The 144,179-nt window shown below is 41.0% G+C and overlaps 2 protein-coding genes across 2 annotated transcripts; one reads left to right on the top strand and one right to left on the bottom strand.

The window, feature by feature from the left end:
- Nucleotides 1–12,794: 12,794 nt before the first annotated feature.
- LOC114655838 (galectin-9-like) lies at nucleotides 12,795–51,998 on the top strand. Its single transcript, XM_028807101.2, has 13 exons — nucleotides 12,795–13,081; nucleotides 19,708–19,796; nucleotides 19,956–20,151; nucleotides 26,129–26,248; nucleotides 27,365–27,394; nucleotides 27,758–27,787; nucleotides 28,605–28,634; nucleotides 36,851–36,880; nucleotides 39,138–39,158; nucleotides 43,070–43,102; nucleotides 44,236–44,324; nucleotides 45,086–45,245; nucleotides 50,992–51,998. The coding sequence occupies exons 1-13, from the start codon at nucleotides 13,046–13,048 to the stop codon at nucleotides 51,136–51,138; spliced, it is 1,011 nt and encodes a 336-aa protein (XP_028662934.1). The 5' UTR covers nucleotides 12,795–13,045; the 3' UTR covers nucleotides 51,139–51,998.
- A 7,417-nt stretch (nucleotides 51,999–59,415) lies between these two features.
- On the bottom strand, nucleotides 59,416–105,001 carry nos2b (nitric oxide synthase 2b, inducible). The gene is made up of 27 exons (XM_028807106.2): nucleotides 104,602–105,001; nucleotides 101,697–101,860; nucleotides 101,513–101,582; nucleotides 100,411–100,524; nucleotides 97,272–97,420; nucleotides 93,317–93,479; nucleotides 93,075–93,166; nucleotides 91,883–92,024; nucleotides 90,612–90,751; nucleotides 84,614–84,788; nucleotides 83,984–84,085; nucleotides 82,954–83,148; nucleotides 82,648–82,730; nucleotides 82,409–82,553; nucleotides 77,382–77,486; nucleotides 77,246–77,295; nucleotides 76,620–76,794; nucleotides 71,825–71,957; nucleotides 71,082–71,160; nucleotides 69,767–69,954; nucleotides 69,328–69,497; nucleotides 68,810–69,020; nucleotides 66,939–67,026; nucleotides 64,836–64,957; nucleotides 64,013–64,161; nucleotides 61,283–61,477; nucleotides 59,416–59,839 (listed from the first exon to the last, which is right to left on the bottom strand). The coding sequence occupies exons 2-27, from the start codon at nucleotides 101,807–101,809 to the stop codon at nucleotides 59,789–59,791; spliced, it is 3,399 nt and encodes a 1,132-aa protein (XP_028662939.1). The 5' UTR covers nucleotides 101,810–101,860; nucleotides 104,602–105,001; the 3' UTR covers nucleotides 59,416–59,788.
- Between the last annotated feature and the right edge of the window lie 39,178 nt (nucleotides 105,002–144,179).

A 144,179-nucleotide genomic window follows, 5' to 3' on the forward strand; every position in this document is an offset into this window, starting at 1 on the left:
CAAACTCCTAGTTAATTTATGTCACCAAACCAATGCTACTGTGCGGTGTAGCGGGTCCACAGCTCATTTCAAAGGCCACTTTTTAAATGGGGCGTGGCAAGTGTGGCGGATCGGTGATTCGTGATGCGGGCGGTCCTTGCTTAAGTGCACAGGTAAGGAGTCATCCACATCCGTAATTGTTCCTGGGGGCTGCTGATTGCCACAGCTGATCCACGTCCCTGTGATAAATAGAAGCACGAGGCGGCTAGCAGGAGGAAAAAAGGAAAAGAGAAAAGAAACACGGAGATTGCAGAGAAGAAGGCAAGAAGTAGTGAGGAGAAAGCTGGTGTGTGTGAGAGAGAGAGCGAGCGAGCATGGGCTCGCAGGCAGCAGGACAGTTGAGCCCTAGAGGGGTGTTTGGCCGACACCTAGGGCAGTTGATTGTGGTCGCTCCCACTGAGCATTCTGTGAGGAGCGGAGTGACCAGAAGAAGGATGGCTCGCCGCGGAAGACAGCGGGAGTTGCTAGGCTTGGGAGATGGATTCCTCAGCATGAGTGTCCTGGCCTTTGGGGGAACCTAAGTCTTGGTCTGGAGAGTGCGGAACCGAAGCCAGGGATCGGGAAGCCTCCAGATCAGAACGGAGTGAGAAGGTCAGCTGCATGTAGGGTGGCTCCCCTGGTGCATAGCCTAGAAGGGAGAAGCAGGGGAGTCACCAGTTAAAAAATGCACTGGGCTTGGTGGTACAAAGGACAGCTTCCAGCCATTGTTTTAAAGGATTTATTTATTGTTTTTACCTCCACTTTGCACCTGTTTTTGCTGGATTATTTATTTAAGGATTTGGTACACTGCACTATTTATTTGGACACTGTTTTGTTGGTTTTAAAATAAAAGCACTTGGCACTTTTGCACCATCCCCTTGTTTCATAGTTATGCCTCATCGGTGACATTACCAACAGTGTTTGTTCCTGTTCGTCATGTGCTTGTTGTACGTTTGCTGCAAATGATCATTCAAAGTGTACTATTGGGATTATTCTGTAACTATTTTATATATGTTCTCATTTATATGTGTACTTATTTACATATACTTTATATGTCTTCCTTAGTTCCTTAATATCTTTCTTTCATCACTCAAAATGGTGGTTGTCCCAATCTGCGATTCTGGAAGTCTGGGAACCCTGACTATAGCAAACAACAAACCCGTCCCAAATACACACCAGATCTATTACAAAAGAAAGAAACTTCTAACATTGGCAGTCACAGTGAGGCATTATGCAGGCATATTGCTGTTGGCAAAAAGGAGCCCTAGTAGCATTAACTGACACACTTCCATTAATACGTTAGTTGAAAGTCCTCCGTATTAGTGTGTCAGAGAGAGGATGTGTAGCATTGTTCATAATGGCACTCAGTTTTGTTTTAATTTTCTCCTTTGCTCCAACCTCCAGGGGTTCCAGAGTGTGTCCTATAACTAAGCCAGCCCTTTTAATTAGCTAGTTGATTAGCCTCTCTTGAATTGATGTTAGCAGCCCAGCACACTACACATAGATAATCACACTGGCCATCACAGAGTTGTAGAAGATGTGAGGAATCACTACCCACATTCAAGGAGCTCAGTGTCTTAAGAAAAAAATAATCTTCTCTGCCATTTTTTTTGCTGATGTAACATTGCAGACAATTATTTTTTCACTACATCCTGTCCCCTCCAGTTCTGACTCATTTCTTGCGTCCTCAGGTTTGATTCTTAAGCACTAGTGAGCTGAAGGATTCACAGACATTCAGTAATATAAACAGTCAGAAGTCAGTGTGTCAGCAATTATCATATTTCAGCAATTCTTAGTTTCCTATTAAATTGCTTCTGCCTGATTAATTAATTTTCAGTCATTTTGCGGATTCAAGATTGATATTCAAAAAACGTCCATATCTGATTTTAATTTCTTGCAGCTTTAACTGGGTATGAGCCAGAACATCTGATTTGGTCACCCTATGCTGTGGTCTGTAGCAATGCATAGACTCAGTGTGAGCCACAGGCCTCTCAGGATGGTGTCTCCGGACTGGGTTATGAGGGCCGATCCTAATTGTGAAGCACTGAAGCAGCCCCACTTTTGACCTTGTGAAATAGCCCTTTGAACAGGACTTCATGAACTCCTGAGATTATTGAAGACGAGCACAGCTTTGCTTTAAGGTTCAGGTTCTGTTTGCTAGAAAGACATTTATTAGGAAGATGAGCAGATTAAAGAATAGCGCTATATGCTGACGCCGGAGACTGAACCCAAGTCAGTTAAGCACTGAAGCCCTTGATTTTCACAGTGGTTTGCGGTGCACAATTACAATACACATAAAGCCCACATTATTTTGGATTAAACAAAAAATATGGAAGCGATTGCGTCCACTGCAGTCTTTAGAAAGAGAATGTCATCCTCCATGGCTTGCATCAAAATTAAACACTAAATGCAGGAATCTATATTGCTTTTTTAGTAGTCGCTAGTCGTGGCTCACATTATTATTTCAAATATAAAATAAATACAGTAAGCAAAATAGTCTCCAAGCTGATTGGTGCTTTATTTTATTCTGTCAAATAAAAACTAGAATAAATGACTGCATGTTTTAATTTGTAATTAAGTTCCAGTTATTAGTCATTTAGTTGACCAGTGATATAAAGCCTAAGCTACTTTTATAGGCATGATATTATTACTGCCTTGACTCTTCCAAGACACTGTTTTTAGTCATTTTTGTGATTTCATAAAAGGTGCCATTGCATTATCTTGGAATAGTAAAACATTTTTTTTCTTCATTTGCTTCTTTATAGAGGCATGTTGGAGTTTGCAAAAAAATGTATGGCCTGGAAATCCCACATAATAAACTCACCTCACTGCCAGAATGCATCCTAAAAATGATTTGAATGAATAGGAAATAACAGTTAATGTTAATGTTATATACATTTGAATATACAGTAAATAAAGATGTGACTTATTGTACACAAGAACACGGTACATTCCCATGTTTTTCCAGATGGTCCTTAAAGTCCTGTGGTGCTACCTTCCCACACTTTGGACAAGGCCAGTGAGCTCTTTTCTGCTCTTTGGCTTCTTAGAAACTTTTCTGTCATCCAAGAACATCAGTTTCAGTGTTCACTATCCCTCAAATATTGCTTTTAGAAGTACTATAACAGGTACACTTTTCAAAATGATCAACAGGGAATTAGAGTACTTTCAAATTGGTTTATTATCACTGACAAAACAATTTAATTTTTGGTTTGAAAAAATTGAAATTTTTGTTACTATTGCTTCTAAAGCAGGGGTCTCCAACTCCAGTCCTGGAGAGCTACTATGGCTGCAGGTTTTCATTCTAACCCTGTTCTTAATTAGTGACCAGATTTTGAAGCTAATGAGCTCTTTGCCTTAATTTTAATTGATGCACGACTCAGGCCCCTTAATTATTTCTTTTTTCCTTAATTAGCAACCAAACAATATCCATCCATCCATTTCCCAACCCACTGAAGCCTAACACAGGGTCACGGGGGTCTGCTGGAGCCAATCCCAGCCAATACAGGGCACAAGGCAGGGAACCAATCCCGGGCAGGGTGCCAACCCACCGCAAGACACACACAAACACACCCACACACCAAACACACACTAGGGCCAATTTAGAATCGCCAATCCACCTAACCTGCATGTCTTTGGATTTTGGGAGGAAACCGGAGCGCCCGGAGGAAACCCACGCAGACACGGGGAGAACATGCAAACTCCATGCAGGGAGGACCCGGGAAGCGAACCCGGGTCCCCAGGTCTCCCAACTGCGAGGCAGCAGTGCTACCCACTGCGCCACCGTGCCGCCCCCAAACAATATTAACACACAAAATGAACCAACACGTAAACAACAACTGTTGAGAATTTTGATCAATGCTCTGCATTATTAGTTTTTGTGCTCTTAGCAATGAAAAATCTAGGCCTGAAACAAGTTTAAAAGGACACCATTTATTTTGTTAGAGAGGCCTGTTGCCTGCCTGTCCTTCTCACTTGCTTTGCTTTGAGTTTCTGTGAGCCGAGCTGTGAGAGAGGGTCATCATGCTCTCGGAGGAAGCAAGCAGGCAAACTTTGTTTTGAGAAATGCATGTGCGGAGCTTCTTACTGACAGAAGACTAAACAAACTGCATGCAAGGCCTTTGCTTGTGTGAGTAAAGGGTAAGCTCTCAAACTAGCGCATAAAGCATGTAAGCAATTAAATGACATTTAGAAGCGTTAGGGTTCATCAGTACCTTAGGCAATAAAATTAAAATACAATGTATTATGAAAAAGATACAGCAGCACATATTAGTTAGCTTTAAGATGCAATTGTTAAAGTCTTGTCTTTTTCCTTCTTTCTCTCAAGCATGAAGTGCCATGTCAAGGTTGTTCGCAGCTTGGTCCTTATCAGTGAAGCTGCGCGCTGCCCATTCACTGGCACAGTTGCCTATTATGTTAGCCTTAGCCTTACAGGATGCTAGTGCAACAAGTAATCATTTATCTACTCTATATATATAGAAAATCCTAAGCCTAAAAGTGCAATGATTTTATGTCACGTTTTTTGTCATGCTTTAATCTGGCTTATTTTAAAATCTACATATATATCCATCCATCCATCATCCAACCCGCTGAATCCGAACACAGGGTCACGGGGGTCTGCTGGAGCCAATCCCAGCCAACACAGGGCACAAGGCAGGAACCAATCCCGGACAGGGTGCCAACCCACCGCAGGCCACACACAAACCAAGCACACACTAGGGCCAATTTAGAATCGCCAATCCACCTAACCTGCATGTCTTTGGACTGTGGGAGGAAACCAGAGCGCCCGGAGGAAACCCACGCAGACACCGGGAGAACATGCAAACTCCACGCAGGGAGGACCCGGGAAGCGAACCCACGTCCCCAGGTCTCCCAACTGCGAGGCAGCAGTGCTACCCACTGTGCCACCGTGCCGCCCTCTACATATATATGTTTGGTATAATTCTTTTCAGAATTTATCTAACTTTAATGTGATGTTGTTAGATTTTCAGATTCTTATTCCATTTTTAAATTATAAACTAAAAAATATCAAGAACTCACGTCCTGTGAGACAAGACTTTGTACCAACTGATTTAACCACGCCTGGGGCCGGAAATAAAAGACAAAGTGTAGATGACAAAGACAGCTGCTGTACAGGCTTTTAAATGTTTAAAGCCCCATGCGAGGTGCAGATCATGCGGCATGGCAGCAGCAGCAAGCCAGCAGCTGATTGAACAAAGAGGAGGTGAAAAAAAACTGTATTTGTTTCCCATTGTATTACCATTTAAGAGGGGGTTTCGGAGGAGCAACCATGTCTCCTTGGGGTACGTTAAGCCCCCCTCTTCACAACATGAACGGCAGAGACACAAAGTGGCTGGCACATAGCACAGGCCCGGGGAGTTGGCGAGCAAAGCAAGTGGGGGGGAAGCCCCTAGTTGAATTATAATTAGGTAGTCAAGTTTTCATACATGGGTCCTTATGATCTCAACTTAATTGTTAAGAATTGATTAACAACTGAAAGGCCATCGATTTTAACAGCTCAGGATTAGGCTATGAGAATGAAGGCAGCGGTAATCAGATGATGCTTATCACCAGATGGCAAATATGTCATGCCAGCAAACATATTGTTATGAGAAGGTCTATTGGGAAGAAGACTATTATGGGGATGTCTTCAGGGGCAAGAATATTGTTATGAGAAGGTCTGGAACACCAGGTGATTGTTATGGGTAGAGGTACTGAGTGGGGACTCTATACAGTAGATGTTGGGAAACTAGTCTAGAAGGGGGGCATTCTGTGATAAGAACTGTAATATATTCAGGGCTCTCTGGACACTCGGGGCTCATTTCATGAACTGAGACAGGCTTTATGTGCTCTGAAAATGTTTTCTGTTCTGTGCAATAAAGTCTTAAATTCTGACTGCCTTTCTGAAGACTCTGCTTGTTTTTTCTGAAGATTTCTACACAACACATCCTGCGTCCATCACACAATAACTGAAAATAAAGAAAGGTGATGGTCTCATTAATGTTGATCTTCTCAGGTTCACAAAATATGTTGACAGCACTCTTAAAATTTCCCATTGGGATTAATAAAGTATCTATCTATCTATCTATCTATCTATCTATCTATCTATCTATCTATCTATCTATCTATCTATCTATCTATCTATCTATCTATCTATCTATCTATCTATCTAAAAAAGAAAATCAACAATTATGGAAATGTCTGCCATGGCAGAATGAGCACCATGGAATTAAATAATGGGTTTAATTAGCAACGAGAATTGGCTACAAATTAAGAAACTGAATGAAATGAAGTTGGTTGGAGTTTGAGACCCCAACTTAGTTGGTCATCTGTTGGCTCACTTCACATCAAATTTATGTTTAGGTGCCGTTTAAGGAAAAAAATAATCAATTCAGCAGTCCGAGTCTCAAGTAAAGTCAATTAAAATAAAGGGAAATAGTTAATTAGCAGCAAAAAGTGTTCACTAATTAGGAAAAGAGTTAGAGTGAATACTTGCATCCACCGCAGCTCTCCAGGACTGGAGTTGGAGACCCCTGATCTAAAGTTTCTCTGTAGTAAGCTTGATTTTTTCTGACCGTGTTATTGTCAGTTAGTAACATAACTGCTGTTTATTGACAGATGATTAAGATCCTGCACATAACTCTATGGCACTGAACCCGAAGACTGCCAGCATAGCGGGTGTGCTCACTAAAGAGTTCATACAGGCTGGAATATTTGCTTGCACTTTACAAACCATATTAAAATACAAATGTTATATCTGAAGTATTTCTTCCAAACAAGAACTGGTACCAGCGTTAAATTTGTAAGTCACACAATGACCAGATTTGTTTGCCTATCTGAAACAGAAACTCAACTTGCAATGTGTGGGCTTGTGCATTTTTGATTGTTTTGAATAATATGTGCGCATGAGACTGAGGAGAACAATAAGGAACACTGTTTCTGGTACACAGTATTAATCTCTGAAAGGAAACTGTCTTTTCGTTTTACTGGTCTTGTCAATGGTGTGATACCTCGTTAGTTGTAGTTTGCAGTTTGATGGAGGGTTTCCTTCAGCACATACCATGAGTAGAAATTTGTGCTAAAAAATGTTACATTTGGCAGTTTCTGAGAGTTTGTGGGCCAGATGTTGGTCATTATACATATTATTAGATAAAATATATGCACCAAGGAAACAACCCAAATTAAGTTAAAAGCAGAATTTTATTTAGAGATAATAGCAGAAACTTTTTCCTGCCACTCGAAAAAAAAAAAGATTTTACAATAATCATTGTATTATTTCACAATAGTATTGTGTTACTGGAATTGTATTTTAAGAGTTTACTGAAAAATACACTTTCAGGATTTGGAAAATAAATGAATAGATGACATTGTCAGTGTTAGCAAACAACAAGAATAATGTTTACATGAGCATTCAAATACACATTTAGTTTTCAAGTTCAAGGTTATTGTCACATATTTTGTAAACAAGGAATTAAAAGATCATTAATTGACGATTACAAAGTAACCGATGGTGGCTGGTGCTGTTGCCTTTCACTTCCAGAATCCTACATTCAAATCCTAGTTCCATCGTTTCTTTTATTACATTTCCCCTTTCTCTCCATATTTACATGGATTTTAGCAGATTACCGACCCCCAGCCTCATGCCTTCCACAAACATACATTTAGGGAATTTTAGACAAACTCCATTAAATCAGGTTGCATAACTGCATTGTTATTAAAATGTGAGATTTCTTTACATCATTGGAAATGCATGAACAGGATTACCTGTACCACTGGCACTATAATGAATTGCATATTTAAAATGTTTGTTTTTTTCCTCTATGTGCTCGAGTGATGCTTCGGTCAGTAGGTGACAATAAAGACATCACGACCTGAAAGTGTTTAATCAGTCTGTGAAACTGTGAAACTAAATTCGTTTTTTCAACATACTGTAAAAACAGAAGAAAAAACAGCCTGAAATAATAAGTTATAGCCAAGTACATTTACAAGAGAAAGCCAGATTGGAATGTCCTTTTTTCATTGTGTAAACTACAAAAAACTGGCTAGGACATACTGTATAGCAATTCGCTAGCTTAAGAAAATCACAAGGTCAACTTGCAGAAGTTTCTTTTTGTTATTCTCTAAGGTACATCACTAGCCTGGGAGGAGGCGGACAGTTGTTCTGTAGTGGTAGGCCAGTAAAGGCAGGCTAGTAGTCTGTAGGGAAAAGCAGGCCATTGGTCAATAAGGGGCATGAGGGGAGGGGCCCCAGTGTCCGTCAGTGTCAGTTGTGACAATACAGGACTATACACTCAGTGCAGATCCCTCCAGTAAACACGAGCACAGCAGTTCTTTCATTTAACTGGTGGTTTATTCAGATGTTCACCAAAGTAGGATCATTAACCAAATTATCAACATCGTGAGAACTAAAAGAAATAAGTATAGCATAAATAAAAAAGATAAACACAAGTTAGAATTTAATCAGCTGCTTACATTACTAACACTGAACACTCAGTATTGCTTATAATTCAGCAGGCAATGAAAACTAATCTGTGTCACCTTGTCAGCAAGCAATCCAGTAATTTTCTCCAACTATTCGTCTAAAGTCGACTGCTGTAATCCTCTTCATTTCATTCATTCATTAACTGCAAACATGACATTTTGTGGTGTAATGCTGTTTGAATTCAGGAGCATTAAAAGGTGGATGGTTCAGGAGTGCTCCTTTTCTTGCTGGAAGGCCATTAATCCACTCTCAGTCTTCAGCACACAGGTAGACAGAAGACAATCTAGACCCCAAAAATGAAACAATCCAACGACTAAGTAAGGTTAATCCAACAGAAGGCAGACAGACAGGTACACGGAACACAGCATACAACTAAAAAAAAAACCACTCCACTCTCTTTGGACACCGGTCCTCCTTTTAAGAGCCACTCTGACCACCTTTGACCCCAACAGCCCCTGTACCCCAGACAGAAGACCAATCAGAGCTTCTGCAGGGACTGTTGGGAGATGCAGTTTTAACTTATAGTAGCACTGCTACAGTGTTATAATGGCAGCTGCACTTATGGTCTCCGGCTACTGTAATGAGCATCCTCTGCCAACAGAATGTAATTGCAGACCACAGTACCTATAAGGTCAGTCATGTAATGTCCAAACATCACAAAACACCCTCAACATCAGTCAAATAACATCCATTGCATTAGACTATGGTTAACATTAGGGCCCCTTTACACTATGGTTAAGATTAGGGTTATCTGACACAAAGAGCGTTTTGTGACTGCTGTTGTGGGCATTACCTGGCCTATATCATAGGTATTGCAGGTTGCAGTTAGAAACTTCTCCAACTAGCCAACTGAGCAGCTAGCCTTCTCTGCGGGATGCAACATGAGGCGGAGACAGAGTTCAGGGGGCGGGGTGCAGAGTTCAGAGGGGTGTGCACATAGATGGGCGGAGTTAGGAATTCTCACACTCTGAGCTGCCCCCTCTCACTATGCAAATGCAGATAACGTTACATGGGCGGGGCTGAAATCCTAACTCTGCCCCTGTATATGCCCACGCCCTCTGAACTCTGCACCCCACCCCTTTGAGCTCCATCTCCGCACCATTCAGTGTCCCACAGGCCGCAGTTTTAAAAGCTCTACACAGTCGAACAAACCACATTATTATTATTATTATTATTATTATTATTCCAATATACATCTCAAGTATACAGATATACAAACACACACATATATCCATCCATCCATCCATTATCCAACCCGCTGAATCCAAACACAGGGTCACGGGGGTCTGCTGGAGCCAATCCCAGCCAACACAGGGCACAAGGCAGGAAACAATCCTGGGCAGGGTGTCAACCCACCGCAGGACACACACAAACACCAAGCACACACCAAGCACACACTAGGGCCAATTTAGAATCGCCAATCCACCTAACCTGCATGTCTTTGGACTGTGGGAGGAAACCGGAGCGCCCGGAGGAAACCCACGCAGACACGGGGAGAACATGCAAACTCCACGCAGGGAGGACCTGGGAAGCGAACCCGGGTCCCCAGGTCTCCCAACTGCGAGGCAGCAGCGCTACCCACTGCGCCACCGTGCCGCCCACACACATATATACACTTGAAATTTCATGGTGATCTGAATTTTTCCCAACAACGGAAACAGCTGGCAATATCTTTGAATGCTGGAAATGTGGCAGTAATACTTCTAATTTACCACAAAATATTTAAACCAGGGATCTCCAACTCCAGTCCTGGAGGGCCCCAGTGGCTGCAGGTTTTCATTCTAACCCTTTTCAAAATTAGTGACCTGTTTTTGCTGCTAATTAACTCCTTTTCCTTTCATTTTAATTGACTTGCTTTTTAAGATTTGTTCCTCTGAATTCCTCCATCGTTCCTCTTTTGAATTGCTTCATTTCTTTCCTTAAATGGCATCCAAACAGAAATGAAACGTGAAGTGAGTGAGCCAACAGAAGACCAACTAAGTCAGGGCCTCAAACTCCAACCAATTTCACTCCAACCAGTTGCTTAATTAGGATCTGATTCTTGTTGTTAATTAAACCCGTCCTTTAATTCCATGGCTACTCTCATTGTGCAATAGCAGAGAGCACTGTTAAAATGTTTTGGGGACCTGAGCGGATCAATGTTCCTGAGACCTTCACCTTTCTTTATTTTCAGATATTGTATGATGGACACAGTTTGCTGGTCATGTCTTGTCTCATTTTATATCTCATTATTGTTTTGGCTGTCATTTAAGGAAAAAGAAACAATTAAGGGGTCTAAGTCTTCAAGAGCAAGTCAAATTAAATTAATTGAAAAGAAGTTATAATTAGGAGCAAAAACAGGTCACTAATTAAGAAAAGGGTTAGAATGAAAACCTGCAGCCACTGTGGCCCTCCAGGACCGATGTTGGGGACCCCTGATTTAAAACCTTTATGTATTATGAAGTAAATAACAACTATTCCCTTTTTTCCATCCACAACCTCAGCCCCTGAACATTCAAGATATGGCTACACCACCAGACCACGCTGTTTCAAAGTACCTATATAGTAAATAGCTTAATTAAAACTGCACCGATCCGTTATTTTTCCGTTCAGTTCAGTGGAATGCTTGCCGCACCTTTTTCTGATTCGCGGTGCAATTGTGCCTCGCAAAAGTCTGGCGTATCGTCCGCAGGCTGCAGTTAAACTCTTCTCTAATCGCTACCTCCATGCGACCCGGACCTGGGCGTGTTCAATTTACCCCTCACCACATGCCGGATTAAATGCATACCTATGTTATACCCTTCATAAAAGTTCTAACCGTCAAGCGACGCGCGTGCACGATGATAACGGATCACACCGGGCGGTTTCTTTTGCGTAACGTTTTGGAGTGAAGGAGCTGACTTCAGAAGCAATACAAACAGCATGAATGATTTTAAAGTCACAGTGCTTATGAAAGAAAAGAATGGCAAGTTAAGATGATGTTAAAATTGAACACATTACAACATGGTTTGAATAGAGACATGTTTTTAATGACCAGATATGAGGACTGTTTACATCATTCTGACTGACTCGGGTGATTAGATTACAGATAATCATTGTAAGAAAAACTTTGTTGGTGAATCGTCTTATCAGATGATCTTGATCATACGTTGTTGTCCTCTTTTGCTAAATGTATCTGTCTTAGGTTGGAACGATCTTTTAACATTTGACACTGAAAATAAACGGGAACTTCTCTGTTGGCATGCGGAATGTGAAACGTTTACATTTATTCTTTGGCGCCGTCTTTGTTTCTCCCACATAGGGACATTTCATTCACAGAATTAGGTAGACCACATTAGAGGGTTTATAGGAAAATGATTCCTTTATCCGATGTTCTAGTTAGCGGTGTGGTATAAATAACTACCCGATCTGTGGAGTGAATGTGAGTGGCGGGTATAGACTCCCGTATACTCTTATGGCAGCATCAGTTGGTTAAATAAAATGAGGCGACAGACACATCTTATGAGATGATTGCGAACCTTTAGATATAGTTCGGTGTTAAACGCACCAGTTAAACATTAACGTGCAGGGGTTACAGATGATTTGTAAATGCGTGTAATACTAGGGTGTTGTACCGTGTTAGCCATTATGAATGTAGTGAGAAGTCAAGCGAAATGACACCTTTTATTGGCTAACTAAAAAGATTACAATATGCAAGCTTTCGAGGCAACTCAGGCCCCTTTGCCTGTAACGTCCTGGAACTTGGGTAGGTCACCAGTGAGACAAGATCAAACAGAAAACTTTGCTTCCCGTGCGTGCCAAGGGCCTGGAAAGTAGAACAGAGCAGAGTATACCAGCTGATGCCCTAACCCCCCGCCCATGAGAAGACGCACACAGCCATCCAGACACTTAGGAGCCCACCACTTCCAGTTTGGGTTTTTTTTTTTGCTGCGGGTAGACCCCCCCACCCAGGTCCCGCCCAACTGCCCATATGGTTAACATTATTTACATTAGCGAGCTTTTTTTTTGTTTTACAAATCGTTCAGTTGTGACACGCTGCGGGGATAAAACGAAATACAGTTCACGCTCTTATTCCTTTTTCTTTTTTCCTATGCGGCAGTGGCAGTCAGAGGACGCACAAAGTAAACGTCAACTTGAAAATGATGCCCTAGGCGGCCGTCCTTGTCGTAGTTGATCGACATTGCACCATGCCAACGGTTTCCTGACGTTTTGTAACATCCGAGCAACTAGCATTTATTTATTTAAAAAAAGTTTTTTTTATTTTTTGGATTACGCAAAATAGTTCCTAAGATTCTTATAAAAAGCAATTGGTACAAAGGTTGCATTGTGACATTTGGTTTGACTACATACAATTCTGGGTTGCATTTAAACAAAGTATCGTGAAAATTAAAATAGATGTGGAGGCATACAATGAAAGAAGAAGAAGCAGCTGTAATCGTGACTCGAAAGTGAAAGTTACTTTAATGTTCCATCCTTCTCGCCGCCCCCAATCCAGTAATCTCAGAAACAAAGCGGAGACTGAGGCGGACGAAGCTCCAGAAGCAACCAGCAGCAGACGTAACAGCGATGGCCGTCTACAACCAGCAGCCCATATTCTGTCCGGTATGACCAAGTGCTTCACTGGGATACTCGGGGATTGAGCAGAGGGTGAGGTCGGGGGCTTGGGGTTCGGAACGATCTGAACTGATTTAGGGCTTACCGCGCGGTGATGGGCTCAAGAACTTGTTCCGCTAGAAGGGCGGTGTGTGCGGGTCAAACAGAGAACGGAAAATGCGTGGCGGTATTGGTAAAAACGTATAGCCCGTCTGACCTTATTGACCTGAATCGGGATAACTGCAATCTGTAAGGTGCTTTTTTCGTGTAAGAAAACTTCTACACGCACTTTTAACGCGCGTGTTCTCTACTACGTAGCGGGAATGCCGTGGGAACGCTCGCCACCGGTGCAGATAGATAGATAGATAGATAGATAGATAGATAGATAGATAGATAGATAGATAGATAGATAGATTTTCATAGGTGCGTGTGTGCTTGAAATATCAAGAAAGACACGGAGGTACCCAGAATATTCACGAACCTGGATATGCCCAGCTGGCACAGAGCCACATGTGGGGAACAGTTTCCTGCTCAGAGTTGCTCTTTTCCTTTAAAGTTCACATTGTGAAATTCCAAAATCTGAACAGCTTTTCATAATCTGTCATCCAGCTTTGTATAAAGCAATCAACAGTCATATTTGAGTAAAAAGGAGAGCTATCTTTCTGAAAAGTTACTACTCAAGGAGAAGTTCTGAAATATCAGCTACTGTATTAAGCGTACCTAAGAACAAGTAAATGTAGGATCTCTGCATTTTATATCCATCCATACAAGGAAGGTGGAGCCTAACCCAACCACAGTAACTATCAACAAGGACAATCCCTGGACAGGCCTTCAGCCCATCACATGCTGAATACACACACACACACATCCACACACATCAGTGGCCAATTTAGCATCACCAATTCCTCTGACCTGCATGTCTTTGGACAATGAGAGGAAACCAGACCACCTGTGGAAAGCCATGTGAACATGGGGAGAACCTACTAATTACACAGAGACCAGCTGGGGCTTGGACAATCCCTTTACAGGTTTTCAGGGTCATTATAGGCAGGGCCGTCTTAATGCATTGGCATGCTGGGCAGTGGCCTGGGGGCCCCACAAGCATAGGGGCCCCATGCTAATCTATGTTTGTTGTGAGTTGCTGAGTGGTCGTATAAGAAGGGGTCCCAGTTCACGGCTTTGCCCGGGGGCCTATAATGCTGTTAAGACGGCCCTGATTATAGGAGGGTGGAGTGGTGGTTCTGAGGCTAGAGACCTATGCCAGCAATCGGAATGACACCGATTTGAATCCCATAAATGCCAGAAGTGATTCCAGTCCATTGGGCTCTTGAGCAAGGCCCTTAACCTGCAGTTGCTCCGTCTTGAGTGTGACATTAACTTGCATCGAGCCCTGCAATCATGTCCTCCAACTTGCAGGGAAAACTTGGGGGTTGGTGGTAGGATTTGGCACTCCAGCCACTGTAAAAAGCCTCACACCGTTTCCATTCCATTTGAAGTGGTGTGGTGCTGAGGTGTCACCTGTTGCATGGCGGCACTTGGGTCCTAATTTAAGATCCTGAGGTGGTTCATTGTGTGGTGGGTGCAGCAACATGGCGTATCAGTGCATGCTCCCATCTTCCTCCTCCTCCTCCTCCTCCTCCAGGGTCATTATTGTCAAATGTGCAGAGTACAGTGAAATTCCTAATGGCATGTGCTAACCAATACACTGCTTTTATCCATATTACTAACCGAAGGTTGTAAACCGGATATGGACGCAGGGCACAGGGCGCTGGGCGCAGGGCGCATCGAGGCGCACGTGCACTGCCGCACAATATGGACGAGCCCGCCACAGAGCAAAAAAATAGCGTAGGGCGCATCGAGGCGCACACGAACTGCCGCACTGCAACAAGCCCGCCACAGAGCAAAAAAATAAAACCCCGTCACAGAGCAAAAAAATAAAAACGAGCCCACCACAGAGCAAAAAAGCGCATGCGCACTGACGCACTGCAACGAGCCCGCCACAAAGCAAAAAAATAAACGAGAGGATTCGAAGGTTGTATTACAGTACGGAAACCCCAGAGGTCCACACTACACAGCATATTTGAATCACATTACAGTATTACAGTACAGAATCCCCAAAGGTCCAGACTACACAGCATATTAGAATCACATTACAGTATTACAGTAATACATTATTAACAGTCCAGCCACAGAAAACACAGAAACGGCACCAGATGGAAAGAAACAATACACGAGCGCTCCGTATTAAACGTAAGTGCGATTATAATTCTTAACAGTAGACGCCGTATAGCTAACGGAGTCCCGGCTCCAAAAACAAACAGCTCAACTGACGGAAATACAAAAACGAGCCCGCATGGATACACACGATGAACGGAGGCGCCTACAACGCGTTTCTGAAACAGCGGAAGCAAAACAGTCACGACTCCAAAACGAAACAGCTCAACTAATGGAAATACAAAAACGAGCCCACATGGATAGACACAATGAACGCAGGCATCTACAACGCGCTTCTGAAACAGCAGAAGCAAAGGACTCACGGCTCCAAAACAACAGAGCTCAACTAACGGAAATACAAAAATGAGCCCGCATGGATAGAAACAATCAACGCAGGCGCCTACAACGCTCTTCTGAAACGCCACAAGCAGAGGAGTCACGGCTCCAAAAAGAAAGAATACAAAACCGTGCCCGCATGGATAAACACAATGAACGCAGGCGCCTACAACGCGCTTCGGAAACACTACAAGCGAAGACATCACGGCTCCAAAACGAAACAACTCAACTAACGGAAATACAGAGACGACAACGTATGGATAAAAACAATGAACGAAGGTGCCTACAACGCGCGTCTCAAACAGCTGAAGCAAGGGGGTCATGCCTCCAAAAGGAAGGAGCTCAACAATTGGAATTAAAACAATGAGCCCACATTGATATACACACTAAACGAAAGCTCCTACAACGCACTTCACAAACGCCACAAGCAAAAAAGTCATGGCTCCAGAAAGACACAACTCAACTGACACAGGAACAAGCCCGTATGGATAAAACACGTTCTGTATTCCAACAACGAGGAAGCCAAAGACAGGAACGACAGACAGCCGATTTTAATATAAACATATTAATTAATATAATTACGGATATATGTATTTAATTAACTCCATCCCCTCCCAGAACACTCCCACCCTCCTTCATGTGTCATTCCTCCAACGATTATATGGAACACAGAGTGATTGCCATTCGTTAATTTGCGATTCGTTAGAGAATCGGGGGTTTACTGGTTTAGTATAATACCCATTTTTGTGCGAAAAAGGAGTCAACAAGAGTCCCTGGACCCTAGAAGAAGTGTAAGCTGTTTTGCAGTCTGGGTTCAATGGCAATTGGAAACTGAACCATACAGTATGAAGATTCAGTTTCATACAAATAACTAGGAAGCTGGAAGGTATGGCAACTAGAATGACAGTACATAAACAGAACGAAAAACAAAAACAAAAAAAAAACAAGAGTTTTACTCTTATTTTTCTTTTATTTGACATGTTGTGAAGGAGGCTGCAGATGGTCTGGTATCGCAGCTGGGATGGTTGGTGGTTCCTTCCCCAGACAGAAAGTCAGCATAATGGATGTTCACATCCAAGTGATATGTTGTCCTAGTACAATGAATAGCTCTGGAATCCCGAAGGGCTGCATGGGAGTTTTAGTTGAAGGTGTCAGGGTGTCAGAGAGCTCTGCTGAAGGAAGCTTCCATGTTCTTATCTGTCCAAGATCAAGTTCTTCAGAGGTGTGCTTCTGATGTTCCAGAAATACTCCCAGGTCCTGTTTTATAAGAAGTCTCTCAAAGATTCCTCTGGAGAATTTCAAAATTGGGTGGTGTGGCATTGGTTGGTCTACTCTCAGAGATATGGAGGTGATAAATAAATTAGTAATGCAAGTAACTTGTTTTTATAACAAAAAGGCATACATACAAACTTTTATTTTAATTTTGTTTCCAAATTATATTGTCAGAAAGAAAGCATTACAGGTCAGGTAATGTGTAGGAAATACAATCAAAGATCACACTTACCGGGGCAGCCATCTCTTTCAGTTACTATCATTATATTAATATCATTTTAAAAATTATTATAATTAAGTTTTGTTATGGCTAGGGTTTTTTAACAGTTTCCCTCCCCATTTTGGTTCATACAATTATGATCAAATCATAATTGATCTGAGTAACTGGATAATCCAGGGTGAGTCAAAATTATGTTAACATTTGAATGATGGAAACAATTTATTCACAAAACATACTTCATATGTGCAAGATGATTTACAGGAATGTCTCAACCTGCCTCAACATAAGTACCATATGTGGCACTTAAATTGTCCACAAAAATTGTATATAAGTATATACATAGCAGTACCATAAGTGTTAACGTAATTTTGACTCACCTTGTATTATATTTTAGTGTCAATTTCATTTCCTAACCCTAGTGGTAAGAGAATTTTAGTTTGTACACCACAATGTGTGTTAAAGGGGAAGGAAATTAAGGAAGCACGGTTAGATTGACAAAGCATTTCCGTTTCTCCCTTCCAGGGTTTAAACAGAGTGAACAAGGCTACATGGTAAAGCAAATTGTTTCAGTACATTTTCTGGACGGTTTTTGAAAGAGTTGAAGGAAATGAGGACTTCTGTCCGTTTGTGGCAGATACGAATGTGACAGTTTTATTGAAGAAAGGTTGTTACTACCTCTTAGCTCCAGAGTCTTCTTCTTTTTCTGTCGGCTACTCCCGTTACACTCATCACCTGCATGTCCTCTCTCATCACATCCAAAAACCTTCTCTTAGGCCTTCCTCTTTTTCTCTTACCTGGCAGCTCTATCCTTAGCATCCTTCTCCCAATATACCCAGCATCTCTCCTCTGCACATGTCCAAACCAACACAATCTTGCCTCTCTGACTTTGTCTTCCAACTGTGCTGACCCTCTATTGTACTCATTTCTAATCCTATCCATCCTCATCACACCCAGTGCAAATCTTGGCATCTTTAACTCTGCTACCTCCAGCTCTGTCTCCTGGTTTCTGGTCAGTGCCACCATCTCCAACCCATATAACATAGCTGGTCTCACTACTGTCCTGTAGACCTTCCCTTTCACTCTTGCTGATACCTGTCTGTCACAAATCACTCCTGACACTCTTCTCCACCCATTCTACCCTGCCTGCACTCTTTTTCAACTCTCTTTGACAATCCCATCCATCCATCCATTTTCCAACCCGCTGAATCCGAACACAGGGTCACGGGGGTCTGCTGGAGCCAATCCCAGCCAACACAGGGCACAAGGCAGGAAACAATCCTGGGCAGGGTGCCAACCCACCGCAGGACACACACAAACACACCCACACACCAAGCACACACTAGGGCCAATTTAGAATCGCCAATCCACCTAACCTGCATGTCTTTGGACTGTGGGAGGAAACCCACGCAGACACGGGGACAACATGCAAACTCCACGCAGGGAGGACCCGGGAATCGAACCCAGGTCCCCAGATCTCCCAACTGCGAGGCAGCAGCGCTACCCACTGCGCCACCGTGCCGCCCCTTTGACAATCCCTGTTACTCTGAATTGTTGAGTCCTGGGTTCATATCCCAGCCCATGCTCTGCCTTTGCTGAGTCTGCTCTGTTTTTGAGGGAGATGATTTTCTCAAGTTTGAAAGCATCTTCTGCCTCCTTCTGTCTAGGACGTGTTTCACTGACTTGCCTTCATCACTCACCATGGCTTGACATGTTGTAATAGAGGTCAGGCACCCTTAGCATTTGTTGGGTTGTTTGTTCTTTAATTTTAGGCTTTACAGGTTACCACCTGGCATCCAGGAGGGCATTAAGACATTTCATGAAGAATTAGCTTTGGGACAGACTCTGCATTGACTGAGGTTATGAGCTCCTAATAGTCCATTTCTGCCCATATTGGTAGTTGGGCAGTTGGTATTGACGGCTTTTTTTCTCTTTTTTGCCATGCCTGTCTCCTGTCCTAGTGCCACATTTGCCCTGGTTAACCTTTGTTAGCTCTCCAAGCCTCTATTATTCCTGAATTTTAGGAGGTAATTTTGCTTTAGATTTACAGCAAACATAGCGCTTTTGACTCTCTAGTGTCTGTTCCTCCCTTCCACCTCGGGGTGGCAAGGTAAGTTCTCTCCTCCTTCAACTCTGAATTGGATAAAACAGGTTTGAAAATGGATGGAAAATATTAAAAAATATTTTATAGATCTTTGCTTTGTATTCAGGGAAGAGTGGTGGCTCTAAAGCTAGGGATGTGCACCGAAAATTAGAAGGCTGCTAGTTGAAATCCCATAAACGCTAGAGGTGACTCTTCTCTGTTGGGCCGCTATCCTGCAATTGCTCCATCCTGGGTATGACATTAATCTGCATCCAGGCCTACAAGCAGGTCCTCCAACTTGTAACAGAACATTTGGGGGTTGGTGGCAGGATTGGCACTCCAGCTACTGTAAAAAAAACCTCACTCTGTTCCCGTGTGGTGCTGGGGTGTAACCCAATGCACGGCTGCACTCGGGTCCCAATCCGAGTGGGTCTTTGTGTAGTGGGTGTGGCAATGTGCTGTAATCAGCGAGTGATCCCAACCTTTTTCTCTCTGCTTTATATTCTGTTCTAGAAAATTCCTTTCTCTGGTTCCATCCCAGGAGGCCTTTGTGAGGGGAAGGTGATCACCATCACTGGCAGGGTTCTGCCTAATGCCGACAGGTAAGTGAGCGTCATTCTGTTTGATTAGAGCAGTAAATGCAGGATCAGTAAATTAAAGCATGGAAACTTTTCAAAGAGTCAATATTATAACCACATGTTTCACAGTGGCCGTGCATGCTAGATGAGTCATGATGGTATCGAATTCTTTTCCTCTCATAGGTTTGACATCAATTTCAAAAGCGGACCGGACAACGCACTCCACTTTAATCCTCGTTATGAAGGCGGCGATAAATATGTGGTCTGTAACACCTGTAATAACTCATCATGGGGCAGTGAGGAGAGGACTTACAAAGACTTTGTCCAGCAGGGTTCTCTGTTCACTCTTACTTTTCTGGTCAACCCAGATTCTTACACAGTAAGTGATTTAAATTGGTTTATTTCTTGGAGCCTTCAGGTGTGATGGCTGACGTCACACATAATGTTGTTGTTCATTCTTGAATTAATTTCGGTGTGCTTCTTCAGTTCGACTGGGGTGAGTCTCAGCATGCATTTTTTTCAGCATGGGGCTGACACCGGCATAGGATTTAAGAATTCATCTCTTAACTTATGTGGTTAATTTGTCTTGTTTGACAAACCTTTTGACTTAGTTGACCATATTTGAAATATCTTTTTGGCATCTGTTTGGCTCAGGTTGAGTGAGTGTTAGGGTGTGCATGAATGGGTTATTTTTTACATTACACACGCTGAGAAACTCATCTAGATAACACTAGATATACTTTATTAATCCCAAGGGGAAATATAGTTTCAAACAACAACAGAAACAAAAAAACAAAGATGCAGTCTCACTGGACAAATCTTACAATCAATCAATAAATAGATAAATATATATTGTGCAGACTTATCAAAATGAATAGAAGTAAGCTTAGAGTATTTAGTTTGAGACATCAGGATGAAACATTGAATTGCCCGATAGCAGCAGGCAAAAAAGACCCCCAGAGGTGCTTTTTTAGTATACCATGGAGGAATGAGCCTGTAGCTAGAAGTGCTCCTAGAGGGAGCCTCCTGGATGGCATTTCATGATGGCATCCAATTTTGCCACCATTGTCTTCTCCACAACAGCTTTCAGTGTGTCCTGGGTTAGCCCTGTGATAGAGAAAGCTTTCCTGATAAGTGTGTTTGGGCCTTTTGTGTCATTTGAAATCAAGTTGCTTACTCGGGAGACCACAAACTAGTACACCACACTGGCTATTATGGACTGGTAAAACATTTCCAGCAGCTTGCTGAATACTTCAAAACACCTGAGTGTCCTCAGGAAGTACAGTCTGCTCTGGCCTTCCTTGTACAGTGTCATTGTACTGCGTCACCACCACCTGATCAAGGCACCACGCAGTCCCTGGACTGAAGGCCCGAGGTCCACATGACGATCATCGTCTAATTCCTCCTCGTGAAGCCTGAAAACCATGAGGACTGATTGAGATCATTTATGTTAGGTAGAATGCCTAGTGGGGACTGGGTGGTCTTATGGCCTTGGAACCCCTACAGGTTTTATTTTTTTCTCCAGCCCTCTGGAGTTTTTTTGTTTGTTTGTTTTTTTCTGTCCTCCCTGCCCATTGGACCTTACTTTATTCTTTGTTAATTAGTGTTGCCTAATTTTTGTATTTTTTCTTTTTTTCTTTCTTCATCTTGTAAAGCACTTTGAGCTACAACATTTGTATGAAAACATGCTATACAAATAAATGTTGTTGTTGTTGTTTTTGGGTTGTTAGAACAGTCCAGTTGGCTGTTTATATGAAGCCCCAGGTAGTTGTGGATCTGCACCACTATGATGTTCTCCCCCTTGGATATTGTCTGGTCTTATGGGCTTTGTAACATACCAGACGTCCACCACCATCTCCTTTGTCTTGCTGACACTGAACTGCATGTGATTCTCCCTGCACTACAAGACAAAGTCCTTCACAAACCTCTTGTACTCTGACTCTTCTCCATTATTAATAGCAGCATATGATGGAGTCATCTGAGAATTTCTGTAGATGGCAAGCCCTCATATTATACTGAAAGGCCGTTGTGCACAGTCAGGGAGACAGGACAGTTATCTAAGGTGCCCCACCACACTCCACCATTTCTGAAAGGTCAGTTAGTCCATGATCCAGGAGAATGTCAAGAAACATAGCCTTGAGCTTTTTTCCCCGGCCAATGACACAGAATGGTAAGCTCTGTAGAGCATGTACAGTAGATCAAAGCCTCCTCCACACCCATATGGGCCTGAGAGGCAAACTGCAGAGGTTTTTAAGATTACTACTGCATGACTAAAATGTTAAGATGTTAGTTTCATATGCAGTGACTGACTTCATGGGCTGTTGTTTCCTGCAGTTGTTTTTCACACAGCAGCTCTTACTACTGCACCACTGCTGACATCCTGTTCTGTTAAGTGCTTGGGCCTGTCGGTTGCAGAGGCTGCCAGGAGAGGGCAACAGAATTCTGTCACTGCTATGTCTAATAATCTGCGCACTTACTCTTTGAGGATTTCCTGTCTTTCATTTCTCTAGAAGGCTGTTATTTCTTAAGTTTCATGTTCCCATGTGTTATAGTAAGTAAAAAATATAACAGAAAAAATGAAATGCAACATAACCACAAAACATGATACACCAGAAAAACCAAAGTGGACCATCACAAGGGTAATAAACTAAAGTGAATAGTGTGTATGCAGCTGTTCACCATAAGTAACCATTAATAATTATTTGAACCCTGTCCTGTAGTAATCCTTTCACATCCCCCTAGATGTTTGTGTCTGGTTAAGTGGCAACACCAGACTGGCCGGTTGTGCGTGGGTGTGTGTCTCTGTTCATCAAATTGTGTCCTATTAAAGGTGTTTCCTGCCTTAGGTCAAATGCTGCTAAAATAGAGTCTTAGAGATTTATTTATATACTGCTAAAAAAATTAAAGGAACAGTTTTTAATCAGAGTATAGCATCAAGTCAGTGAAACTTCTTGGGTATTGATCTGGTCAAGTAGCAGAGAGGGTTCTTAATCAGTTTCAGCTGCTTTGGTGTTAATGCAATTAACAACAGGTGCACTAGAGGGGCAACAATGAGATGACCCCCAAAACAGGAATGGTTTAACAGGTGAAGGCCACTGTCATTTTTCCCTCCTGATCTTTTCTTTCTGTTTTTTCACTAGTTTTGCATTTGGCTACGGTCAGTGTCACTACTGGTAGCATGAGGCGATACCTGGGCCCTACAGAGGTTGCACAGGTAGTGCAGCTTCTCCAGGATGGCACATCAATACGGGCCATTGCCAGAAGGTTTGCTGTGTCTCCTAGCACAGTCTCAAGGGCATGGAGGAGATTCCAGGAGACAGGCAGTTACTATAGGAGAGCTGGACAGGGCCGTAGAAGGTCCTTAACCCATCAGCAGGACCGGTATCTGCTCCTTTGGGCAAGGAGGAACAGGATGAGCACTGCCGGAGCCCTACAAAATTACCTCCAGCAGGCCACTGGTGTGAATGTCTTTGACCAAACAATCAGAAACAGACTTCATGAGGGTGGCCAGAGTGCCTGACATCCTATAGTGGGCCCTGTGTTCATTGCCCAGCACCGTGGAGCTCGATTGGTATTTGCCATAGAATACCAGAATTGGCAGGTTCACCACTGGTGTCCTGTGCTTTTAACAGATGAAAGCAGGTTCACCCTGAGCACATGTGACAGACGTGAAAGGGTCTGGAGAAGCCGTGGAGAATGTTACGCTGCTTGTAACATCGTTCAGCATGACCGGTTTGGTGGTGGGTCAGTGATGGTCTGGTTAGGCATATCCATGGAGGGACGCACAGACCTCTATAGGCTAGACAATGGCACCTTGACTGCCATTAGGTATCGGGACGAAATCCTAGGACCCATGTCAGACACTATGCTGGTGCAGTGGGTCTTGGGTTCCTCCTGGTGCACGACAATACCTGGCCTCATGTGGTGAGGGTATGCAGGCATGTCCTGGAGGATGAAGGAATTGATACCATTGACTGGCCCCCACGCTCACTTTACCTAAATCCAATAGAACACCTCTGGGACATTATCTTTCGGTCCATCCGACGCCGCCAGGTTACACCTTAGACTGCCCAGGAGCTCAATGATGCCCTGGTCCAGATCTGGGAGGAGATCCCCCAGGACACAATCTATCGTTTCATTAGGAGCATGAACCCTCCCCCTATCCACCCCCCCCCACCCCCCCGACGTTGTCAGGCATGCATACAACCACATGAGAGCCATATAAACTGCTGAGTACGATTTTGAGTTGCTGCAATGAAATTTGAGCAAAATGGACTAGCCTGCTGCATCATTTTTTCACTTTGATTTTCGGGGTGTCTTTGAATTCAGCCTTCTGTATGGTAGGTTGATAATTCCATCAAACGATATGGCATCCTTTCATTCCTAACACATTACCTAGAATATATCAGTATAGATATCCAGCAGGATTTTTTTCCCATTGAGATCTAATGTGTTTTCAAAGTGTTTGTGTTTAATTTTTTGAGCAGTTTATATATAGGCCAAAATCAGTAAGAATAATCCACAGGATATATGGTCCTATGCTAAGCAAATTTATAGCACATACATACAGTCATGTATAAAAGTAAGTACATCCCATGTACTTTTTTTTCTTTTTTAACATGTGGACATATCAAGATAAGACCTTCATATAAATAACATCTTCAGGTAAAAGTGATATAGTGTGGTGAAGAAAATACCAAGAAAAACTGATTTTGAAATAATTTACTCAGAAAATATTGTACAGATGATATGCCCTTTCTGTCTGTGGAAACACAGGTACACCCTTGGCTGTAATAGCTGGTATTGTCCCTCAAGCAGGTGTTTTCTATAACGGTCTGCCAGTCTGTTTTTTCCAATTCCTCTGTGCAGAATTCTTTCAGCTGTGTGATGTTGGGGGGTTGGATTTGGGGGGTAGTCATGCACACACAGACCATTTTGAAATCCCCCTATAGTATCTCAGTGGGATTCAGATCCAGGCTTTGACTTGGTCATTCCATTCCATTTCTTTCTTTCTCTCCAGCAATTCCTTGGTGGATTTTCCAGTATGTTCAGATTCATTGTTTTCTGGCATCGTCCACTTTTGCTTGAGCTTCACTCTTCTGACAGATGGTTTCATATTATCCTTAATCACCCTCTGGTATAATGAAGAATTCATAATGGATTCTGTGATGGTCAACTGTCCAGGCTGTAATGCAGTAAAGCAACCCCAAGCCATAACATTTCCACCATCATACTTTATAGTTGGTATCAGGTTCTTTTGGTCAAATACTATCGTTGGCTTTTGCCAAACATGTCTTCTGTTATTAAATAACTATCTTTGTTCCAGAAGCCCCGGTCTTTGCCTAGGTGTTCATGGGCAAACTTTAGTTTTTTATTGATGTTCTTTCTGAACAGCATAGGTTTCCTTCTAGCATATCTCCCATGCAGATCTTATTTATGAAGCCTCTTTTCAATGGTGACTTCTGGGACTTGTGCACTTTGACATCAACACTGGCAAGAGCTTCCTATAGGTCCCGTGATAAAATTTTGAACTTTTCAGAGACTTCTTTCAGAATCTTGAGCTCTGATCTTGGGCTCAACTTGCTGGCCTGGACAAGTTAGCAGTTGTCTGAAATCTTCTCCACTTGTAGATGATATGCCGGATAGTGGAATGGATGATTTCTAATTGTTTGAAGATCTTTTTTAAATCCCTTCCCAGACTCATAGGTACCTGTGACATTCTTTCTGAAGGCCTTGGAGAGCTCTTCCTGCCTAGGTTTGGTGGTAACACATACATTACTTTAAAAGCAAAAAGCAAACCAAAATAAATGTTTGAGGTTTAAGATTTGTTCTTTCAAGGTCCTTTGTAATGATCTTCTAATCATTAGCACCTAATTCTAATTTTATGTACTTGAGGTGGTGATAAATGTAGAGGTGTACATGCTATTTCCACCTGCAAAATCTGCATTTCTGTTTGTTTAAATTATACAGTAGACTGCAACATTTAAATATGTCATGCTGTTTGTTGTATTATATCACCTTTACCTATAGATACTATTTAAATGAAGATCAAATCTTGGTAAGTCCACATATGTTATAAAAGAAAAAAACATTTCACAGGGTAAACTTACTTTTTCACCTGACTGTATGTATGTATGTAGGTTTGTTTTGTGTAGGACCACATATCCTGAGGTTGTACCTTGTGCTGTTCTGAATCTTTTAGTTCCATACTTGTGTGTAAATTAGTTTTTTTCAGTTCTGTTAACCTTTAAATTGAGGCCTCTAGGAAGGAACTTATCATCTACCCCCAGGACTCTCATGATCTTATTAACAAAAGTGTCTTTTGTGTAAGTTATGTGTTTGTGTATTCTTTTTAGGTGCTTTGGGATGGGGATAACTTTCTCCAGTATCAACACCGGATTCCCATCTGCAAAGTAGATACTATAAATGTGAACGGGGCAGTAGATGTGGCATCCATATCATTCCAGACACCAGCAGTAAGTGCGTCAGTTCATCTTTTGTATGAAGTGTCTGCATAGATGGGCAGCAAATATGGCAGCGAGTACATAAAACAAAGCTTGACTTTGTACTGAGGAGAAGCCAAGGATCAAAAGCAGAGAAAAGCAGCACACATCTTCTATAACTGAAGGTGAAGCTGAGCTGCTTCACATACAGGCCCTTGTGATTTGAAGCATTTTATTTTGTATCCTAGTCGACTAGCTAATGGAAGATGCTGAATGTTTTAATTACCCCAAAATTGTTTGGAAGAATGAATTTTTAACTGAATTTTAATAACTGAAAGACTTTTGTCATGTTTGAAGATTAACACATTAGAAGAAAACATATCAAATGCAGAATTATGGAGATGTAGCCTAAAAAATGATACTTGGAAAAGACATAACACCTAGTGTCCTGTTAGTATACATAACCAGATCATTTAAGAAGGAGATAAAAATGCCAGTAGGATATGCCATTGGATGTGCATAAATCCAAATTGTATTAAGTGATATCATCTAGTGTTGAATTCTGCTATGTACAGTACTTGTAATATTTCTATTGCACTATTATACAGTATTCAGGATTACTTGTGTTCTGTACTGTGTATTGTATTGTATTGACCCCCCTTTTTTGACACTCACTGCATGCCCAACCTACCTGGAAAGGGGTCACTCTTTGAGCTGCCTTTCCCAAGGTTTCTTCCATTTTTTTCCCTACAAGAGTTTTTCCTTGTCTTCTTAGAGAGTCATGGCTGGGGGGCTGTCAAAAGGCAGGGCCTGTTAAAGCCCATTGTGGCACTTCTTGTGTGATTTTGGGCTATACAAAAATAAACTGTATTGTATTGTATTGTACAGTATGTGCTTGGAAAATTAAAAGCTCTTGGTTGTCCAATGAATTTGTTTTTAAATGATCTAACTTTGCCCAGTAGCCTTTGCCTTTTTCACACTGGACAGCCAATCTGTTATTATGATTAATTTCTTTGCTTTCCATTGGCATGCTGAATTCGTTAAAACAATGATAGGGCTTTACTGCTCACTGTTCAAAATGCTGTTGAAAATGAAATCACTGTCTTGATGTTTAGTCATCTATGTGTTCTCTCACTTTCTCCTTCTCAGCCCCCGATGTCCAATGGTCAGAACTTTGCGGTGAGTTTGTTTGTACTGTATATAATGCACAAAACACCTTTTGTGATAGCCATGTCTGTCCGTCAGTCAGTCTGCATGAAATAACGTAGCCCCTGTGGATCGATTTTGTTGAAATTGAAGAGCCACAACAGAACCGCAATGCGTGACACTGTGGCCTTTTAATGTGACATTGTACAGATTCTTTTAATTAAAACAACCTTTAAATGTTTTTTTTTTTCATTTTAATGCTTACTGCTCAAAATGTTGCTAAAAATGGTGATTGATGGCTTGTTAATGAAATGACGGTCTTGATGTGTGTGCAACTTGATATCTGTGTGCTCTCTCTTTCACTAAATACATTTTCTCTCACTTTCTCCTTCTCAGGCCCAGATGTCCATCGGTCAGAACTTTGTGGTGAGTTTGTTTTTTTTGTATATAATGCATGAAAGACCTTTTGCGATAGCCATGTCTGTCTGTCTGTCAGTCTGCATGAAATAATGCATCCCATGTGGATCGATTTTATTCAAACAGAAGAGCCACAACAGAACTGTAGTGTAGCAGTGTAGCACCAATCTCAAAGGATGATGGGTATGATGGGTGAAGTGTCTTAAGAATTGCCCTGAAGTCAGTCAGATTCATTCACTTCTACCAATTAACTCTCAGCAGGTCTTTTAATGTGACATTGCACAGATTCTTTTTCCCTTGCTGGATTTTTAATCAATGCATCCTTTAAATGTTTTTTTATATTTTATTTTAATGCTTACAGTGGTGGCACAGTGGCGCAGTGGTAGCACTGCTGCCTCGCAGTTAGGAGACCTGGGTTTGCTTCCCGGGTCCTCCCTGCGTGGAGTTTGCATGTTCTCCCCGTGTCTGCGTGGATTTCCTCCCACAGTCCAAAGACATGCAGGTTAGGTGCATTGGCGATTCTAAATTGTCCCTAGTGTGTGCTTGGTGTGTGTGTGTGTGCCCTGCGATGGGCTGGCGCCCTGCCCGGGGTTTGTTTCCTGCCTTGTGCCCTGTGTTGGCTGGGATTGGCTCCAGCAGACCCCCGTGAGCCTGTAGTTAGGATATAGCGGGTTGTATAATGGATGGATGGATGCTTACAGCTCAAAATACTGCCAGAAAATGGTGATTGATGGCTTGTTAAAGAAAATGATGGGCTTGATGTGTAGTCATTTGTCTGCTGTCTCACTTTCACAAAATACATTTTCTGTCATTTTCTCCTTCTCAGACCCCAATGTCTGTTGGTCAGAACTTTGCGGTGAGTTTGTTTTATTTGTATATGATGCACGAAGCACCTTTTATAATAGCCTTGTCTGTCTGTCTTATTGGCTGTCTGTCCATCTGTCTATCTATGTGAAATAACACAGCCCCGAAGGACCGATTTTGTTTGACACTTTGGTAACAGATCACGCTGTACATAGTTTTAAAATTTCAAAATCTTCCATGGAAAAGCATTGGTGAATTTGCAAGGTCATCTGTCTTAAAACAGAGAGACATTTTGCACAACTTCAACTACGAATTACCTTAACAACAGTTACACCAACTTGTATATTTTGGATCTTTTCCTCTTTTTCACCTCTGATAGCTGCGACTGATAACAGACAAATCCTCAGTACATGTTCTTATAAAACCAGTAGACTGCGTGAGTGGGTAGGAACTCACTGTCACAGGCTGCTTGTGCTCGTGGGATGGCAATCCTCTGTCAGCATATCTAGCTGAGTGCATGTGGAAACCTTTGCAACACCAGGTTATTTTTGCTTAATTAAGTCTTTCCAGAGGCTTGACTGTAAGCAAAAGAAAACCAGCGCATCTACATTTAACACCTTGCAAAGTCATAACAAATAAGTTAAATGATCTTTGTAACCGTAAAAATATAAAAGGCAACCAAGGAAAAGAGTAGGTTATTTAGATATGAGTGAAGCACCCTGTGGTGTGTACACTGCATGCACAGAGCATGTAAATGTTTACTCAGTATTTACCTTACACTAAACCAAGCTCACAGCTCCATTACGTGCAGATTATAATGATTCCCTATTTCACTGTCACTATAATTTACTAGGGTGACCAGACATCCCGGTGACAGACAGTCTTGATTTTAGGCTATGTGCCCCGCTTAGATAACTGAAGTATACCAAAATATTTCAGTACATTTAGAAATGCCAAGGTGAAGCTGGAATGCTTTACATGCTGGCCCTTGTGATTTCTATGCAACTCCTTCCTTTGTATCCCTAATGGAAGATGTTGTGTGTTTAATTACCCAAAAATTGGCTGGGAGAAGTAGTACAGAGTGGAACACAGGAAAACAACTTGTGGATCTGATAAATGACAGTGGTTTATCTCAATATAAAAGGTTTGTTGTAACTTTCTTCTGTAGTAACCAGCAGTGGCGGACCGTCAGGGCCTGCAAGGCCTTCTCTGCTGGCCTAAAAAAATATCTGAATCACAAACTGATGTTAATTATACTGCGGTGGGTTGGCACCCTGCCCAGGATTGTTTCCTGCCTTGTGCCCTGTGTTGGCTGGGATTGGCTCCAGCAGACCCCCGTGACCCTGTGTTTGGATTCAGCGGGTTGGAAAATGGATGGATGGATGGATGTAAATTATATTTTGTCCATGAATACTTATTAAATAATTCCAAATAGTCTGTCCGCTTCCTTTCATAGCTTTTCCGATGGTTGTGCTGCCCCTGCTTCCAGACATGTATTTTCGTATTAAAGCATTTAACCAATCACATTTCAGCCATCATTTGTTGCCAGGCAGGGTCAAAGTCACAGAATTCCCCCCGGAGGCCTTCACAATCCGTTCTGCAGGCCCTCTAACACAAAATAAATGTCGATTAAACTGTTGCTTCAACCAATCAGATTTTGAGTTGGTGTCACTAGGGCCCTCTAGCAGGCATACGGCAACGTCACCGTATTCAGACCCGTTGATTGGATAGGATGGTGTAAGTATGCCATGGATGATTTTGCAGGAAAATCTCCCACTGATCTCCTTGACTTCCTTCATCAGAAAAATCTGAATGAGAGCATGGGGCAGCTGTACACATTGGTATGTTTGGCGGTGACCATTCCCGTGTCCACTGCTTCTGTCGAGCGGACATTTTCAACCCTAAAGCGAATTAAAACTTATGCCAGAAATACGACAGGGCAGGTTCGACTTTCAGCATTAGCTTTGATGACGATAGAAGGGGCCTTCGTGATGGAACTGAAGCGCACGGATAATCTGTACGACAGAGTAATTGAACTGTTTTTGAGGAAAGAGAGGAGGATGGATTTTGTTTACAAATAATCCGAATTTTTGGTGAGTAAAATGTTGCGATTTTCCTAAATAATATTGCAAGTTTATGAGTTATTATTGATGTTTTTTATGTGTGTCGCAGCTGTAGCTGCAGTAGAAAGGAACTTGTTCACCCCTGGTTTGTCTGTTCAATAAAGGCATTTATTGTGGCTACAGGAGTTATCTATCTGCGATGCAACGGCTCTTTATACTGTATTTCTGCATATTAAGATGGTTTTTATAACCATAAATTAGTTTTTGAGGGGCGGGTCGATTCAGACGGAGCACTACTGAAGGCCTAGGTGTGAAATGCACGGTCCGCCACTGGTAACCAGTAAACAATTTAGAACACATACACATTATCTTATTAAATAACAGTGAAGAGAATATATTTTTTGATCAAATTATTATTTGAACCCGTGTATAGAATATTGACCAAAAATAGAGTTTACAAAAAGGCAAACTTCATCATTTGTGGGAGAGTCTATAGCAGGGGTGGGCAAACTTTTTGGCTCACGGGCCACATTGACTTTTAACATTTGACAGACGGGCCGGGCCAGCACTAGATGCATGCATATCTAACATAAACATAAAAAAGGCATTACAGTGTTAATATTTACATTCACTTTTAGTGGGAACAGTGTTGTTGATCACCCTTTTTTGCCAGTGCATCGAAGTCTGGTGTTAGTTTTGTTGTGGCAATTCTCAGAACAGATCTGAGGTGTTCATCGCTCAACTGGGATCTGTGGGGTGCTTTGTTGGTGTTCATAACACTAATAGTCTGTTCACACACATACATAGAGCCAAACAACACTAGCATCCTCTGTGCCATCTTCTGGATGTTTGGAAATTTGGCTGCGCTTAATGAAGCATAAAACTCATCCAGTTTAAGAGAGTTGAACTTCTCCTTTAAGACGTGTCACATTGGAGATCAATCAATTCCAACTGCAACTCCTCTGGCGCCGTTTCAGGGTCCTGTGTGAAGGGACATGACACCAGCTGAAGTGACTTGTAAACTTTTCCAAAATCAGTGAACCGATGGCAGAATTCTCCATGCAGGTCGTCCAGTGATTTCCTGTATTTTTTCACAAGTTGAGGGGCATCTTTCAGCGTAGCCAGTGTGGGGAAATGAGCGAATGAGTTGTTTGACATTTGCTTTGAGAATAAAGCTAGCTTGGTTTTGAAGGCTCTGACGTTTGTGTACATTTCATGCACAAACTGGTCTTTCCCTTGTTGCTTCACGTTCAGCTCATTCATGTGTGTCAGTATGTCCACAGCAAAAGCTAAATCACAAAGCCAATCTGTGTCACTCAGCTCAGGAAAATCGTCAGCTTTCTCAAGTAGCTCCAAAAATGAGATAATCTCCTGTTTGAGCTCCCACACTCGTCGACACTTTCCCTAAACTTAACCTGCGGACATTGGAGTGGTAAAGCAAGTCCTGGTGATCAGCGTCAATTTCTTCAAGAAACTTGACGTCTTATAATATAAACTTCAATAAACTGACGATGCTGAAGTCCCCTCGCTTGAATAAAGTTAACAAGTTTTACAACTAACTTCACTACGTAGTCAAGCTGCAATACGGATTTACACAGTGCTTCCTGGTGGATTAGGCAGTGTATGAAAATTACCTCCTGCTCAAGGTTGTCCTCCTTCACCCTCTCCTGGATTCTTTTGAGCAACCCAACGTTTTTTCCAGTCAGATTTGGCGATCCATCTGTGGTAACGTTGGCGAGCGTACTCCAAGGTAGCTTTGGCCTATTTATGACCGCGGACACGCTGTCATACAAGTCCTCTCCCCGTGTTTTCCCCTTTAGGGATTCCATGGCCAAAAACTCCTCCATTATCTCAAAATTGTCATTAATCCCTCTGATAAAAATTAAAAGCTGAGCGGTGTCCTTTATGTCATTACTTTCATCCAGTGCCAAGGAATATAATGTAAATGACTCCGCTTTTTTGTTTAACTTGCTAGCTAAGTCTTTGTCAATTAGCTCAACACGGCAAGTCACTGTCCTGTAATGATAAGCTAATTTTTTCAAATTTGTTCTTGCTCTCAGGACACAAGATACCTGCTGTCTCTACCATGCACTCTTTGAGAAACTCCCCTTTGGAGTAAGACTTGCAAGGTCTTTCCTAATTTGAATGCCAGCACATAACTTGCCTTTGTGCTTGATTCTTGGATGACAGTTTGTAGGATAAAGGTGTTTTGCTGAGCCTGCAAACTAGCTGCCAACCTCTGAGCGGTAGCCGTCCGTTCTTGCGTTGACTGGTTGTTAGCGTAATTAGCATGCTTGGTGGAAAAGTGACGGCTGATTTTGTATTCCTTTAAAACCGCAACGGTTTCTTGGCAAATAAGACATAGCCTACAGCCTTTGACCAGACTTCAGTGAAAAAGTATTTAGTTGTCCATTCCTTATTAAACACTTGGCACTCACTATCAACTTTTCTTTTCTTTGGCCCACTCATTGTTGCAGATGAGTTCAGAGCAGTAGCAGAGTAATAACAGAGAGTAGCCCGGGCTCCGCAAAATCAAGTCAATGTATCACTGCGCCTAATGCGCCACCTGGTGGAACGCCAGGCATTACAGGACAAGGTCAAATGAATGCAGTCATATGGCATAATTTGATTTCGGCAATTTTGTACCAATCTTTGGCGGGCCGGATTAAAAAGACCAACGGGCCGGATGTGGCCTGCGGGCCGTAGTTTGCCCACCCCTGGTATAGAAAACAAACCGGTGTACAGTAAATGTCTGTGTGCAGAAACAGTGGGGTTGATTAAAAAAAACGGTTAGCTGTTAGATTTCTGCAATGGGCCTAAGTAGTAATGTGATAAGAAAACCTGCAAGGATGAAGAAGTATACACTAAATGTCAATTTGTCTGAAAGTGTGGCACTGTGGACAGACCACACTACACTTGTGTGCTCCCAATGGCCAATCTTAGAACATATCCGCTGTAACTCAAATGTGGTGAAGAACTGACTTGAAATGCAGAAAACAGATTATGATTTGAGCAGCGGTTTCATAATTAGGGGTTATCAACACTGGGCAGGTACAGTACTGAAGTTGAAGCTACTAACAACTGTAAAAGAATGAGTCTCAATATACTGGAAAGGTTTGGGGCAGCCACCCTTATATTGTCCCTGGCTGCAAATAGGATTTGCTGATAGGCACTGATATGCATAGGTTGAGTTCCAGACTGAACTGATTTAGTGGTGGAAAAGATGGCAGCTTTAAAGGATGATACTGGAAATGAAGTCATCTGAGTCCAGGAATAGGAAGTGAAGTCATGCTTGGTGCCGGAAGCAGAAATGACGTTGTTGTTGTTAAATCATGTAGGTTTTCCCGTATTTGGCCTGCAGAGACAACAGAATAAAGTTTAGCGCACCCCACCACACCCTGGCCTGGCGGATAATTACCTCCACTTGTTCCACTCAGCTTCCTCCTAATTACATGTGTGTGACACAACTTAATGTATCACCCTGAGCAAGTCACTTGCCTCCATCAGTCCTTCAGTTGTACAAATCCATATAAACATTTGTACTGTGTCCTAATCTTGGGTGGTAGGGTCATGTGGAGAGACAAATACTGATATTAAAAGATTGTGGTCCTGCAAAATTTACTGTTGGGGACATTGCTGTTAGTCATTTATTTAAATGATTTAGATAAACTAGGGGGCTCTGCCCCCTGCTCGGCTTTGCTCGCCAACCCCTGGGCAGGTGCTACACGCTAGCCACTTCGTGGATCTGCCGCTCGCGTATGGGGAAGCGGATGTACAATTTAAACAGATTGTTATTTTCATGGGCATTGTTACATATGCATAATAGAACTAACTATTTTACATTACAGTGAGTAATTAATCAAAGTAAAAAATAGTAAAACGTAATAAATTGAAAGAAAATTATGTTTCATGTTGCATTAGAGGTATTCATTGCATTGTATGTTTTCGTTCTGTTTGGCTTTGAAATTAACATGGAAATGCTTTTTAAACTTAACACTTTTACTGTAAAACTTCAGTCAAAACAATATTTGTAATTAATCTTTCGTCAATATCACATTGAATTTTGATTCTGTGTTTGGACTTACATTGTGACAACGCAACATATAACTGCCTGTGAGTGAATATTGTTTCTTTCTCTCTAATAAATAAACCGACTTTTTTGAATGTTTGTCTCTGTGATTTGTTAATTGTCATAGAAAAAGTTATTCTAACGGGAAACTGTAAACATTTTAATACGAATGGCATATCAAGATCTCCTTTGGTGTCTAATGTTATCCACAGAAGATGTACTACATTACCTTTCTTGTTGCCTGTTAAAATTTTACATATTAGAATTGTTCGACCAATTTTCAATACAACTAATCTTGCCCAATTGCATAGCCCATCACTCATACATAAATTATGCAATAAAATTACGATACATCCTTCTTTCAAGAGTAATTCAGTTGGTGAAAGACCGGATGGTGTTAACGGTTGTAGATATTCTACGGGATATTGAAAGTTGATGTTTTCATCTTCCGCACCATCACCACCAACTTTTTCAGCAGAGTCTATTGATACGCATTTAAGCAATCTGCCGTGTAACCGATCAACAATTTTCGTGTTAATTCATTTGACTTCATCGTTTTTCAGTGCTAGGATTGCCTGTGTACTCATTTCTTCTGTTGATAACCCTTTTGGATAAAATTCTTCAGTAAGATTTGGACATAATACATCTTCTTTTATTCTTTTATTGGGAACTAAAGTGAGGAAAACATAAAAATTTATAAGAGCTGAGAGTGCAGGAACTGTGCCTGACAAAAGCATTCACATGAATGAGAGATGAGAAGACCGTGACCATGGGCTGTTAACTGGAAATGGTTGAGAGGAGGGCAGAACCCCCTCTACCAACTTGAAAAAATCTCTTGGCAATAGTCTTTTCTCATTTCATGATTTTCTTTTATAATAGAGAGATATGTTTAAATGTTCAGATTACATTAAATTGGACAAATTAGCATTTTGTTCAATCAAGGACTTTTTATTTTATGTATACTAGCATCATTTAGAGTATCCATCAACACAATAAACTGTGAAGTGCAAAAAAGATTACAGTGCAGGTAGACCTGAAGTGAATTTTAAAAATGGGAAGACTTTTGTCATATTTGAAGATGAACATATAAGAAGAAAACATATCAAATTCTCAGTGAAGGAGTCGTAGCTAGAACGACACTTGAAAAAGACGTAACATGTAATGTGCTATTTTTTTACGCAACCAGGTGATTTAAGAAGAGAATAAAAATGCTGATAGGGTACAGGGTTGGATAGCAGGATGGAAGCTGGTTTATATAGTGCCAACATGTGTCGGGTTGAGAGGTGATCATTCAGCTGTGTAGTACACTGGTTAGACCACATCTGCATTACAGTATATACTTTTTTTGTTTCCACATAACATTGCTTGAATGTCTAGAGAACAGCTACTTGGCAACAATATTTTTAGAAGTGCTTGTAAAAACAAAAGCTCCTGGTTGTCCAATTAATTTGTTTTGACTTCTCACTACATTTTGAAATGGTCTAACTTTGTCCAGTAGCCTTTGCATTTTTGACACTCAACAGCCAATCTGTTATTATGATTAATGTTCTCTTCCACTCATTAGCCATCAGCCCACTCACTCATACATCCCTTTACACCTCCCATAACGTCCTGACCATCAGAACACCATTACATTAGATATATGTGCTTATGTTACACATTTTTGTATTTTCCTGTTAGTTTTATATCTTTACATTTCTATCTTGTAAGAAGTGCCCTGTTTAAGTTTAAGCCTGTCTTACCTTCCAGTTGCTTTCCATCAACATGCTAAGCTATTAGAAAAAGGATAGGAGTTTGGGATATCTCCTGATTAATTTAAAAGAGAAAAGTCTCGCACCGATCTCAAAGGATGATGGGTATGATGGGTGAAGTGTCTTAAGAATCGCCCTGAAGTCAGTCAGATTCATTCACTTCTACCAATCAACTCTCAGTTGAAGAGCCACAGCAGGACTGCAATGTGTGACATTTTGGCCTTTTAATGTGACATGGTACAGATTCTATTTCCCTTTTTTTTAATTTTAATGCTTACTGTTCCAAATGCTGCTAGAAAATGGTGATTGATGGCTTTTTAATGTGTATTCATCTGTGCTCTCTCACTTTCACTAAATACATTTTCTATCACTTTCTCCTTTTCAGACCCCATTGTCCATTGGTCAGAATTTTGCGGTGAGTTTGTTTTTTTTGTATATACTGTAATATAAAAAGCACTTTTTCCAATAGCCACGTCTGTCTGTCTTTCTGTCTGTCAGTCGACATGAAATAGCGGAGCCCCCTCCATGGACCAATTTTGTTGAAATGTAGCACACTTATCCATCCATCCATCCATTTTCCAACCCGCTGAATCCGAACACAGGGTCACGGGGGTCTGCTGGAGCCAATCCCAGCCAACACAGGGCACAAGGCAGGAAACAATCCTGGGCAGGGTGCCAACCCACCGCAGTAGCACACTTATTCTTCAAGGAAATTTGTCGACAGTTTAATTTTTGTTGAGATATCTTAAACACAGTTTTAAAATTTCAAAGTCTTCAATTGGAAAGCATTGGTGAATTTGCAAAGTCGTCTGTCTTAAAACAGAGAGGCATTTTGCACAACTTCAACTACAAATTACTTTACTATTTCAATTTTACCTTAACAACAGTTACACCACCTTGTATATTTTGTATATGTTCCTCTTTTTCACCTCCGATAGCTGCGACTGATGACAAACAAATCCTCAGTACATGTTCATAGAACCCCAGTAGACTGCGTGTGTGGGTAGGAACTCACTGTCACAGGCTGCTTGTGCTCATGGGACGGCAATCCTCTGTCAGTATTAATAGCTGAGTGCAGGCGGATACCTTTGCACCACCGGGTTATTTCTGCTTAATGAAGTCTTTCCAGAGGCTTGACTGCAAGCAGAAGAAAAGAGGCACATCTACATTTAACACCTACTGATGCCTTAAGTCATAACAAATAAGTTAAATGATCTTTGTAACCGTAAAAATATAAAATTCTAGCAAGGAAACAGAAGGTTACCTAGATATGAATGAGGTACCCTGTGGTGTGTATACCGCTGTGCATAGAGCATGTAAATGTTTACTCAGTATTTACCTTACATTAAACAAAGCTCACAGCTCCATTACATGCAGATTATAATGATTCCCTCTATCACTGACACTATAATTTACTAGGGTGACCAGACATCCCGGTGGCTGGGACAGTCCTGATTTCAGGCTTTGCACCCCGCTTAAATAACTGAAGAATATATTAAAATATTCCGATATATTTAGAACTGCACATATGAAACTCCACCATGCCACCCTGTGCTCCTCAGTGTTCTATATAATAGCATGGTCATAACTCTGTCCTGGAAAGTTTAATTAAGAACTTGTGTTGAATTTGAACAGCATTGTGAGCATGACCAAGAAAAAGACAAAAAGAGACCGTACTACCATATATTTGTTTCCATATTGGCCACTGTAAAGAATCATGTGTTTTTGCTTGAGAAAGTGTTTTTTTTTGTTTGTTTTCTTTTTCTTTTTCTTGTGCCCTGATCCCTCTCTCATGATGATGTGATAAAACAGACATTAAACAAATGAGGATGGGCTTTATATGTGGGCATACATGCGACACAAGTGTCTCAGTTTAGGGCTTTGAAAATCTGGTCACACTTTAATTTACCATCCCAAACATTTGTTGTAATGGAATTGCTTTCCAAATCCCATTTAGTGAAAATCACAAAGGTAGAAATGCTCAAGCCAAGAAAGAATTACCTAAGTTTTTTTTTTTGTTATGTTAATTTCTAATTTCAAATTGTCACAGTGTGTGTGTGAGAGAGAGTGAGTGAAGATTGTCTCTGTGATGGGCTACAATCCAGTCCAAGCTTTTCAGCCTTTTGCCTAACTCTGGTGAGACAGTCTTTGGGCCTGGCAACCCTGAACTGAATTAAGAACGTTCTAGAACTCACCTACTGAACAGAGTCGGTTGAGGTCTACAGTGCCTGCACAGCCCTCTAACACACCTAAATGTTACGCCATGTGTACATTTTCTAACTTGATCTGAGCTTTGTTGACTGTAGGGTGTGCTTGTAAATCTTCCCCAAATCCAAATGATAACCAGAATGATAAAAGTAATAAAAGAAAAGGTTTCTTTTGATAAACCAAGTGAACATTCAAAGCAGGAATCAAAGGAAGCACACAAGGTTTGCTTTGTCCACCATGCCATTCTGTTTCCACACCTCTGACCTTCCTTTTGCCTTTTAAGTTATCAGCCCTAGTTATGCTGGAAATAAGCCAAATCAGTCACTGTCCTTCCTGAAGTGTAAATATGCGTTTGCAGGAAATATGCTACAGTGACAAATTCAATTCTCAAAGCTCTATGCCAAAGTGAAAACATATTGCAGAAATCTAAATATTGTTTTTTTTCTGTTATTTTTTGTTTACAGGCTCCCTTGGGAAGCTCAATGGTAAGTACTGCTCAGTGATTACCCTTAGTTGCCCTTTTCTTGATTTTAGTATGCATTTGTCTGTGTTTCCCAGTTGTTTTTATGGTCTGCCTGTTCTGTGGTTATGTTGTGGAAGAGGCAGCAGGTACAGTTCTGCAGATAAAGTGGTTCTGCTTGTCCTGGAAAGAAGAGGCATAGCAACACGGTGGCAGGGTTAGGTGTGTACACAGCTGCTTTAGAGGAGATGCCAGTACTCGACTTTTCTTATCATGAGTGGGACATGCAGCCCTTCTGTACAGGACAGCATTACTTACTGCACTATGTGCATTTGCTAATTGACATTGCAGGACAAGCAGTGATCTTCTTTGCTTGCAGAGAGGCTTTACATTTCTTAAATAATAGCAGTGAAATAGTAAAAAAGTATGAATCTGATGTTGAAAATTCATCACACATTACAATGACGTGATCATACCATGGAGGTAACTTTGTGACCCACCTCATCACCTAAGCAGGGCAGGGCCCTACATCGAAAAAATATGATGTATCCACTTTATGTCTTTTCTTATATAAAGTTGTGATTTAGATATTTTGACATAATCACCAGTCTTTCCCAATCTATATACCTTTGTTTTGTGTGGTTACAGCATCTGTTGAGCAAGTGGACCAGTTTTACTCACAAGCATTTTTCGTATATTGTGTCGTAGTGCTAATAGTTGTGCCAGTTTTTATTCATGCTAAATCCTGATGTACAGACAGGTGTCACCTCAGAAGTATACATAATTACCGCTGTAGAGCAAAATTACTGGAGTGATTGTGCAGTTCTGTGCATAGTTTCATTTGGAAGGAGCAATTTTGTTTTTGAGTAATCATGTCCACAATATCCAACCAGAAATCACTCCTAAAGTGTTCAAATTGTTGCGTAAAATATGTAAATACATCGAAATTTTGACATTCTCAGAATATTTCACTGTGTGTGTAGTACTAGGGTGTTGTACCATGTTAGCCATTATGAATGTAGTGAGGAGTTAAGCAAAATGATGCCTTTTATTGGCTAACTAGAAAGATTACAATATGCAAGGTTTCGCAGCAACTCAGGCCCCTTCTTGAGGCAAGAAGTAATGACTGTGTGTGTGTATATGTACCTGTTTGTGGATAGATAGATAGATAGATAGATAGATAGATAGATAGATAGATAGATAGATAGATAGATAGATAGATAGATAGATAGATAGATAGATATTGTAATCGAAGTAAATCAGAAATGTTCAGGGGAGTAACTGGAGAGCCAACCAGGACATCCAGTTTAATCTTATATCAAAGAAAAACAAGTGAGTGATGGCACCACATAACCAACCAAACAAAAACTCTATGCCCTAGCATTACTTTGAAAAGTAATCTCAAATTTTGTGTTTTCATATCCAAATGTAGCATCTTCTTCAGGCAATGTCTGTTTTTGTATACTTGTTGGGCATCTTCTTAGAGCTGCAGACTGAAGAGACAAGACCGTTAGCGACACTGCCCTCTTTTGTCTTGAAGTGGTATTGCATGCCTTGGTTGAACCATGAAGGTGATCCTCAGGTGCCCATGCATGACTAATGACTATATATATATATATATATATATATATATATATATGAATGGAAGAGAAGGTCTGTGATACGGTTTGCATATTTGCAGCTGGAGATCCACGAAGGGAGAAAAAAGAATAGTTTTTTATTCCTGAGCTTTCAACCCCTATCAGGGGTCTTCATCAGAGGATAATGCTTAGACTTACAAGAATCAAAGGCAATATATAGCAACACATTCAGTGGGGGGTGGGTGGAGGTGACTAAGTCAGTATGATCAAGGGGGGGGGGGGTTGTATAGTTTATTTATTGTGTACATGTTCTTCTTAAGTTGGCATATGCTGGATTTATGTCCAAGTGTCTGTTGATGGCGTTTTCATCTGATAGCCAAGACTCGGCCAACTCTCTGGCACTTTTAGTACTGGCCTTATATATATTTATATATACACTGCTCAAAAAAATTGAAGGATCACTTTTTAATCAGAGTATAGCATCAAGTCGGTGAAACTTCTGGGATATTGATCTGGTCAGTTAAGTAGCAGAGGGGGTTGTTAATCAGTTTCAGCTACTTTGGTGTTAATGAAATTAACAACAGGTGCACTAGGGGGGCAACAATGAGATGACCCCCAAAACAGGAATGCTTTAACAAGGGGAAGCCACTGACATTTTTCCCTACTCATCTTTTCTGACTGATTTTTCACTAGTTTTGCATTTGGCTACAGTCAGTGTCACTACTGGTAGCATGAGGTGATACCTGGACCCTACAGAGGTTGCACAGATAGTTCAACTTCTCCAGGATGGCAAATCAATATGTGTCATTGCCAGAAGGTTTGCTACGTCTCCCAGCACAGTCTCAAGGGCATGGAGGAGATTCCAGGAGACAGGCAGTTACTATAGGAGAGCTGGACAGGGCCATAGAAGGTCCTTAACCCATCAGCAGGACCAGTATCTGCTCCTTTGGGCAAGGAGGAACAGGATGAGCACTGCCAGAGCCCTACAAAATGACCTCCAGCAGGCCACTTGTGTGAATGTCTCTGACCAAACAATCAGAAACAGACTTCATGAGGGTGGCCTGAGGGCCCGACATCCTCTAGTGGTTCCTGTCCTTACTGCCCGGCACCATGGGGCTTGATTGACATTTGCCATAGAATACCAGAATATGCAGGTCCACCACTGGCACCCTGTGCTTTTCACAGATGAGAGCAGTTTCACCCTGAGGACATGTGACAGACGTGAAAGAGTTTGGAGAAGCCGTGGAGAATGTTATGCTGCCTGTAACATCGTTCACCATGACTGGTTTGGTGTTGGGTCAGTGATGGTCTGGGTAGGCATATCCATGGAGGGATGCACAGACTTCTACAGGCTAGACACCGGCACCTTGACTGGCATTAGGTATCAGGATGAAATCTTTGGACCCATTGTCAGATCCTATGCTGGTGCAGTGGGTCCTGGGTTCCTCCTGGTGCATGACAATGCCTGGCCTTATATGTGGCGAGAGTTTGCAGGACGTTTCTGGAGGATGAAGAAATTAATATCATTGACTGGCCCCCACACTCACCTGACCTAAATCCAATAGAACACCTCTGGGACATTATGTTTTGGTCCATCCAACGCTGCCAGGTTGCACCTTAGACTGTCCAGGAGCTCAGTGATGCCCTGGTCCAGATCTGGGAGGAGATCCCCCAGGACACCATCCATCGTCTCATTAGGAGCATGCCACAACATTGTTAGGCATGTATACAAGTATGTGGTGGCCATACAAACTACTGAGTACGATTGTGAGTTGCTGCAATGAAATTTCGGCAAAATGGACTAGCTTGCTGTATCATTTTTTCACTTTGATTTTCGGGGTGTCTTTGAATTCAGCTCTCTGTAGGTTGTTAATTTTTATTTCCATCAAATGATGTTGCATCCTTTCATTCCTAACACATTACCCAGAACATATCAGTATAGATATCCAGCGGGATTTTTTCCCGTTGAAATCTGATGTGTTTTCAAAGTGTTCCTTTAATTTTTTGAGCAGTTTATTTCTGGGTCATGTCCTGTATGTTGACTACTTTTATGATGACAAAGTGATGCACCTAGGAAGGCCTTTTTCCTGTTATTTGCCACATTACTGCTGCTGTCTGTTGTGCTGCTGTTTTTGAAACTTACTTGCAAACAAGGCATAAGGTCAAAAAAATGGAAGGCTTTACATCATGGAGAATCAATGAGTATCAAGATAACTTCATTCTTGAAGGTCATAGACATCCAATCCACCTTTCATATTTATTTTTATTCACTTTGTAGTCTACATGTGAGTTGTAGCAATTTGGTACCTGGCTCAATAAAGTTCAGTCAATCATTCTCTCTTCTCTTGTTTTGCAGACAGCACCACTCTTTTCTGCTCAACCTAACTATGTAAGTACATACACTAACTGAAATCTGCCTTGGATAAGTATTGCTTTCTTTTTCTTTATTATATCTAACTAGTCATTATGCCCCTTTACAATAACGGGCGCTAGAACAGTAGTGCATAAACATTAGTAGGAACAGTCTATATTAAATGGCAAGGGACCTTCACCTCATTCTTTTTGTTCTTATTTTTCTTTGTCTTTCAGGCTTTCTTTTGTTGATGTTTACTTGCTGAGCAGACCGTTCTTCGTGTGCTGCCGCCGTGTATTGTGTGTCTTTAATTTTCTGTGACAGTAATACTGTCTTGTACGTCTGCTGGCTTGTACGTCCGTAATATACCTTTAATTTTCTCTGCCGGTAATACAAGCGTGCGCGTCGGTAATATGCCTTTAATCTCCTCTGACAGTAATACTGGCTTGTATGTGGCTGTAATATGCGTCACTGTATTGTGTACCTTTAATTTCCTCTCGCAGTAATACTGGTTTGTATTTCCGTAAAATGCCTCTAACTTTCTCTAACAGTAATATCGCGCATCGCACCGTGCTCCGCACATGCGCACTTCACCAGAAGACACCCACACACGGACACCTGGACACACACAGGGATTTTATTAAAGAGGATTACACCATACTTTATCTGTGAAAGTGAAGTTTGTTCCCAGATTGATAACAAAAAAATGACGCACCAATGATTATAATAATAGAAAAGAAGAAAACCAAAAACAGGCTAAATGTTATTAAGTGGCAGCTCAACTAATGAAGAAAGATCATTGTATTTTATGTCTTTGTGGAAAAGGTATTGTGCTCAATAAAAGAGTCATTTTGAACCCAGGACTTGTGTCTGGGGTTCGGCATTTGAGATGCTCCTTACAGGCCACACGGGTAAAGATATAAATATAATACTCAAAATACTCAAAATCAGAAAACAGTGTTCAGAAAACATTCTACCTGGGAAGAGTGGCACAGAGCTCCGCTGCTACGAGGTCTTTCGTTTTTCCTCTACTTGGTCACACTCTTTCATACTGTAGATAGATAGTAGTTTTTGATTGATAGGGGATTGTAAAAGCCATTTATTTTAATTTGGTGATCAGCTTTTTCTGGTGGATTTGTTATGTTATTTACATTTATCTTCTTTCTCAGGTGGTGCCATACAAGGCTGCCATTTATGGAGGCATGTTTCCTTCAAAGTCGATTGTGATCCAGGGCAGCATCCCGCATTCTGCAAAAAGGTGAGTCATATACTATGATCCTTTACGGCCTTTTCCAATAAAAACCTACTGTGCTCATAAGTTGCGCTGTCAAATTGCAGAAGTATAATCTTTGCAATAAGTGTTCCCGATTAGCAAAAGAATTGAAATATTGCAGAGGAAAAAGACCCTGGACCCTGCAGTGACACACGCTTATTTCTTCACAGCAAGTGTTTCCCAACTTGGCCCCCTCTCCGCAACAAGTGTCTAGATACTGACTTCAATTTAAGTATTTCAATATGTTGTATTGTTTCAGCCTTTAAAATCGGTATATGTTTTACATATCTAGAAAATTTTGCAAACAGGCACAGTACTTAATGAAGACCCTTTGCAGATCTAGAGACTTGGTTTTGATTCCTGACCAGGCTCCTTCTGGTGTGGAATTAGTACAATATGTTCCCAAGTGTCTGCAGAGTTTTTTTCCATGTGCTGTAGGTTTCAATAACATCCTAAAGACTTTTTACAGTTAGGTAATGATTGGTGACTCTTTGATCCAGCAATGCAGTGTCGTGAGCTGTTGATGGCCGTTTATTAAACTGTGCATCCTAGATAGGCTCTTGCTGCTAGTTAGTGATAAAGCTGCTTCAAAAGTGGATGGGAGGATAATTAATACAGCAAGCAGAGAACATCATGTGGTGAATCTGTTAGCTGATGTTAACAGAATTGCCCAGAATAAAGTCCTACAGAGGTGTTGTGCACTTAAGTATCAGGCAGCAGCAATACCTTTTTCTTTCTCTCCACAGGTTCCATATCAATCTAAGATCTTCTTCTGGAATTGCTATGCATCTAAATCCCAGGCTGAATGAGAGTTGCGTGGTGCGAAACAGCTTTCTGAATGGCAGCTGGGGTTCTGAGGAGAGAGACCTTTCCTGGATGCCTTTCAAGCCGGGCCAGAATTTCACGGTATGGCCTGCTCTGTTTTGCTTCAGACAAAAAACCATGAGTGGTATCTTTAAATGCTGGAGGGGGGCCAGCTGACGTGTGCTGGGCTTTATTTTATATAGCACCTACCATAGCAAACTCTATAACAGGGTTGGTTTAACATGCACATTTTAAGAAATAAGATGAATAAGTTAACATGCTAACAGTTTACATATGACAATGGACTGCACAGTAAAAACATGTCATGCATAGTTCAAGGGTGAAATATCAGAAGTGACTTGTTAGATCAGTTTTGATGAGAACAATCCATTCAGCCCAACACAGTTTATCATTTGCCTCATAATGTTATTGTCAGGTTAGGATTTAGAAGACTTACCTGACTACTCAGTGTGGAAAAGGTGCATCTTCAGTCCCAGTTGGATCATCAGGATTTTTTCAGAATATTTCAACTATTTCACATTCACAAAAGTGCATACAGGTTTATATGCTTGCCATCTACTTTGCTTTCAATATGTTTCTAAAAGGATCATGGCATGGCTACAGCTAAGTGGAGTAAAAGGGAGAACTGACAAAGGTGTGTACGATCACCTTTTGGCTGTGCAATGCTGAATGGACCATTCACACTACTACAGAATCCTAGCTTATAGTTAAATTAATTGGAATACAGTATATAGATGCAATGTGTGGGAGAGTAAGCTGCAGTATCCAGTCAAACAGGAATGACTAAGGTCTGATAGCACTGATAGCACGTTGTTGCACCCACCACACGACGAACCACCTGGATTGGGACCTGAGTGCAGCGGGTGACACTTCAGCACCACACTGAAAGTATCAGGAGATAGAGATCTTCAGTTTTCCTTGGAAGAGGAGAAGAATAATCCTATTGTGCTGTAGATGTCTCATGTGGCAGTCCCAAGCAACCTCATTTATTTAGTACAGAACTCAGGAATGTTATTACTTTGGCCAAAGTTCTGACCAATCAGAAAGTCAATAAGAGACCTTATCACACTTACTAAAAAATACAGAAAGATGAGTTATACAGATATAGTGTACATTGCTAATTTCTAATATGCATACAAAGTAGGGGTGTGACGAGACGCTTTTCCCACGAGACGAGACGAGACACGAGACTGGGTTCACGAGAACGAGACGAGACTTTTAGACATTTTTTTTAAAGAAATCCTCAATGTTTAAATATATAGCAAAAATAGCCTTTTATTTAACTGAAAAACACAAAATGCAAAAAATGCATGTCCATTTTGAAATCAACTTTATGAAATAAAACTTCTATTTTGATGAATGATATGCAGTAATAACATGTAAACACTGCAAAATATTTTGCCACAAACTGACAGGCAATTAATTGCACAATAAAATTAAATAGTATAAGCAAAAATAAATAATAAACAACACAAATATCCCTTTACGTGCAATTAACCATAATTAATGTAACTATCAAAGTAGTGCTGTCTTAAAACTCAGAGTGCAAAACAATGAACAAAATTGTCTTAAGCATGGAAAAAGAGCTAAGACCTAGGTAATGAGGTAATGACCTATACAGAACAGCCTAAGATATGGTCATGTTCTTTTTTTAAGAATATAAGCATGTCTACATTTCCTGGCAGCAATTGTGACCTCTGGGCAGTAACTATGTCTCCTGCAGTTGAAAAGACACGCTCACTTGGAACAGAGGTCGCAAGAATGGAAAGATATTCTTTGACAAGTGGAGACAGCAAAGGATATTTGGAGCTGTTTTCTCTCCACCATGTCAGAGGGCAGCAACTAAGTAGGATAGATGCCTCTCTTCTGTAAAGTTCAGTTTCCCTCTCAATTCCTTTGCTGGGCTGTTCTGTCTTCGAGAAAGAGTCCCCTAGCAGATCCTGTGCTGTCTTCTTGGAAGCAGGTTCCTATTCTGACTCAGCTCCGCCTTCAGCTTCAAGAGCCCCCTCGCCCCCATGTGTGGAACAATGAGCTGATGCCTCTTCCTTGCGCTCCATACTCTTCTTATCTGCGGGCTTTAAGCAGCAGAAACACTGGCTTTAACATTAGCAAGCAGCAAAGCAGTCCCCCTCTCTCTTTTAACACAAATACACTCACTCTGATGCTCTCGTGTTTACAACACACACACACACACACAAACACAGCATGAACCTATTAAATCCATTAAAATTTGGTACTGGGAAACATAAATCTTCTAGGGAAAAAAAATCAAGTCAATGATACCTGGTTTTGCTGCAACTGTTCCACCCTTTTCTGTATCCTCTGAAAGACTGCCTCACGCTGGTTGCAGTCTAGCTGCAGTAGAGACTGGAATCTTGGGTCCAGCGCAGTGCTCTCCAGCAGGTAGTTGTATACATCCCCACTGTATCTGCCTGAAATATTGCTGAGAATTGCTCTCTGTTTGTGTCGGTCACAGTGGGGGAATCACTGTCATTTGGTGCCATGTTTTGTTCTATCATGTTCTTCAGTGGCACGATGAGAGACACTGTGGGCCTCTTCTCTTCACACAAGACAGTGGTAGCTGTCTTTAAAGGATTCAGCAGCTTCACAAGAAATTCGGCATTGACAATGTCGCAGGTATCCAGTGTGTCAATGTTTCGGGCATTTTGTCTTACTTCTGGGCTGTTGAGCGCTGCTGCTATAGCAGCCTGCTGCTCCAGGTAACGAACCAGCATATCCAATGATGAATTCCATCGCGTGGTGACGTCCATTATTAATTTGTGCGGTGGCAGTTGTAGCAGCTTCTGCTTAGACGTCAGTACCGCGGCAGCTGTCGAACTCCGGTGAAAAAAAGCAGTTACACGTCTCACCCGCCCGAGCAAACGAGCGACACGCGCAACACCGAGGCCAGCCTGTGTAGCGAGATTTATTGTGTGCGCGAAGCATTTGATGTGCAGCTCAAATCCTGCCTCGCGCACAGCCACATCCATATTACGCGCATTGTCTGTTACAATAGCGATGCAATGGTTTGGCTTTTTAAGACCCCACTGTGTGACAGCTTCTTGTAAAACTTCAGCGACGTTTGCCCCTGTGTGTGATTCAAAAAGTGGGCGTGTCTGCAGTACAAAATGTACCATTTCCCAATTACTGTTGATAATGTGGGCTGTAATTGTGATATAGCTCTGTGTTGTACACCTAGAAGTCCAACCGTCAGTAGTTATGGCGATGGTTTCTGCCTCTTTCAGAGCCTGTACAACGTTTACCTTGCACTCCTTGTAGAGGGTCGGGACCACCGTGCGAGTAAAATGTGTGCGTGACGGGATGGCATACTTTGGTTCCAGTGTGTGGATGAGTCGCCGAAATCCCAGATTTTCCACCACAGAAAATGGTCTCATATCGGCTGCAATGAAAACGCCGATGTCTCTTGTTATTGCCGTGGCTCTTGCATTGGATGGTGGAAGTTTAGCTGCAAAGGCATTTGTTATGGTTGTTTGCCCTGTGAGACTTGCCCGGACACCACCAGACTGAGACCACATCTTTATCAAAAAACCTTTTTATTGTCGTCCCGTTCTCCACACAACACAGCTCAGTCCTGCACAACTCACAGTGCTTTAGCCCCAGTCTCCCTTCTCCTGGGCCTTTTCTCTCCTTGTCCCTGGGCCACCTCTACTCTCTCTCCAGGAGCTTCGTGCTTCCTCCTGCTCCTGCTCCTGCTCCTGCTCCTGCTCCTGCTCCTGCTCCTGCTCCTGCTCCTGCTCCCGACTCCAGCTCATTGATGGGAGGGAGGCGGCCCCATTTATAGTCACCCGGATGTGCTCCAGGTGGTTCCCGGCAATCTCCCCTTGACACGCCCCTGTGTGGCGGAAGTGCCGGCTGTCTTTCCGGAAGCACTCCGGGTGTCTCTTTTTCCTTCTTCCCCCCAGCCCTTCCTAGTGTGGCGGAAGTGCTGAGGTCCCAAGTCCTCCAGGCACGAGGATGCTCCCTGGCGGTCCGGAGGAGGCATGAGCCCTCCTCCTGTCCTTCTGGGCGTCCCGGCTGGGTACCACCCCCAGCCGCGTGCCACAGCCCTTTCATGCGAACTGAATTGCTTTCCGTTTTCTTCACAGGCGCAGCTTTTAGTAACGAGCTGTGGTTGTTTTCTAAATGCTTTTGCATAGTGCTTGTGTTAGCAGAGGTGTACGGTATTAATTTCTTACAGTGTTTGCAAATTGTCTTTGTCTTGTCTGTCATTTTTTCGCCGTTTCTTATTTCCACAAGGAATCCAAAATGTTGCCACACCAATGATTTAAATGTCGCGGGCGCATCTTCTATCCTTACTTCTCCCTCACACTCCATCATGCCAATAACGCAAGGATATTGTCACGTTCTCGCGAGACCAGACGCATCTCGTGAGACAAATCTGATCTCGCAAGATCTCGTACCACGAGATCTCGTCACACTACTAATACAAAGGCAACAAATTTAACCCTTCATAGACAAGATACATAAATGTATTCCTTCTCATGTCCAATTTCTCTAAGTAGGAGATTCACCCATTCTGGAATATGGGCTCATTATAACATTGATAACCTGTGGCTGGATGCAGGAAAGACATCTTTGAGACCCTCATCGTATTTATTGTACAGAGACAAAAGTAAAACAAAACAAAAAAAAATGCTCTTCAGCGTACATTGCATTATGCAGTAAAAAAACAGGATTGCCAAGTGTTGCTCTGCTGGCAGGGCAGAGCAAGTAAATGACACCTCCATCCAGGATGTCCTGGATTCTATGGCGTCAAGACCAGAAAGGACGGGGTCAGTTACCCTCACTGGGCAGCTTCTTGGCACTATGGAGAAAGAAGGAGGTGACAATGTTAGCGGCGGCGCCCCTCTCGTCTTGGTGGGTTATTACATACCTCTACTGAGCCTGCAAGGAGGTCCTCCGACGCGTATGCATGACAGCTGTTTGTTGATGACCCAAAGATTTTTGAAAAATATCACTTACACAAACAGATGTTCTTTAGTAAGCTAACTTGTTATTAAAACCCATTCAATATCAAAGTCCAGTTATACTGTATTGTTATGAATTTTCCCCACTTTCTCTCTGCACTGTTAAAGAGTTTATTTAATGAAATATCGGTACTGTTTTTTCCCAAAATCATTAAAGTTGTTCAAAATATAGGGTTAGTCCCAGGTTCACCTCCCAATTCGCTTACTGTCTTTATAATTTCCTTGATTATGTTGAGAATAAGCATGGTAAAAACAGACAGATGGAAAATGCAGTCCTATTTTCTGCTGTTCACATTTGTAAATTTAGAAAGAATTGGGATATCAATGCTCAAATTCTTATAAGGGTATGTTATCTGGAAGAGATGAAACTATTGGCTTGAATTCTAACTGTTTAAGCAATGTACTTTTGATTTCCTCCCTTAATGACTAATTCTTAAAGGCATTGTTTCATACCAGCCTCCCGTAGTAGGTTGTTGTACTTTGTTAGCCATTATGAATGTAGTGAGAAGTCAGGGCCTGCCTGAAGAAGGGGCCTCAGTTACCTCCAAAGCTTGCATGTTGTAATCGGTGCAGTTAACCAATAAAAGGTGTCATTTTGCTTGACTTCTCACTGCATACCAGCCTCCCATAACTTTGAAAGGAAATGAATAGGAATGCATGGCTACATATACTGTATGTATACATCAAGGTGATATGATCAGAATTTGAGCATTCTTTGCCACATACAGTATGCTTCCAAGTAGTGCAGACTCTTTTTCCATCAAAGAACAGCTAGGTTTGAAGATGGGTTTATAAGAAAACTGTCTGTTTCAAAGCCATTGTTCTTTTTTCTGTTCTAGATCACCATTGTTTCTGAGAGTCACTGTTTAAAAGTGATGGTGGATGGTGCGCACACCTTCAACTACAATCATCGAGTTTCCCAGTTACACCAGATCGACTGTCTCGAAATTGATGGAGATGTTAACCTTAGCTTTGTGCAATGCTGAGGCCCATGACTTTCATCTGAGGGCTCAAGAGTGATGGTTCTGATTGTTTTTTTTTTGGAATACCACAAATAGTAACATATCCTCATACAGGCTTTAGTTATAGCAAGTTATTCAGATGCCAACATACAGTAGAGCATAGCTAGAAAACAATGGGCTAAAATTTCACTTGCTTATTACCAGAACTGGAGGCATGTTTTCTATATTATAGAAAAAAAATTCATGGAGGCCAATTCTGAAATTTTGTAATATCCATCCTGTGAGAATTTCTGCTGTTTCGGTTCCTGCTGCTGTCTAAAAGCAGTCGCAGAATTCAACATTTCAGTTTTTAATTCTCCTTCATCTGTATTCATTCAGCCGCAGATCCATTCAAGACTCGTGCTATTCTATAAATGTCAACATAAAGCATGCAGTCAAAAAGGCAAAAATTACAAAATGCATTCATATGTCTATATTACAATTTTCACATTTGTCTCAAGATAAAAAAAAAGTATATTTTTTCAAGAATGAATATTTTTTCAAATTTTAAAAAAGTGCCTACCTATTTGGGCTGAATTGTTTAGAATTATGTTGCGCCACAAGCTGGACACTTTTATCAAACTTAATACTCAGTCCTGATGCACACACCGCATACTTTTTTATTTTCATGTTTCTGTAATGAATACTTTTGTGTGTGTAATTCCCATCAACGTTTTTGTGCCTGAAGCACCTTTCATGCTTGTCTCAACAGCACAGTTCTGTTTTTTCTCCGCCAGCTTTTGCATTTTTGCTTCACCTAAAGTTCTTATGTTAAATTTCATATTCATATCCTTACAGTGTAGAAGTATTTCAAACCTGTTAAATAAATGAGAAGTTGTTCATTATTTAGTGGATACTTCATTCAATAAAACAAGCATAGTTTCCTACTAAGACCATTTTGTTGGTTTTATTTTTTTGTACTTCCTATTGTTCACTAACCGAACATTCCCCAGTTGGTTTTATTCTGGGCCTTCAGGGCTTAGTGATTATGAACCTCAAACTTCAATGTCCAAGCCGCCATTCTGAAGCTTTGTGCTGACAAAACTTCTCAGGCTTTCTAAACTTCATCAATCAAAAACAGTAACATCCGGCGCCGCTGAGAGTGGCAGCCTTTTCAGCAGCTCCGTGTAGGACTATATGTGTATGTGTATTTTTCTACTTTTATTTTTCTATTTTTATTTATTGATCACTCCTACCACTTTATTTTATGTGGATTTGTTCCCTGGAAATTTATTTTTGTGAATTTCCCCCTGGGATTAATAAAGTATCTATCTATCTATCTATCTATCTATCTATCTATCTATCTATCTATCTATCTATCTATCTATCTATCTATCTATCTATCTATCTATCTATCTATCTATCTATCTATCTATCTATCTATCTATCTATCTATCTATCAGTTAGGAGTCTCTGGAAGCACTGAGACCTCACCTTGGTGTGTGTGATCGGATTTACAAGACTGAACGCTCTAGGGGTGTGCACATTTCTGTCAAAATGGCCAATCTCTTCACCTAAAATGTAGTCCAGCAAGTAAATCTTTATTTTATATCACACTGCTCTCAATAAATGGCAATCCAGTCTGGCTTTATATCCAGTTCTGCCAGAATAAACACCAACCTTATTTTACCCTGAAATGGATAACGCCAATGCAGACTAATGGAGCACCATGAAAAGAATACAGTTGAATAGAAATTAAAGGGAAACACGCAGATGCTAATAAGAATGGTGAATATCTGGAATGGATAAAATCAAAATATAACACGACAGACTGAATTATCATATGACTTGAACGACTAAAAACTGGCAGGCAACATAGCAAAGGTAGCTTCAGTCCACTGTAACCCCAAACAAGATGAAAGTGACGATTTCAATGTTAAGGTTAATGGAGCCTCGCCTACATATCCTAGTGAGTGAGTTACACAGAGCCAAATGACTGACAATGTTTGTAATGGGGTTTTACAACATGGAGGCGACACACATGGGAACATCTCAAGTGGCCAATAGGCTTATATGATGAGAGCCACAGTGCCAAGATTTTTGGGTGTCAGAATTTAGAGCCTTGTAGATGTGCTGAGGAAGATGCTTGATGCTCCTTAATCAGAGAGAAAAGGAAGTGTATTCAAGCTCTTAAAGAGTCTGATGTGATTTCTCAACTTTAGAGTTCACCACCTTGTAGAGCTCTAGGCCTTGTATTCTGAGCTGCTCATTGTCTCTGCACTGCGTATGTTGACCAGGGAGGGATCATCGTACAGTGCTAAAAAAATTAAAAACAGTACATGTAAATAAACAAAAAGCAATATTTTTGTTATTAATGGGATAAACCACATTAAACCTACATATTCAGCTTTGTTCCTGAATGGGTGGAAGTTGCCAGTATGACATTAGAGTTAATCCACTTTTGTGGGGGTTGATTTGATTTGAACTTAGTTTTGTAAAACTTGACTTGCTTGTATGAATGTTATTTACTTTTAATAAATTCAATAAAATGTAAAAAAAAAATAATCCACTTTTATTTATCATGGAAACATTCATAAGGATGCAATAGTAATAAGGGCAACATTAAAATTAAACAAAATATAAACAGCATACACTGTACATATTTACAGATAGATTTGCCTGTACAGTATACATATATACAGTACATATCAAAAGCATATATGTTTACATCTCACAGCCACAACATTAAAACCACCTGCCTAATAGTGTGTAGGTCCCTGTTGTGCCACCATAGCAGATCCATTTACTCCACTCCTAAATCTAATATCTAATATCAAATGGTGTGCTGGTCCATAACTTGTTTGGAAATGCGTGAAACCATATTTGCATTGATGTGATTTGCTGTACTGTGGCTTATCTCATAAAAGCATAAGAGGTTTGACGAATGAGAGGGGATCATTCAGTCCATCAAGCTAGCTTGTTTGGATAATAGTTTAGGTGTCCCAATATGTCAGCCAGATACCTTTTAAAACGTGTCAGCATTTTGACTGTTACTACATGACCGATTTGTTCCTGATTCACAGAACCATTTGTGTGAAGAAGTGCTTTCTGTTTTCCACTTCTTCTTAATTTCTGTCTTGATATGTAATTTACTGTTTGTTTCAAACAATGCTGTTAGACCAACTTTATCAGTGTCTTTGGCTTAGGCCTCAATCCGCACATCACCAGAGTCTGGCGGGTAGAGACAAATCCTTCCAGCCAGGAATTCCATTAGTCGCTCATCTCTGTGCAAAAACCACCGTAGAGCTGGTTGAAGATTTTGTAATCAGCTGCTGCTTTACTCATCACTATTGATGAAACTCTTTTCTCAATGAATGATTAAACACAGTCTCGCTTACACGCTCTAAAACAATAGTTCTCAACTGGGAATCCACGGTCCACTGGAACCCCAAGTAAGCTTACGGGAGAGAATTGAAAAAGATTACTGGAAATATTTGTAAAATAGCAGCAGGATATTTAAATCAGGATGGCACGGTGGTGCAGTGGTAGCGCTGCTGCCTCGCAGTTAGGAGACCTGGGTTTGCTTCCTGGGTCCTCCCTGCGTGGAGTTTGCATGTTCTCTACATGTCTGTGAGGGTTTCCTCCGGGTACTCCGGTTTCCTCCCGCAGTCCAAAGACATGCAGGTTGGGTGCGTTGTTGATCCTAAATTGTCCCTGGTGTGTGTCTGTGTGTGCCCTGCAGTGGGCTGGCGCCCTGCCTGGGTATTTTTTCCTGCCTTGTGACCTGTGTTGCCTGAGATTTGCTACAGCAGACCCCCGTGACCCTGTAGTTCTGATATAGTGGGATGGATAATGGATGGATGGATATTTAAATCACTGAAATAGTTGCTAAAGACGGGGTGCTTGCTGCTTGCTTAATCAAAATCAAATGTGTTTCATACACAGACACCCTTTAGTCCATTTCATATCCAGATTGTATCTGTATATAGTTTAGCTGGATTATATTTGGAATTGAAATGCATCTCCCTTGTCCTCATCATGTCTGGACAGAGGTTGGATGGATTGCCCACATAGGCACAGCTATCGGCAGTTAAGTATTCACTCGCGTTTACGTATCTGTGCAGCACAATACATGACAGCTACTAGCCTGTAGTTTCCATATAAATAGGCAACTTAAAATGTCTCAACAAGAATGATGAAGAACTTAGGTGTTTTAACAAGATGTGAAATAAGCAATAAATCGACTTGACACACACTGCAACCGCCATTCCACTCAAATTTTAAAGCTGCAGGGTGACAATTTCTTACCCAACTGATGCCACCATCTCGCACAATGCTTTTTTGTCTTCTCTGCTGACTCGATTGTTTTATGTGATTAAAAAAACACATTTGCTTTTCCAATTGGGTAAAATATGGCTGTTGCTGATGGAAGATCTCCAGTGCTGAATCCAGAGGTTAACGAAGTAGCTTCTGTACGTTATGAAAAAATGTGTGCAACAACAAATACTGCCTTTTAAGATTATTTTGATATTTAATTTTTCAGAAAACACTTCACCATTTTATGCCTAATTTAAAAAGTAATACTTAAGCTGAATAAGTAGTGAGCAGCTTTTGTTGACAAAAATACGTTCAGTGACCAATTCTGTATTTTGGCAATCCCCAAAAAATGTCTACTCATTTTTGTTATGATGAAGAAAATTCAGACGCTATTAACCCTTTTGGCCCTGGATTTTCTGTTTTTATGGGAAAAATTATTGTGTGAGATATTCTACCTTTAGGGTGTCTAGGAAGCTCAAAAATGAAAAAAACAAAAAAATGATCACTATTATTATACAATAGCTGCCAAATACTTCAATCTTGTTGTGGAAATAAAATTGAACGTGAAGCTATGTACTATGTGGTGTGCACATTCTGGAAGTGTCCATTTTCACTTCCGTGTTTCGCAGACTGTATGCCAGAATCTCCAGTCTGCGATAATAGCAGCACGCCTGGTTCCAGCAGCTGCAGACGTACCTGTGCTTTACAAAAATGGCTACATATTTATGTACTGTACTAGTAATAGGATTAGGGATGCACCGATACCGAAACGGGTATCTGGTATCGGCCTCGATACCACATTTTCTAAAGTACTCGTACTCGTTAAAAGTCCCCCGATACCGGGGACCGATACCACGGTCTGAGAAATGTCTATGTTTGAGCGGCGTGTAAGGGGTTAATCACAGGAGCCGAGTGCCCGCCCCCAGGCCCCGGCTGCAGCTCAGAGCGGGGAGAAGGCGAGGCGAGACATGTCAGCCGTGTGGAACTATTTCAAAGTGATTGAAGACGACAAAACAAAGGCGGACTGCAAATTGTGCTCAGCGAAATTGTCCAGAGGAGGCTCAAAAGGTAGCGCATTTAACACAAGTAATTTAATCAAGCACCTAAAATCCCAACACGACAATGAGTACAAAGAGTTTACCCACGCTTCTAAACCAACACAACCCACGCAGCAGCAAACTCTTGCAAGACGAGAGAAAATGTCCAGAGACAATCCACGTGCTGTGAAAATAACACAGGCAATTATTGAGTACATTGCATTGAGTGACCAGCCACTCTCGGAGGTAGAAAATGTGGGATTCCTGCGTCTCCTCCATGTTCTGGAGCCCAGATATGATGTCCCAAGCCGCCGCTACATGACTGACACGGAGCTGCCTAAACTACACGACTCCGTGAAAAAACATATCCACAGCCTACTGCAAGCCTCCTCTGCGTTTAGTTTCACCACGGATATTTGGACAAGCAGTGTTAGCCCCGTGTCGCTATTTAGCCTAACCTCCCAGTGGATAGATGAGAGTTTCTTGTTTTTTTTGTTAAATTATATGACTAAAGCTGTTACCTGTAAATTTAAATCATGTTTTTATTAAGTACTCGGTATCGGCAAGTACTCGGTATCGGCGAGTACTGAAATGCAAGTACTCGTACTCGTACTCGTTTTCCAAAAAAGTGGTATCGGTGCATCCCTAAATAGGATGTCAGGGCCGAAAGGGTTAAATATAATTTTTTATTCAATTAAAACATACAGGCCATTTCCTATTAATTGTGTATGACACTTTAAAAATACAGTCAGTGTAATGGCACTAGCAACAAATATGCTTTTGTTAATAAATTTAAGTCCAAAAACAAGAACCTTTGTCAAGACTACACAAAAATACAAGAGGATAAATATCATAGTTTGTGTTAGGGGGCTCACATATTCAAGTAGTACAATGGGGAACCTTAGAGGAGTAAAGATCGAGAACCACTAATCTAAAAGAACTTAGGGAGAATTTAGAGAGAATATTCCACCTTCTCAAAGAAATAGCCCCAGAAAGTACTCAGTCCAGGGGTACGGTCCACAAAAGGCAAACAAAATCCTTCAGTCTTGCTGCACTTTGGGATCCTCATATGGTTCATAATGTGGTACAGGGGTGGGCAAAGTCATTCCTGGAGGGCCGCAGTGGCTGCAGGTTTTTGTTCCAACCCAATTGCTTAATAAGAAGCACTTATTGCTCTAGAAACACTTCTGCTTCATTTTAGTTATCTCCCTCATTAAGATTTTGAACCCTTATTGCTTATTTAAGTCTTAAACAGCTGCATTCTTGGTTTTTAATTGCTCCTTATTAGTAAAAAGATGCAAATGACAAAAGAAACTAGCAGTTATCCATTTTGCTTGTTACCCTTTACACCTGTGTGTATTTATCGTGCACTATTTGGTTTAATTAAATACTTGGAAGGAAAGAGAAGAGAAAAAAGTGAAGGATTGAGAATTACCCATCCGTTTTACACTTCAAAGTATTTGGATGATATCCTTAGAATGGAAAAAAAATCTAGGATATGAGAATGACTTGACATAGCAGAGTTAAAGCACTAACAAGCCATGAAATGTAATTATTGGCAAGGATTGTTTTCTAATTAAGCCACTGGGTTGGAACAAAAACCCGCGACCACTGTGGCCCTCCAGGAATGACTTTGCCCACCCCTGATGTGGTGGGTACACCAACTTGCTGTATCAGTGCATGCCCCCAACCTCTCACTTTATTTTAGAATTAAGTCTATCAAAAATGGTGCAGACAAGGGTGTACAAGTAACCCAGCTTTCTAAACTGTCAATGGGGACTAAAAAACCTTGACATGATGATGTGTTGATTTTAAAATCCTGGATTTTTATCATTCAATGGTTGTTCCCTGAGGACCCAGAGCTGTGTAACAGAAGACTGTTAGAGACAGGTGATGATATGTCCCTGTATTTAGGACCCTCACAGTATTACCATGCCTTAGCACTCACAACTAAATTCACTTGTAAAGAAAATGCCTGGAATCTTGTTTACAAGTCCATTAATTTTCTTAGCATGATTTTCTACTACTGGACTGAGTGAATGTGCCCAGTGATGGGCTGATATCTCAACTAGGGTTTGTTAACAAATGAGAGGAGATATTCAGTTCGTCAGTCTTGTCTGGTTGGCTAATAGCTAAGTTGACCCAATATGTAATCCAGATGTTTTTAAACGATTTCCGCTTCATCTACGTAACTTGGTAATTTGTTGCAGATGCCCATGACGCTTTGTGTCCGGAATGCTTTTTCTCTTAGCTTCCATTAATGTCTATGAGTATGTGACTCACTGTTCAAATGAAAGTTATGATGGATCAGCCAAACCAGCTTATAAACATCTTAGAAAACGGATGGATGGGGTGAGCGAAAACACAGTGCAATTGATTGATACTTGTCCATAAGGTAAGCAAGACTGCCCTGAGATTCACTAAGGCTCCCCCTACCCCAATCTTTGTGATGCTCCAACAGCTCCTCTAACGTTCTACTATATAAGCAGATTCAGAAAAATGGATGAAAGGATGAAGCTCCTGTCTCTAAGGTTGTCACGATTGTGTAGCATTTCAAGCCTTCCTGTCATCTGGCTCATAGACCCGTTGAGAGGTGACACACTAACCATGTACTGCAGATTAAAAATTTCCAAAGGTTTTGAAGCAAAGGCACAGAAAATGAATGAAAGACATCCTCATTTCCAGATTTCTTTATTTCAAGATTACAATCGGCACATTTACATTAAAGCCACTTTTTCAGTGTACATGAGTAATGCAACAGCATTAAAAAGCAATTAAAGTTTAGACTGTGCCACCACACAGCACCTCCCTTAAACTCTGCAGGCACTTTTTAACATTTATTTCCCATCAGTCCTGAAACATGGAATATATCTAAAAACTTAAGTTGTCAGATATTTGTTTTATTTTATTATGTACACTATATACATACTGCTATATGTAACAAGTATTGTAACCAGAGTGTTTCTGTCAGTGCAGTCACTGGCTGGGAGTACCGCTCTGGAAAATGTGAGTCACATTTGAATTGTCGTAAAGAGAGGAGAGGTGGAACAGTCCAGCAATTCAGTAAGGCAGCCACTCTGCATTGTTAGTCAAACATCCACTACTCTAACAGATTAACTATGTACAACACAAATAAGTTAAATGTGTACCTATGGAAGCCCATATTATATATCATTTTTGTATTTTTATCCAGAATGCTCTGACTAGAAGCTTTTGGCACTACTCTCTAACTGCCCTGGAGTTACCCACAGCACAAACTCCATGGCCACATGTGGCGCTGCTGTCTATCCAGTGTTCAGGCAGCTCGGTTTCTGTAAACGCATACAGCAGTCCACGTGGGCTCATTTCTGAAATACCACTCCGAAGATGTCCTCATGATATCGTTTGTCGAGCTAGAGAGGTACAAAAGAAAGGAAGGGTTGAGAGGTATTAAAACTGGCTAATGATCAGCACATTCTTGAACTTTTACTGTCAGTTGGTTTGAAGATAATACGTTTTAAACATTTTGGAAAGTTATTCCTGAACCTCAGCCCAGAGTCTTTGTCAGGTGATCTCTGTTTCAGATGAACACCTTTAAGACACCAGAGTATTCATCTAGTTTGATCCTAACTTACTTGTATGTTTAAATCTATGCAGGTCTTTCACATTCTCTTCAGTCTACTATAGAATACGTTGATACTCTGCACTCCATCAAAGACTTTAAGAGGGTAAAAACAACAGGGTGGAAGATGGGAGCTTTGTCTTACATAAAAGATCAAAGTTCAAAGTGGAATGCCTCTACACTTCTGTGTCTCCAATTTGAACCCAGAGCAAAAAATGTTTAAAAGTAAACCATCGCTTCAGTTAGAAGACTGAACAGTTTGTTCCAAACACTGTGGGTCCTTGGCAGACATGCCAGCAGGCCTATTACTCATTGCCTTGTACTGCAGAAGTCAGATACTCACTGAAGACAAGGGAGACTCTGATGCAAATCTCAAACTGCTTCTGACAGGGACCCTCAAGCAGATGGTTGTTTGTCAGTCAAATTAACAGGTGGGCACATAAATATTATTCAAGTATATCAACTTTGATTAAGTATAAACACCTTCCAAGGTTTGTTTCTATACACAAGATGATGGTAAGTTAATGTATGGGGACAAGATAGTAACTGAGTTTTCAAACTGAAGCTAGGACCCCTAAAGCCATACCAAAAGGGGCTTTTTATGCAAAGGTAATGTGTTTGCAGACATCAGAATGCCAGTTTAATACCTGCTGAATGAACACAAGGACTAAATGGGGGATGACAAAGTACTTGGGCAAAAGAACTTCCATTTACGGCTTTCTTTATCAACAAGGTTATGTCCGCGAATCAAATAGTTATTACAAAACACAGGCTGGAAAAGACTTCCGATAACACTGTTTTACTGATGCCAGCATACACTCCTACTTTTTTTTGGTTTGTTTAAAAAAAAACAGAATACGATAGCTATTTACTTTGAATTAAACAGAATAAAAGCAAACGAAAATAGCAAACTAAGCAAAATGAAATTCAGCCACCACCCAGTGCTAAATAAGTTTTGATTCAACCATCATTAACATTTAAGTGTTTAATCTGAGGCTGATTAACATGAGCCTTTTCCAGTTCAATTAAACAAATCGCCGAAATGTCATACTTTGAGGGAGGCCTTTGAGAAACCTGAGAATTGACTGGTCCATGGCAACTACATCATTGTAAAATTGTCAGACTCTGAACATCAGTTTTATGCATTGTATTTGAAGTACATACAGTGTAATTACAAATATATTCACAAAACTGGAAATTAAAAAGCTAAGCATGAAGTTATACAAGTACTCACCTTTAGTTGCGTCAAGTATTTCTCTGCCTTTTCCATGTTTTTTCCAAGTTTAGCTGCCAGGATCTCTTTGAGGGTCTGGGCCACATCTTGAGCCATCCGAATGTCCCCACAGATGTAAATGTGGCCTTTCTTTTCATACAGCAGCGTGAATACCTTCTCTGACAGATGCTCTCTTAAGATGTCTTGAACATAGACCTTCAGGAGACAAGTTGAGTAAATGATTACAGGATACTGAATAAGTCTATTTCTGTCCCAGAATCTGAGGACCTTGAACCCATTTTTTGATGATTGTGGTACTTGATTTCTACATACAGTAGGACAGTCATTTATTATTTGTATTAATCGTCAAAATTCACCAAAGTGTTTTTCTCAGTGAATATGCTGTGTTTGCTGGTGACCTTGTTCGCTGTACATTTTCCTGGAAAATCATCATGCAGACAATTTAGACAAGTTTTTTTCCCAGCTCCCATGATGATTTGCGAAGATGTTGTGACATCACAGAGCTACAGACGCTATTGTTGAATTGGACAGCATCCCATACCAGAATAAAAAACACTGCTTTTAGTAGCAGGCTAAAAAAATTTCAAATAAACTTAAACACGAAATGCACAGACAAAGGAAACTGAAAATGTGTCAAATTATTGGTGTCTTAAAGTTAATGTTGTCTTGTATGGACTTGTATGTGACCTCTGTGTAATACATGCTACCTCTTTAATAGTATTGCCCAGAATGCTGAGCAGTTGATGCAAATAGGACAGAGTAACGAATCCACATGCTTTAGTGTTGAGTTTATGTACTAGCAACAGCAGCAATGAGTGCGCAAAAATGTCAGGGAGAAAAACAAATTGTACTTTTTGGCTTGAGAGAGGTGAGTATTTGCTATGGAATCTGTAGGAACTAATCCATAGTGAATTTATATTTCCTTTCTGACACAGTCCGCGAGATATTTTACTGTTCTGATATTTAATTCTATTAATTTGATCTCTGCAAGGCACAGTGGTGCAGTAGTTAGCATCGCTCCCTCACAGCTTATGTCAATTTTGTGGCCACAATAATTGGTCCAGCATAGTTGGTACTTATTCACTCAGCCATCATGGTCACTTGAAAGACCAATATACTATTATAATCCAAGTTCCCAAATATTTCTATGATTTCACCAAACTCAAGGCTAAGTGAGTTCTTTGGGATTTACTCCTTACTATTTATTATATATTAGCTTTGTAAGCCTGTGCTGTAAAAAGCCTGGGCTCCTAGAAACTATTGAAATCATCGGAAAAAAAATTTAAATACAGAGTCGGCGGTTTTGTTTTGCAGACGTGCTCGCCCCCCTTGTCTGTCAGCGACAAATTTAGTTTCTCTCTCGTTTGTCTTTCGTCGGCGGTTTAACTTTGGCGACGGAGTCGCTTTCTTTCAGCTTCATGCTGTAGCCTTGTCCTTCTTTCTTCTTTCGACTTGGGGCCACTTTGCTGGCTCTTTGAGCTTTAGACTGTAGCCTCGCACTTCTGGGCCAGACAGACAGACAGACACACTTCCACGTGTAGACATTTATATATAAGATAATGTGTACTTTCATTTGTTACTCCTCTTAATTCACTTAGTTCACTTTAGGGTCACACATGCCAAGGACAGGTCATGGATGCGATGAAATTCTTTGCAGGGTATACTCACAAACACCTGTTCTCTTATGTGATTCCAACTTATAGTTATCAGTCAAGCAGATCTCCTTAGGATATTGCATGAAAATTATGTAGTTGGCAAGAATTTACAAACTTCACTTGAACCCTAACTTCTCTTACCCTTTAAATATCAAACTACGATAAAAAGCAAAAATGAAATGCAAGGGTGTTTACAGTAAAAAGATTCCTGGACTACTGACACATAGACTCTTTCAAAGCTGGGCAAAGAAGTCCTATGGCTCTCAAGTGCCATCCACCATGAGACAAGGAATTTCCTTTTGTTAAACATTCAGCTAACAAAACATGACCAAAAATCATTACTATTCTTGGAGTATACCACTGACCTGCTATGAAAGTTGGGGTATAGGCATATATCTTTCTGAGAAAAGTGGGCATATTGGGTGTTCTGCATTAACATGCACAAATACTGGGCATCATTCTTTCCCATTAAAAGACAAAGTAATATCACAGGATATACAAGTATCTGCTGCTCCAAGTCTGTTATAACTGATTTGTGTCACTATTGCTATAATCTCACTTAAATGTTCATCCATTTCCAGCTCACTTATTCATTGTGCACAAGGCAGGAACAACAATAGAGAGGGTGCCAATCATTCCCAGTCATCCATCCATCCATTTTCCAACCTGCTGAATCCAAACACAGGGTCACGGGGGTCTGCTGGAGCCAATCCCAGCCAACACAGGGCACAAGGCAGGAACCAATCCCGGGCAGGTTCATTGACTGACTCATTCCCAGTCAATAAAAATGTATTTTAAAATAGCACAGCAATCACCATCACAAGATGAGATTATAGATGGCCCTGATAAAAGGCACCAAATGTTCCAAAGAAAATTCTGTTCCAATTAGAAAAGTGTAAACTTGATATTCCGATACCTCAACTTTTACTCAATTTGTAATTATTATCATTATAATCAATATTGCTTTATTTTGCAATAAAGCACCCATCATTTCGTGCCATAATACACTCATTTCATCACATGGCAACATCAAATGAAGGACAAAAAGGATGACAGATGCATGTCCAGCACTTACTTTCTTCTGGTCTGGTTCCCTGGAGTAGGCTGTGTAGACTTCATCTAAGACGCCCTTCCTTTTCATGTCTAGCATTTCATCTTTGTAAATGTGGTCCATGGCAGATTGCCGGCAGCCAAACACCAGAGTCATCGGACAGGTTTTCAGCCCTGGTAAGGGATGAACAGAAGGTGTTAGAAATCCAAAGATAGTTGTAATTGAAATATCAATTTCCCTAAATTGATGATAGCTTATCATGTCATATGTAGGTTGTCCTGGGTATCATTTAGGGACTAGCCTTAAGTAAGCTCTATGCTTTTGGGTCTTGCAGTTAGGATCACCTTCCCTCTCTCAATCTACAGTTGTGTGGACCTAAATGGTGACTGCAAAATGCATTTCTTACCAGTACATGTAGCTCTTAAATGTAACTTGTAGCTGGAGATGTGTGACACGTAGGTCATTCTATAAGTACAATCCAAAGAATGTTCCGTACTGTCATTCATCCATTCAGCATGAACCCATTTCATCCAGGTGGGTTTCAGAGGGGCCAAAGCCTAATCTGGCAGCATTAAACTCAAAATAACAACCAGCCCTTGGACAGAATGCCAGTCCACTGCCGGGTACACTCACACTCACTCACACAGGGCCAGCTGACTTAAGATTGGCAGTGTTGTGATGTGAGAGGAATAATACAAAGATGATTTGGCTAAACTGAGATTTGAACCCAGACAACTAGAGCCACACAGCGCTGCAACAATTAGAATGATGTCTGCAGAATATAGGTTAATTCAAAAAGCCCTCCATATTTGTGTTTAATTGCAGCTTTCTAAATGCTAACACTTACCTTTTTTCTCCATATCATGTAGTCTTTGTTGCCAGAAACTCCTGAATGGAGCAATGCCTGTTCCAGGTCCCACTAAAATAGTAGGGGCATTAGGCTCCTTGGGTAGAAGAAAGTTGCTTGTGCTAGAATAGACAGATATAGATCATTGTCATTTACCTCATAAAGTGGTTTCAATTACTACTCTTGCCTTAAACTGAATGAAGTTGGCCTTACTAGGATGAATTAGATAAGCGGGATACAAAATGGATGTATCTTAATTACTGAATTTGAACGTAATTCAAAGTAGTGTTCAATTGGGCTTAAAATTAAAAATAATCACGCATAATTCACGCATAATGAGAACTTCCAAATACAATTGGTGTCCTCACACTGGCATCTTTCATAACACAGGCATGGAAGCAACAGAGAGCAAATAAAGCAGACAGAAAAAGTACTATTTGACTTTAAGTTCAGAGTTTTAAGTAAATGTTTACATATTTTAAATTCTTATATGAAACATTTACCAAATGTATTGCATTTTAACACTTATACTAGTAAAAATATACTTCAAAAAAAGAGACGCAAGCTATGCGTCATATAAAATGTTTTCTTTCAACCCGTAAAAACCATGTGGACTGCTGGGTGTGTCCAGTGACTGTGTGACCTTGCAGGATCAGTTGTAAAACGTTGTGACACATAGGGAGTCATCACTTAAGGATGGAAGTTCTGGTCTCCCCAACCTCTTCTCATTCAGTGGTGCTGATACAACAAGAGATGAATGGTGGTTGATGTGCACAATCACTACTCGTCAATACTGGTGTTCCATCAGAGAGATAAAATAGATCACTTGGACCAATGCTGACCAGTCCCACTTGATGTCCTGCTGAAATTGGCAAACCTGCAGACTCTGATGTCTCAATACTCTTTCACTCAATGCTTATGCCCCTAAGCTGTTTAAGAACCCCTTGCATGTCACAACTCACTTTTGAAGGTTAGATCACACCGTTATGACTTATTTATGCGGAAGTCCAGGAAATTCTAAAGGGTTCACAGACATTTTATCGCAACTGTATATATTACTGGAAGCACTTACCCCAATCCCTCAATTTCTAACCATTATATATTATATAGTTATATTCAAAGGCAAAGAACATTACTTTTTTGTTTGGGATGTGCAACATTTCATCTGTGATTATTGAGGCATCACTATTGTATTGAGAGCAATAAATCTCCAATACGGCATTACGCTTGGTCCGGTGTACTGTGGTGTTTATGGATTGGTATGGACATGTTGCAGATTTCTTTGTAGAATGTCATGGGCGTTAGGCAGCCATCTATATATATAATATATAATTCACTAAGCTGACAGAACAAGCAAGACAACCATGGGATACACACGGCATAGCCACGCCCGCCAACTCACAGAGACCCGCCCACCAACGCTAAGACCATGGGATACAATGACAACTCACAGAGCCACGCCCACCAACAACACAGAGCCACGCCCACCAATAATTCACTAAGCAGCCGACCATGGCACACAGAGGTGCATGTGGACTGTAGCAAAGACAAAAGCGACTGAGGTGGTGTTTGGAAAATGAACAGTCAATGTGACTCACAGGTGCATGTGGACTGTACACAGACGAAAGCAACTCAGGTGAGGAGTTGAGTTGAGGGCGGGCACATGAGCAGGCAGTGCGTACTGAATGATGATTGTATGTTGGTTCGTAGCGTGCATTGTTGCAATGTTACTTTTCTTGGTGGTTTATTAAATTACGGATTTTTCAAATGTTCATTTTTTTTTCCTGTGCTTAAAAATCATTAAAAAAGTGGTGTGATTATGCGGTGTATGCTACGCTGCGGGTTGGCTAGTAGTAAATATTTTGAGCATTAATTTACAGTATATATATTTTTGAATCCACTTAATCCTGACAGTGCTGTGTTAAATGCAGGAATCAATAAAGGGCATTCTTAAATATTTACCCAAAAGTTCAGATTATCATGGAACATTATTTTCTCGAGCACCCAGAGGATAACCCACACAGACAAGATGACCAAGATGGGATTTGAACCCAGTGGCCCAAAGGAGTAAGCTAGCTGTGCTAATCACTGAGCCACTCTTACCTGCGAATGAAGCATGGAACCAAGTCTCCCTCTTTGATTGTATTCAGCCAGTTGCTGCAGACTCCATAGTGAACAGGTCCCTGCCCATCTGGAAAGAATTAGGAAACATCTTGTGTGACTTTCATAAACTGCACAAGTGTCCAGATGTGTCTTAAGTTTCCAGTAAATTAGTTTATGTCTGTCTAATTCGAAGAGGCAGCAACAATCTTCACATGTAATGTATAAAATATTAAGTAAAAAAAGTGATAAAAGTAAAAAAAGTGTTCCTCATGTGTAGGTACAAGCCATGTTTATCACTGGTCCCAGGATTGAGAAACATTGTAGACCATTGAAAAGTTCAGCCTTTGATACTTGGACTCAATGGAGTCCAAATTCTATATAAGAATCTTCCACATGTAGTATATTGTAGGGGTTGAAGGAGAAGTTCCTGGAGCTCCCTGTACAACATTTGGTAAGAAATTGTGAAATGTTGATGTAGTCCTTGAAGTAGTGTTTCACCACTCCACGTTTGCTCCTCCTAGTGTCATGTGTTTCATTCACACCACTGTTATGTGATCAAGAGATGCACTTCACTGGAAGTCAAAGGTTATGATGCGACTTGGTGTAAGAGGGCTCTACAAAATGCCCTTGTATCACGCACCTTCAACTATAAGCAGCTGAAATGTCCTGAGCTGTAGAGGAATTGCTTTCACCTTGAAGGATAACTTACAGTTAGTCTGATTGGATATTTCATGTAGAGCTTTATCAATATCTCATGTCTCCTTATCTCACTATCTTACTTAAAGGCAACAGTTTTTTAGATTTTATTGTAAATGACATATGTAAGTATTTACTGTTTAGAAATTCAATGTTATCATAGCGTAAAGGTATATGAGTGGTAATAATACCATTTATAACCAAAGGGGTACACTACAACTACTATAATTCTAGGACTGGAACAACCCAAATATGAATAACATTGGGCTTATTAATCTGGTAGCTGTTTACCAAAACCACTGAAGGACAGAGTGATATAACTTGACAAGAGTACTGAGGAGCACACCCAGCCTAGAACTCCCCTGTACAACTCTGTGGCATGAGCAACAAAGAAATGCACCTGGTGCCACTGGGTGGGCTCCTGAAAGGCCCCATCAGAGCTTGGGATGGACATTGGGTAATTCAAGCATACTTCTAGGGTTCTTTGTAACAGTGTATGGGTATGATTGAAATTGCGAGGTAGATAGTGAATGAGGGCTCAGTTGATAGGAAGAAGGAAGGCCAGAAGATTTGAGAAGGAGTGGAATCTGCAGTGAAGGTGGACAGAGGAGAGTATAACAATGGGTAAGTGGAGAATCCAACTTATGGGGCAGATGGTGCCCCTTTTGTTTGTTTAGTTAGGCCTTAAGGAATGGGTTTTATTTTATCCATATACCTTTTTCTTGCTCTTGTTATTCCTGTGCTTTTGTTATTACTTTTGTCTTACTGGTCATCATTTAGGTTCAGAAGAACTCTGTGCCTGTCTTCAGTGAAGAATACAAGAACAAATCAAACTAAATTACATTAATGAAGCCCTGTGATAAAATGATTGTTTGTGAATTGCACCCACTGCTGGACAAAATCTGAACATTTGACCATGAAATGTACTGTAGGTAGGTTTCAGAATGCATGTGCTTATGTATATCGTTTCATGTCTGTGCTGTTCTGACAAGTTGAGAATACAAATGCCAGCTCGCCATTTGGATTGCTTTCTAAATTGCTTTCTAACGATGCCAGCTTTAAAAAGTGACTATGTAAAATGTAGTTTGATTAATGAAAACCTTCAGGTGAATTGCACTTGGGCTGGACATAACAGAATGTTAGACATGGCCTGCCATGGAAGCGACAGGACATACCTTGGGTGTTGTAACTGACAACTGCCACAGTCAAGTGGATCTCTTGAGGGTTCAGGTCTTGAGACGAGCTGATTGAGTAGAACCGAGGTTTCAGAGGTGGCAGCTGACTGAGGATGAAAGGGGTAGTGATCTCCAAGGATGGAAACTCGTCAAGCACTTCCAGCAATGTGGGGCTCCTGAAGTCTTTCCAGTCTTTGTATGTCTCTGCATCCTAAAAAATGGAAATGGAGCATTTCAGTTGCAGGCTTTTTCATCTCTAACCCATGGCTCCCTGAACTAATCTAGCCTCATCCTGTCGATGCAGTTGGCCATAATCCCCAAAATGCCATATCCTGTAAACTTTGCTTGTCACACAGCCTAAAATTGCCACAGAAACCTTGTGATATCAGCTGGTGTGATCTGGCTCACTTTTCTAGATTGCTGGCATGTCCAAAATGGACCACATTATGCATTCAGCTTCTCTGAATGACTTCACAATGCCCTCTGTGGCCCAGAAGGCCTCTTATTTCCCATTTCACCTTGGCCAGTTTCTCCAGCTGTCTCCTCTCTCCTTCCTCACAGGTTAGCTGACACATCTTCTTGAGAAGTAGCTGGCTTGGTGGAGTGGTGATGTCAAGGAAGTAGGTGAGGGCCTGTTGGATAGAACATGGCGGTAGGCGGCTATCGGTTATCCAGCTCTTAGTGGAACCTGGGAGGATGACAGACAGAAGATTAGTCTGGAGTAAAATCAGACTGCAGGCTGCAATGGACTGCAGTGTAGTATTTAAAAAAAGTCTGCCTATCTGTCTGAGCCACATGACAAAGTGCTATTGAAAAACATTGTATAAAACTAAGAGAAACTCATTTATTTTGCTCTCCCAGTTGAAAGACTTTAATTTCTGTTTCTTTTTATTCACAGTCAGAATGATTTGGAATTCTAGCATCAAACTCATCACACCAACCTTAGAGACCACTTACCTTGGTCAGACTGTGTGAGCACCTCCAGGCGCAGGTTCTGGTGACTTGGTGGGGCATCCTTCAGCCGTTTGATGATACCACTGACCAGCTCAGTCTGATTTTCGGGGAAAACTCCAAGATGTTCACCAGGGAGATACTCCAGATCCTGAGATTCAGTGCTAATTAACTCCAGCAGGATGGTGGAGCGGCTGAAAAAATAATAAAAAAGAAACTGGTCGATACAACTATCTATAGGTTTTTGAAACCATTTCAGTTCATTCAGAATCACGTGACTCTTGGCCTATACTGATAATAAGAACACAAGTCAAGAACCAACCCTGGGCAGGATGCCACTTCAATACAGGCTACAATTACACACACTGGAGCAATTGAACTAAGACTTGCGTCTTTGAAATTTAGGAGGAAGACCAGATTTCCTGGAAAAATCCTCACGTGGATAAAGGGTGAACATGAAAAGTCCAATATTGTCCACACCAGGATTTGAACCAAGGACTCTGAAGCTATGAGAACTCAATGATAACCACTTTACCACCTAGGCTGATATAGCCTGATTTGTGATCAAATGAACTAAGGGACCTCAGGCCTTAGCTGGCATCACAGTAACTGGAAGGAAAGTCTCTAAAAATAATAGACACTCCATAAGTCTCTTCTGTTGACTCCTGATGTGTATCACATTGACTGAGACCATTTTCTCTAGTAGAGGGACATGGTGTGGCTGAGCCTACCCTAGAAACAGGGCTCAGTAAGGTGGGAACCAACTCTTGTAAAGATGCCAGCCCATCACAGGGCACACTAACTTAATTTATTCATTATATAAACTGTCGGCTTTCGTTTGAGCAGTGAGGTACAAGAAGGTTATCCCAAAATGCACTGGTGGACAAAACAATTTCCGTCATCAGATAGAGAGCCTGTTCATCGCTGGGCAAGCTCATTCATAGAAATCCAATTTAGAAATGCAAGACGGCTTGGCATCATGTCTTTAAAATGCTAAAGAAAATAGTAGTTCAATAAAGATCCCACACAGCCAAGAACAGACTTAGGGTCCATGTACAGTGCAGACTCAGTGTATGCTACTCTGCTAAAACAAGGAAATAAAAAAACAAGGTGCTGTGCCCATTGACATTTGAATAACCCTGGGCAAGAGGGACCAGGCTCAGGTTATGCAAATGGTGGAGTGCATTCTAGAAGACTAAGGGGTTACTTCTCCCCAATATGCATCCATGTAGGATGATATAAACAAATAATCAAGAAGGATGTCCGTTTATGCAAGTACAAAAGTGGCAAGCCATCTCTAGTTAGGGGTTCAAAAGTCTACCTTGAATCAAGGCTCTGGAGGTTCCTCCTGGACTTCAACTTCATGCCAAAGACATCCTTTGAATGGAGCATCGACAGTGCTGTAAAGAGAAAACATTGTGAGAAATCCGCCCTCAAACTTGGAAGTTGAGACCCTCCTGTGCCCAAATGAGGTGGCAACTTGGCATGACAGTAGAACAAATGTGGCTTTGTCTCTTTAATCTGATCCTTGGGGAAGCTGATCACCAGCTCTCATAATCCCCCAGCTGAGTCTTCACTCTGACATGTTGCCCACTTGGTTGAGGCCCTCTACTGAAGTGGATGAGTGTTTTTTTCATAGTTATTTTTTTTCTTCTTGTCTGTTTGCTTGGCAAAGCCCTTTATAATGGTGGACATTAGAAACTGGAAACAATAAAAGCCATCAAAGGAGGCTGTGCCATGTAACACCTTGAACTGCAGGACTGAGTGTCCATTTGTGGTGTAGTAGAGGGTCTATAAACACCATGAAGAAATGCCTGCCAGGATAGTTTAGTGTGTGCTCTTGTACTTTACACAGCCTTTATTCCAGAAGATGGCACTAATAAGAGTACAAAAAATAGCAGTCAAAATAACACTGGAGCCATCTGCTTCCCACAAGACATTAGCCATCCAGCATTGGCATCCTGTATGTTGTGGCATGCTGCCCTCGTTTCTCATGCCATTGAACCGTCTGAGGATAACTCCTTCTTCCAGTTCTGAAAGGAAGTTATTACAACAGTCACTCACCTTTGACACGTCCAACAGTCTGAATCTCCTGGCACACTCTGTGTTTCTCAGGCTCCCAGATGGGGTTGGTGCCTCCCAGGCCCTCAAAATGATTGTTCGGTTGCCCCTGGATCTCAAACTCTTTGCAGATGTTCTAAAATAAAGATGAAAATGAATAAAAAACAGTCAGTAGGAGAAATGATTTTCACTGATTATCAGTTTTTAATGCAAGCTATACTCTAAATGCTGTAATTTTATCTTTCACTTTTCGAGGATCCATTGCCACGTTATAGCCCCATAATGGCAGGTATATCATGCCAGGATCGGATATAAAGTGGGATACACAGTTAGAACTGTTGCCTCACAATACTAGGTCCCAGTTCAGGCCTCATCCTGGGATCCTTCTGTATGGAGAGTAGATGTGAATTTGCTCTTTCTACAGTACAAAGATATGTAACCAGTCCTGGGGCTTCATGCATAACGCCATGCATAGCATTCACACTAAAACATGGTGTATGGACAAATCAGAAATGTGCGTACGCACAAAAAAATGCAGATGCATAAATCTGTGCATACACCAACTTCCACGTTCTTCCGCTGCATAAATCCCAGTCAGCATAAAAAGTAACGCACGTGCATGTGCCTGCTGTCCCACCCCGTCTCCTCCCAGAATTACGCCTCTTTGAATATGCAAATCAATAGAAATAGCCCTTAAGCTCAGTGTTCTGTGAAAAGACAATGACAAAAACAGAAGAATTTCAGCGAATACCAAGTGGAGGCAAGGAAAAATGTACTATTTGTTGGTTTACACAGTGATACAAAAAACAAAAGTTCACAAAGTCGAACAGTACTCAAAATAAAAAAGAAGTTGTCAGATATCAAAGTTGTTGTGAAAAGGCGAATCGTAGCCAATCGTCTAAATGTCATATGGAAGCTTATTAGGGTACAGAGAAAAGGAAAAAAATAGGCATACAGTGGGGATAAAAAGCTTGAAATGTCAACTTTGATCACATAGTTTATTTTGTCATTAAAGTAGAACATTATAAACTTAATCTTTAAATCGTTTAATTTACTAGTTTCTCAAATACCATTGTAACTAAAGTACCACATTAAATGCTTTGTATTGTATGTGTTCTTCTATGTGCTCTATGTGTGTGAATCACTACGTGCTTCTAAAACGGGCTTTCTCTTCCTCCAACAGGACACAGAATCCATTACATTTGTGATATTACAGATCTCTGAATAATTTAAATACTGAGATGTATATTTGATATCATTTTGATGATGATAGGAATTAAAGCATGTTGTTAAACATGGGAACATGATGGCGCAGTGATAGTGACGAACTGGCGCCCCATCCAGAGATTGTTCCTGCCTCCTGCAAGATGCTTGCTGCGCGACCTTCGATGAAATAATTTACTGCAGCAGTACTGTCTCTCTCAAATTTACTAACCCCCAATTCCTGTCCTTCCTTTTCTTTCTCCAAGTAACCAATAGCCACACAATCAGCTCTGTAATATATGTCAAACCATCTGTAAGCTTAGAATGCCAATTCTTCAAAACTTTTAAGGAACATTGAAATATCTTCGTAGTACATGTTTAATTATTCTATCCATCTATCCATTCAGTGTTGCGCCAGCCCCAGGAAGAATACAGAGCGAGGCTGGAACAATCCCTGAACGGGGCGCCAGCTCATTGCTAGCGCTGCGACACAATGTCCTCACATGTTTAATTATTAACAATATAGATTATTTAAATGATGTTAAAATTTTATCTGTATAATGTAATAAACATTTTGCTGCATTTCATCTAAAAAATGATATTGTCATCATATGTAAATACGACTTTTATAAAGTGGCTTAGGTTGTGCAATATTATAACTGTATCCCTAATATAGTGAGGTGATTGTATTTATAAGTACAAACAGTTCTACAAGGAGCACTTGATGGATTGATTAAATGCATTTAGAGTTCTTGGGATAAAACTGCTTCTTAACTGCAAGGTCCCTACAGGAAAGACTCTGAAGCATTTGCTGTATGGGAGCAGCTCAATAGACTGTGTTCATGGCTGAGGCAGCGTGTGCTTGATGCTGTATCCCGATAATTCTCTTTCTGATAAGCTGCTGTAGAGCTGTGATTTCACACTCAGATACAGTGGGATAAATACTCTGAGTGGAGCATTAAGAGGAATGACACTAAAGCAGCTATGGTATTTGGAATAGTTTGGCCATGCTGTAGACCAGTATATCATAAATCAGATGCCTTAAACTAATAAGTGATATGTGGTTAATTTCAATGTATTTGATAAAGCCGCGTCAGGGATGTGGATCTAAAAAACAAAGGGAAACCACACTGGAACAAAAGCACTGCTTTGACGCTGGGTGCCGTCAGTTTGCAAAACTGAGCGGAGAACTTACATACACCAAGGATTTAGCTGGCATGAAAATGTGCATGGCTTTAAGCCAAGTTTAGTTTTTATACATTGCGATGTGAGTGTGGAAATGAGCGTACACAACATTTTTGTGCGTACGCACTGTTTATGCATGAGGCCCCTGGTGTGTGAGTGAGCCCTGATGATGGACTGGAAACCGCTGACGCCCTCTGTCCCTGACTGGAAATAGAGTGCATAGCAAGCAGAGAGCTGAACTTGTCATTTGTTGAATCATTTTTCTTTTATTTTACTAGAGAAAAAATATATTGTACATTAAATATACTCTCAACATTCATTTTCAGTTATCAAATTATTCTTCCATATTTTCTGACTGAACAACTTTTTGACATCAGTTTTTTGATAACACATTCTATGTCAGGCTACAGGGTCCTAGCCTCCTGGGTTGAAATCCTGAGAGGTTGGATGTTCTTCAGTGTCTAAATGGGTTTTCCTCCATGTAGTGTAGTTTCCTCTTACATCCGCAAAAATGTGTTAGTCAGGTTAGCTGGTGATTCCAAATTGCCCCCTGTGGGTGTGCGTGAGAGAGGGCCCTGCAATGGACTGGCACGAGGGCTGTTTTCTGCCTTGTGCCAAATGCTGCTATGACCCTGTCATTGTCAGATCAGGCAGCACTGTAAAGTGTGTGATAAAGTATCCTTTCAAAATGCATACATGCGCAGATCGGGCAGACAGCGTGGATCGGGTAGTGACAGACCCTGAACTAGATTAAGCATGTTTGATAATATTATGTTATGTATCCAGTATGGCCAATTTAACACCACAGGATAGCAATGTCTATTGTGTAGCTAACATAAATCTTTTCTAACTACTAGCTGTTTTGCTTTGTACATAGATAAGTTCCTTAATTAATCTCTTTGTTTTTAGCTACTTTACTGCAAAGCACTCTGGCCAAGTTGAAGGATGCTACAATGTCTTATAAATGTTTGCAGTTGAGGTAGCTATGGCTTGAACTTACAAATTGGACTGCTCTTAACTGTATGTATAGTGCTCTGTCCCTCGCTTAAAGTAAGAATGAAAATAAGTCTGCAAACTGTTCATTAGTCTCTTTATTGATATGTACTTATTTGGCTGGCACTTTTATCCAAGGCAACATTTATGATGCAATTGGTTACATTTCTTTTGATTTTCCAATTGGAGCACAGGCAGGTCAAGTGACTTGTTTATGGTCACACAGTGTCAGTAGTGGGATTTGAGCCCACATCCTCAGGGTTTGCAGTACAAAGCTTTAACCACAACATCATACTGCTTTATTTATGTGGGTTATTCTTAGCAGACTACAAAAGTTAAATATTTCAGTTTATCCAAGAGGAAATATTGACAAGAGTTTAAAGTCAGGACGGGAATAGCTGATGCCAGCCGTTGCTTTATTTCAAATTCTTATGTCAATGAAATTGGTTAAGGGTAAATTTCATATAAATGTTAGAAGGTTTTCCTCACACAGAGAATCTTGGACATGTGGAATAAGTTACTAGATCGCAGTTGTGTGGTAGATGATAGCACTTTGGGGACCTTTAAAATTGACTTATAGTATAATTCAGCGATATTTTGCAAATATTACAAAGCAAGTAATGAATGGCATATACTTGTCAACATCTTTCTTTAGCTCTTATGTAGACTTTCCCTAAACAAATATAAATACATTTACTCTTTCCCATAACTGTGACCTGGATTGAGCAAGTTAGATAATGATATTTACTATATTTTTTTTTTGCTCATATTCACATTATCATTTGCATTGGATGCCTGCATGTTTTAATGAGTATTTATTTATATAATTAACCAGGAGGTACAGATTCTTTTTCATATGGATCTATCACCATCCAATAAATTTTAAACTGGGCAGCAGAGTTGCAAAAAGTGAGCTAAAACTGAAGGGAGGCTGGATCAGTACTCTGGTAAAATTTTGAACTATCTGCTACTTTGTTCATTGAGTCACATAACATTTCCATGTAAGAGGTGGAGGAGTGGGTAACATGACGACACAGTGGTGGCCTGTATGGGTAGAGTTTGTATGTTCTCCCAGTGTACATGTAATTTTTCTATTCAGATCGTCTGCTTTTACTTTCACATTAGTGACCCAAAATTACAGTATGTGTAAATGTGCTTGGGATGGACAGGTTCCTGCCTTGTGCTCGATGTTGCTGGGTAGGCTTCAGTTCCAACAGCCTTGAACTATATGGATTTGATAATAGATGAAGGTGGAGGGATAGGGATGCCTGTGGACTGTAGTTTTCTGTGGGTGGTTTGAACTTCATGGTAGTCCCATACTCATGTGAAAATACATCTCATATACAGTTAGTTGACTTTGCTCTATTATGCAATTCCATGCCAGGTGTCACTGTCTTTTGGGCATATTTCAGCTTACCTTGAAGACAGTTGTTGCCCAGGTGGCAAATGACTCTTCCTGCCCACAAAGCTCATCACCTTCTCCTGTGGGGGCTATCTGAAAGGCTCCTAGCTCTCGCAGTCTTTCATCAATGGTATGTGCAAATGCACAGAACTGTGGGTAAGTGCGTGAACCCAGTCCAAATACGCAGTACCTGCCAGGAGAAACCCATCAACTTTTACAAATTATGTAATTCAACTAAAGTGACAATGCTGCTCCAATTATTACATTAATACTCCATGTCCCGCCCAAAGCCAAAGCAAGACAGCATTCATTAACAATGTACAGTACGTAGCAGACATCATCCTGCTTTGGACTGCCATTGCTCCCAGTGAAGGCTACTGGCTCATGAAGGAAATGGCAGACTTCAGGATAACCAGAGACAGGCATGCAGCTTACAATATTATCTGTTGGTCTTCTACCCTCTTATGCCTTTTCACCTCCTGGCAACTACTGGCTGTCCCATGTCACAGTATCACACAGACATTTATAACTAGCTGGCTTGTCTGTTGGAGGCAAGCTACTTCTGACCATGGACAAATGACAATAACCTCAGGGGAGTGACCAGTGCAAGTTGGTCACCTCAACAGCACGCACAGGCTTACCTGAATTTGTTGTTCAACTGCTTCTTGGTAAATATGGACTTCTTAAAATTCTTCAAAAATAAAGGGAACAAAATTAAATATGGTGAGCTGAATTGAAACTTGAGTCCAAAAGTCGAAGAGCTGTTGGTCTGGCTACCTGTCCATTCCCAGGAGAATCCCCATTTCCAAAGGTACTGGTGATGAGCACCACAAGTGTCTCTGTTTCCAATTCACTGAAATCATAGTCGTCCATGCAGACCACCTGCAGAAATAAGTCACATTTAGAGGGAGGTTAAAATGGCACTTTGTACAACATTTCACCATTGTTTCATTTGTGGGTGAATATTGTGTGTTTTTTGGTTTAGGTTCCCAAAAAAACCTGCTGCAAGATTTCTGATAATGCAGATGTTTTGGAAATGTCATCACATGAACCACTGCCTGAACAAAGACCAATTCTGTGCTGAGATTTAGTGTGGTGCCTTGAATTAAGAGGTGTCAGTATGCTGTGGGTTGTGTGGCAGGGAAGAGTGACACTGTGTGTATATAAAGCTGTGAAAACTCCTTACTCTAATGATCCTGGCGAGTTTAAGTTTTTTTACGAATTAAACATAGACTTTGAGTGCAATTATACTATATATCATAACATAGTTTTATATATACAGACAATACAGGTAAAATTCCGTTACAACGAATATCTTTACAACTAAATTTTCATTACAACAAAGTATTTTTATGGTTCCGACAGTTTCCCCATACGACATGAGTCTATAGAAATCTCGTCACACTGAAGTACATTCAGCAGATACTTTCATTACAACGAAGTGCCCAAAAGACCTTGAAATGCCTGAATGAATCATTCACAGAGCAGTTAGTTCTGTGATCGCAGCTCAGTTGTGCACAACGATCCCCAAACAGAAACATTGTGTAAAAAATTTCTTTCTTCGAATTTTGCTCATAGTGTTTTTTTTTTTTTTTTGCTGTTTTTGTTTCTTGCCGTTTTCAGTGATACCTTTTGCTTATTGCTCGTCAACATTTGAAAAACATCCATTGGAATTTAACTCATTGTCACCCTCCTATAGAAATGGCAGACATGAAAAAACAATAACAGTTCATATTAGAAAAAAAAAACTTCACATTTTTGCAGTTCTCGATTGTGGCAAAAAGAAAAAAGACATTGCTAGTGAATTCAGAATTTTGCCATCGACACTGTCATCTTTCTTGAAAGACCGAGCAAAAAAGAAAGTTGCAAATGTATGTGAACGGCTGCATTTGAAGATGTCGAAAAAGCAGTTTTTATGTGGTTCAGTGATGCTCGTTCAAGAAACATTCCTATTAATGTGCCACTCATTCAAGAAAATGTGAGGTTTCTAAACTCCCTTGGGACCTCCCCCAACTGGACAACACGCCAAAGAGCGTCCCAAAGTGCAATCACTGCGTCTGTGGAAGACAGTTTATCCATTGCTGGAGCAACAGCAGGCACACAGCTCTGCTGCATCTCTCTGCAAAAGCAAACTTGATAGGTGATGCAAGGAACATTGTAAATGCAGGGCACAGTATTACTTGGCCACTAACCTGGCCTCGACCCTGCCTGACTGCTGTGTCTGTGTATAGGAGAGTGGTAGATCACGCTACAATAAATAACTGTGCTGTTCCTGTTTCAAGATGAATAAAACTGGTGTTGCTAAAGTACTGAGACTCAGCCTCATGTTTTGGGGTGTAAGACGGGGACTTATAGCATGACCCTGATCTTTTAGGATTCGCTTCTGTGGCGCCTCACTGCTCCGCTGTGAGCCTGCTGTTGCCCTGCCCCGGCAATGGACAAACAATCTTACACAGAGGCAATTACGCTTCGGGATGCACTTCAGCGTGACATTCCCGTTCGGTGGGGGGAGGGGGGTACCTCACAATATGAAGAAGAAGAAAAGGATGATTCGGCTTCTGACTGATAACTGTGTTGCCCACAACATGCTTCCGCATTTAGATAATGTTTGCATTGAATTCCTCCCAACCAATTGCACAGCAGTGCTTCAGCCACTGGATTTGGGCATCATTCGTAGCCTGAAAGTGTATTATCGCAAGGAAATGCTGAGAAAAATTCTCATCAGCATAACTTGTAAACAGGAAAAGATTAAAATTAACATGAAAGAAGCTATTGAAATGATTGCAGACACCTGGACACAAGTTAAAGAAAGCACTATAGCAACAAATACAGAATCTCATTACAACTAAATTTTCATTACAATGAAATATTTTTTAGGTCCCTGGCAGTTCGTTGTAACATAATTTTACCTGTATATTATTACTACCTATATAAAATACTGTATATCATCATATAAACTACATTTTTACTGTCCATACAATGGTTAGTACAGCCACTGTACCTCACGGATGCAGTGTTCTGGATTCATATTCTGTGTCCAGATAATAATAATAATAATAATTCATTACAGATTTTGCCTACAAAGTTTATTCTTACTTGTTTGGGATTTCCTCACACAAATCCAAAGAGAAATGGGTTATGTTAGATGGTGACTCTAAACTTGAGAGTGAGAGTGGATGTGTGCTTGGGATGGACCGTCTTATTCAGGACTATTTCCCATCTTTTGCCAAATGCCTGAGGATGGACTCTGGTGCCCTGAATTGAATTAAGTCTATCCAGGAGTATATTTATGTGTTTATTTTTATACTCAACACACAAACTATGCTAAACATTTACAAAGGTGCTCCAAGAATAAAAAATTCCCAATCAATAGAGTTTCAGATTTTTTTTAACCCTAGGAATGTCTTTTGGCATTCTTACAATTCTTAAGGCAAACCCATCACTAACTCTACAACAATCCCCCTTGGACATGATGGCTGTACCCTGTGAGCTGTGAGCCTACAAGACAGTGTCTAAGCTAGGAACTCTGCGATGGCATAAATATCATCCAGTTTTTGTCACCCACACACAGACACCAGGCTTTTGAGTTTTGACTACATAAGGTTCAAGCTTTTCTTGCATAATCAGTTAGTTAACTGGCCATCTACTGTATATACACTTACTTTTTTACTCATGTACCATATATGCATATCTCTAGTATGAATACTATATGCCCTGATTAGTATGCTGCACAGCTCTGATTGCTTTCTAGTGTTCACTACTGCTGAATGCCCTACGACTATCAGTGGTTATTAAGTAATGATTATATATAACACTTAATGTTATACACATCTTTTTTGAACTTATGTTTTCCAGGGCAAGGTCTCAGGGAGCCATAGCCTAAGCTGGCACAGCCTAGTACAGGGTAAAGGCCAGCCATAGACTATCACATGACACATTGCCCGTAAGAGCAATTTTGATGAGAACAGACCAATCAGTCAAGCTTATAAACCTCAATTTAAATCTAAGATAAGATTTGATTGTCCCAGAGGTACTGGGCAGTTTAGCGTTAATCTAATTTTGAATGGGCGATTTGAAAACAGCTTTACATGAGTGAGTGTGGCAAGTGTGCCTAAAGGCCGTGGCACATTACCTGTCTTTTCAGACTTGATTTACATAATTTTAGCACGTCAGAACAGTCACTGCATGCTGCAGCATGCTGTGACTATCTGTCATGTAATTTTACATCCCCAGAGCCTCATTCCAACCAGATTGTGACTCACCTCAAAAAAATTAGTTTAATTTAATTTTGCCATAAAGTTGTAGGGGTAGCTCTGTGTATGCATGAGAGCTGAAAATCAAGGAGTCCTAAAACAGAAGTATGGCAGCTACAAGCAATGAGGAGCACGGATGTTTTTTGTTTCACAAACAGAAAAAAGGGCAGAGATGGCAGCTGAACTTGCTGTACAGGAAAGCATTTGTGCAGCATCGGGTCTGTCACGTCATTATGTCATAAACTTGCAATGCTTTGGAAATGTGAAACTATGCTTGAAAGTTGTCACAGATTCATCATATTCATCATGCCCTGTGATTTTTACTTGTTTGACCTGACATCCTGAGGTGACTGCAGTTGTCAGGTTAGACATCATCTCTATATGGAGGTCATGTAATGTGGCACCAGTATAATAATGGAAGGGTGCCCTGTCTAGGGATGGATACTGCTTTGCACCTGCAGCTGCTGGGATGAACTCTGATTTTTGACAATCCTGAAATAGATTAAGTTAAGAGTGACCTTAATGTGTACACTTTTTGGAGGAAAGTGCAGTAGCTGGAAAGAGCCCATGTAAAAACAAGACAAGCATGCAGATTCCATATAGATAATGACCAGACTTTGAGCCAAACGTTACAGAGCTGCGAGTCAGCAGCACACAGTAATTCACCATCTCACTTCCCTCTGGATTGTTAAACAAAGTCTTTTAACACACCCTACCTCAAAATGTCCAAGTTAATGTTTTTTATGAATCAAATAATTTACTAATACTCCAACCTAACAGGCAATTTGGTGGGTAATAGAGGCAACAGAAGTATGATGGCAATACAGAAAAAGAATCACAGACTGATGAGAATGGGAGAAAACACAGGTTAACCTGTTGTTTGAGCTCAGATGGGTGTCATTGAAAAGAACTGCTGAGATGTGGGTGCAAACGGGTCATTGGACAGCCCTAAATAATTTGAGCATGTCCACAGTCTTTCTTACTGTTTGAACACTTACTCATGGACTGTTGTCACACACTGTAAAATATTCATTAAGCTATTCATTCATGTGTCATAACGGCTTATTCTAATGCAGTATTGATACTGTAGGAGAAACCTACTACATATTAAATAATATAAAATACATACATACATTATATAAAGATCTGCAGGATGATCTCAAGTTTACAATGATTTTGTGATAAATTCCAATGTGCATCGTATAAGCTAGGCCTCCGGCAAACAGCACATTGTGAACAATGCTGAGAAAGCAAACAGGTTACTTCACCTTAAAGCTGGCCAATGTGCTGAATAACCAGTGATGCATTGGTGTGGGGGGGCTGCATCTCTACAACAGACATATTTGTAATTTTCATCTTAACTCTGAACTAGTCACACAGCAGACACAACCACCTTTATGTTGGTTCTTGGCCTATGCATCTCACAGCTTAGATTGTAAACCTTAAAGCATTCAGGCCATGTAACAAGGAGGTCCCCTTCCTAGCTCTTAATTCAGAGACGCCCAGGTGCCCACAGTTTTTTCCTCAACAATTCAAGCAATTCCATCTCACCCTGGAGTTGAGGGCACTGTTCAGCACGGTGTTCAGCTTCCTTGCAAAGGTTTCTGATTTTCCTGTCTCTGTGGCATACAGAATGGTAGCCTTCACTCGTGCAGCCATAACTTTATGCATGAGATACGAAGCAAAAAAGACCATTCTGAAAGAGAACATGTTCGGCAATTAAAAGAATCCTGAAGGAGAGTTCCCAAAGTTTGACAGCTGCCTCTAACTTGGATTCCATGTGTTCTCACCTAGCCAGGTCTTTGAATTTGATCTGACGTTTAATTGGCTTTTTCTTTTCATCCTTCCATTCATGTGTGATCCAAGGGTCCACCTTAACAACACAAAAGATGTGAAACATTTATTGCTAAGTTCCTGAAGAAACAGAGGTATCAGTAACTGCTATCAAGCCACCATATCTGGGCCATTTAATAGGGGTTGGATGATGTGAATTTGAACCCTAATAGAGCCTGAAGTCGAGCAGCCTAAAACATCACTTGGGGGGCAAATATATCTTCTGATAAGCCAGAGAGAGAGAGAGAGAGACTGAGCCCCACCTGGTAATAGTAGTAGGGGCTCAGAACATAGTTGAGCATCTCCTGGTGAAAAATCGGTGTGATGCTGCCAGACATCGGTGGGACCAGCCAGACCCAGTCAGCGGGGCAGCCACCACGGAGGCGCACCTCATTTTGCATGTGTTTCATGAAGGACTCAGAAGCTGAGTGGTGGTCCATGATGGTCACGTTGTTCTTCTGCGAAAGCAAAGAGAGCTTAATGGGTAAAAACTTTGAAGAAAAAAGGCAGGGACAATAAACTGAAATGATGCTCACATCCCTCCTTCAAAGTTTATACACTTCTTTTTGAATCTCCTTCACGTGTAGCATCATCTTACAGATTACATTAAGGTAAGTACTGCTAGTGGAGGACTTGTGCACCTTGACACTCTTCCACATTAAGATTACTCCTTCAAGGAAGAGTTTTGCTAGTGGAATATCCCTTGTAGCCTATTTGAACACCTGACCTATAGCACTGTGCGCTGACAGTAGCACATTTCTCTGTTGTAATGTACACTCTGCAGAATGGCAGAATTCCAACTGGCCACTAGCCTTCAAAGGGGTTAAAGTGCTAGCTGGGGTTTGTACAAAGTCCTCAAACTGCATCTAATAAAAAAATGACAATACAACTTTTGTAAGGTGAAATATATTTTAATGATGAATCAATTCCAAGATACTGCTAAATAAGATATTGTTAATTGCTCAATCCCTATTTTATATGAAGTTTTCATTTAATGAGAGGCCACCAGAAAATTGAATGAAATTTAAATTCCACAAATAAGAATGAAACAATGCATTATAAGCACAAACTTTATTGGTCACTGGTTGGTAAATTAGTAACATTTAATTTTACTACATTAATTTCAGCACCTAGCCCACTATTTATAACTTGGAATTACACCGATAGCATACTGAAATTCATTCACAACATCTAAAACTTCACAAGCTGAAGTTGAGTTAACTAACCAGGCCTTCTAGCCAAGCATCTTGCATCCCTTTTCCTGGGGTGACAGCAGCCAAGTAGAATACTGACCTGGAAGCTATGGAGCACAGCAATGTTGATCTCGACCAGAGCCTGGTCCTTCCACAGTGAGGCAAGCTTGTTAGTCTCCAGGCCCATTTTCTTCCCTACTTCCTGTATGTGGCATGAAATGCACATAAGTGATACATTTGTCTTCATTTGACACAATTTGAAAATGAAGTTACAAGCATTGACAAAATTTTACAAATGGAAAAAAAGTCCTGCCAATTCAACAGGCTGGCAGAGATGAAGGAATGCTGCTTCTGGGAAAGTATTCAAATTTGACATATGTGAGTGTTAAAATAATAAACACGCTAAAACTAAAGCTAAGTAAATATACTGCTAATGAAGATGCAGAAATATTATTAATTAATGCACACACATCACAATATTCATAATATTCTCTTCCCTGATAAAAACTGAGAATATAGTATATATTACTAAGAATGTGAACACCACATTTCAATCATTACAGTCAATGATGGACCTCTTTTAATAATCTTAAAATGTTTAAATGTTATCATTAAACATGTAATTGATGTAACACTTACACAGCTATTAACATTTCAGAATTATTTCTTGGTACCCCTTAAGAATAATCATGCTCAGGTGTTTTATAGGGAGTAATGATCATTTTTTTACCTCCAGAATGTTGTACCGTTGGGAGTCACAGAAGTCCCGGACTCCAATCTCTGTGCCCATGTACCATCCATTGAAAGGGCAGGCTGTAAACTCCAGACCACCAACTTCCAGCAACATGTTTGCCACAGCTGGCAGGGCATACCATTTGAGATTCAGCTCTTGGAACCAGTCAAATCTTAAAGATGAGAAAATGCCAAAGTAAAGTGACACAACAGGATGACAATGCCACAGATAAGAACATGAGATAAAATAAGAGGGATTGAAACAGTTGCTCTTATGTTTTTTTTGCAAGAGTTAGGTAAACAGAGATTGACGAGCTATGCTGGATGAATGGTCTGTTCTCATTGTAATTGTAACGCCATTAAAAAATGCAAAATTTTGATTTACTGCAAGAAGTGAAAGAGGAACTTGAAAAATAAAAATTCTTTCAAAGTGAGAGACAAAGAATAGATGTTTAACAGGCAGACTATAAAAATTAAAAGAAGAGCTAAACAAACAATTGCCAAAAATCACAAAACATTATCTTAAAGCAAAAGGTCAAAAACTACTCAGTCACTTGTCTAATAGCTTTCCTCTAACTTCTTGACTCAATACACCGCATTGCCATCTTTGAAGGTTTACGTTACACAAAAATGTTATTTTTTATATGTTACTTAACCCATGTTGCTTGTAGGAATGGCTGAGAAAAAAAATAATCTCATATTTTCATGGAGAACAGACATAACAAAGTTTACGATAAAACAGGTCCCAACTGTGACCAAAACTGAACAATATCAAACCGTTGAGATAGCGTCTCCACAAATTATAGTGAGATGCCGGGAGATGAGGAAATGTCACGTCAGGCAGGCACGTAGTGAGGGACAGGCAGAGGTCTGAACCAAAAGGAAAGTGATAATCAGCGAACAAAGCACAAGAGTGAATCACAAGAGACGTCAGGGACAAACCCAGAGCTAGGCCTGCTTGGAAATAAACTAACAATACCAGTAGGTTTAATTTAAAGGGATGTGTCCACCAAGTGATGGCATTATGTTGGGTAGTTTCTGTATTTATAGTGAAACTTCTGCTTATGATGTTACTGATGCACTCACGTGACACAAACTGCATATTACATAAAGAAAAGACGATAACGAGCAAAATGAAAAATGAATTGTTGTCGAAATTATAAAAATAACTTTAAAAAACTGAAAATGAATTCATAATACAAATCAAAACGAATGACATTAGTTTAGGTCACAATCAATATAAAAAACGTTCATGAACAAAATCTCAAGTTAGTTGTGTCACACAATCCATGCAGACTCGACTACTCTCCTCGTCATGTCAACAGATCAACAGATTTCCTTCTTCCTCTTTCTCAACATTAAAATGGGTTTGGAATAAAAAAAACTGGGTTCTGCTAACAGTGTCAATTCACACTGCCTGTGGTAAAAGTACATTAAGACTCTAAAGACTAAATTTATTTAAATAGTTATGATATTTAAAAACTTCACGTAAAAGAGAAATACTGACATGCAGTTTAATATTATAATTATTGTACGGCTGATTTCTAAATCTAAGACACTTTACAACATCAGTTTAAGTTGCAGCTAGTTGTATTTTGAGCACCACTGGATACAGCAACTTTTTCAGCAGTTAGTTATACAGTGAAGCAGATGTGGGAACTGAAGAGCAACTCTGTGGTTTAAAGTCCATCACCTTAGCTATTAAACCACACTGTCAATTCAAAGGCCGCAAAGGCAGTGGCAGAGCCAGGATTTTCTGGACTTCAGACATGTTTTCAGGCAAAAGTTAAAGCATGGTATAATAATAACCATAATAATAAAAATAAAAAGACAAAAGTGAAATACAGGATAAATCACTACCAAAAGAAAACCAGCAATTTCAGTTTATGGCTTCCTAACTACAGTTTGGAGTTAATTTGAATGCATGCTGAAATATTTTTAGTACAATGAGAGAAGCTATGGTCAGTGCTGGTGCAAGGTTATTTTGGGCCCTAGGCCAAGCTTATTAGTGTGCCAAGCGACAGTTAGGTAGCTAACCCACGCAGCTGTAAACACCCCTTATGACCCCCACACCCCTTATGACCTGAACCCTAGGTGAGTGCCTAATTCGTTTTAATGGTGGCACTGGCCCTGGGTATGGTAAAATGTGTTGTATCCAGCACCATCCCATAGTGAACCTCACATACATAAGACAGAGGACTTTCCAGGATTTTCCACACAATATTTCCTAACACTGGTCCTGTAACTGTCAGTTTTATGGCAACCAGCTTCTTTATCAGTTATTTTCTACTCTAATCAAAATTTCTTTCTGATTGGTGAGTGTAACAGCAATCATGTATTTACTTTTCTAAAAAGTTTTAAAAGGCTACATTGCTATCAGTACTTTTAACTACCTTATTGTTTCTATTTAATATACCTTTTAAAGTGCTAATTTGATCATCTTAATTGCATATTAACAGATCTCATGTAAGTGTGCCAATAATGATGTACGACACAAGGAGTGTCCTCAGTTTAATATGCACTTTGCCTTGTCATCCACAAGTGGCTATTTTCAAACACACTTCATAAAAAATAAGGCAGTGGAAGGACATATCATGTCATCCTAGGCTGATGCCTGCTGTGTCCTTAAAGCTGTCAGAGCAGGCTATAGCACTCTGTGATTTCCTTCTAGTAAACATATTTTTAAAAAATGGATCATGTAAGCAAGCAAACTTTTCACAATTAGGTTCAGAAGAGTGCATTTGCCTTCTTGCCTAAACACACATCTTCAAAAGATAAACACAAACTGTGGGCCATTCTGTACTGGAGTTGTGGAATAAAGACGGCTTTAATTAAAAGCAGAACTGATCAACTGATAAAGTCAAGAATTTTGCTGAACACTGTCAATGAAACTGGACAAAAAGTGAATCTGATTTATGAGGAACAGTTTTGTTTTCGTTTAAAAAATGTTACAAAAGTATTCCTAAAAGAAATTATAGTGTCTTTAGAAGCATGGAATTTTTGAAATGAAGTAGCATCTTACTCTGATTTCTGTTGCTCTGCTCTGTCGTTCTCGGTTCAGTACTACAAATGACAACTTCAGCAGGTGAACTTCTATCAACCTGTCACTTGTCTTTTTTTAGCTCTACATGTAACCCAAATCCGCTAAACTTCACTTCTGTCTACTTCTTTTACGATAGCCTCTAACAGTGCTTCGGGATCCACATTTTGTGGTTTAGTCTTTCTCCATTCTGTCACTCAGTAAATTCTTTACTGCTGCCAGAAGGAAATCAGAACACCTGGCTTGGGGGGAATCATACTAAGTAACAGACCCAGGATGGCTGACATTAATTAAGTTTGCATCTCCCCTATCTGGTGGGGCCTATATAAAAATCAACGGTAAATCGTGACCTGAATCTTAGACTCCTGTTATTAGCTGTTAAGAGCAGATCAAAAGGTTCTCCTTTGCCTTAAAGGTTGTGTGGAGGGCCGCTGCTGCACACCTGTACTGGGCGACAAGCATCCTTGGAATGCAGGGCAAACAAAACGAACCTGTGCTCTGACCGAGATACAAATCACACGTTGCAGCTTGGTAGCTGGAGATGTGTGGTCAGCTGGTCTGTGCTGTTTAACACTGAGAGTGACTGAACGTACTGCGTGCTTGTTACTTGACAGCTTATGGCGGAAACAAACATACCCTGTGAGCTGGAGATTACTTGACATTATTCTCATGGCTATGAGGAAGAAATGACCATCACCCTCACTGGGTGACCTGATCTCCCCGTATAACTGAGACAATGAACGCAGGCAGAAGGAAGCATCAATAAATCTTTTTTTTAATTTTCTAAGTCTTGCAAGAGGTAACACATGAAACACATGAACCAAGCTGGCAGTGGTTAAGTGTTACAAATGAGGAAGTAGTGCCATGCCCCTTTTATACAATTGTCCAGTTACATACAAGAAACTGATTGCAAAAGCAAAAGACCTTTAACATTATTGGTTACATACTATTGCTAACAGAATATGGCAGAAAGGTAATACTTTAAATGGTCTTGGCTGACCAAGGGTCTCATGTATAATGCCTTGTGTAGAATTCACACTAAAACATGGAATACATACAAAACTAGAAATGTGTGTACTCAAATAAAATACTCAGATGCATAAAACTGTACTTAAGCAAAGTTCCAGGCACCTTCCCTTTAAAAATCACAATCAACTTGACTTTTAACTCACATGCAAGCGCCTACAGCTGCACCCCAACTCCTCCCAGAATTTTGCCTATCTGAATATGCAAATCAATATAAATAGCCCCTTCCATTCAGTATTTTGTTAAAAGGCAATGGCAAAAGCATGTGTAAAAAAAAGAATTTCAGCAAATGTGAAATGGAGGTCCTGCTCAGTGAAGTAGAGGCAAGGAAAAATGTACTATTTGGCGGCTTAAGCAGTGGTATAAACCAAGGATCCAAAACTCCAGTCCTGGAGGACCACAGTAGCTGCAGGTTTTCATTCTAACCCTTTTCTTAATTAGTGACCTGTTTTTGCTGCTAATTAACTTCTTTTGAATGTAACCATGTTACATTTACATAATTTGATGCTGAAACTGGCATGCATCTTACTGTTAAAGGAAATGAGGTACACTTTCAAATCAAACTGTCAATCCCAAGTGGCTTTAGATTCCATTTTATTATTTTAGTAAAACAGCATGTGTTTTACACTTTTTGAGCATACAATTGAATAACTTGTACTTATGCAGCACAAGAGACGTGGGACTTTTTTTTTACATTTTTTTCACATTGTTTACTGTAGTACAGCATTAGTCACTCCTGGATTGTATTATATCAAACATTTTTTCTCCACTCTGCATGAAAACATAAAATATTGTTTTCTCTTAGTCATCACTGCAAACTACACAGGGTAGTAATATATAAAAAATATATTTTTTGGGTTGTATATCCCTTTAATATACTGACTTGAATAGACTTCCACGGAACAGACAGAATGTAATAATGTAAATAATCTTGAAACTGAATGGAATGTGCCTGAACAACTAACACTATGCTGGGAAAGACACACAGTTATATTTGTACTCCTGCAGAAATTTTAAAAAGTGATATCACAGAAGAAGTGCTGTCTAAGCTATTTAAATATAGAGACTCTCTCCTTTCCTTACTGTTATTTTGTAGAGCTATACATCATTACTTGAAAAGCTGTCCCATTTTGAAGAAATTAAGCTATTCCTGCTTTTATGAGCAGTTCTCCTATTTGGTAAGGAGTCATGTACATGTGTTTCTTGATACACATTCCAAAACCTGTGTTACTTCCTCTTTGGCCTATTGCCATATCTATATAGAGGGTGCAAAGCCATATGAGCACCAGGGCTGCCACCCAGATAAATAGCTGGCTCACTCAATCAGAGTTGAAGGAATTTTATGGTAGGGACTTAAAAATGAGAAAAAGAGATAAACTATTGACCATAACCAGTTCAGCTAGCGAGTGTTACCAAGAGGAAAAAAGATGAAATAAGGGAATGAATGTTGCTACTAATCCTAACCCTAACCATGAGTATAACAAATCATATAAAATATTCCTAATTAAATTTAATAAGAACGGTTTTCCGAAAATTACAATGCCACATTCATGATTTACCTTATATTTTAATTGCAAATGGGGGGATTGGCATTTTTACACATATTATTTCTGCTGAAATTTGAGAACAGGTTGAGAATAGGGGTTCACCAAAAGCCACATACTTTCATATATTTCTGGCCTTGCCGCTTGTATATACTGTGAATTAATGCCTGCACTTCAACACCATCATTCCATTAGTACAGTAAAAGCAGTAGTATTGACACATGCTCATTACATAATGAAATTCTTAATTTCATATCTGACCAATATGTTACACATCTCCACTGTCTGGCACCATGATAAACAAGAACATTTTAAAATAGATAACTTCAATGTATTTAATAGAAAGTACAAGTCAGTAGAGAGATATTGGGGTCAGAAAAACATACCTGGGGTGCTCCATTGGCACTTCAAGAATTATATCAGGAGGAATCTCAAAAAGTTCTGGGTCCTCACCATTTGCTTGAAGGATCACAGGAAGTACATCAAAGCGACCAAATTTTGGCTTCCACCCTAGGTGAATACACATCTGGAAATGAGCAAAAAAAAATCAATCAATGGCTCGCAGGCAAGAAGCTACCGCTTTTTCCCAAAGTTTGTATTATATATTGTTTAACATAACGGTCTGGCAGCAAAATGTGCTCAATGGTTTATGGTTGCCAGTTCTGTACTTGTCTCTCATTGGCTGGTGGGTTCATTTACTACAATTAATCAATGATTGTAGTTGTATTTTGTTTATGTAACAAGTCATGCAACTACCTGAATTGCAGAGGTTTGGGTGTTTAGAATGATTAACATCTTTCGAGAACAAACTCTAAAATCCAAGTAACTTTGTTTGAAACATAAGTCATTTTTTTAATTACATAAATCTAAAAAGAAGAAATTGTCTCTTAAAGGAATGGTTTCCTTTAAAGAGATTGCTGTTCTTAACGTCTAGATCTTCTACACTTACAACTGTGCTGTTAATACTGATGGGTTCATGCCATTGGGCTATTCCATTGTCAGTAAGCTACTGTACTGTATATACCCTGCCATTTCAATTCACTGTAACTGAGTCATTACTGCTCAGAACAACATGGTAATTGGTCAGGACCTTCCTTTTATATGTTAGCTTGTAGGGGACAAGGCAGAACCTTCTGTTATCTATTAACTAACTATATACTGTACACTAACATCCAATACTGGCAAGCCAAACATGTTGCCATAACTAAACAAATTCTCAAGTGAAATTAATAATAACATTACCTTTCTAGGATTGTCTTTTATATTCATGATGAAAACATAATGTTTGAAAAATAGAACTATTTATGCAGAAAACATGAACATATTGTAGAGTATAAGAAGATGAACTTGATCCCACAAGGTGAGCATTTCAAATCTATCTCAGAGTCTGATAACCAAGAGTGTCTCAAATCTGCTCTTAAATTTTGCAATATATAAATATGTGCTGAAACTGCCTAATAAATAAGCACATAAGTAAGAAAGAAATAAATCTGTGGTTAATTCGGTCAGGAGTTGAACAATATTTTCCTTTGCTTAGTGGTTTCGCTTGCAGACCTCAAATTTTTAGTGTTTTTATTGTTCTACATTTGATTTTTCTTTTGGATTGCCCTGAATATTTTCTGTCTCAATCTGTTCATAGTCATCAAATCCCCCTCACCTGAGTGAATTCAGTATTGACAGGGTCTCCTAAGATTGATCCATCTGGCATCAGATAGCCAGCGTATCTAATCAACTGGCTGTTCCAAACTCTAAAATCATGTTTCCCGTCTGTCCTCTGAGGGAAGATGGTGATAACTGATCTGCATTGAAAAAAAAACAAAATGGAAAACGTGTTTGCTCCAATGAATGCCAGTGTCTGGGGACCACAAAGCTACTTCTTAAGAAAAAATACAGCCTTAGATTTTTGTGTCCTGATTTTAAAGTGTCCAAACAAAAAGAATTACAGCAGGTCATTGATATTAGTGACCATTGTATAGCTCCTCATTTTATTTTATACAGCAGCACCATTTATACAGTATGTAGTACCTTAGACCTTATCCAGGTATGGAGGTATTGGATATGACACCTATATATGTAAGAGGTGTAGGTCTCAACAGACTTTATTTTTTTTTTTCTATTGCATATTTTAGATAGTGGTAAAGTGCTGGCAGATTTAGATATGAAAAATTCTGAATTTCATATTGCTGCTGCAGGTCTATGGATGCTCTTAGACAGAACTTTGGATTAGATGGCATCTGGTGCTCCACTGAGTTACCAGTAGAAGGTGGCAGCATTTCAGCTTTTGCACCTTTTTAATGATGTAAGAAAGCAAACACGAGATCAGTCAATTTTGTCTATTTTTTGACTTTTGTCTATCAGTGCAGTGTCTTGGGCCATGCACCAACCCCACTCATACCTTCACCTCCATCCCAGTGCAACAGTAATAGGCAGAGAATACATGAAATTATTTTTTTCCTTGTGCATTGCAAATAATCATGAGTTGCACTCTGCCTCTTGAATCTTGATGGCAACATGGACGAGTAAGTGGTGCATTTTAAATTCATGTGCTTTAGATAGATAGATAGATAGATAGATAGATAGATAGATAGATAGATAGATAGATAGATAGATAGATAGATAGATAGATAGATAGATAGATAGATAGATAGATAGATAGATAGATAGTGATAATAATGCAGGTAAAAAAAAACCACACAATACCTTTGTATAATGTTAATGTTTACCCCCTTCCAACCCCCAAGGGGTGGAATTGAAGAGTCGCATAGTTTGGGGGAGGAACGATCTTCTCAGCTCTCATATTACATGATATCAGACCTTTATGTTTGCCCATACAGTCTACTGCCACTTACCTTAGGTTCCCATTGTTGCTTGCAAACTTGATGTGATTGCAGATAAACTGGAACATCTCCTGTGCAGTGGTGCAGCTTCGTGCATCAAATACCTAGAAGTAAACATTTATTGAGTGATTATTTAATGGACAACCATGCATTCTTTACCTTATACACAGACAGTTCCTTTACACTTAATCAATAATTATTTTGTACAAACTGAATACAACCACTTCTTTTAATCCCAATTGACATTCTACTACCTGAAGGTTGGACCACTGGATCCTCCCAATACACCTGGGAGCATTGCGCCAGGCCTGCTTAGCTGCGTAGACGAGCTCTGCTACTTCCAGCTGATAGGTTCCTGTGGTTTCAATCTCTTTAGTCACGGCTTCCACGCGAGCCAGGTGCTCTTCGGTCTTAGGCCTTGGCAAAAAGAGATCAGTATGAATGCATTTGCAACAACTTTACATTAAATATTTTCCTCCATCCATCCATCCATTGTCTCCCGCTTATCCGAGGTCGGGTCGCGGGGGCAGCAGCTTGAGCAGAGATGCCCAGACTTCCTTCTCCCCGGCCACTTCTTCTAGCTCTTCCGGGAGAATCCCAAGGCGTTCCCAGGCCAGTCGAGAGACATAGTCCCTCCAGCGTGTCCTGGGTCTTCCCCGGGGCCTCCTCCCGGTTAGACGTGCCCGGAACACCTCACCAGGGAGGCGTCCAGGAGGCATCCTGATCAGATGCCCGAGCCACCTCATCTGACTCCTCTCGATGCAGAGGAGCAGCGGCTCTACTCTGAGCCCCTCCCGGATGACTGAGCTTTTCACCCTATCTTTAAGGGAAAGCCCAGACACCCTGCGGAGGAAACTCATTTCAGCCGCTTGTATTCGCGATCTCGTTCTTTCGGTCACTACCCATAGCTCATGACCATAGGTGAGGGTAGGAACATAGATCGACTGGTAAATTGAGAGCTTCGCCTTGCGGCTCAGCTCCTTTTTCACCACGACAGACCGATGCAGCGCCCGCATTACTGCGGATGCCGCACCGATCCGCCTGTCGATCTCACGCTCCATTCTTCCCTCACTCGTGAACAAGACCCCGAGATACTTGAACTCCTCCACTTGGGGCAGGATCTCGCTACCAACCCTGAGAGGGCACTCCACCCTTTTCCGGCTGAGGACCATGGTCTCGGATTTGGAGGTGCTGATTCTCATCCCAGCCGCTTCACACTCGGCTGCGAACCGATCCAGAGAGAGCTGAAGATCACGGCCTGATGAAGCAAACAGGACAACATCATCTGCAAAAAGCAGTAACCCAATCCTGAGCCCACCAAACCGGACCCTCTCAACGCCCTGGCTGCGCCTAGAAATTCTGTCCATAAAAGTTATGAACAGAATCGGTGACAAAGGGCAGCCCTGGCGGAGTCCAACTCTCACTGGAAATGGGTTCGACTTACTGCCGGCAATGCGGACCAAGCTCTGGCACCGATCGTACAGGGACTGAACAGCCCTTATCAGGGGGGCCGGTACCCCATACTCTCGGAGTACCCCCCACAGGATTCCCCGAGGGACACGGTCGAATGCCTTTTCCAAGTCCACAAAACACATGTAGACTGGTTGGGCAAACTCCCATGCACCCTCCAGGACCCTGCTAAGGGTATAGAGCTGGTCCACTGTTCCGCGACCAGGACGAAAACCACACTGTTCCTCCTGAATCCGAGGCTCGACTATCCGACGGACCCTCCTCTCCAGGACCCCTGAATAGACTTTTCCAGGGAGGCTGAGGAGTGTGATCCCTCTGTAGTTGGAACACACCCTCCGATCCCCCTTCTTAAAGAGGGGGACCACCACCCCGGTCTGCCAATCCAGAGGCACTGTCCCTGATGGCCATGCGATGTTGCAGAGGCGTGTCAGCCAAGACAGTCCTACAACATCCAGAGCCTTGAGGAACTCCGGGCGTATCTCATCCACCCCTGGGGCCCTGCCACCAAGGAGTTTTTTGACCACCTCGGTGACCTCAGTCCCAGAGATGGGGGAGCCCACCTCTGAGTCCCCAGGCTCTGCTTCCTCATTGGAAGGCATGTTAATGGGATTGAGGAGGTCTTCGAAGTATTCCCCCCACCGACCCACAACGTCCCGAGTCGAGGTCAGCAGCGCACCATCCCCACCATATACAGTGTTGACACTGCACTGCTTCCCCTTCCTGAGACGCCGGATGGTGGACCAGAATCTCCTCGAAGCCATCCGAAAGTCGTTCTCCATGGCCTCCCCAAACTCCTCCCACGCCCGAGTTTTTGCCTCAGCAACCACCAAAGCCGCATTCCGCTTGGCCTGCCGGTACCTATCAGCTGCCTCCGGGGTCCCACAGGACAAAAGGGTCCTGTAGGACTCCTTCTTCAGCTTGACGGCATCCTTCACCGCCGGTGTCCACCAACGGGTTCGGGGATTGCCGCCACGACAGGCACCGACCACCTTACGGCCACAGCTCCGGTCAGCTGCCTCAACAATAGAGGCACGGAACATGGCCCATTCGGACTCAATGTCCCCCACCTCCCTCGGGATGTGGTCGAAGTTCTGCCGGAGGTGGGAGTTGACGCTACTTCTGACAGGGGGCTTTGCCAGACGTTCCCAGCAGACCCTCACAACACGTTTGGGCCTACCACGCCTGACCGGCATCCTCCCCCACCATCGAAGCCAACTCACCACCAGGTGGTGATCAGTTGACAGCTCCGCCCCTCTCTTCACCCGAGTGTCCAAGACATGTGGCCGCAAGTCCGACGACACGAGCACAAAGTCGATCATCGAACTGAGGCCTAGGGTGTCCTGGTGCCAAGTGCACATATGAACACCCCTATGCTTGAACATGGTGTTCGTTATGGACAATCCGTGACGAGCACAGAAGTCCAATAACAAAACACCGCTCGGGTTCATTTTGGGGGGGGCCATTCCTCCCAATCACGCCCTTCCAGGTCTCACTGTCATTGCCCACGTGAGCATTGAAGTCTCCCAGCAGAACGAGGGAGTCCCCAGAAGGTATGCCCTCTAGCACCCCCTCCAGGGACTCCAAAAAGGGTGGGTACTCTGAACTGCTGTTCGGTGCATACGCACAAACAACAGTTAGGACCCGTCCCCCCACCCGAAGGCGAAGGGAGGCTACCCTCTCGTCCACCGGGGTAAACCCCAATGTACAGGCTCCAAGTTGGGGGCAATAAGTATACCCACACCTGCTCGGCGCCTCTCACCGGGGGCAACTCCAGAGTGGTACAAAGTCCAGCCCCTCTCAAGGAGATTGGTTCCAGAGTCCAAGCTGTACGTCGAGGTGAGTCCGACTATATCCTCCATAATAAATTGTTACAAGTGAATGGTTCAGTCTCAAGGTGGATGTCCCTATTTGTTCAAAAAATAAATAATAAGATAGAATATTACAAAAATTAGAATGAAAATGGTTGGGAGAATTGTGATTAATATTTTGAGACAATAATACAGTAAGTAATAATTATTGTCACCTTCAGTGGTTTTGAATTCAATTTTCTCCCACTACCCATAGACATCATGTCAGCCATTCATCATTAGGTTACTCTAATAGCAGTATGTTTATGCAGACTCAGCAATACGTTGATGCCCCATAGTCGAGATTGTAAGGTTAGTGTGTAGGACGCTTTGAGTGTATATTCAGGAAATGCGGAGTTCATTTATTTCTTGTGTAGTTTTTTACATTCTTCCATCAACTATTAATTTTTTAAAACTTCCACCATTCATTCAGTAGTTTTCATTATTAATGATGGTTTTAATTAATGGTGGAGTCTATTTATATACTGAAATAAATGAATCCTAAAGGAGTCCCAGGTAATAACCTGGTAATTTCTGTTGCCACATAACGACAAAATGGAGGTAAGGCTGGATGAAGATAAAGAAGGTGTCTGGGTGCAGCAACCAGTCCTGGCCACCAGGGTGTAACCCGGTTGGGGCGTAGGCACAATTTTGCTTTCATGTGAAGATAACAAATATAAATTAATTAAGCCATAAACTAAGTCTCTTCATGTGGGATGTCTGAAAATGATTATTATAAGTAACTAGAATATAACCACATAACAACTAAAACTGCAAAGTACTAAAAGGGCATCAACATTCTTTAACAATTTTATTAAGGAAAATACATTGTTAATGCAAATGAAAGTAATCTTGTTAAAATGAAAAATGCTGAAATAATGAGATGCCTTACTTTTTAAAGGAATGGTAATACTGGTTAATAAACTCAATGGCTTGAACCAGAAGTTCTTCAGGTGGCACTGGTTTGCTTCTGGGGCCCCTGGTCAGTACTTTGGGGGTCATAATGGACCCATGACATGTCTTTGACTTACAAGGCAAATTCTGAAAAATAAATACATAAATAACAGTTATTGCAGTACCTTTTTGTATAATGGCAAGTGAGCAATATTTTGGTTTTGAAATCTACACACACTGTAAGTTCTGATAATCAATGATGCTACAATACTGTTACTAAAGCAGGACAAATGAGAGATGTTTACACCAGAAATGTAGTGTCTCAAGTAAACTGTTAATTTCTTAAAGGCATCAAGAAAATATGAACTAACTTAATTTGACAATGCTTTGTTAAAATGGTCCTAAAAATCAGATCCTGTTCAAATTCTTTTGGAAGCATTTGATCTTTGGAGGGTTTAAATGTTCTTTCTTATATGGTGGAAGCGATACAGCTCAGTCAAAGCTCAGTGCCTTCTGGAAACAGTCAGAGCTTCACTATATTCATATGCACACATGAGGTGGGATTAAAAAGTTTTAAACCTAGACCAGAAAAGGAAATTCTACAGTGCTAATTTTGTAAGTAGCTAAAGATCAGCTCCTGCATACTTAAATATGAGAATTACAAGCGTGTTACATTTCTTCTTTCATAACAAAGTCAACAAGAATGCCAAAATTACAAATTCAAGTGCCACACTACCACTGAATTTCCAACATTGGAGAACAATATACCTAGTCTGGTTCACGTTAATATCATAGTTAAGAATTGGGCTGCAAAACAAGACTGTGGCAGGATGTCTTTCAGAAGTAATTGAAGGCTTAGCTGGGCTTTCACAATGGTGACAGAAGAAAATGCTTCCACTAGAGAGTAAATCATGATGAGGAACTGAAGGATTACAGTGTGTGTGATTGCAGGCATTATAGGCATTAAGTATGGGTCAGTTGAATTCATGCTTCATAAAGAATTAAAGATCGGCAAGGTCTATGCATTTTAGGTACTAATAATGTTGACTCCTAAAGTGAGGCATCACTATATCCGGTAATAAATTCAGACTTTGAAAAACTTAAGGCATAAAACCTCAATGTATCACACAGAGTATAACCCATAATCATAACAACAGAAGACTAAAGATTCTCCAGGACCAATGCAGTGGCGTAGCTAGGGGCGGGTGGAGGGAGTGGTCCGCCCTGGGCGGCACATTTTTGGGGGCAGCATTATTGGCCAAAAGGCTCAGTACAATTTGTGTGTAAGCAGCAGGGTTTGGAAAAATATCACTCATGAATGAAAAAAGTAAAATTCTCTGATTTTCATCCACCAATGCTTCAAAAATAATTTTCAGACTATCCTTCTGTGACGGCATCAGACACAGCAGTTGAAATTTATGAGGCAATAACAAAAATAAACATAAACATTACACCGATAATAATTTCTAGGAAGATATACAACTAATTTACAATTTATAATTTCGTTTCGTTATCAATCCGAACCCGTTCTTGCTCTGCGCAGAAAAAAACCCCACCTATTACTTGTACACTACACTGGTTCTGGTTTTCACAATGTAATTATATTAAACTAATAATCAGAATACAGCTTATCAGTGCATCTCTACTATATTCTTGTCTAGTTGATGCTTATAAATAATTATATGTGAAAAATTATTGCCGTTTCTCTATATATGAATAAATCTATGCAAAATGTATCTTAATTTTTTATCTATACGTCATTTTAATTTTCTATTTAAATAGGTTAACATATTCAGATATGTTGGAGGATGGCAAATTGAAGCACCGCCCTACCCCATAGCAGCATGAACTCTAGCTACGCCACTGCACCAGTGAAATTCAAGGTCCAAGCCAGTCCCAGCATGATTGTGAGCACAGTTTTATTATCACTTTAAGGGTGTTGTCCCTATTGATTACATGCCTCAAAATTCTCACATAACTCATCAGTACTGCACTGATTTGCATAGGCAAATCATCACAATGGAAGGGTGACAGAGACTGAAACTATGACTTTCAAGAGATGCCATCTCCACACCCAAAATTCTCCAGAACTGGCCATGTGTAACAACCATTTGTTTCTTCATTTTCAAGGCTACTGCTGTATCACAGATGACGATGTAAAGTTACCAACAGAAGAGTGGCTACTGAAACAAGATAAACATTTCATTTGAGTGAGATAAAAAAGCTTAGAAGCTTTGTGTTTTAGTGTTCACTGGAATTATGTTGAAAAATGAAAAATGTTTGGTATAACTAGTGCTTCTCTTAACAGATCATGCTAAACAATGGGATCACCCCTTGTATTGTATAGACAGATGAAGAGAAAGATAATGTGTGAAGCCATCCATCTGTCATTTATTTTCTAAATTGGCCTATCTCAGTATGGGGTTACACATAACTTGAAGCCTATCCAATGAATCTTAGTCATACAACCAATAGTATGGTAAACAAGAAGACTTTAAGAACCATCAAAACTAGACCTTTAGGGACCTTCAAAACTAGACTTGATGTTATTTTGGAGGAATAAATTGCATAGGATTAGTGAGTTTTGTTTGTTCTTGTCAAAATTTTTCTAATGTTCAAATTCACTATCAACTCACATTGGATCACATAAGAAGATTTTTTCCAGTCTTTAATTAAGCTAAACTGAACATATTTGGATGCTAATGAAAATGTAGTACGTTGATTCTAAAAAACACTCCTTTAACTCCATAACATATAACATGTTAACTCTTTAACATAAATATGTATTTTCTTTTAACAAGATTGTACCATAGCCTGTCCAGGTCAGATATTTTGGGAAAACTGGAACAGGACAAGTAAAACTAAATGTGATTAATTAGCTCAATGCTCATTAACCCAACACCTCAGGCCACCATGTACCAAACTAGACAAATTAAACAAAGTCAAAGAGTGGGCAAATATCATTATAAGTAGCTTGACCTATAGGTCAAGGGATTCATGAAAAATGTCATCTAATGTAAACCAGACATTGTGGATGGTAACACAATCTGCTAGCACTCCAAAGAAGAATGAAACAGAAGAAATATCAGTCCCTCCTTCAAAAGCTATCAGACTTCACATTAATATACAACACTGACCTGAACTGCATTCTGGTGCAGAGTATCCTGAGTGACATTTCCATTCTCTATATTTTTCAGCCTTATGAATGGGCATCTTGAGTGTGGCTTGGTCCCAGTATGTTTCTCCAAATTCTGTCAAAAGACAAATGGGAAAGATGCGGCTGACTTAGAATGGACTAATTTCTAGCAGGAGATCTACTGTATAGTGTCCTTCCCCTAGTGACATTCTACTCATTTGATAAAAGTGTAAACAGAACCAGTTGAGAACTAATCGGGGTTGTCTAAATTAGGCTGCTACAGTCAACTTTTGCCATGCCAAGGAATTAAAACACATGTAATGTATGAGATTCATTTTGTACTAATTTTACACATTGATCCTTGTACTCTGGTAAAATGCACAACTCCATTTTCATTTATTTATTTTCTCTAATTTGTTTCTACTTCTCAAGTTTCTTTTCTGAGACACCAAACCCAATTAAACATTCATTTCTACATATGACATATAAAACCCACAAACACTCTTAAAAATACTGGTTCTTTAATGGCATTTTATTGTCCTTTACTAGGTTGTGTGATTTCTTGTAGAGCCATTGCTTGACAAAGCACCATTTCTTTTTGGGAAGATTCTTTGCAAAATGGAGTTGGTTCTTGGTGCTTTGACAAACTTCTTAATAAATACAGAAAAAAACAGAAATCTATAATGTTGGTAGGCTACCTAGCAGGACATTAATAGATTAAGAAAACTTGGAATTAGTCTGTGTTATTGTATGCAGCAAGAGTCCTTTTAAAGTCATGAGCCATTGCTATTTCACAAATGTGTCACCATCCAGTCATGGTTATTTACTGTATAGGCTGCTACAGATCTAAATAAACAAAAGTCCCTTCTGGAACCTTCATGTGGATGGGTCATTTGGGAACCATTAAGGCATCACTCTGAAAAGCCATTCCGGCTTTTTTTTTAAGAGTGTATAGAAATAAGACAATGAAACCAATTTTATCTTTTCTTACAGTATTTTATATCTCTAAAATTATATTTTGAAAGTGAAATCCGCCTACATTCAATTAAATTCTCTTAATGATAAAGCTGTTCTAATATTAAAGAAAGCAAACAGGGCATTACCTCCAAGACGTCCTTCACTTTGAGGTTTTCCTTCAATGCTTCATCTTTTTGAATGAGCTGCGGGTCATCTCTGTGCAGGATGAAGCGAGAAGACGTGAATACAAGTGTCAGAAGAGCGATCGGTGGGATGCAGTTATTTATTCTCGTTAACACATTTTATTACATTTCTACTCTGAGTACTCACCCTTTAGATGTGAATCTGAATTTCCCATTCGATACGTTGTTGTTCAGATCCAAGATGTCAACGGTGTTGTTGAAGTGCTTCTTCTTTCGCAGATAGTGCCAGGGGCACAACATTTTTGTTTCCGCGTCTAAGTATTGCTCAGGGACTTAAGATGGGATCTCAGCCTAAAAAAAAAAATCATATTATTCTAAACACATTTCAAACATACCCCAACGATTTAGATTGCTTAATTATTTAGTTCAGGTGAGCTTCGTTGATAGGAGTCCAATTTTCTAATATTTTTTGAATGCCTGAATCTCGAGTAAAGAAATGACTTGACTAACAGACACGAGGTCGTTTGCACGAAACTGTCCATAAGACTAATGAGATTGTGGCAACTCGCGCACAGGTGCGGAGCGCGCTGGGACAGACTGGGCGGGGCGGGGACGTTCAGGACTCGCTGTCTCTAATCGAGAGCCTTCGATTTACAGTGCAGACTAGATGGCATCCGTTACATTTTCATAGCACAGTCTCATGCACAGTTTTGGTCTGTTCTTTAGTCAGTTTCTTTTGTATCACTTTTGTTTTCGCTTCCAAGATCGTGAACAATACACTTTTTTAATCTTTTCTGATGGGGCTTTCTTGATTTGGATCTTTCTTATTCGTATACTATTTCCAGTTAAAATCTAGCCACATAATGTTACGTCTTTTCCTATTGTTAATTCACTGCAGAAACTTTAAAGGTAGGCTACGTACGATACCATAGACAGGTGATACAGTTTGGACCCATCTTATCAGAATGACGGGGAAGGAGGAGGGAATGGTGGGTTGGCTGCAGTGCGTACGTACTTTGTGTGTGCGTGTTTGTGCGTCACTTGAGTTCCCTTTACACAAACGTGTATGTTACTGTGTAACAATTTCTATAACTCGGAAAACCTTTCGTATAGGCTGTCCTTAAGTTCGTCCGTGAATTCTATTCAACAATGTGAATGAAGGCGCTTTGTAATGTTCAATCATTTAATGTCACCCTAAACGTATATGAACAAAATAAAATTATATCCTTACAACGCACACATTGCTGTCACGCTTTGGTTTATTTAACAGTATAGCGTTTGACATTAGTTTGCACATTGACTAAACAGAATTTACCAAAGACAATGTTATATAAAAGGCAACCCCCCTAAATACAGAAGGATCACAAGCCCTTAGCTCATTTGCATTCACTGGTGAAAGTTTGTGTTTAGATATACCGTAATCTGTTTACAGTATCTTCGCATTTTTATGCGCAAATGGGTTTCCATGTATCCAGTATGAACACTGCAGGTTCTGGACTTTTTTTTGCTGTTTTGATATATACGAGGCTCTCTTTTCATATAACTCTCTGAACTGGTTCGGCTTTTAGTTTAATTTTTGACTTTTTTGGAAACACTATATCCAGATTACTGTACTAAAAAATTCAACTTGGAAATATAATTCGTTTTACCATTATTTACACAATGCACAAAAAAATATCCAGCAACAAATTTTAACCAACAAACAAAAACGCTACCATTATAATGCATTTTTTAAAATGCACTTATGCTTAAGGTTGAAAGAACACCCATCCACATATTAAGACCGCATTGATTAAATTTAGGGCTGCAGGTGTGGTGACTACCTAGGCACAATGCAGCGGTAGAACCAACCCTGGACAGGACGCCTGGTCACATTTCTCACACCGGCCAGATTCGGAGTTGGAGATTAACCAGTCCAGCAAGTCTTTTTGAAGTGCAAGAAAACGCAGAGCGTTCGGGAGAAAATCCACGCAGACATGACAGATTACGTCAAAACTATTAAATTTGGACTGCCTGACTAACAGTTGCCATATATAGTAACATCAAGTGCAAGCCGATGAAGATTAACATCGTCTCCGCCTGGGAGTCACAGATACATGTATTACCTGCTACATCCTGGGAACCAACGCTTTTTATTTCACTGCGACTGAGCCAACGTCATAGGTGTTGCTGAGTGCAACATTTCCTTAGGCTCAGTGCCCGCAGTGTAAAGATGTGCTGTCTGCAAGGGAAGGAACTTCACACTAAACACCTGTGTGGCACGATTAGTGTATGATCGCAAATCAACCAAAATAAAATTTCAGGGTTTGTGTTTATTCACTGTGTGCTTGTCAAGCTTAAAATTTCTTAATAGCAAAGCCCACTTCCACATTATTTTGGGTACAGGTTCATGTATCGATTAGTATTTATATCCTTTCCGTTTTGACCTATAAATGAAACTTTCACCTCATTGGAAAATAAAAACAACATTACATTTTTTTTCTTTTTTACTGTACACAATTTTGTTTGACTAATACTAAATAAAAATATTTTTTTAATATTCTAACTCCATCTCAAGTTATATGTATTTTTGTTGTAAAAAATAAGCTGTGCATTTTTTAATTCACTAAGATCAAAATTCTTTACTTCGCTCAGAAAACTTTTGCCATTCCCGTTCGTCACCTTTTCAGTATTTAACGATTTTTTTTTTTTTACTTTGCCACGCCATCCAAGCGGACTTATGGTATTTGACTTGATTTTGCATTTGTAGCAATTTGCGTTGAGTTACTTTAAATCTGATCACTTCACCAGAAATTTGTTAAAACAAAGTGTCGTGTTTTCGAACTCAACAGTTTGACGGACGCCCGCAGTCGTATAAGTTTCACTGTTTTAGCGGCGGAAGATGGAAAGGAGTAACGGTAAAGTTTTGATAAGTAACTCCTCTCCCGAGAAGTTGTGCACCTGCAAGGAAAATAAATTTAAAGGGAACACATGACCCGTCCTCTCAGTTAATGTGTCCTGCAAACCTCACATTCAAAGCTTGTACAAATTTGTTATGGTTACTGAATACCGAATACGTTAATTATAGGAGATCTTTGACACCTCGCACTCACCTGCTTGCTGGCAGACACTGGCCGTTTCGTAATGCGCTCTGTGGTCGCTGTTTCTGAGCTCGTCTGGCTTTCTCTTTAATGTTTTTCGGGAAGAATATTTTTGTATCATGATCCCATCACTTTTATAGTTTTGGTGTCTGGTCACAAGGAAAATGGCAAATTCCCGGGTCACTCCCCTTCCGGGAACTTCTAAAATGTGCCTTATACGGTGAGTGGGGTGGGGAAATTTGGAGCGACTAGGTGACAAAGTTTTGAACGATTCCAACTGCACACATAAACTCCGGCTTTATTGAATATCAGTGCGTGTAAACAGTTGCTATACTGCATTCCTTATACAAAAGTAAAGGAATCAAGTATGGATCGCAGATTTTGTAGCCGTCTCCTGCATCGTTCTGATCGCGTACCATCCTTCTGCTTTACGAGGTGTAAACCTTTGAGTGCTGACGAGCTGCTTTAATCAACCAATCTAATGCATAAAATATTTTGGAAAGGGGGACTGTGCATATAAGGTACTATATAACACTCTTCACTTCTAGGCGGCTTATCTCCGAGACGATCAGCCATCGGCTGTTTTTTTTTAATAAGAGATGAACAAAAATGAGATTTTATTAATCAATAAAACAGCCCTCAAACTCTACGCTGATTGTTTTTCTTCTTTTGCTAACGTGCGTTTCTTTCAGACGAAGAATACGCCGGTAGTCTGGCTTTACTGAGGTGGCGTGAGTGTGCGCACTGCAGTGGACTGAACGGGTTTTGTAGACTTACCTAAAAAATCGCAGAACACACTTGTCAAAACAAAAAAGGAGAAATTGATACAGTATATTGTTTTACAATAAAAATCATAGTTCAACACGTAACTTTTAAATATGTTTGCCATTTTTATCAGCGGGCGGCACGGTGGCGCAGTGGGTAGCGCTGCTGCCTCGCAGTTGGGACACCTGGAGACCTGGGTTCGCTTCCCGGGTCCTCCCTGCGTGGAGTTTGCATGTTCTCCCCGTGTCTGCGTGGGTTTCCTCCGGGCGCTCCGGTTTCCTCCCACTGTCCAAAGACATGCAGGTTAGGTGGATTGGTGATTCTAAATTGGCCCTAGTGTGTGCTTGGTGTGTGGGTGTGTTTGTGTGTGTCCTGCGGTGGGTTGGCACCCTGCCCAGGATTGGTTCCTGCCTTGTGCCCTGTGTTGGCTGGGATTGGCTCCAGCAGACCCCCGTGACCCTGTGTTTGGATTCAGCGGGTTGGAAAATGGATGGATGGATGGATGGATTTTTATCAGCTGCCCTGAGGTGGGCTGGCGCCCAGCCCGGGGTTTGTTTCCTGCCTTGCGCCTTGTGTTGGCTGGGATTGGCTCCAGCAGACCCCCGTGACCCTGTGGTTGGGATATAGCGGGTTGGATAATGGATGGATGGATGGATTTTTATCAGCCTATATTTGGAGTAATTATGATACTGTACAAGTATTTGTGCACGGCCATTCCGTGAGTCACCTGCTCCGTTCAAGAGGATTGGGGTTAGTTCGGTTAATTGAGCAATTGTTCAAAAATGGCTTCACATATTAGGCACTTCTTAATTAGCAGTTGGATTTTACAGTTCAAGATGGTTATTTTCAAAAGGCGGACGTCAAGATGCTACGGAACACGCACTTCATTTTCTTAAAGTGCATTGAATGTGATTCTATCCTGCAATCTGTTTTATTATATTGCCTTTATGTTGTCATACTCTGCACCAGAAAATGAAAACGAACTGCTTAAGCATTCCTACACTAACAGAGACGGCTTCAGTAAGTCATTTTTGAACCCAACCAAATTGCTGCAGCCAAGATGGCACTTTACTAGGTTGCGTGGTTCCTTGTAGAACCTTTGCTTGACCAAGACCTACTTAATTGTCGGAAGGCTTCTTTGCTTATGAGATTGGTTCTTTGGGCTTTTAATATGTAGATAGAACAGAAATCTTCAGGCAGAATACAAACAGATTAAAAAAAACCTGATGTACTTAGCCAGCATTACTCTATTCCGCAAGAGTCACTTTAAAATTCCGTTATTTCACACATATGTTACTATCGGTTCATGGTTATTTTGCCCATTCATATCTAAATAAATAAAGCTAGAACCTTCATGTGAATAGTTCTTTTAGGAACCAAAAATTATGACATCGCTCTGAAGCACCACTTTGGCACTTTATTTTTAAGAGTGTAGATGGTAGGGTACCCTGGACTAGAACCACTATTGTGTTCTGAGGGAACCTCAGAAAAACTAATATATGATGTCAAAGCTTAGGAGTTGCCTATAAACTTGAATAGGCAGTAATATGATAATATGCAACAGGTACATAGCAGCGTCAACCGCAAGGAAACAGCTTCTCAAATTATGAGTGGGGGCAGAGAATGCAACAGCAAAGCTTAGATTTATACTTGATAGCCATCGGAGCAATAGTACGCCATATTAAAAAAAGAGTGTGCGATCATTTTACTATTTATTGTCAGAGCGAAAAGAAACGAAAAAAGAGCGGACAAATATTTTAAAAACATTATTCTGAAAGTAAAAATAAAAAAAACAAGTAAAAGATGATGCTAAAACGCATCACAAGGTTTGGTTTTTAAGTTTACAGACCGATTGCATTTTAAATATGCCAGTTGTCCAGTATACAGATAAAGTGACAACTGAGCTATACGAGGCACAGTTTATAATCTGTTAATAATAATATTCTGCACAGGTATACGTAAAGTGTAAAGGGTTTATTTTCAAAACACTGTAACCATTCGTGGTCCAAATCCAGAATGGTCTATAAGGCGTTTTGGGTAAAGGTTTTATTGATTAGTGCCTTTCAACGTCAGGCGCTTGAATTATTATGACAATATCCACAAATAAAACATGCCGCTTATGGTAACGGTCATCAGAATACACGAACACCTGAGATTTTGTGTCAGCGTGCAGTGCAGGACGAATTTATGTGCCTGTCTGTTGTGATTTGTCGCAATTACATCTGACTGCCGATACTTGAACCGATTGAAATTCTGTAAGGGATCACGTGATACAGTGAGCGGCACGTGTTTGTCCAGCGCTGCTAGCGCACTGCATGCGCGGTTAGAGTGGTGTCAGAGTTTACCGTTTATTCAAAATCACCACCTTCGCATGTTTCACTATCACTAACTAGAGCCTGCAATACTATCGCTAGTCATTGTTGAAGAACTGTCACTATTACAGCACGACAAAGCACTTTCTTCTTCACAAGTTTTCAATTCCGACATCCCGCATTGAACTCTCCTCATGCTGCCGCAGATGCTGTCAACAGAGTGAAGCTGCAGACTGCAATACCTGCTGCTCACCGGACACGCGAAAACTCAGTGATGGCGGAGCAGAGGCCACTAGTAGTGGGCGAGTTATGTCAGGGATAATGTGTTGTCAAGTGGAACGTTTCTCTGAAAAACAAAGAACAAGTCCACTCAAAAATACATCTTTGGAGTTGATTCATTTTTCATGTTAAGTCTTTCCTTTATTTCAACGTAATGACATGAATTAAACCACTTTGGATTAAATTCTTTTTATGTCATGTTTTAAGTTTTTAAACAGATTAAATAAATCCTACTTAAAATATATTGTATTTATTAAATATATTTATTTTAACATAATGAAATTAACTAAACTACACGCAGATTACTTCGTTAACGTCAAACCCAAACTAGCTATACATAAACTATATACTACGTCGTTGGACTGGAACAAGTATCAATTGGACTGGAGTGCCAATACTGATGCTCTGTGTAAGAAAGGACAGAGCCGGCTATACTTCCTTAGAAGGCTGGCGTCCTTCAACATCTGCAATAAGATGCTGAAGATGTTCTATCAGACGGTTGTGGCGAGCGCCCTTTTCTACGCGGTGGTGTTCTGGGGCGGCAGCATAAAGAAGAGGGACGCCTCACGCCTGGACAAACTGGTAAGGAAGGCAGGCTCTATTGTAGGCATGAAGCTGGACAGTTTGACATCTGTGGCAGAGCGACGGGCACTGAGCAGGCTCCAGTCAATCATGGAGAATCCACTGCATCCACTAAACAGTGTCATCTCCAGACAGAGGAGCAGCTTCAGCTACAGACTGCTGTCAATGTCCTGCTCCACTGACAGACTGAGGAGATCGTTCCTCCCTCACACTATGCGACTCTTCAATTCTCCCGCGGGGGGGTGGGGGGTGGGGGGGGGGATTGGGGGATCGGGGTTGGTGGCGGGTTGTAAACGTTAACATTATTCAAAATTATTGTCTGTCTGTATACCTGCATTGTTATCACTCTTTAATTTAATATTTTCTTTATCTGCATGCTGCTGCTGGAGTATGTGAATTTCCCCTTGGGATTAATAAAGTATCTATCTATCTATCTATCTATCTATCTATCTATCTATCTATCTATCTATCTATCTATCTATCTATCTATCTATCTATCTATCTATCTATCTATCTATCTATCAAGTGTGAATGCGCTCACATATTACAACGTAAAAATAAACACATTCTTTCACGGTCCTATTGCACTGTTCGTGTAATCATAACATTAACTACAATGTTCGAAACAGAGAAAAAAATGTTTTTCCAATGTAGGGTGGGGGACGTGTAACAAAAATATATAACGTATTAGTTTTCACAACCGCACAAAGGCCATGGCATTTGAAAAGAAAAACAATTTGCTAAATGTCTTTAATTTTCTTTTCAACAGTGCAAAGGTGTGCACGTCCTTTGGAACGTGTTGTCAACAAAAGAGGAGGCTCTTTATGCAAAATATCATACTTCATACAAATATGGGATAAATAAAACCTGATTATTTTACGTTACATCGACTAAATTCAGTTGTGCAAAGGGAAACAAAGAATACCATGTTTTGAGGAATTAAAAAGTGTTACCTTTGAGTAAGATTAACATAAAAACCGTGTAATGACAAGAGTCCTGGAGACGGATTATTCTTCTGTTGAAAAAAGAATATATTTATTTCAACACAAATAATTGTGTTAGTGTGACATCTAATGCATTTAAGACAATGTAAAGTAAGATAATGTCAGCAAACATAAGTATTTTAGGTTATGTAACTTAACGTGGATATCCCCATTAGTTAGTTCATTTTTTGAGAGTATGTTTCATACATATATACTGTACATACTGCACCCCAGGTTAGCCCGTGCAGTATAATATTATAATTTTTTTAAGTGTAATGATATATATTTGAGCAGATTCATTATATATACTGTACAAATTCTTTACATTAAACGTCATTCATCCATCCATACTCTCACCCACTCAGAGGTGTGACCAGAGCATCATGTGTGGGTGGGCACTTGGCTTGTCTGGGGGGGCCAAAAAATATCCATCCATCCATCCATATTTTTTACGGGGGTCAAATAATAATAACAACATAGTTTTATATAACATATAAAAGCAAAAATTGTGGCATAAATCATAACCTATTGTTCAATAAAATTAACAGAGGCAATGGAACTTGTATTATTATTTTTTGTGAACAAATATAGAACTACCCCTCCTTTAACCACCACCTTATCATGGTGGAGGGGTTTGCGTGTTCCAATGATCCTAGGAGCTCTGTTGTCCAGGGCTTTATGCCCCTGGTAGGGCCACCCAAGGCAAACTGGTCCTAGGTGAGGGATAGGACAAAGAGCGGTTAAACAGACCTTCTATGATGAATGAAAACTTTGGACGGCGTTTTCCCTCGCCCGGACGCGGGTCACCGGGGCCCCCCCCTGGAGCCAGGCTTGGAGGTGGGGCTCGATGGCGAGCGCCTGGTGGCCGGGCCTGCACCCATGGGGCTCGGCCGGGCACAGCCCGAAGAGGCAATGTGGGTCCCCCTTCCCATGGGCTTACCACCTATGGGAGGGGCCAAGGAGGTCGGGTGCAGTGTGAGTTGGGTGGTGGCCGAAGGCGGGGACCTTGGCGGTCCGATCCTCGGCTACAGAAGCTGGCTCTTGTGATGTGGAATGTCACCTCTCTGAAGGGAAAGGAGCCTGAGCTAGTGCGCAAGGTCGAGAGGTTCCGGATAGATATAGTTGGACTCACCTCGACGCACAGCTTGGACTCTGGAACCAATCTCCTTGAGAGGGGCTGGACTCTCTACCACTCTGGAGTGCCCACGGTGAGAGGTGCCAAGCAGGTGTAGGTATACTTATTGCCCCCCGACTTGGAGCCTGTTCATTGGGGTTTACCCCGGTGGACGAGAGGGTAGCCTCCCTCCGCCTTCGGGTGGGGGGACGGGTCCTAACTGTTGTTTGTGCGTATGCACCGAACAGCAGTTCGGAGTACCCACCCTTTTTGGAGTCCCTGGAGGGGGTGCTAGAGGGCATACCTTCTGGGGACTCCCTCGTACTGCTGGGAGACTTCAATGCTCATGTGGGTAATGACAGTGAGACCTGGAAGGGCGTGATTGGGAAGAATGGCCCCCTCGATCTGAACTCGAGCGGTGTTTTGTTATTGGACTTCTGTGCTCATCACGGATTGTCCATAACAAACACCATGTTCAAGCATAGGGATCTTCATATGTGCACTTGGCACCAGGACACCCTAGGCCTCAGTTCGATGATTGACTTTGTGGTCGTGTCGTCGGACTTACGGCCACATGTCTTGGACACTCGGGTGAAGAGAGGGGCGGAGCTGTCAACTGATCACCACCTGGTGGTGAGTTGGCTTTGATGGTGGGGGAGGATGCCGGTCAGGCCTGGTAGGCCCAAACGTGTTGTGAGGGTCTGCTGGGAACGTCTGGCAGAGCCCCTTGTCAGAAGTAGCTTCAACTCCCACCTCCAGCAGAACTTCGACCACATCCCGAGGGAGGTGGGGGACATTGAGTCCGAATGGGCCATGTTCCGTGCCTCTATTGTTGAGGCGGCTGACCGGAGCTGTGGCCGTAAGGTGCTCGGTGCCTGTCGTGGCGGCAATCCCCGCACCCGTTGGTGGACACCGGCGGTGAGGGATGCCGTCAAGCTGAAGAAGGAGTCCTACAGGACCCTTTTGTCCTGTGGGACTCTGGAGGCAGCTGATAGGTACCGGCAGGCCAAGCGGAATGCGGCTTCGATGGTTGCTGAGGCAAAAACTCGGGCGTGGGAGGAGTTTGGGGAGGCCATGGAGAACGACTTTCGGACGGCTTCGAGGAGATTCTGGTCCACTGTCCGGCTTCTCAGGAAGGGGAAGTAGTGCAGTGTCAACACTGTATATGGTGGGGGATGGTGCACTGCTGACCTCGACTCGGGACGTTGTGGGTCAGTGGGGGGAGTACTTCAAAGACCTCCTCAATCCCACTAACATGCCTTCCAATGAGGAAGCAGTGCCTGGGGACTCTGAGGTGGGCTCCCCCTTCTCTGGGACTGAGGTCACCAAGGTGGTCAAAAAACTCCTTGGTGGCAGGGCCCCGGGGGTGGATGAGATACGCCTGGAGTTCCTCAAGGCTCTGGATGTTGTAGGGCTATCTTGGTTGACACGTCTCTGCAACATCGCATGGACATCAGGGACAGTGCCTCTGGATTGGCAGACCGGGGTGGTGGTCCCCCTCTTTAAGAAGGGGGACCGGAGGGTGTGTTCCAACTACAGAGGGATCACACTCCTCAGCCTCCCTGGAAAAGTCTATTCGGGGGTTCTGGAGAGGAGGGTCTGTCAGATAGTCGAGCCTCGGATTTAGGAGGAACAGTGTGGTTTTCGTCCTGGTCGCGGAACAGTGGACCAGCTCTACACCCTTAGCAGGGTCCTGGAGGGTGCATGGGAGTTTGCCCAACCAGTCTACATGTGTTTTATGGACTTGGAAAAGGCATTCGACCGTGTCCCTCGGGGAATCCTGTGGGGGGTACTCCGAGAGTATGGGGTACCGGAACCCCTGATAAGAGCTGTTCGGCCCCTGTACGATCGGTGCCAGAGCTTGGTCCGCATTGTCAGCAGTAAGTCGAACCCGTTTCCAGTGAGAGTTGGACTCCGCCAGGGCTGCCCTTTGTCACCAATTCTGTTCATAACGTTTATGGACATTGAGGGGTTCCGGTTTGGTGGAATCAGGATTGGGTCACTGCTTTTTGCAGATGATGTTGTCCTGTTTGCTTCATCAGGCTGTGATCTTCAGCTCTCTCTGGATCGGTTCACAGCTGAGTGTGAAGCGGCTGGGATGAGAATCAGCACCTCCAAATCCGAGACCATGCTCCTCAGCCGGAAAAGGGTGGAGTGCCCTCTCAGGGTTGGTGGCGAGATCCTGCCCCAAGTGGAGGAGTTCAAGTATCTCGGGATCTTGTTCACGAGTGAGGGAAGAATGGAGCGTGAGATCGACAGGCGGATTGGTGCGGCATCCGCAGTAATGCGGGCTCTGCATCGGTCTGTCGTGGTGAAAAAGGAGCTGAGCCGCAAGGCGAAGCTCTCAATTTATCAGTTGATCTATGTTCCTACCCTCACCTATGGTCATGAGCTATGGGTAGTGAGCGAAAGAACGAGATCGCAAATACAAGCGGCTGAAATGAGTTTCCTCCGCAGGGTGTCTGGGCTCTCCCTTAAAGACAGGGTGAGAAGCTCAGTCATCCAGGAGGGGCTCAGAGTAGAGCCGCTGCTCCTCCGCATCAAGAGGAGTCAGATGAGGTGGCTCGGGCATCTGATCAGGATGCCTCCTGGACACCTCCCTGGTGAGGTGTTCCGGGCACGTCTAATCGGGAGGAGGCCCAGTGGAAGACCCAGGACACGCTGGAGGGACTATGTCTCTCGGCTGGCCTGGGAATGCCTTGGGATTCCCCCGGAACAGCTAGAATTAGTGGCCGGGGAGAGGGAAGTCTGGGCATCTCTGCTCAAGCTGCTGCCCCTGCGACCCGACCTCGGATAAGCAGAAGAGAACGGATGGATGGATGGATGGAAATATAGAACTACATCTACAAGGTAAATATCAATAAAGTCAAATGTATACAACATATGACAGCAAGAACAGAAACGTGGCTTATTGTAGTCATGGGAGGCTATAGGACATCAGTTTCCAGTGTTTAACCTGGATATTATCTACAGGACCAGTCTGCGGTTACTCTTGGCAAATTCTGAAATAAATTCATTCATGTCTAGATTTTCTGTGATGTTTTTCTCATGTGCCAGAAGGACTAAATTTCTCTTCCTTGAATGTAGCATTGTTCAGCGTAGTTGAGTGAGAATGCGGTTCAAAGTAGAGAAAGAGCTTTCTCTACTTTGAACCTCTACAGCATGCAGCTGAAGACACACCAATGATGAGTGCTGTGATGCAGACATGGCTCTGACATGCGGGATACTAGACGCGTGTTTGTGGAAGCCGCCACCATCTTTTTCTAGATCTTTTTCCAATTAGTGTAGCCGTGTTTGGTGAATATGTCCTCACGGTCTGAATTGGAAACACTAAATTGGTGGCAGGCAAAGCAAAAGCTGGCATCACGGACAACAGAATATTCAAGCCATGGTCGAGACTGATACCAGCTTGCACTAAAACATCTGAGTGTCTTTCCGAATGCGAGCTTGGGACAATTAATTAAAATGGGCTGGGATGGGCTATCCATATTTAAGTCAGGCAGACCGGACTGTATATTTGTTTGAAGGCAGAGGTTTGGAGTACCCGACACGGGCGCAGAGCTGGAGGATTTTGTAGGCTTATCTACATCTTTTGGAGTTTCAGTTCCCGACGTATGTGCACTGTGCTCCGTGTTGGTAGCACTGGTGCTGGGCTCAACCGTGGAGCCAGAAGCTTGCGGAGGAACAGAGGTTGAAGATGTCTGCTTTTTAATAAGCCACCAATGCATAGCCTTTGGTGTTACCAACCAGAAAATAAAAGAAGCATGGAACGTATAAGCTGTTTTATTAAAGAATGCGGTCAACAGGATCAAAACGTGCTGCAAAATGTGCTGCGAAGTGAACTGAGAGCAGCACGGTGCCTGTCTAGCAGAGGAGACACTGACGGATATGCCCCAAATTCAAACGGGCCGATTGGAAAGCAACTCAGTTTTGAAAATCAAATGTTATTCTTCTCCAGAGTTTTCATTGGACAGACAGAGCATTTCGCAGGGTGGGCACGGCTTGGCTCTGGGGGGGGGCAGTGCCTACCCCAGCCCCCCCGTGGTCACGCCTCTGCACCCACTTCTCCTGAGCAGGTTCGTCATATGAACGAAAATATGTAAACAGTCCTCCGTGTATTTTAATGTCAAATAAATCTAACATTAGACGCATGTGTGTGAGGCCCAGGGCTGTCTTAACGTATAGGCACAGGAGCATTGGACCCCTCGATGTTTCTGATGCAGAGCCGGGCCTAGAGGTATTTTCATCAGAGGCAGGAGGATAAATTTGTGCTCCTATGTATATAGTTTTTTTATTACTAATAAGTATTGAATAAAAATACTTACTAGGGCGATATCATGAAGAAATGAGTGTATCAAGCGAGAGCGTCCGTTGCAAATCGTCAGTTTGCTTAAGGCATTTGACGAACAGTGCAACATTCATTTGGCTTTTTTCTTTTGCAATTTACTAATTTTTATTTTTTCATCAAATTGGCGCCCTTTCCCATTGTTCACCCGAGCCAAGTGCCTTGTTTGCCTCACCCTTGTCCCGGCCCTATTCTGATGCCTATGTATGTTTCTGTTTTGCTATCAAAGCACTGGTCCTAGCTCACTCCTTTGCCCGGGGGCTTATAATGCTGTTAAGACGGCCCTGCGGTGTCACCTGTGCCTGCTCACCTTCTGTTTTATGCCTTTATTCAGCAGTATTTCTCTTACTTGTTCCTTTATTGTTTTTCTAAAATACAGATCCTTGTAACCAAAGTGAAAAACGTATTACAACTAAAATAGATTCTTGTTTACCATTTGTTATTAATATTGCGGCACTTTGAAGAGATGATCAAAAGGGAGTGAACACACGTGTCAAGAAAACTCCTTTTTATTTGTATATCAGCGTATACTCTGCTTTGTGATGCAAACTTATCAAATTTGCAGCTCCAGACATCTCCGCCATTGATATCCATCACAACTGCACGCTTCCCGGCACCTGTTCCAGTGTGCATATCTTTCATTGTCACGCACTGTAACGACGGATTCCTCGGGATTTGTTTTAGCCTTTCCCGTTCTTTTCTTGAAGCTAGAGGAGACTTTTAACATCCCTTGCTTTGCACTAATGCAAAGACAATGTGCGGTGCATTTTAATCGTAAAACCGACTAGCGATTAGCCGATCAGCCGATTACACATGATGATCAAAAACCTGCTTCTTACGATCCACAGGTGCATCACTAAAGTGGTTGACATTCTTGGCAGCAAAGGGCCAAAGAGTGCTGGCCTGGTCGCTCAATATGGTAGCCAACGACAACCTGCCAAACGTTAATGTTGAGCCCTGATAATTATGTTTTTAATTTTAACCGAACATATTGAATTCAGCTGGAATTACTAAAGATCCTGCAAGCAACCGTTTTTAATCCATGATTTGAGTCCCTCATACTCCAAATAGGTGGGTTCAAACATGAAGAGATCAAATCATTTTGTACTTGATATGATTTTTTCTCTTTTCTATATTTTGATATGACAGTAGTTTCCACATGTATGAAGTAATTTCAGTTATGTTGTACTCGCTGGCACAAAAACGTAGGATGATCTTTCTAAGCTGTCATTATAGGCGCACCTATGGGCATTTAAACCTGCTGCATTACAAGAATACCAGTCAGTCCGGGTCTCCACCTTGTGTTTATACTGAGGGAACAACTGAGCCTCCAGGCGTTTGTCGTTGGAAAATGAAGGTGAAAATGGATGACTGGGGCATGCAAATGCTTCATTTTTGATTTTTCTTTCTCTTTACTCCCCTTGAATGCTCTTCTCCATTTAGTACTGAAGTGGTGAAAGTAGGATACCAACACCAAAAGATAACAAGGAGGTATTTGCATGTGCTGTACTGCATGCCTATCCTAAAGTTACTACTTCACTATTTTAAAAAAGACGGAATTACACAGCTGTTCGGATAAAACAGACAAGTTTTCCTAACTTAGAATGTATATTCCATATTCCCGAGAATATAACCTCTGTTTAAGAAGTCAGTTAGAATGAAAACTAGCGGCCAGGTGCGATTCCTAGAACTGAATCTGGATGAAGGGTGCAGTAAAACCAACATTCTTGTCTTCTTGAAACCTCCTTAGATCTGCCTTTTCTGTGCTCTCAATGTGAAGTCAAATATTCTTCTAAACCTTGGAGTCAGCATGTTATACAGTCTCCCGAATTCCTTGGGGAAATCCGGAACTATCACCCAATAAAACCGTATGATATAAAAAAATTAATATCACCAAATAAAACTGTGTGATATAAAAAATGAAGTGGGACAAAGTCAGTCCATCATCCTGCATCATTTGATTTCTGAATTTTACATTTCTTTATTTTCATGTTGCTGAGATACCCAGGCTCAAAGTCTATCACACTGTCTATAAAATATGACAAGTACGAAAACCCAAGAAGGAAGATATTGAAGATGAGCTCTGTTTCTTTTGTGTTGATTTAAATGTTTTTTTTGGGATTAGAAACCAATGTCCCCAGAACTCGTTAATTTTCCAAGGAAGCAGACAGTTCCGTATCCCCACATTGTGTGTAGATGAGATACAAAATAAAAGCAGTCTGACTATTCAAAGCAGGTGACTCTTTAGCAAGACAGGTAAATATTTATGTCCTGTAGATAACCATCAGCAATAACCTGTAGCAGAATTTTCCAGAAATTCTGCCTTTTCTTTAAAACACTGATTTATAGCCCATTATACTAAGCAACACACAGAAATGTCATTCTCTTTAGAATACTGTAGAATACTATTCTCACAATATGGTACAAGCATCTATATTGCGTACCCACACACCTTGGTTACATTGGGAAATAAGAATCATCTGGCACATTTTGGTGTTCACATTTATTGTACCAGCAGTCCGCCTTCAGTGAGATAAAATTAATTATTGATCTCAGTAAACATTTTGTAGCCTTAGTGATCTGTGACTTTTCCCTTACTGCAAGGTCTACCCTCTCCATTTACATTTTTGCTTATGATCTTGTTTAGTCCTGTGTAATGTTTGTTTCCTGTCTTTTTAGTCAGCTATTTCATGAATATTACTGGTGTGCCTTTATGAACTGAACACCAGTAGATCTGTGCCTTCCATTCATTTATTTTGCAATTTGCCCAGTTAAACATTGTCATGTATTAGTACTATTACAAATTCTGCCTTTGGTGTATATACAGTTCACTCCAGTCTGGTTCAGCATATTATTTCTCTAAGTCAGGGTTGTCAAACTTGGGTCCTGGAAGGCCTCAATGGTTAGTGAATTTCATTCCAGCTACTTTCTTCATTTGCAATCAGCTACCTCAGGAATCTGAAACTCGGTCCCAGAAGAGCGATCATTTTTGTTCCAACCAATTTCTTAGAAGCCATTTTTCCTGTTTAATTTTTCTATTCTATATTCTATTGAAAGAAATACTGGAAGAAAACAGGTGCAAATTGAATAAAGTTACAGTAGCTGCTCATTAGATGACTAACTTTAAACCTCATTATTGTTTGGATATTTGTTAAAAAAAACAAGTGATCTGAATCTTGAAAAGCAAGTCAATTAAAGTTAAACAAAAAGAAGGATGGTCCAGTAACAATAATTGGCAACTAATTAAAAAGTGGCTGGAGTGAAAACCTTAAGTCACAGTAGCCCTCCAAAATCTGTGTTTGATACTATTGCTGTAGGAAATACCCTAACATGAACATGAGAGAGACCCTGTTGAGGCATCCACTGTCTTTTAGAGGGGGGGGGGGGGGGGGGGGGGGGGTGGATTAGTCGTGTGGAGAAGTTAGCCATATAAGGAGCACATGCATGGAATATTGGGGGGCATTGGCTTTCCTCTGCTAAAAGCCATCAGAATTTCTGCATAGAGGAGTAAAGTCGAATGGACGAAGAAGTATATGATATAGAGTGGCCAAGGAAGAAGTCTTAGGGTTTCAACACTATATAATAAACGGTCCTTTTAACGGCCACCAACTGCCAACGATGTCTGTGTGCAGTTACTTTTTTTCCATCTCCCTAACCCCACCAACTCTGAGTCATTAAAAATGTCCTTCTGATTTTGACTTTGTTTCTATAATTAAATTATTAATTAATGAATATGGCGGCACGGTGGTGAAGTGGGTAGCACTGCTGCCTCGCAGTTGGGAGATCTGGGGACCTGGGTTCGCTTCCCGGGTCCTCCCTGCGTGGAGTTTGCATGTTCTCCCCGTGTCTGCGTGGGTTTCCTCCGGGCACTCCGGTTTCCTCCCACAGTCCAAAGACATGCAGGTTAGGTGGATTGGCAATTCTAGATTGGCCCTAGTGTGTGCTTGGTGTGTGGGTGTGTTTGTGTGTGTCCTGCGGTGGGTTGGCGCCCTGCCCGGGATTGGTTCCTGCCTTGTGCCCTGTGTTGGCTGGGATTGGCTCCAGCAGACCCCCGTGACCCTGTGTTCGGATTCAGCGGGTTGGAAAATAGATGGATGGATTAATGAATATTCTAAGGCCACGTTTTTCCAGTGTATGACCAGGTAGACATTAGGGCCTATGAATAAATAGATAGATAGATAGATAGATAGATAGATAGATAGATAGATACTTTATTGATCCTGAGGGAAATTTAAGGATTAGGATTAAAGCCTAGGTTTCTGGAACTTTGAGCCAGTAGTGGAAATCATTACACCACTATGCCACATTACAGTCATTTACATTTTTGCCCCTGTTCAATATTTCTCCAGTTAAACTTTGTCTTCCATTAACATTTCCAGGGTTGTTCCAACAGTTTATCATTGTCTTCTGTTGATGTTCCCATTACTCTTGGTTCCTGATTTGCACCCAGTGGTACTGGAATAGGTTCCGGCGTCAGGGCCATGAATTGTTATAAATATTATGTTGTTATATTACTCTTTCTGGGAATTGGTCTGCTTGGCTTCCTTACAGTATATGGTTTCATTTTTTTATACAGTATGAATGGGAAGTTAGCTAATGGGTGGCTATGAATAGTTCTTGCACTTCTCCTGGACTTAAAATGAACTTTCATTGATCGTTTTACTGTCAACACATATTGTCTCATAATAAGGTTAGCTTTTTTCTTGTTTAGCCAAAGGGTTAATTTACATTGCATTATTACAGGCTGAGCACACAAAGGTATGCTGCACTGGCAATGCTATCATAAGACACATTACTGTTTTCAAGGAAGTGGCCCAAGTATTTTTTTAAAATTGTTTGTAACATAATATCCACTAAATTATTTTATTGCATTTCAATTGCTATGCTTATCTGAAGAATAGCTCATGACACAAAATACAGATTACTCCTGAAGAACTTCCTTTACAATGAAATGTCAGTGCTTTGTGAACTCATAACGCACATTGTCTTGTTGTTCCACCCAAAACACGCCATTCTTTTTCATTCTTTCACACTAGCTATATATAAAGTGCTATATTTTATTTATTTATTTTTTGCATGATTTACACAGTCTAGGAACTTTACCCTAAATGGGGAATTTTTCATACATTTCATGTTAACCTTTGGACACTAAATCAGGAAAACTTTCTTGTGGATCATTACCCACAATGAAGGTGGATTTGCTCAGATACCCCCATCTGGTTATTAGATTTGAAATCTTTGGCTGTGTGGCTGTGAGTGAGTAGCTAACCCTTCATGTATGCTGACATTTTTTTAACTAAAAATGTTTATTCAATGTCACTTAGGTTAAGCTCAAGAGGCATCCAGTGTTTGCATGGGGGTCCATCAGAAAGGAAAAATATTTGAAAACTGAGCAAAATAAAAAAAGAATCTTTTGGTCTGGCATTGACATCTACCATCAACCTGAGCTGGGCAATTTTTCTGCCATGGGTAATGTTAGATATTGTATCACTTGAAGAAGTTACTTCTGACTCAAAATGTAATAGGTTTTATTTTCCATTAAGATCTAAGGTGAGCTGATTTTAAATGACCTAACTGCAGGCCTTGGGCAAGTACATTATTAATAGCTGGACTAATGTAATTCAAAAAACACAGCTAAAGTAGAAGCAAGAAAATTATTGAGTGAGGGAGAGATAAAGAGACAATACATGTTATAAAGTTTTGCAAAAAATATTAAAAGTGGAAAAGCTCATGAGTAGGAATAAATGTAAAAAGACATGGCATGAGGAAAGGGCAGAATTATATACACAGTGGTGAAGAGCTATCAAGAGCTGCGCAGGGTTAGATATTGTTGGAATCTTAAGCAGGTTAAATGTAATTTTTTTAGAGTTGCATTTCTTTAACAATGCATTTTAATCATTGTTCCCAATATTTTGTTTTTGGCTGCTTTGTGCTTTTCATATCATATTTTGTACTCATGAACACTTCCTCTCTGCAGTGTGTTGCTGGCCATGTATCAACTAAAGACTGTCAGATGTGGTTTATTTAACAATCAGTGGTAGAAACACAGACTATGTGTGTAAATTTAGATGAAAAAATAAAGGTGCTCTTCAGGAAAAAAAAAGAATTTCAGAATTACAGGTTTCTGACTAAACATTCAGGTCCATGATTTCTGGTTTTACCCTCCAACAAGGAGGCTATGATTTCTGTTTACTGTTTTCAAATCTCTGGAACCTGAGAAACAGACAGTTGTTTGCTCTTTATTTACTTGGAACTGTGCTCACTCTGGTCACAGATGGCCACTGTAGACTTTTCCTCAAAAGAAGAACTGACAATGTACAAGAGGTAATCAGAAACATTTGCGATCTAAGTATCCTGAGGTGATGAATGATGCAACTCCATATCCTATATTCTATGTATCAACAGACATCATTTTTGGGAAAAAGAATCCAAAGGTTTTAAGGTAAAGTTAATTTTCTCACTGATCATGGCCTAGTAGTCAGACATGCAAATAAGAGTTCTACTGTGATCTGTACAGTGCACATGATAATAAATGTGAACTTGAACTTTCACATTATGCATGAAGTAGAAGCCTTGTTCTTAAGGTCTTAGCCTGCTACATTTTTAATAATAATACTTCTTTACATTTATATAGTGCTTTTTCTCACTACTCAAAGTGCTTTATATAGTGGGGAACCACTTCAGCCACCACTAATATGTAACATCCACCTGGATTATGTGACGGCAGCCATTTTTGAGCCAGTACGCTCACCACACATTAGCTGTTAGGTGGTAAAGGGATGATATACAGTTAGCCAGTTAGAGACAGGGGATGATTATGGGTCAGAATGACAAGGCGTAATGGGCAATTTATCCAGGACATTGGGATAAACCCTAATCTTTATAAAGAATGCCCAGGGACCTATTATGACCACAGAGAGTCAGGAATCTTGATTATATGTTTCATCCTAAGGATGGTGCCATTTTTACAGCACAGTGTCCCCATCACTGTGCAGGGGTATTGGAATCCACATTCAGACCACAGGTTAAGTGCTCCCTGCTGGCTTTGCTCACACTTCTTTCCGCTGCAACCCAAACGTTTCCTGGTTGGTCTCCTATCCAAGTACTGGCTTAGCTTCAGGTGGATTACTGTTCTGAAGTGCATGTCGAAATACCCTGAGAGAATGCTTGATGGCTACACTGTAGCCTTCATGACTACAAACAGCCATAAAATGTTAGGGTGAACTCACAGAATGCTGTTAATAGCTTCTGTTTTGATGGGATTTTAAACTGTACACTAAATACAGAATTGCTACATTTTCCATCAGAGTGTATCAGTATATACCACATTGCTTCTGTGGCCTACTTATGAAATTCTTGAACCCTGCTTCTCCAATTGCCCACCTCCCAACTTCCTCCCTCTCTTCCCCTCTTGACCTCTTGCCTTGTAGATTGGAATATTAAAAAGGTAACATTGTGCTAATTGTCTTAATTTAGGATCAAGTGCTGCTTCCTCAGCCAAAGCCTTGTACTCTATTATGAACACACTTTGTAGGAGTACACCAGGTAAGCTGATTTGTATTTTATATTAAATAAAATGATGTTATGTCTTTAAATATATTCTTTTTATCAGCGTGGTAGTGAATGGTGATATGATGCATGTTGGTCAGACATACAAGAAGGAATTTTGCTGTACTCCTTATACATGACAATACTATTACTACTACTGCTACTACTACTACTACTATTACTACTTTATTATAGTGAGAACGTCAGGCAACCTTGGTGTAAGATGGGCTACCTGCTTCAATTTTTCGCTGAGCAATACTGACAGCGTCTTCCCTTCTACTCTGTCTCTGTAGCACCCTCACTAAGAGCATTGAGAGGACATTCGCTAGAGCTACTGTGTTGACCACACTGTGATGGTGTCCTTCTGCCTGCATTGGTTTCTGGATTTGCATTCCACCATCACAGTTTTTTATTTGCTATGGCCTTGCTGTGCCTGTCCAATACCACTCTGCTCCTTGCCAACTAGGGAAACTCATCACCATTGATTTTAATAAAGTCCTCAGTGCAGTCAGTAAAGTTGTTTATGGGAAGTTAGAGAATAATGAGACAATGTGAAATGATTATGTTCAACACGTGCCTTGAGCATGGGAAAGGCGCTATACAAATAAAATATATTATTATTATTATTAAAACAAAAATGTATTGGGAGGGGCTTTGTATCAGTTTGTCAAGGTCACAAAGTTTTGTGATTTTTTTTTAATATTGTGCATTGTTTTGCAAAATACTGTCTTGTGCCCTGTCCACCTCATACCCAGTGTGCCTGGGATTGGCTCCAGTTCCTGAATGGCCCTAAATTAGATTAAGTGTGGCTGAGAATATTATGTTATGTGATATTACTGACTCATTTAAAAACTTTTTTCTGGTCTTACAGTGCAATGTTAGAGCCTCTTGGTGATGTGATTTAGGAAACTGCCTAATATCTCCCCCAAGATTGCATATGAGTTTTTATAAAGCAACTCCTACATAAAAGTATTAGGTCATTTTTATATTTTTACTTTAAGTCTCGGGCTCCACACTGTATTATGACAAGCACTCAGGGGGCAATATGCTCATGCTTTCAGAGTGAGCAGCTCAGACAGAAAATGAGTGTTGTTGTAGTATGTTAGATCAGCCTTGGGGTGACTGAAAATGAAAGGGATGTTGCAGGTTACAAGCAAAATAAGGGAACACCAGATGTTTTACACAAAGCCTAGTTACATCAGTAAAGAGAGTAATACCTTCAGCAGCAGATGAGAAGAGCAGAGATCCACTCAAGGAGAGTAATACTGTTAATTATTCCCATGCAAAATCTTACAAAAAAATAAATGGAAATTGTAGTAAAAGAAAAGAGCGGTAAGGTAGCACATAAGACACTAATTCTAGATTTACTTAAAATCACTGCACTGTTATTTCTGTAATTCACATAATTAATCCTAATCAACTGCTGAAAACAGTATTTACTTATACTACCTTAAAATGCTATAAACTGCATTAGAACACATTAAACTCTGTGGCTGTGTTACCAACATGCAAGCGTCTAAAACAGTGTTTTCTCACCTGAAGGAATGCAGATTACCACTCTTCTGAAAGCTCTACAACTTTCTTTGCATGTGAAATACTGAAGTTTATTAAACAGTCCTTTTCTCCCAAAAATGATATACTTTGCCTTAATAGATTGTGAAATGAGTAGCGTTGACACACACAAAAAGGTTTGGGGCAGCCACCCATATATTGTCCCTGGCTGCAAAAGGGTTTTTGTATAACACTCATGAGTATTGTTTTGAGTTCTCCACTGAAGTGACTAGTGGAGGAAAGATGGCAGCTTTATACGAAAGGCAGAAGTGATGTCATCTGGCCAGAACCGGAAGTGACTTCAGTCTAGGGCCCGGAAACGGAAGTGTCGTTGAATCAGGCAGGTTTTCCCATTTTTGGCCTGTAGAGATAACAGAGGTAGGTTTAGTGCACCCCGCCACCCCCTGGCCTGGCGGGTAATTACCTCCACTTGGTCCACTCAGCTCACTCCTAGTCGCACATTTGTGACAACATATTAAGATCTGTAGCTATTTTAGAAGTATGGAAGTTCACAAAACTGTGATTTCTGGTTAGTGAAACACTCATATTAGGCTTACAAACAATAACTTATCTTTGTAACTTCCTTAATAATATTCAAGTGCACAAAATGGTCCAGAAAATAGATGTGAAAATGTTATACATTGCTTTAGAACATGTTGACTTCAGTTGCTATCTTAGCAATAAGCAATTGCAGCTGCCGCCTCACTCTTCCATGTGACTAGATGTAGATCCCAGCCTGGCCACTGTCCATGTGGAGTTTTCAAATTCTTCATGTGTCAGCATGTTTTTCCCCAGTGAGAGCTGTGATGGCAGGGGCAGCCTTTCAACATTTTGGAGAGAATTTATGGTAATGGAAAATAAGGGAAACTGGAACTGCATTCATGGCTCATTGGTAATGGAAATATGGTTAATCATGCTAAAAACGGTGAAAAGATGCCAAAACATTTGTAGGATTCCATAAGCTAACTAAGCCAGGGGCTTTCCCATTTTGCCTGCTAAAAAGTACCTATTTGAATTTATACAGGGGGAATGGGAAATAAAGTAAAACTGAAACTTGAAATAAGAGTTATGAAATAACGTTAAAGCAAATTTATACTTCTGTTTGAGCCCGTGCCATAAGCACATGACTAGACGTTAGTTGGTGGTGATGGCAGCATGGAGGAAAAGTGAACGATCCATTAAAATGGACATAGTTTTTATCCTCAGGGATCACTGCTCCTATTAATGCAAATTTTCTTCTGTAAGTAAATGTATTTGACCCACACATTTTTCCACATTTTCATACATTCATATATTTCTAAACCAGAAGGCAAGTGGAAACGCACATACATAGTTGGACGTATATAGTTACTACACTGGCCAATCAGAGTCATAGGGACCTGCATAAGGTTCACATGCATAGTCACATTTTTCAGGAGGTGCGTGTCAGGCTATGCCGTAGGTGATGTAGACTGTAAGCTCAAAGTATACATCAGTATTTAATAATCAGCTGAAGGTAACAAAATGTTAAATAACATAATTTTATCTGTATTTGACGTAGTAATAGGAACTCCTTTATTTCTACTATTAATATTCTGATTCCATGTTTTTGTTTAATCTCACTAGACTTTACACTGAAACACACTATATGGGATGTAGAGTAATAAACACATTCTCAACAGAATTAGTCCCAAAGGAGCCATTTATGACACCCACTAAACAAAATGCAGGTAGCAAGCCTGTATTCCACAACAGGCAATGTTGCAGTTACTGTCCAAAAAACATGCAGGTTAGGAGAAGTGACAATTCTAAATTCTCTGGATTGTGTGTCTGGATGTGTATGTGTGTTGTGACAGATTAAGGTCTCCGTGACCCCTTGAACCCTCTGATCAGACGTTAGACACCAGATAAAAATCCAATTATTATTTATTTTACAATAATAATGTGCACTAAGCACCCTTCTCTCCACAATACTCATATATAAATCAATAAACCAATAACCAATCCTCCACTCCCAGACGCGTTGCCACCCTTCCACCCAGCTCAGCGTCTGGGATTTCCCATCGTCCTTTTATATCCCCTGACCTGGAAGTGTTTCTGTCCAATCAGTCCACAGTTCCTTTTCCCTTCCGGGTCAGGGTAAACAGTCCTTTTCTTCACCCCGGGAGCACGTTGTTCCTTCCTGTCACGTGACCGTGCCGTACTCCCGGGTTATAGGGCACATAAGAGTCCACGAGCCCCCTTACAGCGACTCCCGGTGGCCCCCAAGGTATCCAGCAGGGCTGTGTATAAAAACTACATAGTCCATGAGGCCCTGCTGGAACTCGGGGCACGTCCACGCTGCTGGGAGAGCTCCTCCTGGCGGCCTGGGGGTGAGGGCCGGAGTAAAAAGCCGGCAATCCTTCACAGTGTGTGTGTTCACCCTGCTATGGATTGGCTCTCTGTCCAAAGTTTGCTCATGCTTTGTGCCCTATGCTAGGTGGAATACCCTCCAACAGCCTGCATAACCCTGCTCTGGGTTAGAAAATGTCACAACCTATTCTTTATAGACTTCAATTGAAGACAAAAATATTTATCGTTCTGCTTTTTTTAATCATGTCTTCTTCCATAATGAGAAGGAAGAAAGCTCAGAATAGGGCTACTCATTTTCTAAAGGCCTGAAAGTAAAAAGACATGTTACAGCTACAAATAGTTGAGGAGGAAGTGTAAGACCCACTGGACTGTCATGTATGGGGGAATTGCTGCGGTGACATGAGTCACTGGGGTTGTGGGTATTTGACCTCAAGGTGGAATATCTGATTTACTTTTACTGAAGTATTTTGGGGTAGTTAGAATGCTAAACTAAAGTGATTTTTCTTTGGTACACTTTCAAGTAGGTAAACTGTTCCAAGCTTCGCAAAGGATTTGCCTTACCACATTTGCCTATTCCAGCAGCAGTGGGTGCAACACAGAAGCCAGGGCCTACTCACACAAAACCACTCAGGCCAGTTTAGAATCACAAGGGGATGAACATCTTTGAGGATGCAGAGTGTAAGAGACGCCCTGGCGTCCCAGCTGGTGGCCAGGAGGCCTTTATAATGGAAGGATTGGGAGGGAATAACAGTATCTCCTTTCTGTGCCAGGACTGGGATGTGCAAAAATGTTATAGGTTCTATGGCGGGGCTGGCATCCTGATAATCACTGAATGACATCTGGGATGGACTTGGGAACAGGGAAGAACAGCACAGTGGATGACTGCCAACTATGGACATCTCACTGTGTTCACTGGTGTAACGCTGGGGCCGTCCAAGGAATAAACATGGATCTTCTTCATCCTCTTCATTAAGGGTCTGCACCCTACTCTGCTGGTTGTTCCAACTTTAGGCTCGCCCTACTGAACTTTCGCTCTATCACTAACAAGGCCTTGCTGATTAACATCCTCATCTCCTAGAAGGAAGTAGACATGTTTCTACTTACAGAAACTTGGCAACAACCTGGTGACTATTTACATTTAAAAATGCTGACTCCTCCTGACTACAGCCACATATCTAAACCCAGGTTACTAGGAAAAGGACGTTGTCTGGCTCTGGTTTATAGGTCTTCCTTAACAATGAAGGAACTCTTCTTTTTTGAAGTCACATCTTTTAAATATATTTCTATGAAGCTGGTTTCCTCCCTTCCTGTGCTGCTGTTGTTAGTTTATTTCCCTCCCAAATCTGTGGTGAAGTTTCTGTCTGAATTTAATGAAATTCTCACTGTAATCTCATCTCTTTTCCCTGCTGTAATTGTACTTGGTGACTTTAATATCCATATTGATGTCAACTGCTCTCTCACAGCTGAGTTCATCTCAACTTTGGAATGTTTTAACTTGGTACAGCATGTTGATTTCCCAACTCATACTCATGGTCACATTTTTACATTTACATTTACAACATTTAGCAGACGCTCTTATCCAGAGCGACTTACAACAGTGCTTAGTAGTCTACGACTGTTCTTCAGTCTTTTTAGGCTAGGATTCTTGATTTGCTTTGTTCAAATGGCTTGAATAATGTCTCTGTCTCAGGTTCACTCTCTGGCATTTCTGATCATAAGCTTTTCAAATGTAGCTTTAGCATTATTACTATTACTTTTGCTGAGAAAAAGTCTGTCTCTTATCGCAACATGAGGTCTGTTTATTCCGACTTATTTTCTTCTTCCCTTCTGTTTTCGTCTCTTTCTGGCCTGCATAGTCATTCCTCTCCTGATAGCATGGTTTCCCTTTATAACAACTGTGTTTCCCAACTGCTAGATAACTTTTCTCCTTTATGGACTCCGGAGGTTCCAGCCACCCGCTCTTGTCCCTGATACACCCATGAGCTCAGAGCTATGAAAGCCGCTTACCAGCGTCTTGAGTGGCTTCATAAGAAAACAGGCCTCATATTTCACTCACAGCTTTACACTGAGCACATACTTAAATATAGGGATGCCCTTAACACTGCTTGCTCCAACTATTATTCCTCTCTCATAAATGGTGCTAAGTCTAGGCCTAGAATTCTTTTAAGGACTGTTAATAAACTCCTCCAACCCACTCCTCTAGTATGCCTGAATGCAGCTGAACAGTGTCAGGCTTTCTTACATTTGTTTGATACCAAAATCAATCAAATCTATCAGTTTCTCCTCCACACCTCAATCACTCACTCATTCCGATCCGCCAATCTCCATCATCAAGACTCACTTGTTTCTTTCTTGTTGACTCTCTCACCATCTCTGAACTTATTAATAAGTCTAATTCCTCCTCCTGTCTGCTTGATCCTGCCCCGGCTTCTCTGCTTAAGACATGCTTATCCATAATTAGTATTCCTGTTGCCTCATTGATAAATTGTGGTGTAGCGGGTCCACAGCTCAGGTCATAAAGGCTACTTTTTAAATAAACAGTCGCCGCACTCATGGCTTAGTGAGGGGGCGTGGTAGTGCGGCCGGAGCAGTTTCCCAGTTGAATTCATGATGCGGGCGGTCCTCACTTAAATGCACAGGTGAGGAGTCGTCCGCATCCATAATTGATGCTGCTAATTACCACACCTGATCCACGTCCTCGTGATAAATAACAGAAGAGCGAGATGGCTAGGGTAGAAAAAGAAGGAATGAAAAAAAGAACGTGAAGGGAGGATAATGGAGAAGGGAGAAGGAAGCAAGAAGGAGAAAGCCAGTGCAGGAGAACAAGAGTGAGCGAGCACAGGCTCACGCTGATTGCAGGCAGTGGGGAGAGGCGAGCCCAAGTGGGGTGTTTGGCTGGCACCCAAGGGCCGACAGTAGTGGTCGCTCCTGCTGCGCGCTTGTTTGGAGCAGGAGTGACCAGGAGAAGGTTGGCTTGCTGCAGCGAAGGCAACTGGAGTTGGGGACTTGGGAAGTGGAAGCTCCAGCATGAGTGTCCTGGTTGCTGGGAAGCCCAAGTCTTGGTCTGGGTGAGCAGAACCGGAGCCAGGGATCGGAAAGGCCACCAGACCAGTACAGTGTAGAAGGTCAGCTTCATGTAGGGTGACTCCCCTGGTGCATAGCCTGGATGGGAGAAGCAGGGAAATCACCAGTAAAAGAAGGTACCGGGCTTTGTTTTAAAAGATTGCTTCCAGCCATTGTTTTAACCTTGGTTTTAAAAGGATTTTTTTCTATTGGATTTTAACCTCCACCAGTTCACTCGTTCTATTGGATTATTTATTTATGGAACTATGATGCACTGCACTTTAATTGGACACTGTTTTGTTTTGTTGTTTTAAATAAAAGCACTTTTGCACTTTTTGCACCAACCCATTGCTTCATTGTTGTGCCTCACTGTCCAGCTCATTGGTGACATTACCGACGGTGTAGGATTCAAGGGCTCCCAGAAAGAAGATGGGAGCATGGAGTAGAACCCATGTCACATAAATGCATGTTTCATTTCAGGTTCTGCCCCTACTGCCCTCAAAACTGCTGCAGTTACCCCAATCCTTAAAAGCCTGACCTGAATCCTTCTCCTCTCCCTAGTTACAGGCCTATCTCTAATCTTCCTTTTCTGGCTAACGTGATGGAACACGTGATTGCTACACAACTCCATGCCTTTCTTCTAGACAATACACTCTATGAGCCTTTTTGGTCTGGATTTCATACACAGCACAGCACTGAGACAGCTCTTCTCCGTGTAGTTAATGATCTTTTCCGATCTGCAGATTGCAGTTCACTTAATATTCTCCTCCTTCTTGACTTAAATGCAGCATTTGACAATGTTAATCATGAAATCCTCCTCTCACGTCTCTCCACTGTAGGGATCTCTGGCTTAGCCCTTCAATGGTTTACATCATATCTTTCTAATAGGCAAGAGTTTGTCACACTTGGCCGATATAAATCCTTCACCTCACTTGTGTTGTGTGGTGTCCCTCAGGATTCAGTCTATTACTCTGTCAGAGGGGGACATTTTTTTTGTACACTAGCTGGTTTTGTTTCTCTCTTAGGCAAAGGAACATGTAGATATTACATTTAAAACACATTGTTGTGAGTGGGGTGAGAATTTAAAAGGCAAATTTTCTGTGTCCTGTTACTGATTATTCTGATGGCTGTCTACAGGATATAGGTATTTGCTGGCTTGCAATAGAATCACCACTTTGAACTTTTAACTGCTTAAATATACAAACAATAAAAAATTGTGATAAAAGAACTGCTCCTTCCTTGGAAAATGTTTGTATTTACCGGTCTTAGAAATTAACATGTCTGAGAATATTGGTTTCTAATCAGCATATGTGTACTCGTTGATAGTTGGTAACAATACTTTTTGCTAACCTGTATTTACATTATTTGTTAAATCCAGGAAATTTGGATGTGCCATTATTTAATCCATTGTCCTGTTGATCTAGGCAGGGACTGAAGAAGATTTAAACTTCTGGGCAGGAGAAGACAGGGGTGAGGTACAGACCACTGAGAATGCTGCCAAGACACTCTCACAAAGCACAGAGTACAGACTAGGGTATGTGGCTGGTATGACGTGAGGCACAAGGACGGCAACACTTACCTCCAGGGAGGAAGAGACAGTTCCACAAGAAGACGCTGGTTGTTGGTCCATTGAGAGAGGGAAGCCGCATGAATGGACCGAGCAAAGCTGAGAGACGAGAAGCGAAGTGTACCTAGGTCGTAGCAATACAAGAAGCCCAGAGTAGAATAAAAGAACGACGAAGAGAGGCTGACAGGGATTCAACGATTTGACAAAACCTCTACTGGGAAATGAGCGTCTGGTGAACAGAGTGCATCTGTGGAGAGTTGGACAATTAATTGTTGGGGTAAGTATGACCAGACACCTGTCGCAACTCTTTCTATTTTATATCCTTCTTTTGTGTCAGATTATTCGCAGACATGGCTTTAATTTCCACTGCTATGCAGACAATATGCAGTTATATCTTAGTACACACCCTACATATTCACCTCCCAGCACACTCATTTACTGCATCACTGATCTTAAGTTACGGATGGAAAATAACTTTCTCAAACTTAATGCCAATAAAACTGAAGTGTTACTGGTAGGCCCATATGCCCTGCTTTTCTGTTTCTGTTTCTATTGATGGTACACTTGTCAAACCTGCTCCTGTTGTCAGAAACCTTGGTGTTTTGTTTGATTCATCACTTAATTTTGAGCTACATATTTGGTCTCTGTCCAAAATTTCATTCATCTCTGTAAAATTGCTTGACTCTGTCCATTTTTGTCCTTTAATGATGCTCAAACTCTGGTTCATTGTTTCATAATGTCTCATGTTGATTACTGTAATTCCCTCTTCATTGGCCTCCCTGCAAAATCTGTACAGAGGCTACATTACATTCAGAACCCTGCAGCCAGAGTCCTCACCCATACAAAGCGTTCTGCTCACATCTCCCCTGTTCTCTCCCAGCTTCACTGGCTACCTGTTCCATCAAGGATTAAATTCAAGATTCTGCTTCTTACCTTCAAAGCTCTACAGAACCTTGCCCCTCGCTACCTCACTCAGCTCCTAGCTTCATACACTCCTTGTCACTCTTTCAGGTCCTCACGCAGTAATCTCCTTACTGTCCCACACACCAGACTCTCCACCCTGGGACGAGGGTCCTTCAGTGTTATGGTCCCTCAACTCTGGAACTCTCTTCCTCAGTCTCTCTGAGACTGCTCCTCTTTCTCCACCTTTAAATCTCAACTCAAAACTTTCCTCTTCAACAAACTTTTGTCTTTTTTTCCCATTAATATATGTAAAACGACCTTGGGTTTGTGAAAGGTGCTCTATAAATACAACTTATTATTATTAGTATTATTATTATACTGGGTGGCAACATCCCATCTGGCAAGCCCCATTATGGATGCTTGCAGGGCAGCATGGGAGTTGTGGTCCAATGGGTATGCCCTGTCAGCTTCTGTGGGGGCCACCAGGGGAAGCTGTCAGAAAGTAGTGATACAAGGACTACTGTAGTCCTGTCAGACCTGGAAGTGCTTCCTGGAGGTAATTGATTCAGCACCAGAAGTATTCCCAGGTCCAGAGTTGGAGAGAGCCTTCCACTCAGCTAAGGGATTCGGAGTCGGGAAAGGAGCTCGACAACACTCTCCTGGGAGTAGTGGAGGCAAAAAGAAGGAGCAAAGAGACTGACTGTTGGTATTATTGGGCTGTACTGTTTTGTGTGATAGCTGCTGTGATGCTGAAGGATGAAAGCTTGTAAAAGGTACACATTATTGAAAAATAAAAGTGTTGGATTTAAACCTGGGACTCTGTTTGTGTAGTTGTGTCTGGGGTGCTGGAACACCACCTAGTAACTACAACAGGTGAACCGACACAGACAAAGGAAGAACTTTTAACCCTCATGAAGACAATGACCTGGCATGGTATATGAACCTATGGTGCTGGATTGGTGAAACAGTAGTGCAACCATCTGAGCCACAAGTCTAAAATGTACATTTTTGTCATCACAGATATTTCTTTATGTCAATCTAATATTATTAAATGATTTTAATAGATATACAGTATATGTGTTTTTCTTTTGGCTAATGGTGCCGTGCTATGCTCCATTGTTCTGCTTTCTAATTCTGGTCATTGTCTATCACTATGTATGTTGTACCCTGTGACAAACTAGCGTCCAGTCCTTAGGCTAGCCCCTTCTTAGCACTTAATTCTGCCAATTGTCATAGGATATAAAATACATTCTTAATTATTTTAAAATACTGCTTATGAGTCTAAAATTTAGTTTGAAAATAAATTTGAAATTAAATAAGAATTATAGATGTGCCAACAAAGCATATTAATGAGCCAATCTGTTAGCCAGAAGGAATGAAAGTCAAAAATGATTTTAATGGTGATAGAGGGTAAGAAAGGGTCAGAAATACAGAGGTAATAATTGCTGGTTTGAAGATGCAAAAAGAAAACTCAGGATAATCACCAGAAAGGAACGAGGACAAGAGCTTTTTGCTTTTAGAAGTCACTTTGTCTGACATTCTATTGAGAATTAAGAATTGAAAATGACTTGTGAATATTTTTCACATTCTGATGAACTATCAAAATATCTAAAAAAAACAATGAGAATGTAAATATAAGAGCAGTAGTGAGATGGCCATGTTTGAAGGCCCAAGCAAGAGAGCTAAGGTTATCAATAATAGGGAAGCATAACAAACTCAGACCTGTTTAATCCAGTTCAGCAGTGTGGAAACTGGAGCCTATCCCAGCAAAACTGGACCCAAGGCAGGGACAGACCAAGCACAAGTTTGATATTTCTAAAGTCAAACAAATAAAACATGCCATAAAATGAAGGTATGATCAGTGATTTCATTTTAGGTACACTCTTAAGATCTAGCAACAAAAGATGGAGTAAATGATACTTTTCTCTAAATAGTACAGTTTTAAGTTAAAGATAGTGAAGATGTGCGCTCAGATTTTGAATTCCAGATCTTCTGTACTAATCAGTGATAGTGTGCCATGCACTTCCTTTTGTACTGGAATTAATAAAACACTTTATCAGCACTTATGGAAATGGTAATCATGGAGAAGGATAGGATCAGTCTTGGTCAGTCTTGAAAATTATTGAAATTCATGGTAAATAAAAATATTGAATCTTAATGAAATGCTGCAAACAGTACTTAGGTGTGAGAAACTAAATCAACTCAGATCAATTTATTATTGTACTAGCTATGTAAGCCCATGCTGTAAAAAGCCCGGGCTCCTAAAAACCATGGATTCTAGCACTTCAATCAATCAATCGCATCGGTTGTGCATTAGAGGCTAAGTGAGGTTCTCTTTCCTCTGAGGTTTCGTTTTGCCGACATGCTCGACCTCCATTGTCTATCAGTGGCTAAGCGAGTTTTTCTCTCCTCTGAGGTTTCATCTTGCTGATGAGCTTGCCTCACTTGTGTGTTAGCGGCTAAGCGAGTTTCCCTTTTCTCGGCGGTTTCATTTTGGCGACATAGTCGATTTCTTTGAGCTTCATGCTATAGCCTCACACTTCCGGACCGCCTTGCACTTCCGGGCTGTACAGACAGACACCCACACTTCCACGCATAGATGTTTATATACTGTATTAGATAACACTCTTTCGTACAACGTAAGTACAGGCTCAGAACATTATAACAAGTTCACAGCTGAAATGCAGTTTTTACAAATTTTATGATGCACACTCATTCAAAAATTAACATCTGTAAAAAACAAAGTAAAACAGAGCACTTTCAAATTGATCAACATAAAGAGACAATATAAATCCATTAATACCATAGTTAAGATATGGCCAGCAGAGGAGAGGGGTGCAAAAACTCCAGTTAGTAGCATTTCTTGAAAAATGGGTCCATGGTTATTTATTATACTGTAGAAAGTCATAGACAAAAGCAAACATAGTCAATGTTCTGGAGGTACAGGACAACTGGGCCACCTAAAAATTCCTGGGCATTTAACAGTATTATATAAGATTGTGCTGAGTAACCTTATAAGACAGCAGAATCTCTTTATACTTGGATTCCAAGGCCCCCAAGAAATTCTGGTGTTTTTCCCATGGGCAGGATAATAGCTTGACACTATAACAATGGCTTCAAGTATACTTCAAGTATACAGTAGGATACTATGAAAAGAAATAGAATGGAGAAGGGTCAGTAATACTTAATACATATTAACATGATTATGTGTTTGAGTAAATGAATAACACACAAAGATAACTAAGAACACAGATATAATAAGAACAGCTATTCAGCAGCTCTAATCAGGGTATGCTAAGATTGTGATGCACAAAGTGTGTGTGTCTCCCTCTCTTTATATATCTCTTTTTATATATATTGTCACACACGAGCGAGTAGGGGGCAGCCAATGGGCTCAACAGAGCATGGAACACTGCAGGAGGGGACTACTAGACAGCGCATTGACGCCTTTCCCTCTTTTTCAGCAAGAAAAATGAAGATGCGAAGCCCGACAACACATAAACGAATGACTTACCAACAACGCACTTCCGCATCAGTCTACACTCCACCGGGATGACTTAATTTCCGGTCCCTTGTTGATGTTCTCACTTCCTGCTTCCTACGTGGACGTCACCTTGATCACACCTCGCCTCCATCACCCTTATTTCCCCTATGACTGTACTTCTTCCAGTTCCACTCCATAAAACCTCCCTCTGGAAACTGTTTCTTGGTCTGATGTGCACTTTGTATACATATGACCAGTACCTCAGTGCTACTGCTTGGCCTGAGCTGTACACACTATATGGGGATGGTTTCCCCAACCCTTAATTGGTTCTCTGCGTCTTTTTATATTTCACAATATATATAGCAGGCAAGCTTTAGATCGTAATGTAAACGGTGCTTGCAAATAAAGGTGATATACGTGGACAAATGACACATAAAGAATATTAGAACATAAGAAATTTGACAAATGAGAGGAGACCATTCATTCCATCAAGCCCTTTTGTTTAGCTAAAAGCTAAGCTGTCATAATATCTCATCCAGATTCTTTTTAAAACTTGTCAAGGTTTCTTCTTCAACTACATATCTCAGTAGTTTGTTCCAGATTCCCACAATTCTTTGTGTAAAGAAGTATCCACTGGCTTCAGTTTTAAGTGCACTTACTCTTAATTTCCACTGATGCCCTTGAGCATGTGATACGCCCTTAAGCTGAAAGAGTTCTGCTGGTTCTACTTTATCAATGCTTTTGAGGATTTTAAATAACTGGATTAGGTCCCAGTCCTCTTCTGAAGACTAGACAGGTTTAATTCTCTAAGTCTGTCACAGTAGGACATGTCCTTAAGTCCTGGGATGCACTTTGTTGTTTTCCTCTGCACAGCTTCAAGTGCTGCTATGTCTTTCTTGTACTGAGGTTACCAGAACTGCACACAATACTCCAGATGCGATCTTACTAGTGCATTATATAGTTTGAGCATAAAGTTCCTTGACTTAAATTCAACAGTTTTTATGATATAACTTGTTTTTATTTGCATGTTGAATTGCTTCTGTGCATTGCTCAATTAATGTAAATGTTGTGTCAACATATTCCCCTAAATTCTTTTCAAAAGTTGCTTCCTGTATGACAGTGTCTCCCACCTTATATTTATATTTGTTGTTCCTTTTGCCCATGTGCAGCACTTTGCACATATTGAAATGAAACTGCATTTTCCAAGTGTTCACCCACTTTTGAAGCTTGTCCAGGTCTTTTGAATTCTGTTTGCTGCCATCCCTGTAATTTTAGTGTCATCTGTATATTTTACAAGTTTACAAATTATATGAGAATCAATACCATTACTATAAATCAGAAAAAGCAATGATCTAAGGACATACCCCTGAGGGTTGTGGAGCATTCTCCTCTTATTTGTACTCTTTGTCTCCTGCCAGTTAACCAACTAGAGATCTAGTTTTGTATGTTACCTCTGATGCCTACAGCTTCTAGTTTCAGACAAACTAATAAATCTAATAAAACTGACAATCTAAATTTGTCACATGGAAAAAGTAAATACACCACACACTTCATATCCCTAAAATTAGGTTCAGTTATTCCAGATTAAGTGCCAGTGATAAGAAACCTCCTTAGGGAGTATGCAGGAGTACCCTCTCTTATTTAAACCATATACATGTAGGGCTTGGTATTCTCTTTGCTATTGACATGTGTGGTGTCATCATGCCAAGCCAAAAGAGCACTATAAGGCCTTCAGAAAGATGGATGTGAATGCCAATGAGTGTGGCAAGAAATGTAAAAAGATATCAAAATTATTTGAAATTAATAATTCCAAAGAAAGGAAAATCATCTGCAAGTATTGTAGATTTCAAATGACTGCTAATTTGTCTAGGACTGACTGGCCCAGCAAATGTAGCCAAAGAATTGACCATTTGATACTAAACGAAGTCTCCAAGGACCCAAAATTTAATTGCGGCTTTTACAGGTAACATGTTTAATAGTTGGTGTCAAAATGCATGAATCTACAATCAGAAAGAGATTACACAATTTTACCTGCATGCATGATGTGCCAGGTAAAAGCCTTTGCTGTTCAAAATGAATATTTGAGTAAGGCTACCATTGGTGTTGTAGTGAAGGGAAAAAGAGTAATGATTTCACTGGGCCTGCTGGGTTGGGGGGCCCTCGAAAACCAGGAATGAAAACTTTGTTTTTTATTTGTATTTTGTTATCATTTCTAAGTAATTGATATCATAAGTATACATACATTTTCTGGAAATATCAGGAGAGTTACTAAACTTTGTTTACAAAATTAGTAGAGCCTATCCGAATCCACTCTCATCCCTTGCAAAAGGTGCAAAATAGTTTAACCCACCCCTGCACTAGATTGGTCTCCAGTTATGCTAAACAAGTAAAGTGACTTATTATACTGGAGTGCTGATTTGATTTCTGAATGTAATGCATTATGTCCTTCCCCAAGAAGAGAAAATCTGGATTTCAGAAACAAAAAATAAACAATGGAAAAAGAAAGAAACCAAAATGAGGGAAAACAGCTGCTGACTCTTTTGCTTCACAAGAAAGATGAGTTCATCTAACATAAGGGAAGTGTTTATGTAGTTTAAGTGTCAGTTTCTACAGTCCTTTATCATTTCTTTGTAGTTCAGGCATGAGATTTCTTCCGACTTTTGGCGGATTTCTGACTTTTTTCCTCCCAAAATGTAATTTTTCAGATCAGTGCAAATTTGTTGATTTGTGTTGGCATCCAGGGGTCAAAGGTAGGGCTGCCATAAAGAGTCGCTACAAAACCTTGTGGTAATGGCAGCCTGGCTATAATAATGTTTTTAGTAAACTTCACCCAACTTGTCATTTTCTTTCAGCTTTCTAATTTTTTCATTTTTTAGCCTTTTCACCTACATACTTTTCAACCACAACACTGTGGGCTTGGATGTTTAATACAATTTGTATTGTATTTAATATATAAGTGTATCTTGTATTTAATATATTGTATAGGTGTGGTGTTATGGGTCCACAGCTCTCCAGCAAAGGCCAGTTCATTTTAAATAAATAATCGCCACACTCGTGGCTTAGCGAGGGGGTGTGGTAACTGTAGCGAGCCGCAGGGCGATCTGTGGTGTGGGCGTTTCTCACCTAAGTGCACAGGTGAGAGACTGCCCACATCCGTGATTGTTCCTGTGGCTAATGGGCTGCAGCTGCTATGTCCTCTCCGCATATAAAGAGAAGCGCGAGCCGGTTAGAAAGGAGAGAAGTAAAAAGAAGAAAGAGGGAGGAGAATGGGAGGTAGCAGGAAGCAGGTGGAGAAAGCCGGTGTGAGGAAGGAGAGCGAGCAAGCGAGCGAGAGCAGGCTCGCATTAGAGAAAACAGGCAGCTGGGAAGAGAGCCCACAAGGGGAGTGCATGGCCGACACTCACTGGGGCTGAGAAAGTCGTCGCTCCAGCTGAGCGACTAAGTAGCTGGAGTGACCAGTAGAGGAATCGACTTGACCGTAGAAGGCAGCGGGAGTTGATGAGGCTTTGGACTGGTGTAGCCTCAGTGTGAGCACCTTGGCCGCTGGGGAATGATCCAAAGTCTTGGTCCGGTTGGGAGCCCGATGAAGCCAAGGAACGGAGGGCTACCGGACTAGGTTGAAGGGCAGCTGATCTTGCAGGTAGGCGACTCTCCTGTAGAGCAGACCAGATGGGCGTAGCAGGGGAGCCGCCATGGAAGCAGAAGACACCGGGCTTGTGGTTTTATCATTACTTCCTGTGACATTTTACCTCGTGGTTTTTAGAAGAGTTTTTCTATTTATTAATTTGAACTTCCACATGTTTTAAGGATTATTTATTGACTTGAACTTTGCACTGTTGCACTTTGGATTTGTTGTTTAAATAAAAGCACTTTTGCACAATTATACATCATCCCCTTGCTCAAGTGTTATTGCCTCACTGTCTAGCTCATCGGTGACATTACCGACGGTGTTGGGTTCAAGAGCTCCTTAACAGGAGATGGGAGCATGTTGCAGAACCCGCATCGTCACAATAGGCTGGCACTTTTGGAAAGCTGACTTTTTTTGTCCTTGTTTCTGCAAATTAAACATGTTGATAGTTAAGTCTTGTTCAGTGGTCTTCTATTATGCAGTATTGTAAACATTTTCTAAATGTAGTTATTAGAAAACCAAGATAAATACTTAAATAAGCATGAATAAAATAACATTTTCGGAAAGCATGATACTTCAAGAAAACCTCATTTAATCATAGGAAAGTAATACCAAGCAACAGCATGTTAAGAAAGGACATTTCAAACTATGCAGACATAAGTACCTTGTTACTTGTTTAAATGTGGTATGAATATGGCACTAAAATACCATAATAGCCACTACAGATTGGCACAGTGGTTGATTCAAGTTTTTTTAAAAACAGTTCAAAGGATGTGTGACAGACATGGATCGAGAGGAAGGGGCTCACAGAGACTGCTTATTATGTACAGAGCCTAGAGTTCTGTGCTATCTCCCTGAAGACTACAGTTTGCATATACAAAGACCAGGCCTTCTGGAACAATGCACTCTAGACATATGAATCAAAGATAAAGTTGTTTGGCCACAGTAATAGTAGCCAGCATTTCAGGGGAAGAACCTCATACCAACATTGAAGCATGATAGTGGAAATGTTATAGTTTGGTGTTGCTTTGCTGCCTCAAGGCCAGGGCAGTTTGCAGTCACGGATTTAACTACAAAGTCTGCATTATATCAAAATGTGCTTGAGGAGAATGCAAAGCCATCTCTTTGAAAGTTGAAGTTGAACAGGAAATGCACCTTTCAACATGGTAATGCACACTATTGAATCTGCCAAGGAACAGCTCAAACTGAAGAAATTAAGGGTTATGGACTGCATTAATTAAAGTCTGAATTTGAAACCCATTGCAGGGATTTGAAATGGCAGGACTTCCAAGAAAACCCACAAACATCTTGGAACTGAAGGAATTTTACATGACAGAGTGGTTATAAATTTCACTGAGTCGATGTCAGAGACTGTTGGGCAGTCATTTTTGCTAAATGGGGTAATACCTGCTTCTGAGGCCAAGGGTGAACTTATTTTTTTTTCCACAGTAGACCATTACAGATATTGATATTTTGTTGAATAACTGCTTGAAAAGGCGACTTTCCCCTTTGTTTTTATTCATGCATATCATCTTTATCTGTAGGCACTGTCTGCATGAAGATCCACCGCTTGCCTATTTAAATATGTTGATAAAGTCAACAGTTTCAATGGGGTGTACTTACTTTTTCACATGACTAAATATACAGTGCATCCGGAAAGTATTCACAGCACATCACTTTTTCCACATTTTGTTATGTTACAGCTTTATTCCAAAATGGATTAAATTCATTTTTTTCCTCAGAATTCTACACACAACACCCCATAATGACAACGTGAAAAAAGTTTACTTGAGATTTTTGCAAATTTATTAAAAATAAAAACATTGAGAAAGCACATGTACATAAGTATTCACAGCCTTTACCATGAAGCTCGAAATTGAGCTCAGGTGCATCCTGTTTCCATCATCCTTGAGATGTTTCTGCAGCTTAATTGGAGTCCACCTGTGGTAAATTCAGTGATTGGACATGATTTGGAAAGGCACACACCTGTCTATATAAGGTCCCACAGTTGACAGTTTATGTCAGAGCACAAACCAAGCATGAAGTCAAAGGAATTGTCTGTAGACTTCCGAGACAGGATTGTCTCGAGGCACAAATCTGGGGAAGGTTACAGAAAAATTTCTGCTGCTTTTAAGGTCCCAATGAGCACAATGGCCTCCATCATCCGTAAGTGGAAGAAGTCTGAAACCACCAGGACTCTTCCTAGAGCTGGCTGGCCATCTAAACTGAGCGATCGGGGGAGAAGGGCCTTAGTCAGGGAGGTGACCAAGAACCCAATGATCACTCTGTCAGAGCTCCAGAGGTCCTCTGTGGAGAGAGGAGAACCTTCCAGAAGGACAACCATCTCTGCAGTAATCCACCAATCAGGCCTGTATGGTAGAGTGGCCAGACGGAAGCCACTCCTTAGTAAAAGGCACATGGCAGCCCGCCTAGAGTATGCCAGAAGGCACCTGAAAGACTCTCAGACCATGAGAAAGAAAATTCTCTGGTCTGATGAGACAAAGATTGAACTCTTTGGTGTGAATGCCAGGCGTCACGTTTGGAGGAAACCTGGCACCATCCCTACAGTGAAGCATGGTGGTGGCAGCATCATGCTGTGGGGATGTTTTTCAGTGGCAGGAACTGGGAGACTAGTCAGGATAAAGGGAAAGATGACTGCAGCAATGTACAGAGACATCCTGGATGAAAACCTGCTTCAGAGCGCTCTTGACCTCAGACTGGGGCGAAAGTTCGTCTTTCAGCAGGACAACGACCCTAAGCACACAGCCAAAATATCAAAGGAGTGGCTTCAGGACAACTCTGTGAATGTCCTTGAGTGGCCCAGCCAGAGCCCAGACTTGAATCTGATTGAACATCTCTGGAGAGATCTTAAAATGGCTGTGCACCGACGCTTTCCATCCAACCTGATGGAGCTTGAGAGGTGCTGCAAAGAGGAATGGGCGAAACTGGCCAAGGATAGGTATGCCAAGCTTGTGGCATTATATTCAAAAAGAGTTGAGGCTGTAATTGCTGCCAAAGGTGTATCGACAAAGTATTGAGCAAAGGCTGTGAATACTTATGTACTTTAGGATTTCTCAGTTTTTATATTTTTAATAAATTTGCAAAAACCTCAAGTAAACTTTTTTCACGTTGTCATTATGGGGTGTTGTGTGCAGAATTCTGAGAAAAAAAAATGAATTTAATCCATTTTGGAATAAGGCTGTAACATAACAAAATGTGGAAAAAGTGATGCGCTGTGAATACTTTCCGGATGCACTGTATGTATATGTATAAAATGATGCATTCAGATAAGTAGGGTGTAGGCCATATAAAGCTCTTCATATAAGAAACTGCTGTATAGCCCCACAAGTATTTCCCATGCACATTACATTTCTTGCACTTTGTTATTTTATGTATCAATCTTACCTATGAAAGCTTGAAATGAACAGTTTACCAGTTGACATAGAGCCTTCCTACAACACCCATTAAAAAGTATTTCAAGCTGACAACAATAGAAAGGGGACAAATCCATTAACAAAAAGAAAAGTAAACAAAGCTGGATTACTGTAGAGCCAGAAGATTAAGAACAACCCCATATCAATGTCGCAGGATATTCACATGAAGGAAGTATGGACAATTTCAGTAAAGCACACCCCATAGCCACTAGACAGTAAAATACTGCTTGCCCGTAGTGTCACTGGATTGTCATTACAAAATAAACAACTTTAATTTAAAAAAAATGCTTAAGGGAACTCTAGTTCAAAAAAGAGTGTTATATGATATTCATTTTTCATGTATGGTTTTATATTTCACTTTGCATCAAGGGATCTTTAATTATTGAAAGGAGCAAGCTATCTACAATTGAATTTCTCCAGCTCTATTTTATATAGCACCTTCCAGCAAAAACCATCTCAAAGTGCTCTAAAATATAGAAGTTATAACCCAGGAGAAAGAATTTAACCATGGCTGTTATAAACATGTAAACATGCAAGACTGACCTTCCTTACTCCATACAACCAGGTTGGCTCATTTTTCAAGCAATAATTGTTTTAATTATACAGAAACTTGTCTTAGTTTTCATTTCCTTATTGTGTTTCTCGGAGTAGAATTACCAAAATGGACGTGACATCTAAGGAACAAATTTCTTTAATTAACTCTGTGATATTGTGAAGTGGCTCAGTGGTTAAAGGTCTTGTCACACAGAGACAATTTCTAGATCTATCAATGTCTGTGTAGAGTTTTCACCTTCTCTCTCTCTCTGCAGGGATTTTTTTCCACATTCGTCAGACTTGCACGTCAAGTTAATTAACAAAAATGAACTGGCCCTAAATGAATCTGTGTGGGAATGTCTTGCAAGATGTAATGGCAACCAGGACAGGATTCTTACCCGTTTGCACTGATAGGATGCTAATCATTTAGATTATGTGTCCCCATAATAACATATCAGAGAAAAAGTGTGGTCAGAAAAGGGATTCTCGGCCAGTGTCGCCCTTTGTGTTGGATTTTGGGATTTTTAACTGGTAGATCCCAGATTTCTATATTGGCAGCATCACTTTCCCGAATGCTGATCCTCAACAACAACAATTTATTTCTGGTATAGGCCAAAGTCACACAAGGAATGCCTCAATGGGCTTTAACAAACCCTGTTTTTAACAGCTCCCAGTTTTGGCTATCTAAGAAAACAAGAAAAAACTCCCAAAAAATCTTGTAGGAATCAAAAATAGAAGAAATTTTGAGAAGGGTGTTTCAGAAAGAGACACCCACCCCCCCACTTCCATTCAAGGTGGGTGTCAAAAAATGGGGTAAACAAAATACAAAGAACGAAATACAAGTAATCTTCTTCACAGAGTTAGACCCTAACTCTAAGCCTAAGCCTAACCCTAACATTACCAGAAGAGATTAAAAACAATCAAAGAATAAATTGTAGATCTCTTAAAGAAAATAGAAAGTTGGGAGGAAAATTGGGAAGTACCAAAGAACTGGATCAACAACTGAAAGCAGCAGCTGGTAAGAGTGAGGTAAAATATTGAGGGGAACACGTTTGATACAAAACACTCTTCTCAAACAAATACGATAAAAACAAAATACTTTCTGAAAACGGACTAGAAGAACAGAAAGAGAAAATAAATAGAACAGACACGAAGAAAAAGAGGTAC

Source organism: Erpetoichthys calabaricus, chromosome 8, assembly GCF_900747795.2.
Source record: "Erpetoichthys calabaricus chromosome 8, fErpCal1.3, whole genome shotgun sequence".
Classification (NCBI taxonomy): Eukaryota; Metazoa; Chordata; class Cladistia; order Polypteriformes; family Polypteridae; genus Erpetoichthys; species Erpetoichthys calabaricus.

What these genes read in the sequence shown, in the direction of transcription:
- LOC114655838 (XM_028807101.2), top strand. Translation starts at nt 13,046, where the DNA reads ATGGCCGTCTACAACCAGCAGCCCATATTCTGTCCG. An exon ending in CCATTGGTCAGAATTTTGCG is followed by an intron (nt 36,881 to 39,137) that starts GTGAGTTTGTTT and finishes TTTTGTTTACAG; the next exon opens with GCTCCCTTGGGAAGCTCAAT. An exon ending in TTTCTGCTCAACCTAACTAT is followed by an intron (nt 43,103 to 44,235) that starts GTAAGTACATAC and finishes CTTCTTTCTCAG; the next exon opens with GTGGTGCCATACAAGGCTGC.
- nos2b (XM_028807106.2), bottom strand. Translation starts at nt 101,809, where the DNA reads ATGTTGTGCCCCTGGCACTATCTGCGAAAGAAGAAGCACTTCAACAAC. An exon ending in CTGTGCTCCATAGCTTCCAG is followed by an intron (nt 83,149 to 83,983) that starts GTCAGTATTCTA and finishes TTGCTTTCGCAG; the next exon opens with AAGAACAACGTGACCATCAT. An exon ending in ATTCTCCTGGGAATGGACAG is followed by an intron (nt 77,296 to 77,381) that starts GTAGCCAGACCA and finishes TTATTTTTGAAG; the next exon opens with AATTTTAAGAAGTCCATATT.